The sequence below is a fragment of the Mytilus trossulus genome, chromosome 2 (assembly GCF_036588685.1).
Source record: "Mytilus trossulus isolate FHL-02 chromosome 2, PNRI_Mtr1.1.1.hap1, whole genome shotgun sequence".
Lineage (NCBI taxonomy): Eukaryota > Metazoa > Mollusca > Bivalvia > Mytilida > Mytilidae > Mytilus > Mytilus trossulus.
This window is the reverse complement of record NC_086374.1, coordinates 91,708,581-91,814,902: the sequence shown is the minus strand read 5'-3', so window position 1 is coordinate 91,814,902 and position 106,322 is coordinate 91,708,581. Positions and strand designations below refer to the sequence as shown.

The 106,322-nt window shown below is 32.1% G+C and overlaps 5 protein-coding genes across 7 annotated transcripts; 2 read left to right on the top strand and 3 right to left on the bottom strand.

The window, feature by feature from the left end:
* Nucleotides 1-26,777: 26,777 nt before the first annotated feature.
* Nucleotides 26,778-32,574, bottom strand: LOC134706094 (E3 ubiquitin-protein ligase TRIM22-like). Its single transcript, XM_063564802.1, has 2 exons — nucleotides 32,469-32,574; nucleotides 26,778-28,461 (listed from the first exon to the last, which is right to left on the bottom strand). The coding sequence occupies exon 2, from the start codon at nucleotides 28,455-28,457 to the stop codon at nucleotides 26,778-26,780; it is 1,680 nt and encodes a 559-aa protein (XP_063420872.1). The 5' UTR covers nucleotides 28,458-28,461; nucleotides 32,469-32,574.
* Nucleotides 32,575-36,270: 3,696 nt separating this feature from the next.
* On the top strand, nucleotides 36,271-53,455 carry LOC134708358 (uncharacterized). 2 transcript variants are annotated; one of them, XM_063568829.1, is made up of 15 exons: nucleotides 36,271-36,358; nucleotides 37,349-37,497; nucleotides 38,415-38,495; nucleotides 40,847-40,976; nucleotides 41,984-42,186; nucleotides 43,057-43,197; nucleotides 44,172-44,386; nucleotides 46,659-46,862; nucleotides 47,759-47,920; nucleotides 48,818-48,982; nucleotides 49,132-49,236; nucleotides 49,643-49,844; nucleotides 50,777-51,045; nucleotides 51,812-51,960; nucleotides 53,275-53,455. In XM_063568829.1, exons 1-15 carry the CDS (start codon nucleotides 36,294-36,296, stop codon nucleotides 53,378-53,380), a joined length of 2,346 nt encoding a protein of 781 aa, XP_063424899.1. In that variant the 5' UTR covers nucleotides 36,271-36,293; the 3' UTR covers nucleotides 53,381-53,455. The 2 variants fall into 2 exon arrangements, with proteins under 2 accessions (XP_063424899.1, XP_063424900.1); XM_063568830.1 differs by lacking the exon at nucleotides 46,659-46,862.
* An 11,023-nt stretch (nucleotides 53,456-64,478) lies between these two features.
* On the bottom strand, nucleotides 64,479-68,003 carry LOC134705527 (uncharacterized). The gene is made up of 3 exons (XM_063564245.1): nucleotides 67,840-68,003; nucleotides 65,406-65,620; nucleotides 64,479-64,635 (listed from the first exon to the last, which is right to left on the bottom strand). The coding sequence occupies exons 1-3, from the start codon at nucleotides 67,923-67,925 to the stop codon at nucleotides 64,532-64,534; spliced, it is 405 nt and encodes a 134-aa protein (XP_063420315.1). The 5' UTR covers nucleotides 67,926-68,003; the 3' UTR covers nucleotides 64,479-64,531.
* A 5,672-nt stretch (nucleotides 68,004-73,675) lies between these two features.
* LOC134706093 (galactose-3-O-sulfotransferase 2-like) lies at nucleotides 73,676-74,924 on the bottom strand. The gene has a single exon (XM_063564801.1). It carries the CDS (start codon nucleotides 74,765-74,767, stop codon nucleotides 73,676-73,678), a length of 1,092 nt encoding a protein of 363 aa, XP_063420871.1. The 5' UTR covers nucleotides 74,768-74,924.
* Nucleotides 74,925-83,662: 8,738 nt separating this feature from the next.
* On the top strand, nucleotides 83,663-100,412 carry LOC134708357 (uncharacterized). 2 transcript variants are annotated; one of them, XM_063568827.1, is made up of 5 exons: nucleotides 83,663-83,752; nucleotides 92,692-92,803; nucleotides 93,821-94,162; nucleotides 95,234-95,328; nucleotides 99,504-100,412. In XM_063568827.1, exons 2-5 carry the CDS (start codon nucleotides 92,722-92,724, stop codon nucleotides 99,651-99,653), a joined length of 669 nt encoding a protein of 222 aa, XP_063424897.1. In that variant the 5' UTR covers nucleotides 83,663-83,752; nucleotides 92,692-92,721; the 3' UTR covers nucleotides 99,654-100,412. The 2 variants fall into 2 exon arrangements, with proteins under 2 accessions (XP_063424897.1, XP_063424898.1); XM_063568828.1 differs by having other exon boundaries at nucleotides 83,663-83,805.
* The last annotated feature ends 5,910 nt before the right edge of the window (nucleotides 100,413-106,322 follow it).

The window sequence follows — 106,322 nt, the reverse complement described above, 5'->3', positions numbered from 1 at the left end:
GGAAATATTTTGTGATCTTTAATATGTCAGTCGCGCAGGTTTTATTTGACCGTGACCTCATTTTCACGGTTCATTGCACAGTGTTAAGTTTTTGTGTTTCGGTCTATTTGTCTTCAACTATAAGTACTAGGTCAACTATATATGTTGTATAGAAGCATTGTTAGCTGTACATGTCTGCCTGGCATAGTTCATCTGACCTTGACCTCATTTTCAAGGTTCATTAGTCTTTGTTTAGTTATCTTGATTAATGTTAAGTTTATGTGACAGTTGTAATAAAGCTTTATACTTAGGACTATCAACATAATATCAATGATTAGTACAGAAGGCGAGACATTTCAGCGTGTGCACTCTTGTATGTAAATTTTGTAAAAAAAAAATTGCGAAAAAAAGTCACAAAGGCAAAAAACATTTTTTTTAACGGATTTATATTTCTATAATGATTAAGTTTAACTACAACCAATATTGGTGAAATGAACGGAAAATTCTATCTTTAATTTGAAAAAAGTCTTGTATCGTTTCTTTGTTGACTAGACTTAGTATATATATATTGTCTGGACACTGACATTTTATTACTATTGACAGAACGTTTATAGCCTGTGATTCAAGCGACTGTGCATCATGATTGACATATCATATATACTCCTATCAATGGTCGGAAGTATGTTCCCACTTAAGAAATGTCCTATCATTTCAACTAAAATCTATACTTTTAAAAAAGATATCACCAACTATTACTTTTTGAGCTAATTTGGTAGAATATATACCATAAGATGCATATCCGAGAAATGAAGTTTTTGTCGAGCCTTCGACTTTAGTCGAAAAAGCGAGACTAAGCGATCCTACATTCCGTCGTCGTCGTCGTCGGCGGCGTCCACAAATATTCACTCTGTGGTTAAAGTTTTTGAAATTTTAATAACTTTCTTAAACTATACTGGATTTCTACCAAACTTGGACAGAAGCTTGTTTATGATCATAAGATAGTATCCAGAAGTTAATTTTGTAAAAATAAGATTCCATTTTTTCTGTATTTTACTTGTAAATGGACTTAGTTTTTTCTGAGGGGAAACATTACATTCACTCTGTGGTTAAAGTTTTTAGAATTTTAATAACTTTCTTAAACTATCCTGGGTTTGTACCAAACTTGGACAGACGCTTGTTTATGATCATAAGATAGTATCCAGAAGCAAATTTTTAAAAAATAAATCCATTTTTTCCGTATTTTACTTTTAAATGGACTTAGTTTTTTCTGCAGGGAAACATTACATTCACTCTGTGGTTAAAGTTTTTAGAATTTTAATAACTTTCTTAAACTATACTGGATTTCTACCAAACTTGGACAGTTGCTTGTTTATGATCATAAGATAGTATCCAGAGGCAAAATTTATAAAAATGATAAATCCATTTATTCCGTATTTTACCTTTAAATGGACTTAGTTTTTCTGCAGGGAAACATTACATTCACTCTGTGGTAAAAGTTTTTAAATTTTGAATAACTTTCTTAAACTATCCTGGGTTAATTTGTACCAAACTTGGACAGAAGCTTATTTATGATCATAACTTAGTAAATTTTGTATAAAGATTACTCCATTTTTTCTGTATTTTACTTTTAAATTGACTTAGATTTTCTTCCAGTTAACATTACATACAGTCTGCAGTTATAGTTTTCAACACATTTATTAGATTCATTAACTGTCCTAGATTTTTACCAAACTTGGACAAAACCTTCTTACAATCATAGGATAGCATCAAGAGGAATGTTTTTATTGATTTTTTGCCTCATTTTTCTTGAGCCTGCGATTTACAGCAAAAGTAGGCGAGACACTGGGTTCCGCGGAACCCTTACAAATTTTATTGTTTATTTTGCCATCATTTCGTAAAAATTTCCAGATTTTTTTCGTTTGTGTTCCCCTCGTCAGAAAATACAAATGAGTATGAATAATATTGCAGCCGAATAAACAATAAAACTGGGTTTTTTTAAATTTTTGACATCTTGTGGTATTTATTTGATATAAAAGTTATTATTCCATATTGGTATTATTTAAGTAGGTTTCTCTATATGAATTGGATTTTGAATAAAAAAAACATATTCACTTGAGAAAGTGTTATTCACCGCGCTAAACGTCACGCGCTTTTACATGCAACGTTATGGTTAGATTTTTCATGTAAACATTTGTTTTGGTATATGTTATTCCTTAAATACATGTTCTTCTCTCGGAATATGGAATAAAACAATTACTGTCTTTTGTTTAAATATGCCGTCGGCTTCAGAGAATATCATTTTTTCAAAAGTCAATAAAACCGCATATTTACCTCATCAAAAGACATCGATTTTAGTGTGTATTTGTACGAGGCTAGGAAACAAGGTGTATGCGAGCTTTTTACGATACAATAATCACACATTCAGCTGAATATTTGCAAGTGTCTCATCCTGACTTTTTTTTTGCAAATGTCTCATCCTGCCTTTTTTTTTTTAACTCAAAACTCCTGTCCTCCCTATTTTTTTCAAATTTCATCTTATCCCTCCCTAAAAACAAATAACAAAACATTGTCCAATTTGAAACAGGAGTGTGCGAGTTGTCTTACGCTTCATACTCGACATTCTCTAAACATGCATGCTGAAATTGACATACGGTGAACTATACGGAGTTTAGTATGACGTCCATTATCACTGTACTATTATGCATATTTTAGGGGCCAGCTGAAGGACACCTACGGGTGCGGGAATTCTCGCTACATTGAAGACCAATTGGTTGCCTTCGGCTGTTGTTTGCTCTATGGTCGGGTGGTTGTCGCTTTGACATATTCACCATTTCCTTTCTCAATTTTATTGTTAATGCCTGTGTCATTGTCTCATTGGCAATCATACCACATCTTCTTTTTTATATTGTTTTTTTGTTACACAATCATACACATTCAAATTTTGAAATCGGTAGTTGTCACCGTAGAAAAGACTGCTGTTCAGGTGTGTATGTTATCAGAAAATTGGTGTGATTATTATTGCTCTAAAGAAATGTTTCAAACAAACAGAACGTATAAAAGTAACTAATACGTCATTGGAATGCGAGTTGCGATACATATTCTGAGGTCACGCAGGTTCATACAATACTCAGTCCGACATTGGGCGGGAGCTTTAAAGCGATATCTGTATAGTATACAGATACATCATAGCGACAGCTGTAGGGCTGTATCTGTATAGTAGAGCACGCAATTGCGTGATAAAGAGGAAACTCAAATATTCGAATATCACAAACAGCCTATTTAGGCAAATACTTGGTAAAGGCACACAAATAATTTACATTAAAAATAGCAAAACGGCGAAAATGTGTCCATGGCGAATATGCGCCACCCGTTTAATAGTCATGTCTAGAAAAACTATAAAGCTGAATCTTGTAATACACAATCTGTGATTCAGTAACAATAGTACAAATTACATAATTTATGAAGTATAAAATATCACTCTGCTATATACATATACTAGAAAAGTAGACAGATTCTGCTATTGCTCCTTTTCAGTATTCTGACATGATTTGAAGGAGATGCAAAAACACACGATAAAATATATAATGATAGTCTGTACAAGTGTTAAGTTAGTCGTGTTACAATTTCAATACAAATATCGGACACGAATACGTTTATTATTCAAAAGGAAGAGTGATGAAATTGTGTTTTGAACTGATAAATTTCAAATGATGTACTAGTACTCAAATGTTCAAAAAGGACACTGTAATTCTGAGGGGATAGCTGTTGGCAGATTTTTAAAAATAGATATGCAGGACCCCATCAGGAAGTAAATTATATTGCTTATGACGCATACATATAGTTATACTGAACACGATTTTTACAAATTTGATTTTTACTGCTATTTGTATATGTGTGTCTTACCAAAAAGTTAATTTGCATCATTAAAACGAACTATAATTGAAAATTAAAATAAACAAAAACCTATCCAGATTCAGATTGATTTTTTATCCAGATTGGCATTGCATATATATTTTTCATTGTATATTTTCTTGTTGTCTGTTCTTTACAATTATTCGAGAACAAAATGTTCAAATAAATTCCGGATTCAAGACTGACTTTTTCTCCAGGAATTGATATAAAAGCATTTTGATATTAATAAAAATGAGATGTGAGGTATTATATATGGGGTCAGTAAATTCCATATGGGGAATCGAGCGAATGCTAGTGACCTAATACGGTATAAATGGGGTCAGTAAATTCCATATGGGGTGAGAGCGAAGACCTACTACGGTATATATGGGTCAATTTACTGACCCCATATATATCGTATATAGGTCACTAGCACACAATGTACCGAATTTATCTTACTGACTACCTTAGCGTGTGAAATTTATACCTATCTAAATGAGCAAGTCTTCAATACTGTTAGCATTAAGAAACTACTTCCGTTGATCTTACAAAAACAGATACCAACAAAAAATTACAACTTTTAGGTTTAAATGTTTTTTATAAATTTATTTTAATCTTAATCATCAATTTCTTCGTCTGTTGAAACCTTTACGTTTTTTTTCTCAGTACCGTTTTGTTTTTATAAAGGGACGTAACACCACTACTAAATATGTATGATTTAATCCCCGCCTCCCTACTACCTTATATGGAATATAAAGGGATGTAACACCACTACCAACCGTGTACATGTATGAGATAAGCCCCGCCTCCCTACTTATCTAGTATCAAATATACACGGTCTCCACGAGGGCGCCTTTAACCAATCACATTTCTAGAAATGTATATAGGAGGCAAGATAAACGTCAATACGACGCCAATCGAAGGAAATTAATAACCAGTTTAGGACATTAAAGCTAAGGCAAAACACAAACAAAAACATTAAATTAAAGACAAACACCAGTCTGAATCTGACACAGCATAGAAAATCGTAGACGGAGCGACACAAATTCATTCAAAATCCGGTGATAATCTCAGTTGATCGTGAACAGTTTAAACACTTAGCAGATCCTGCTCTACGCGTGGCAACCAGTCATGTTGCTCATTTAAGGACGCATTCGGTGATCTGTCATCATCTGTAAAATAAATAATGCATAACCATAGTGATAATGGTCAACCAACTCGTGATGGCGTCTGTAATGCGATGGTGAAATTGTTTGATGGGTTGTCGTCTGCTTCACTAATTGGAGCCCTTGGCATACTAGTTTCAAATATTTCAAACCTTTACCGTATAATTGTAATGAATTGCGCATAATAATCCAAAATTATACATTAATAGATACCTCGTTCGCCGAATTGAAACATATACTACATTGGAAATAATACGATAATAGCAAACGAAGGGTTTCCAAATAATACGGGTTGTTTTTATTTCTCGAAACGAATTTTTACTATTTTCTCTTGTTCATTTTCTAGGAAGGGAAATTAATGACAGAGAAGAAAAATAGCTCATGGTAGAAATTCGGCGCCTTTGAGCAAGGTAAGTAAAAAAATCATTTATTCGCACTTTAGTATATACAAAATGCATTTTGATATTGTTGAATGGATAATATCGTAATTATAAAAAGTTAAATATTAAATTTAATGCACTTAATGTTAAGTTACAGATGTAAGTAATAATCGCAGTAATATGTGTATTACTGTGCTATAAATTAGTTTTATCAACAGGTAAAAACTAAAAATCATTCCGTGAATAATCCTTACCCTTACTGGGGCCCTGTACATCGAGCATGCAGGAACCCTATAGTTGTCACTTTTTCGTCTGTCTGCTAGTCTTGGGGAAAACTGTGATTCATATTTAATTTTGTTGGAAAATGATTTTTTTGTTTGTTAAATTTTTTTTCTGTGTCTGGATTTCCATGGATTTTCATATGATATTCCAAATTTTGCTGTTTTTAGTTATTATCTTGAATATTATCATAGATAGAGAATTTTCATAAATTTTGTAAATTTTTACAAAATATTCTCCACTCACTTCTGGGCCAATTTCTTTATAGGTAGAGATAATTGTAAGCAGCAAGATTTTTCAATAATGTAAGATCAACAAACACTTCACCAACACCAAAACCCAATTTTGTCATGAATCCGTCTGTGTTCTTTGTTTAATATGCACATACTAGTAGACCAAGGTGAACGACACAGGCTCTTTAGAGTCTCTAGTTTTATATAGAGTAGACCTTTGGTTTTCCTGTTTTAATGGTTTTACATTATTCATTTAAGGGGTCCATTATGGCTTTCTGTTTGATCTGACCCCAGGCTCCGTGTTAAAGGCCGTTCCTTGACCTATAATGGTTTACTTTTACAAATTGTGGCTTGACATTTGAATGGAGAGTTGTCTCATTGGCACTCATACCCCTCATACCACTCATATCCATAAACAATTTTGTTCCAACGATTATGTGTAAATGTATTATAAAATAATTGTGAAATGTTTATGTATGTGAGCGTCATGTTGCCCATCAAATAATTCAAAGAGAATCCAAACATTCATTAAACTAAGAGGGCAGTGTATTTCTAGTACAGCGTCATGAATCAGTAAACAGTTTTGTTGTACCAGTAATTCACTTTTAAATGGTTATCAGGAGTTAATGTTGAAAGAGACAGTACATTATTGTAACTATTATAATTTAATAATAAAATCATAGACAATGTATAACTTCTTTGTGAACAACATACATGTAGCAATCAGTAATTTCGTCTTTTTTGTTTGTTTATTTTACATAACTTTGTATGTTGCAATGCTTCCCTCCTTGTATCCCAAACAGACAATGTTCTTTTCTTTGTTGTAATACACTGCTTTTGGATTATGAAGTCCATCACGATCAGTAAGTAAGACCTTACTGTCTTTCCCATCATGTTGTATGAGTACCAGATTGTGAGAGAGTGTACCAATAACAAATACATTCTGACTACTATCCACTGATATACCTCTCGGATGGCTAAAAGACTGATCCTTGTAAACCCAGATGTTTTCCCCCGTCATGTTACAGCAGTGTACTATATTGTTAAAATCTGTATAGGATATCCGGTCCCTGGTCGTTGTTATATTAAACACGCCCGGTGAAATGTCGATAACGATTGTTTTAAATTTCAGTCCACTTAAGTCCATTACTTCTATGCACGTATGGTTTACAACTAGATACAGTTTCCGGTCCTGGTAAGATATTCCCCACGAGTTCACACTACAAAGTACCTTCTTCCTTTTGCTATCATTCTTAGTGTTTATAATCTCCAGATATTTTCCTCGTGGATACGTAACAGCGATATGGTCGTTATCTATTGCTGTAATATCATACGGTTTATCGCAGACAAGAATGTCACGAATATATATTTTCCATTGTTATTGTATTTCATTAACTCACCACTTCCATAAAAGTCTGCCATTATCATTCTGTCGTGATCAGATGTAATGATTCAGGCAGATATTGTTTTTTCTGATTCGTTTATATAAACTTCTGTTTCAGCTGCATACTGGCCTTACAAACCGTTTGCATTGATCCATGTATCTGTGTCTGAGCCTGGTCAATCTTTGCATCTTTTAATTGCTACCGTTAATTTTATTACTACCACTGGGTCGATGCCTCTGCTAGTAGACTATTAGTCCCCGAGGGTATCACCAGCCTAGTAGCCAGTACTTCGGCACTGGCATGAATATACGTATTTTTTGTGTTCTTAAAATTTGCTGTTACAAAATATTGGAAATTATTATAAATCAAGGAATGTATCTCCCTCATGCAAAGCTCTGATTCCTTTCACGGATTTGGCTATACTTTTTGGACCTTTTGGATTATAGCTCTTCATCTTTTATATAAGCTTTAGATTTCAAATATGTTGGCCACGAGCATCATTGAAGAGCCACGTATTGTCGAAATGCGCATCTGGTGCAAGAAAATTGGTACCGTTAATTTTATTAATTCAAGGCCGGCTTTATTATCAATAATCTTTATTTCTCCAAACTGTTTCACCTCCTTCATCATGGACCCTAGCACGGGATGAATCTCTATTTCCCTCCTGTTATTCTTATGATCTTTTATATCTTCTTTGAAAGTGTTCTGTTGTCCTTTTTATTTAATTCACGCGTTCCTAGAAACACTTGCAGCTCAGACGAAAAGCGTTTCATTTTAAGTGTTTGTCCTCTCAGGTTTTCTAACTCTATTTGCTTTATTTGATCAAGATTTACAGTATTCATGTTTGGATTTCAAATCTAGAAGCAGTTTTTTCTCGAGTTCATCTAAGTATTTGTTCAGACTCTATCGTGTGTCTGCAATTGTTTTTCTAATTGTTTGTTCTTCCTTGTCCACATTTTTCAAGGCCGTTTCTCGGTCGTTTATATAATACTTGACGTCGTCTAAAGTTTTTGAGATTGTTTCTTCTACGTCTGAGAGTGCAGTTGATTGTGTAGCGTTTTAAGATGCTTCGTCAATGGAGATAACATCAGAAGAGGAACATGTTTTATGTGCAGACGGAAAGCAGACAACGCATATCGCAATACCGTGATTCTTGCAGTATAAATCAAGCTTTTTACCATTTAATCAAAGGTTCGAACTGCTCCATATTATATACATGTCTCATTGGCGATCAACCAATTTTTGCTTTCTTCTTAATTATTTTGGTCATGTGCAATCAAACCCATTATTTACCATAATAGTATGTGTGAAATGTAAAACCGGCTCCTTTTTTTCAAAGATAAATATAATAATCAACAAAGAATTTGGAATGACCGCTGAACAATTATTTTTGGCAAGCCTGTGCTTCACTGGTAGGCAACGAAAGCTGTAATCCTCTACGTTAAATGCTAAAAAGAGAGATCGTATGAAAAATGAACCCCGATACGTAGCAAATATTCCCCCCACGAACTCGTTGGTTTCCATTGCAGCTTATTTATTATAAAATTCAAAGAGAACACCTTAAGTTCCAAACTGGGACCAATTCAGGAACCGGTCTCTTTGGAACATTTAAAGAAGACCCAATCTAATCTCTCTGGGAACACAGAAGAATATAACCCCAAATAAAAGCTAGCGTACAATGTGGGGACATGTTCCATTTTCATCTTGCCATATCCCGCCAAATGAGTGGGGCATAGCCACTCACTGCCAAACAAATTACCCCTGAAACAACCCAAAATTAAACTGATTGGTGCCCTTTTAAATTCACGACCGAGTTTCACTTGTTATTTAAATAATCTAAATTTATGACAATTCTCATAATAATATCAATTTTACTGAGGAAAAACAGCTGGTCCTTCGGATGTCGTGAACTTTTCAAGTGCTCCTTGTAAATTATTTAGATAAATATCATTACCAATCTTTGATAAATGTGTTCCGTCATATCTAAATAAATTACTTTCTTTAGCACGTATGTTACTGTGCCTGATTGCACATCCACCGATGCTCAGAACTAAGTTTTTTGACCCGGAGGTTTACTCGTTTACGACCCTTTTCAATAGCTAGACCACAAGTGGCATTGTGCCAGTACCGTCTCATTAATATGTCTGACTATATTATTTATAAAGCTGGATACAATGCATGTAACCGAAGCAGGTCACATTCTATATCACTGAATAATTTCTCTGATGTCAATATACCCAGATCATTAGACCCAAGTTGAATAACAAGGAAACTCGGAAGGGGCGGTTAAGCAACCTATGTTCAAAGGCTCTTTTTAAATCACCCATTTCATACCCCTTTGACCAATCCAAACCATATGAGCACCTGTATTATGTAGGCCAAGTTGAAGTCCCCTAGGTATTGATGAAGCTGCTTTATTGGCCCAATATTCTATGAATGATCCTATTAACCAAATTGTTTTGACACCTGCAATTGATGTATGTATTATTTTAATAAGCTATTGCTGTTTAAAAAGTATAGCCTATAGGTTTAAATGTTCAAACGAATGTATTTTGTGTAAGCATCCGATGTCCAACGACCCAATTTCTTTAATGTTTCGTCATCTACTCCTAGCCTTTTTGCTTCAGTTGCTCCCCTGATTCTGAAAGAATGTGCTCTGAAATGTCCATTGATTTCAGAGAATGACAAACTCTTTTGTAAAATAGACGAAAATTGATAACGGATGAGACTTGATCCATCAAAATGTATGTATAAATTACTCCCGGACGAAGGATATAGGATTTGTAAAAAATTCTTTAGTAAGTGAATGGGACACACAGATTTGTCGATTTGCTCACTAATAATCAAAGTTTAAGAAGAGTGTAGTTGATCTGTTTTGGAACTACGTATACACAGACGAAGCTCTTTTTTGTGGTTAAATTTGACAATTGAAACGTCAGATATTTGTATCACATGTGCCCCTAAATCAGTTTTACTTTCCGCAGCTATCTCACCCACGCGAAGTAAAGCGAAAAAACTTAGACTAAAAGTTGAAGCAAACATGGCGGATTCATACGGATTCAAAACGGACATGTTGAAGTGACCTGATTGATTTCCGTAATAAATCAATTGAAATTGGTACCCGCGAATCGGGGTTTATTTTATTTGACCTTTCTAAACCTTCTAATGTTTTTCATACTAAAAAGGATTTTGTACTATCTGTTAAGTCTTGAATCTTATGTTGATAACTTATTCCTGACATATATGTTAAGACAGTAGAGGCTGACAGACCCTTGAATGAAAGGAAGGCAATGTAAAAATATTAAATCGCTAAGAGGGGCTGGCCAAATATCATGTAAGTTGTATGCTGATCGAAAGTTTTTAAAGGATTCGATTGCCGTATTGTATGTTTTCCAGGTTTTTTGTGCCATAGAACTGGTAAGAAGATGATTTAATTCAATTTCAAAAACGTCCAATGGTGGTCTGTAATTGCTGTTCTGTACTGATCTGCTTCTGGGCAAAGGTTTCTGAAACGCTGAAAATGACAACGGGATAATGAATCGGCTATGGTATTTATTTTACCAGGAATGTGTTCTGCTTTTAAAACGATATTATATTTTAATGTGGAAAAAACTAGATTCCTGATAAGGGACATAACTCTCTTGTTTATGATAGTAACAACGGCCTGATTATCCACATAGAAAATGATTCTTTTGTTTTTAAGATGTATTCCCCATATATGAAGTGATATAACAACTGAGAAAAGTTCCAAGTAAGTAATGTCCTTCAATTAATCATGTTCTGCCCATTCTTTTGGCTAACAACTTTGTGCCCATTTTCCCTGAAAGTAAATGCCAAAACCTTTGTTTTGACCCCCGGCACTGTCTGTAAACAGTTCAAACATATCGTTGGAAGTCCATAAACTATCAATCATGACCGTAACTCCATTATATTGCTCTAAAAAAGATGTCCAAATTTTAATGTCCTCGCGAATATTACATGATACCCGTACCCTGTGGTGTGCTTTTCTTATGTTACAAGTAGCATCAATCAATCTTCGGCAAAAAGCCCTTCCAGGGGCAATAACTTGGCATGCAAAGTTAAACAAACCGATCAGGAACTGTAACTGGCGCAAGGTTACCTTTTTTGAAACAGCTGCAAAGTTTGTTTTAAATTAGTCAGTTTTTCCCCAGGGAGCCTTATTTCCATTTTTAATGTATCAAATTCAATACCTAAAAAGGTCAAAATTTCTATGGGTTAAACGGTTTTGTCTTCGGCTAATGAAACCCCACAATCTGAACAAATTTCTTAAAAGTTTCAAGTGTTTCCTGGCAACTTGAACTATTTGCTTTACCTTCAAAAAAGAAATCGTCTAGGTAGTGAAGTATATTTGAATTTCCACTAGTAAGTTCCGTAACCCAATAAATGTTGAGAACTTTTCAAAGAGCGAACAGCTTATTGAGGCTGCCTGTGGTAAACAACGATCAAAATAATATTTAACATCAAAAATGAAACCCAACTGGTCAAAATCAGAAGGTGAAACCCTTAATAACCGAACTGACTTTTAACGTCGGACTTTGAAAGTTTTCCGGCCATTCCTATATTTTGGACCAAACGAACAGCGTCGTCAATTCCCGAATACTGCACCGAGCAATATTTCTCATCTATAAAGTCATTCACAGAGTTATGTAGGGGATATGAAAGATTATGAATTAAACGGTATTCTCCGTTCTTCTTTTCGGCCAAAAATATAGGAGAAATGCGTCGAGTTGGCAAAGGTTGGTGGTCAAAAGGACCGGCCATTCTACTAGTGGGAGATATTATGGACTTAATTGTGCAAATCGTGATACAAGCATGAAATTTGGTATATAGTTTGACTAAATGATAATTAAAAAAAATCCGCTGCTGGCCATCAAAGTTTTTATTTTTTTTCAAAATGGCCACCGCCCATATTGAAATGGCGTCATATCCAATTGGCTACATTTCGTAATTCCTTGTAAAGCTGTTTTATATGGATAATCTATTGTATGTTTTGATAAAACTTCAATTAAAATTCGTAAAGTGCGATAAAACAATACATACATGAAGAAACAAGTGACTTCCGGTTCCAAAATGGCGGCAACAACGTGGAAAATGTCAATTTTATCATTTCTATCAACTTAACAAGAGATATCACGGTCTTTGTCCGGTTCAAATGCATTAATATACAGGTTGAATACCTTATAAATATCTGACAGTGACCAATACACACACCTGTACAAGGAATACAAGAACGGTAGCATTTACAGTTACCCACACAGCTTGGTGTCTTGCATTTGCATTTTTTAAAAATCCTAACACACGGATGCAACAGCAGCCAAAGAAATCCATTTTGGTTTCCAACTGTCATTGTTTTGTTTTTTTTCCAAATCGAGTGTTCATGACTTGGTACAATAACCTGTCGAATGCACAAATACGGATGAGCCCAAACATGTTCACTTGATATGCTTCTCTTTTGATGTGATCCGGCTGAGAACCTCTGGTAGGCAGAATAGAATCATAAAGCCGCTGCTCTTTTGCAAACGATTCAAATCGTGCCTCCTTAACAGCAAATGTTGATGTTGCAATACATGATGCATCAAATGCTTCTTTGTTGCCAATGTCTGTGTTTTAATAATGTATTGTAGAGTCTTCGTAATATCGTTTATCTGCTATAGAATGACTCAAACCACTAGATCTTTAAAATTCATATACCGGTCTACTGATTTCTGGTCCAGCTACCATCCGTCGTCCTAAGGGATATTCGGTTAAACGTATGGCACCAACATCGCCCTTCACAATTGCATTATTCTGTGTTTGTGCATGATCAGTTGTGATATAAGAAAACAACTATCTGGTCTTACGCAAAGTAAATAACCACTTGCAAATTTAATTGCCACCTGTTGGTGATGTTCGTGAAGGGATGCCATACCTCGAAAATTGATCACCCTCGGTAACCATCGAGCATAATCAACATAGTCAAGACAAACAAAATACGTATCCTGCTTAGTATGGACTGTTTGTAATGTACGATATCTGACTTGTGAATTGGGCGTACTACCGAAATCACAAGAAGTTCTTAATTCATAATTGAACGCCAGAAATGAAACTGTGGTCGCAATGACTTTCATTACTTACACCAGTTGATCAAATACTTAAACGTTACAGTTATGAGTTATATGTTCTGCGTGTACACGTTTATAAGTTGACAAAATCGAATTAAGCAAAACGCATGCTATCATCGATGTGCGTGTTTATAGTTCTTATTACATTTGAATATATATATAAAGAATCTGGCATTCTAGGTGTTGCAATATCGGCTTCAATGAGGGCACATTCATAATTGAACGTCAGAAATGAAACTGTGGTCGCAATGACTCTCTTTACTTACACCAGTTGATCGAATACTTAAACGTCACAGTCATGAGTTATATGTTCTGCGTGTTTACGTTTATAAGTTGACATTATCGATTCAAGCAAAACGCATGCTTTCATCGATGTGCGTGTTTATAGTTCTTATTACATTTGAATATATATAAAAAGAATCTGCCATTCTAGGTGTTGCAATATCGGCTTCAATGAGGGCACATTCATAATTAAACGTCAGAAATGAAACTGTGGTCGCAATGACTCTCTTTACTTACACCAGTTGATCAAATACTTAAACGTCACAGTCATGAGTTATATGTTCTGCGTGTTCTCGTTTATAAGTTGACATTATCGATTCAAGCAAAACGCATGCTATCATCGATGTGCGTGTTTATTGTTCTTATTACATTTGAATATATATAAAAAGAATCTGTCATTCTAGGTGTTGCAATATCGGCTTCAATGAGTGCACATGTCCATCCACTATCACGCAATATTTCACTCAGACTTTTAAAACAAGTAATTGTAATGGATAATCCACCAAACATAACGATAAACTTATCTTCTCCGTACAAATCTGGTCGTTTCCACTAAAATTTCTTAGCCAATACCAAAGTGGTTAATCTGCAGCTATAATTAGGGACCCTATAATTATGGTTACCCGGGATTTAGAAAGTTAACCACCTTATTCAATGAATGCTTGATCATTGCACCTGAAAGGACGTGTTTTCAAACAGTGGCATCATAAAAGTTACACGAACTTGAACAGAAGAGCCTAGATGTTTAGAAAAATGAAATGTTGATAAAAATATGTTTACACAATCCAAATCCTCATCTGCAAGATGAACTACGATTTACATCATTGTGCCCTTATAGTGCGTGCAAATCTCTCTTTATGTCTATAAATAGTCTGCTCATGCACTGAATTGTTAAATGCATGTGTATCATAACCTGAAAAATGGTATCAAACAAATTCATAACGTCATCAAAAATCCAAAAGCGCTAAGTATATAATGAATAGTTTTTGTGTGAATTTTATAAAATTTTCGCGCATGCGCACACCCTGAACATGCCAAAAATTCTTTTCTAGTATATATGTCACATGAAAAGAAGGTAGCCACCAAATCAAATAATATTTTATTCTAAAAGAAGGTAAAAGAAAATGTTTTTCAGAAAAATAGGTATTTTAAACCTGGAAAAAACAGCCATTTTAGAAAAGGTGGTGGCCATCTTGATTTTTTTTTTTTTTTATGGCCAGCAGTTTTTTCTCAAAAAGTAAATAATAATGATGATTAGTACTAATTTTCATGCTTGTATCATCATTTGCACAATTCCCTCGATTTTGCTTGCTAATATCTTCCACTATACCGACAGTAATCTCTTGATTTATTTTTTCTCTAACAAGATCTTCATGAATAGTCAAACTTTTTGAATTGTTTGCATTTACAGGTAAACGTGAACCGGAATTTTGTAATTTTAAACCAAATCGAAGACCATGTATTAGTTCGTTTGCTATTACCTTAGACGGATGAAATTTTAAAGATACTTCTACTTCATTCACACAAATAGGGGAGTATCCCAAAGAGTACAACTCGTGATCCTTACCTCTTTTTGCAGGCCCCAATAGGGTGGTTTCCAGAGCACCTGAAATATTTGTGTTCAAATTTACATACTGCCCCATAAAAACATCTACCAGCTCTTGCATGCTGCCGTGGGTCTTTGTACTTGTTCTGGTTTAGTATTTTGGACAAACTTTGATTCCTTATGACCCCAAAAGAATTAATATCTGAATTAGCAAATCTTGGAGGAGGAGAGACGTACATAACCCACAGTTCCATGTCTAGCTCTGCCCAAGACGTTTGTGGAAAATCTTGTCTTACGAAGGCGGAATTGTTTGTCATATATAGCCCAACCTGAGCCATACCCTCTAGATGAAGCTAGTCGATTGTTAAACATGTATTTCAGGAACTCTTGACAATTATTGGTCCATTATCTAGATCTTTATCCATAAAGATGATGAATGCAGATGTCCATACGTGCAAATTTGTAATGGTGCTCTGTTTTTGTGGAGTAATAGTTAATAACCTCCCTTTTACTGAAAGATCGCCATTTAACTGGAAGTCTGTGGCTAAATCTTTTGCAGATTTAAGTGAAATATTTAAATCAATATATTCTCCGGCCCAAATCTTTTCCTAATTTTAACCGGTATATGATCACCTACAGAGTCAAACACACTTGATTTGTACAATGGTGTTACACTTTCGTGTACGATCTCTAAATTAAGACCATGTTTATAACTCCTATTACAATCACTAAAACCTGTTGTATTGTTAAACATACCGGTAGTAGCTATATGTTGTTTGGGTACTGGGTTATGGCTTGGTAATGGGGTTTGGTCTATTTAAGGCTGGTCACTGCAACTGGCCACAGAAATACTTCCTAGAACGGACTGGAATGGTACCGTCTCCTTGTCCGTGCTTCCCGATTGTTCTGGTAGGGTCCCTTGTGTTTTCTTCATTTTATTTAGTGATTTCCTTGTCATCCCCCTAGGTTTTCTTTGTCTTTTTGGTGGCTTCATGTTGCTGCTGATTAAATTTTCGTTAGCTATGTTGGCAGTTTTGAACTTGTTTGATAACGCATGAATGACGTCACGAAATGACGTATTATTGATGTGATTAAATTAAGAATCAATCAAGATTGATTCCGGAAAACGGAGTTAAACTTTTATTAAAACAGTTTATCCTTATATAACCTCATTGGTAGATATCTTTGGCGGAAGTATATGTGATACATCCTCATTCTTTCAATATCCAAGCTGTGGGAAGGTTGTGCTCCACGTGTTGTCGGCAAAGTAACTATATTCTTTAACTTTTACTTATATTTGCCTTGGTGGCAATATAGCCTTGGTGGCTTTAAGACCTTGGTGGTCATTTATATATGCCTTGGTGGCAATAGACCTATGTGGTCATCTATATATGCCTTGGTTGCAATAGACCTAGGTGGTCATCTGTATATGCCTTTGTGGCAATAGACCTAGGTGGTCATTTTTATAATTTTTCATATTTGCCTTGACGGCAATATTAAATTAAAAAGTACTAGTCTTGGGGGCATCAAGACCTATAATGGTTTAATTTTTAAATTGTTATTTGGATGGAGAGTTGTCTCATTGGCACTCACACCACATCTTCCTATATCTACTTGGTGGTCATTTATATTCGCCTTGGCGGCTTCTTGATAGAACTAGATGGTATTAAATGTTTGACCTTGGTGGCCAAATGTTTTGGGATTTGGACTTTGGCCGGTAGTTATTATCAACCCAGATGGTCAGATATTTGTTATGCCGTAAACGCAGGGCAAAGTGCTATCGATATATAGAATATATGTGAAGGTGGGGGCTCTGGCCATTTTGGGGACCTGTAATTAAAAGGAGAATAATAAATTGTTTATAGCGTAAATAGTTTCTTTTGAGTGTTGTGGACTTTTCATTGATTAATACATCGTACATACTGATAGAAAATGCTTTTAGTGTTAAATACTTTGTTAGAAAAGAATAAAAATATTGAGAAAGTGGAATAATTTAGTGTGATATGTCACTTGTTATTATTGTTGTTTACCGGAGTGATGTGTATTGAATTATGAGGTGTCTTCGTCGAGGTCCGCGTTCAGCGGAGTGTTTGATTGTACATACAGTAATATGGAATGTTTTTGTTTCAGATGGTGTTACCTCTGATGAATGAAGGAGAAGCAATATGGCATTGCACGATGATTGGTGTCAATGAGTTCGAATAACCTAAAATGGAAGGATTTTTCTGATCAGAATATGGTGAGAACAAATTGCAATTAATAATGAAGTAATGTTTTGATTTCTGAAGATAATTATATAAAAAAAAAAGAAAATGATGGGGAAAATACGGATATAACACTAAATTATGTATGTCTGTGTTGAGAAAGGCAAAATATGTCAATATGGCACGGTACTTTAAAAAAAAATTGATGGAAGCAGCTTTATGTTCAAATGAACATATTAAGTAATTATAATAATTTGTCCGTAATATCATGTTTACTATTGGATGTGTATATAATTTCATTGTAATTTGATGTGTTAAAATATGTCACATAAATCTTTTGTCTTGGCAGATTAAATAATGAGTGTAATATTTTGTTTTGTTTTATTTGATAAATATGATGTTGAATAATTTTGTATACTAGTACTAATGTACACTAAAATATTATTTATGGTTAAATTTTTTAATTTAAATTTCTTTGTCTACAGTTCGAGGGAGACTGATTCCCTAGTGGTTTTCCACGTGGATTGTAGGCAAAGGGATTTTTCCTTTTCAAAGTGTGACTAATGCTGTCTTAAGTACAAATAAAGATCTTCTTATTGGTTAATATATTTTCAGCAGAGTTGCGAAGAATCAAGTGGAAATACAATTGTCAATGTTCCTGCTTGAGAAGTAAAAAGTGTGTTTGATTCAACAACAGTAAAGAAAGAGACAAGCCAGCATAGTTTACACTTGGAGGTGAAATCCCTTTGATAACAAGCTTCCATATGCCGAAGATGTTATTAAATAATGACAATGTTCATTTTGATATGAGTTCATTGCCTTAACTCAACTTTTAAAAGTCTATGAGGTCAAATTCATGAGAATTTATTGAATAATGAACTATTTAAAAAACTGTGTACATGTATCTTGAAAGTTTTAGAAGTGTTTTAAAGTAATTAAGGAATAATATTAATAAAAGTGTTAAAGATATTTTTGTTTTGAGTATTGGGAATACTATTCCTTAAGGGGAAGCCTTGCTAGTGGTGTAATTTGAGATTGGCATGCAAATATGCTGTATGGACTATAGAGTTTTCTATGCCCATAAATTAACATGAACTGGATGCAAGATTATATCAATCACTGAGGATATGTGTATAACCTCATTGGTAGATATCTTTGGCGGAAGTATATGTGATACATCATCATTCCTTTAATATCCAAGTGGTGGTTGGTTTAAGGGCTATGTTTGGTCAGACATACATATTGCCTGTTTGGGTTGGTGAGGTTCTTGATTTTAGTAACTAGAAAATATCTATAATTTACTGTTGCTTTTGTAGGAACTATTTGTATTGACATTTGCATTTAATGTAATTTGACCCTTTCTATTTCTACTTTTAAATATATGTGTGGTCCTAAAATACTCTTGTTGTTAACTCTTTAGTTTTCTATGTTTTGTTTTGTAGACTGTTGTTTGTCCGTTGGTCGTTTTTGTTAACTATGGTCAAGGTGTTGTTGGATTTTTACAATCCTCTGATTATATTTCGGCTTTTAAAAAAGCTGTTCTTGATTAAGTCAAGAAAAAAATCACTTCAATTCGGAAATAGAGTGCTGAATTAATATCCCAAAAAGAAGTAGCGATAGAATGTATCTGTTCGTAGACGTATGATGTGTACCATACCACACAACAACACGGAAGTTTGGTATACATTTTAATTTACAGTTTCTTATCTAAAACATTTGCAGTTAATAGAATGATACAATATTACAATTAACCTCTCAACTAATTAGATTCATATAAAAACAAACGACAATTGGAAACGGTTGATAACAAATGACTTATAACATGTATAACATTCTCAATTTTCGTTTCTATCAGAAGTCTGTATCAGGACGCACCCACGTTGTCACATACCGTAAATTTGAAATATCTTAATCGGATACGATCCGGACATTATTGTTATGTATTATGATACTCTCTTGTATAGAGGGTTAAACAATCTAGCTTGTTATTGTCAACATGTCTTCCTCCTAGTTATTGGACATGGTGTCAGACTGAACCATCGCCCATCATAATGAAAATAAGCCATCCTATGATGGAAGCAATCTTAAAAGTTGCATGAACAATCCAGCTACCTAAATTATTATAATCATGGATGCACTATCAAGATCTCACCCTAAAATGGACTGGGAAGCGACAGACCTAGTGACTGCCTGAAAACCTTTCCAACAGCATACAGAATTCTGGTTCGCGGGACCTTTAGTCAAAACTGCTGAAGCACAAAAAAAGTAACTATCTATTGATATGGATCGGCAACAAAGGCATTTATTCAACCTGGGATCTTTCGAAGGATATTAAAAAGAAACTTGATGTGCACTATCAGAACTTTGAAAAAACGGCCGCCCTAAATCGAACAAGATTTATTCACAATACAAATTTTTAAGCCGTGTTCAAAAAGAATTTGACACTTTCGAAGAATATCTTACAGACCTCATAATATTGGTTAAAGATTGTGGATATGCGACGCCGGAGGATATGGTACGTGATGCCATTGTTTTTGGAACTAAAGACCACACAGTTCGTTAGAAATGTATTACTAAAGGGTCCGAATTCTCGTAAGAAAAGGCTATAAATTTCGCTAGAACTTATGAATTTTCAAAGGCTCAACTTAAAGTCTATATATTGTCTTTTCTGATAACTAACTAAAACTAGCTTAATGCTTTCTAAAATCTACTAAAACTATGGAAAGCGAAGATAAAACAATTATCATGTTAAACAAACAAGATGCAAGATCATTAGGTAAAAAGTATGGCAAGCAATACACACCACAAAGGAGACTACCTCAGAATAACAAGGGGTAATCACCCAATTTCGAAAACAAATGTAAAAACTGTGGAGGTAAACATGAGTGTAGAAAATGTCCTGCATTCGGGAAACAGTGCAACAAATGCCATAAATACAACCACTTTGCGTCTGTCTGTCTGTCATCAAACAAATCATCAAAGGAAATGCACACTTTAAACATATGCAGTGAATCTGATGACGATGAACTTTTTGTAGCAACAATGCTCAATGCTCAATGCTAAGCACATTTAATACACCATTTGATTGGCTCGCTTACCTTTTTGAATAAATTCAGCATCGGAAGTATTTCAGAAAATTGTGTCTAAAATGGTATCCGACATAGATGGAGCAGACGCGATTATCGACGACATCCTTATTTGGGGATCAGACCAAAAAGAACGTGGTATGCGTCTTAAACAGGTTCTAAACAGAGCGCGAGAATACAACTTTAAACTCAGTGCTGGAAAATGCGAAATCAACAAACCGGAAGTAACATACGTTGGACATCGTCTAAAAAGTGAAGGCGTTAGACCAGACCCAGAATAAAATCCGTGCAGTCAATAAAATGTCAAAACCAGAGTGCGTCAAGGATCTCCAAACCTTCATTGATTTTATTCAGTATCTTGGCAAGTTTATGCCAAAGATGTCAACAGTCAGAGAACCGTTGAGATACTCTTAGAGAAAACACAGTATGGCACTGGGATGAAAAACAAGAAACTAGCTTTCAGGAGTTAAAAGAACTGGCAACAAATACACCACTACTGCAAAACTACAATCCGAACAAATCGCTTACACTCAGTGTTGATGCTAGTTCAAAAGGACTGGAGCTGTACTGATACAAAATCAGAAACCAGTTGTGTATGCCTTACGTGCTCTTACTCGAACACAACAACGATATCTGCAGTTTGAGAAAGAAACTCTTGCAATTCTTTATGGATGGAAAAAATTCCATGAGTACGTATATGGTCGCCGGGTTCAAATAGAGACAGACTATAAACCACTCCAACCAATCTTCCTGAAACCGCTTCACCAAACACCGCCTAGATTACAGTGACTTTGAATAGCATAAGAAAAGTATGATCTTTAAGTTGACTATAAACCAGGCAAAGAGATGTACCTAGCAGATCATCTCAGTAGATCGTTCTTTAAAGAAACAAAGGAAGTATTAGTACCTGACTTACACGTGAATGGCATTCATTTGATATCATACTTTCCAATTCCAACAGAAATGTATGCTTAATTTCAGAAGGAAACTGCAAATGATGAACGCCTACATGATTTAAACAGAGCACGAGCAGCCCACACTATGCTCAGTCGAATGGACAAGCAGAAAGAAGTGTCCAAACCATCAAGAAGCTAATTATGAAATCCAAGGATCCGCACAAAGCTCTTTTAGACTATCGAAACATACCGTTGGATATTGATCTTTCGCCAGCACAATTGTTCCTAAATATGAGATTAAAAAACATCACTACCTACTTCATTACCGCTATTGATGCCACAAAACGTCAACAACAGTGAAATTATCAAAAAACTCGAAATTCGCCAAAGGAAAGCTAAAACCAACTATGATAAGGATTGTGGACCTGAATTGAAACAGCTAAAACAAGGAGACTCTATTGTAATGTTCACAATTGGAAAAAGGAAAGAAGGGATAATAATTCATAAACACCACACTCCTCGCTCCTATGTAGTACAAACATCAGATGACAGGCATCACAGAAGAAACCGTAGGCATATAAGACCAACAGCTTACAATGGAAACACAGTTGATAATGAACATTTCAAGAATAATCACAATTCAACCGTCCTTAAAACTTCAACTGTTTGTAGCACTGTATGTAACACTTCACAAACATTAAACCATTGCGTCAGAGGAAAATAAAAGTATTGAACCATCTAAGTCACCCGTGACAAGATTTGGAAGAACGATCAAAGTGCCAACCAAATAAAACGACTATGTAAAATAATGTTGTTGAACTGTCAAAAAGATTTAAGAAAGCATTTAACTAGTTTTAGTTAGTTATCAGAAAAGACAATACATAGACTTTAAGAGACATTAATCTAGTCAGTATTAATTTCTAGTCAAAACCAAGTCCGTATTGATTTCTAGTCAAAATCATTCAGTATTAATTTTAACTGGGTAATACTCATTCATTTATTCAATAAATCATTTCATTTTCATTTCATCTTTTAGAAAAAGGGGGATGTCACATACCGTAATATTGACATATCTTAACCGGATACGATCCGGACATTATTGTTATGTAATATGATACTCTTCTGTATAGGAGAAGGTTAATAAATATAGCTTGTTATTGTCAAAATGTCTTCCTCCTAGTTATTGAACACACGTGACACATGACGTGTTTTTTTTCAATTATATAGAATGTATTTATATATGTAAAAGAAGCGGGTAATCTCGAAAAATTTAAATTAAAAAAAAACAGTCTTATATCTATTTATAAAGAAAGATTTTATACTGCTTCAAGCTAACGATTAGCGAAAAGAGATTTATTGTTGAATTCAAATCGCAGCATTTGAACGGCTTAATTATAATCACATGATGATGGATTGCTGTAGAACGTCCAATAGCAAGTTATGGTGGAATTAATAATGATCAGTACATATTAATTAAAGATGAATATTTAACGCTGCTTTTTAGCAGTCATAGAGCATATATATTTTTGAAAGACAATTCAGGAATTGTATTAGCTTTAACAATTATATTTCTGTAAAAAACCTTTATTCAATCAATCCATTTTATTGAAATTCTAGGATTCATAACTTCATAATTATTTGTGATACAATTTAAGTCTTTTAAACAAATATTGATATCTAAATCAAGATGTACTTTTAAAGGGGAACTAGCTACGAGATATCTAAAAAAATCTTAAGTAATTTCTTTTGGTTCAATCAAAAATGAAAGTGAAATAGTGAAATAGTATTTCGCTTTTAGCAGCCAAAATTGTTCAATTTGTCAAATTAAGCATCGAAACATTGATAATTACTCATTCACTTGCAAGTGAATTAGTCGACCACATTAAATCCGTATTTATGTGAACTTCAATGTAACCCATAGCTAGAGATTGACAACGCATGCATTATACGTGTACAGGTTATTTAAAGAAAAAGAATGTCAACAATGAAAGTGAAACTACGGTAAATCATTTGATTACTGATTTGATCTATATAAAATCATTCTTATACGGTTAAAAACAATGATAAACATTAATTTTTAATCTACAATATAAAATCAAACAGATTTATCGTGTGTTTTTCTATGTTGTGATGTTATGCTATTGTTTCAGATAAAGGGAGAAGGTTTGGATCCATTAAAACGTTTAATCCCGCTGCAAATGTTTGCACCTATCCTAAGTCAGGAATCTGATGTACAGTAGTTGTCGTTTGTTTATGTAATATATACGTGTTTCTCGTTTCTCGTTTTGTTTATATAGATTACATCGTTGGTTTTCCCGTTTGAATGGTTTTACACTAGTAATTTTGAGGCCCTTTATAGCTTGTTGTTCGGTGTGAGCCAAGGCTCTGTGTTGAAGGCCGTACTTTAACCTATAATGGTTTACTTTTTAAATTGTTATTTGGATGGAGGGTTGTCTCATTGGAACTCACACCACATATTCCTATATCTATAAAAATCCAATTGCACGTGCTGGTTTAATATATTCATATCGTTATTTATGTTTACATCGCTTATATGGTCATCTGAGGTCAAATCAATAGTTAACTAGATGGCGTCTGGGCTAACATACACAAGAAACGAACCTACATATTATATACACCATGCTCTATATACTGTTTATTTTAGACTTTTGGTAGTTTGGATAAATGTTTTACATTGTTATAAATCGAATATGAGAATTGGAGTCAAATCGGTGACCATGAATTTGACAGCTAGTGTCCCTTTAAATTAGATATAAAGATTTGATTTGAAAGTTTGACAGTAATATTTACGTTGCTGTTGCTTATATGGGTCATTTTCAAAAAATGTCGAATTTTCAGTACACCCATGCTAACTTTTTTATTTCTAAAGGAAATTTCAGTTGTAATGGTTTAAATGAAAGCTTGTCGGATTTGTGATTCAGAACATTAATAATAAACACACCTTACATCTATTTTGATAAGATTAAACTGCATTTAAGACTGATTTTGGGGGTATTTGTCTGCGTACAGTGTCAGAAAAACACATTTCAAATGATTTTTTTGCGATTTTCTTATCGCCTTGATATCTGCAAAAGAGAATTTTTAAGAACGTTAAATATTACTCTAACGAAAAATCGTAGCTTCTTTATCATTGTATGTAACATATTATCTACAAACTAAATTGAATCAGCGTACAGGAGGTTCATGTCTTTCCTGTTACCGCTACTTAAATCAGCCGTTAAATTATTCTCCCTATGAATATTGAATCAGTCAGTGTTGATCTCAAAATTGCAAAGTAATCTTTACATTTAAAACGCCTCGTTTCTTGAACGACAGTGTAGAGAAAGGAAATTTCAAGACATTTAGTGAAAAAAAAAAGTGTACTTTTTTTTCATGTCTATGCTGTTACCACCAATTTTGATTAATTACACCAACAGTATACTTGTAAAAAGTGCAATAACGTGTTGGAAACCAAATTCACAATAGTAAAACATAATCACTTCACCAAAGGGAGTATAGTTATTTCACAACAGCAATCAAAAACGATGAAATTTGTCTATCCTGTTATGTCTATCCTGTTACTATGGTTGCTATGGTTACAGTAACAGTATAGACAATTGTAGACAAAAACGTCGTTAATTTTTGTATCTTATCATATAGGTGCAAAACGAATAAAATATTTCGTTGTTTGAACTCATCTTAAGGTTATAACGTCTTAATCTTCCTAATTAAGCATTCGCAGGTGCAATACTGATATCGATAACAGGATAGACAAAAAGGTAACAGGATAGACTTTTATATAGTGATATATCAGAAACGTACGTTCCTGTTACCAATGGAATACAGAGAAAAGTAAACTAACTTATGAGGGATTTACTTGATGTTGGGTTTATTTGAAAGGGTGAAAAAATGCCGAACAATATGAATTGATATCTTAGACTTGCATTACTGGTGGTATTTTTTACAATCTTGGAAAAGCAATTTTTAGAGGCATTTTTCAGTACTACCTGGAAAATGGGCAAATAATCTATTATATTACAGAATGAATTTATATAGAAGTTTATTCTCTTGAAAACCATCTAATTGACTACGTAAAACAAGCTTAAAATTTTATCTCAACCTTTTCTTAATAACCCAAAATTTCTTTTGAAAATGGTAACAGGATAGACAAAATAATGAACCACCGATCAAAAAATGTTTCAACATATTCTTGTTTGACATCATTAAGATTGCATCTTTTTTAATATGTTGTTAAAGTACTGTTTGTTTGATTTGCTTATGTAGAGGGTTGTTTGAATAAGTAACTTTTAATAATTTTTTCAATTTTAAAATTCGACATTTTTTTTAAATGACCCATATAGGATCTTATAGAGCCTGTAAATTACGAAACGATCCATTCCAACTGAATAACTACTGTGGTCCTAATTATACCAGAAATAAATTGTATCTTAGGGAACAACCCATTTAACTTCAAGCGCGATTATGTTGTTTTTTTTCAGTCAGAAAATATTTTCGCGAACTTCCTTTTTTTTTAAATGTTTTTCGATGCTATCAATTCAATTTTTCTTCTTCAGAATTTGACACTATAACGTGTGGGAAAAATCTGGATTCAGAATATTTTTTTTCTCATCTTCTTGATCACAATATTTTTTTTTTATCAAATTGGGGATCAGAATATGTTTTCTCTTACGAAAAACAGTTTCACGTACCCTCCCCTCTTTTTAAAAATAAATTACTTGTATGACGTTTTCGTTTTGACTCCCAGGAATGAATTACGTTAGCCGTATTTGGCACACCATTTTGGAATTTTTGGTCCTCAATCCTCGTTATGTTTGAACGAATACTAGTAAATACTGGTCAATGCTCTTCAACTTTGTACTTATTTGGCTGTACAACTATTTTGATTTGAGCGTCATGAGGGGATGAGTCTTATGTATACGAAACGAGCGTCTGGCGTATTAAATCATAATCCTGGTACCTTTGATAACTAATCATATCAATGTGTAAATGTGTTATCTTTTTATACAATTGTGTAATGTTTATGTATGTGAGTGTCATGTTGCGCATCAATTAATGCAAACAGAAACCTAATAATCATCATACTTAGAGGCCAATGGATTTCTAGTACACCGTACTTTAATCGGCTTTGTTGTAATACACTTGATCTAGAGCAATGAGGTAATATATACGCCTCATATAAGCTCCTTTGCTATAGTTAATATACAAAGAGACAGTTATTCTTATAATTTTTATAATAAAATCATAGATCTGTATCACTACTTTATGAACATCAAAGCAATCAATATTCGTCTTTGTTCTTTGTTAATTTTACGCCACTTGGTATATCGCAATGCTTTCCGCCTTATATCCTAAACAGACAATCTTCTTTTCTTTGTTGTAATACACTGCTCTAGGATTATGAAGTCCATCACGATCAGTAAGTAAGACCTTACTATCTTTCCCATCATGTTGTATGACTGACAGATTGTTAGATTGTTGACCCAAAACAAATACATTCTGATTATTGTCCACTGATATACCTTTCGGTTTGGAAATAGACCGATCCTTGAATACCCAGATTTCTTGTCCTGTCAGACTACAACAGTGTACTCGATTATTGATGTCTGTATAGTATATCTTGTCGCTAGTCGTTGTTATACCAAACAAGGAAGATTCAATATCTGTCACGATTGTATTTAATTTCTTTCCATTCAAGTCCATTACTTCTATGCCCTTTTTGTATACAACTACATACAGTTTCTGGTCCTGATAAGCTATTATCCACGAAACTAAACTACAAGGTACCTTCTGCCTTTCACTATAGTTCTTAGTGTTTATAATCTCCAGGTAGGTTGCTCGTGGATATGTAACAGCAATACGATCAGTATCTACTGTGGTAAGATCATACGGTTTATCGGGGACAGGAATGTCACGAATATATTTTCCTTCGTTATTGTATTCCATAAACTTACCCCTTCCATAATAATCTGCAATTATAACTCTATCGTCAGATGTAATGATGCAGGCAGATATTGGTTTTACTGTTCCTTCGATATCAAACTTCTGTTTCAGCTGAAGACTGACGTTGCAAACAGTTTGCATTGATCCTTGTATTTGTATCTGAGCCTGGTCAATATTTGCATCTTTTAATTCAAGACCGGCTTTTGTTTCAATAACTTTGACTTCTCCAAACTGCTTTACCTCCTTCATTAAGGAACTGAGCACGTGATGAACCTCTATTTCCATCCTGCTATTCTTATGATCGTTTATATCTTCTTTGAGTGATCCAATCTGTTCTGCTGTTCTATTTTTTAATTCACGCGTTCCTAGAAATACTTGTAGGTCAGATGCAAAGCATTTCATTTTAAGTGTTTGCTCTCTCAGGCTTTCTAACTCTTGCTCTATTTGCTTCATTTTATCAAGAATTTTAATGTATTTCGATTTACAGTTTTCATGATTGAATTTCAAATCTTGAAGCTGTTCTCTCTCGAGTTTATCCAAGTATTTGTTCAGACTCATACGTGTGTCTGCAATTTTTTTTCTGATTGTTTGTTCTTCTTTGTCCAAACTTTTCAAAGCCGTTTCTCGGTCGTTTATACAATACTTGACGTCGTCTAAAGTTTTTGAGATTGTTTTTTCTAAGTCTGAGAGAGCACTTGATTGTTTTGCGTTTTTTGATGCTTCATCGATTGAGATAACATCAGAAGAGGAACAGGTTTTATGAGCAGACGGAACACAGACAACGCATATCGCAATATCGTGCTTTTTGCAGTATAAATCCAGCTTTTTACCATGTATTTCACAGTTCATATTTACTGTAATGTCTTCTATTTGACGATAATCGTCAACTGAAATCATGTTGTGACCTCTCGAAATTTTCATAGATTTATGAGATTTCTCACATTCTCCACAAAAACCCTCTTCACAATTGGTACACCATTTTGTGGCGTTGTTCGTGATGTCCTCATATCCACAGGGACCACACTGTAAGTTCAATTTAGATGCCATATTCCTTAAAATATATAATACACGTTAAAATATATCAGCATAGCAGAACATTCTATTGTTCAAGAAAAAAATGTAATTGGAATAAATTAAAAAAAAATATTTAAAATACTAGTTGTAAAAAGAATAAATAAAGAGTTTTTAGCTTTTGAAAACATACTAATAACATCCTTTCTTTCAACTGATAAATTTGGAGCAGTACGTCTACCATGACGTCCCCCTCTTTGCCTTTCCTCTATATCTACTCCTGTATGTACATTGTTTTCACATATCGCGAATTCCAGAATGACTTAATTGCTTCCCTTAGAAGGTTACATTTTTGAAAGAGATTGAAAGGAACTTACCTAACAATCTTGTAAATTTTATGTTTTTTTCATACTGGAGTTAAAAAGGCCAAATAAAGAACGAAGTTGAAGAGCATTTTGTACCAAAAAATCCTAAAAGTTTTGCCAAATACAGCTAAGATAATAGTTTTCTTTAGGCATTTTGGTCGTCGGAGTCAATCAGGGCAGGGTTTTATTTTACATGTTTTTCTAGTGTACTTGGTTCAGGTCAATACAAATTTTGAAGTGATTTTGTGATTTGTAAATCTAGGCTCGATTTTCACCTGTTTTTATATGCTATTCCAGAGTTATTGGACTTTCAACAGTCATACATTTGGCCATTGTCCTATTAAAATGAAACAAAATGATATTGGAAATATGACATAAGGTGAGAAAGCTGGATTATCCAGCACTGCTAGGACAAGACATGTCATTCAACGCTCAACCAACACTTTACTGGCATTCTTTTGTCTCGTTAATTATGACATTTGTCGCAGACAAGAACACACTTTTCTACTGTCAACATGTTTATATTCAAATAAAATTTTCAAATGCTGACTTCAATAACAAAGTATAATAAGGGTCTTTTTTGGTCCCCTCTTGGTCCCTGTTCATATTTATAACATCAATAGCCTTTTTGCAGGTACTACAGATACAATTCAGATTAGAACATTATTCCATTATGTCTAAACCTTGGGTTGTTAGTTCCTCTAGATTTTGCCATGATTTTGTCGTGTTTTCTACTGCTGATAGTAAATTAACTAATTTTATTCAGTATAAAATCAAGTACAAAAGGATCATCTCGGAAATACACGAAAACATAGAGAGAAAAAAGACAGCAATAATTGATGTATTATATTAACAATGTCATCATTGAAACTTTTTCTTTCGTCTTGATAGAGGTTACATTCACATATAAAATGAAACATGTTATCAATACAATATTTACATATTCTTTGATCCAAAGGCATATTATTATTTGTGCCTTTGTCGAGGCGTAAATTGTGGTTTGAAGTTCTCAATTTACATAACTGTATAACATGTTGTTTTGAAATATTCAACTGTATAATTCCAGGTTTTAATATTTTATTTTTTTTTACATTTTTGAATGTATACGTTATTTGTTTTGGTTTTAACCTGACAAACATGAGAAAAATATTTTTCATATCTTTCTTGTATTTAATTGAGCATAAGTATCAGCTGCCACTTTTTTTTTTATTTTGTCTTCAAATAAATCAACCCGAAAAGGTTTACTTCATTTCGTAAGATAATATCATTGGATGAGTACCCCATTTATTTTATACCAGTAGTCAATATTATCCAAAGGCAGGTAACATGATCTCATACTGAGGACTGAGTAGGAACATACGAGTTAACAGGAACACACATTAATAAAATTATAAACATGATTAACATTCTCAAGGTTGTTGCCGATTTTAATATGTTCTTAATTTAAGAAAGTTACTGCGCACCTTTAGCACGAACAGATTAATTTCGGAAATATGTTAATTCAATTGTTGCTTTATTGTAAGAACTAATTGTATTCACATTTGCATGCATGTGTGAATTGACCCTTTCTTGACAGTTGTAATAAAATGTGTGGTCCATCACATCCGTAAAAAGTTATCAAAGGTACCAGGATTATAATTTAGTACGCAAGACGCGCGTTTCGTCTACATAATACTCATCAGTGACACTCATATCAAAATATTAAAAAGCCAATAAGTAAAAAGTTGAAGAGCATTGAGGATCTAAAATTCCAAAAAATTGTGCCAAATACGGCTAAGGTAATCTTTGCCTGTAAAATACGTGTTGTTCACTCTTTAGTTATATCGCCGCTTTAAAAAAAAAGTGGGGATATACTGTTTTTCCTCTGTCTGTCCAATCGTCAGTCCGTCCGTACCATGAATATTTCCGTCGCATTTTTCTCAAGCACTTCTTGAAAAGGATTTCTGAAATTTGGTTTCAGGGTTTATAATATAAGAAAGTTATACCGTGTGGTGCATTTCAGATTCATCAGTCAACAACTTTCTGTTTACCGAGCACATTTTTTTGACAACTTTACAATACTGAATTTGGTTTCTGGGTTTATATTAGTCAGCTATACCGTGTAATGGGGTTTAATATTCTTCACTCAACTTCCTGTTTACCGACATATATCGACTGGGTATCATCAATGAGTACTTATTTTCTATGATGTGTTTTGTAGATCGTTTTTGCATGTCCGTTGGTCATTTTTGTAATGGTGTTGTTGGTTTTCATATGCAACTATTACAGTCATAATCACGTTCGATAACTCTGCATGTGACTGGTTCAATTAGGATTTTTTTACTGGTTACCTGATGAATTATTTAAAGAAAATTGAAAAATATATTAAGTTCACCTCGGTTTATATCCATTCGATGTCTTCTTTTATAAATATAAAATAATATTGCAAAGAATTTCATTGATAATCGGACAACACTAACCGGCATAGTTATTGTCAAAACATGCATCTACATGAGTATTGTCAAAACTTACATCGTGATTAGGTGCCATGTTTGTTTTCTTTGATCACGTTGATGTTATGACTTAATTAATATCTCCTTAATCTTGCTATGTCTAAGGCTATTCTTATAGTTACAATAACGTGTCATATTTAATTGCAATATAAACAGAGAAAATAAATTGAATTATGTGCATTAACAAAATAAGTGTCGAACATCCTCTACGTTTGAAATTATTTGTTCGTCATTTTTCAAAATTTTATTAAAATAACAACAGCATGTTTAAGCTTGATAAAAAGGAACCAAATGTTCGATTACACGCTGCTCTAAGGTAAGACAATGAATGAAAACGCGAGCATCCAACAGTTATTAAATTTTCATAGTAAAAATCGTACAAATAATATTTTTACCATGTCCCTCACGCTGTCAATCTGGTCGCCATCTTGAAAAATAATAGCCGATTTTCTGAAAATAGCTTATTTTATAGGGACATAATAGAAAATTAAACTATTCTATATACGATATTTCAAATATTTATGAATATAATAATAAGCACAAAGACCAACAATTATTCCATCTGTTTTGTTTAAATCGCAATTTAAGGTTAAAGACGACAGAAAATCCAATATTTATCGTAGTTGTATGATTTAACAGTGTAAACTATCGAGGCAACAAGACAAATTTTCAAAAGCATTTGGAAGGGAGAAGATCAAAATTTAAACTCTTCCAAAAGGAATATTTATATTTCTAAATATATGAGGAATTACTACAAAGACCCACACTTTTAGTATCATGAACTTAAAGTAATGTATTTCATCGATTCCAGAAAGCCCCTATGCATTTCTATACAATTTACTTGGGCTTGATACGGGTGATGTGTGACGTCACAAAAGTCACGTGATGACTGCTATAGTTGGATATGTCACAAACCTCTGATTTTCTTTTTCCTTTGGTATATGTATTTCGGCATCTTTTGAAAGCTTAACTTAAATAAATTAACAGAAAATATCATTTCAATAACCGAAAAGAAGAAGCGGTAGAATTTATAAATCTGTCCGTCGAGGTATATATAATTTGTACTATCCAACAAATCAACCAGGAAGTTTGTTACTTATTTTGCATTTAAAGTTTATTATCTAAAATCACACACTTACACTTAATAGACTGATACAATTTAACTATTAACTTCTAATCAATTTAATTACCTATGAAGACAAAAGACGTCACAATTGAAAACAGTTGATAATATTCTTCTTAACTTTCGTTTCTATCAGTAGTCATTAGTTGTAATGGTTGTCAGAACGCACCCACGTGACGCATGACGTATTCGTTCATTGATAAGAATTTTTAAAATATATAAAAATAAGCGGGTATTTCAAAAACATTTTTTTTTATTAGTAATTTTGCTTAAAACTATTGATAGACACATTAAGATTAAGCAGTACACGCAATACAAATCGCAGCATTTGAACAACAACAATATAATTATATAACAATGAATGATATAAACGTTAAGTATCAAATCATATGCTTATTAGAGACGAGTACATGATAATGAAAAATGAACATTGATATGAAAATTTGGAGATGTACTATGATTGCCAATAAAACAACTGTCCACTTAAAATCTAAGCTGGGAATGATTATTTTGGCATAAGCATTTGTTTTCAATAATTGCGAAAAATCATTTATTGTTTTCTGATACGAGCTGTATTAATCATTTTTCAATTTCGTACTATTTGAATCATTTTGTGAGTCAGAATATTCAGTCATACATAAAGTAAAGAGATGTAGTATACTTACCAATGATACAACTTAGCTGAATTGGTGAGATTATTTATTTTTGTCAGGTCAATAGTTTTCAAATTTCTCCTTTCCACATGTAATTCTGTTCTTATTTAATTACTTTTCTGTCTTTATTCAAATGAATACCTGTGCTATAAATCAAACTTTCATAGATTTATTTAACACTATAATATCTAGGAGTAGTGTACTTATTCACAGTAACATGTAATTCTAAGTAGGTTATTGTTGATTATTAGTATAATTACAGATGTAACCTTAACTAAAATTGTTTTTTAACAGTTTTCATGTAAATAAACTGAATTACAGTATACAAATGTATTTATACTAAAAACATTTGAAGGTTGTAGAATAACCAAAGATAAATGTAAAGACATTCACCGCATGCGGATGCCCACATTCAATGAAAATGCTTGTGGTTATACAAACTTATGTAACATAAACCCGTTCAATCTAGTGAAAAGGTGCGTGAAAGCTATTATGCATCCTAAAATGAATGCACACACACACACACACACACACACACACACACACAACTTTTCAAGTTGATATTTCGAATTATCTTCATTCATTGGCGTTGAGAAATGTTAAGTGGTCCCATCATTTGTAAAGGACAGTATTTGAAAATGAATAACTCATAGTTTATAATAATAAAACCAAAACATTATGATTTTTTATTCACAACAAGTTATCTGTAACGTCTTGTACTAGTTGCGATTTTGAACAGGTTTTAACATGTACAAGCATTTTGTACATGTTATAATTTGTACAATACAAGACACAAGTTATAACATGTACAAAAGTATCTCATACGTATTCTTTTACCATCTTGTATTAGTACCGTTGTGCAAATCACTAGATATATAAATATATATTTTCTAGGAGATGCCCGCTAATCATGGTAAAACTGGGCAAGTGTTGAAACAAAGTGTTTTTAAATTTCGTATGCGCGAAATCGTATAAGACACGGATCGATTTTTGTCGAGCCTTCGACTTTAGTCGAAAAAGCGAGACTAAGCGATCCTACATTCCGTCGTCGTCGTCGGCGGCGGCAGCGACGGCGTCCACAAGTATTTACTCTGTGGTTAAAGTTTTTGAAATTTTAATAACTTTCTTAAACTATACTGGATTTCTACCAAACTTGGACAGAAGCTTGTTTATGATCATAAGATAGTATCCAGAAGTAAATTTTGTAAAAATAAAATTCCCTTTTTCCGTATTTTACTTATAAATGGACTTAGTTTTTTCTGCGTGTAACATAACATTCACTCTGTGGTTAAAGTTTTTGGAATTTTAATAACTATCCTGGGTTTGTACCAAACTTGGACAGAAGCTTGTTTATGATCATAAGATAGTATCCAGAAGTAAACTTTGTAAAAAAATAAATCCATTTTTTTCCGTATTTTACTTTTAAATGGACTTAGTTTTTCTGCCGGGAAACATTACATTCACTCTGTGGTTAAAGTTTTTAAAATTTTAATAACTTTCTTAAACTATCCTGGGTTTGTACCAAACTTGGACAGAAGCTTATTTATGATCATAAGATAGTATCCAGCAGTAAATTTTGTAAAAGATAACTTCATTTTTTCTGTATTTTACTTTTAAATGGACTTAGATTTTTTGTATTTTCTCCCCAAAAAAAGTGGAAAAATGATTGTTTCAAAGACAAATTTTAGAAGAACCAAACACTACATTTATACGTCATATGACAAATATTTCCGACTTTGTATGATTTCAGATGATTTGTGTTCAATAAAATCGGTCGTTTCCTCTGTAAGTATATTATTCATATCAAATAAGAACCTCTGTTTATCTGTTTTAAGGAACAGTATTAGAATATTCATTTTAATGATTTACGTAGCGGAAATATAACGCAAAACTCTTTGTATATCACTAAGAATAAGGAGAAAACTATATTGTATTTTAATCTCCGACGGCATCAATTGGGGATTTGATGGTCGCAAATTAAGATTACTGGCGACGCGTTAGCGGAGACAGTAAACAGATATTTGCGACGATTAAATCCCCAATTGAAGCCGTCGGAGCTTAAAATACAACATTTTTATCATTTTCTACATTAGAAAATTCCTGTACCAAGTCAGATATCCATTCGTTTGATGTGTTTGGACTTTTGATTTTGCCTTTTGATTTTGGATTTTCCTTTTTGAATTTTCCTCGGAGTTTTTTTCTATTGTAACTGACAAAAACAACGTTCATTAGTAATTAAGATCGGTCATATGATGTCTGCGCTTGCGCGTACGTCCCATAGCATCAATTGATGCCATGTAACAAAAAAGGGACGTTATCCAACCAAAATTTACATTACACTCGTTGTTGCATTAGAATTCAGTATGTAACATTGCCCATATATTTATGAAAAAAAAATTGATAATTGAAATGAGATTCTAGAATGATCAAGAGCTTTAAAAAATAAACTAATAGTAAAGTGATTAGAAAGGAACATAGTTGAACGGAAATGAATCCCGACTTAATTTTCTGCATTACTTATTCATTTATCTTATATTCAGAAACTTTCCTTTATAAGTATATCATTTGCATCAAATAAGAACCTCTGTTTTTTTATTTAAATGAACTGTATTAGAATATTCATTTTAAGTAGTTGCGTAGCGGAATCATTACGCAAGAACTAATTAAAAAAATTATCTAGGTTTTGAAAGTAAAATTTGGCTTTTTTAAACTGATTTTGTAATTTTGAGGTTTTTTTTTTAAATAGTTACTTGTTTTAGTGATTTTGATTATAACACAATTTTTACTGCTGTATCCCAATTTTTTGAAATTTTGATGTTTTATTGTCAATAAAATGAAATTATAAGCATCTGTTATAAAACTACCAGGCTTAGCTAGCTATAAAACCAGGTTCAATCCACCATTTCCAACATAATGCCTGGTCCACGTTTGGAATATGCCATCGTTTGATGTGTAGCGCTTTTAATTTTTGCATGTGATTAAGCACTTCTCGTTTTGAATTTCCATTGAAATTCTTTTTTTTTCTAATTTTTCTTTGACCCACTTTATACGCCACTGTGTTTTTGACCCGCCTGATGAAATCACTAGACAAAGCGCTTCTACAGCTTGGCAATATACCTACTATGTAATAGTAAGAACTTATAAACAAATTTCCTTTAATCCAAATGACCTTATAACATGTGCTGTCTTTATTTGGTATCTTATTATCAAATACGACCTTATCATAAATTTGTCTCAGTATGTGTATATTTAAATGTACAATGCGGTCATTTCTGTTCCTCGTAGTTCTATGTTGCAAATTAAGGTAAGATTATTGAGTTTACATATGATTATATTTATAAATTTACTGTTTACAAATTTTCATTTTTTTGAAATACTAAGGCTCTTCTACCTAAGGCATATATCCCCTTAGCTGTATCTGGCCAAACTTTTAGGAGTTTTGGTTCTCAATGCTCTTCAACTTCGTACTTTATTTGGCCTTTTAAACTTTTTTGGATTCGAGCGTCACTAATGAGTCTTTTGTAGACGAAACGCGCATCCGGCGTATATACTAAATTTAGTCCTGGTATCTATGATGAGTTTATTTACATATGATAATACAATATTATAGTGATCGGATGTCAGCTTTAGCTCTGAGAACTGTTGGCCATCATCCAAATATATGAAGAAGAGAATGCGATATGATTTCCAATAAGACTTTTTTTCCACCGAAGAACTAAGATCAATAATATCAACAACTGCAGCCACCGTACGGCATTCAACAATTCAACACATATTTTGAAATCACTTAAGGTATAATGTACCAATTTACCTTTTATCCAAGCTAAAATAACAAAATCAAAGAAAATCATAAAATAATGAATTCTTTGCATAGACATATGTTTTTTTAATCAAGAAAATATAGACAGTTAATTTAATTGCTAGGAAATAATTTGAACCAAAAAACACAAAAAATTGAAAAAAAACCACAATTAAAACTGGAACCAAAGTATTTCAAATGAGAACATTTGATATTGGAAATGAGATTCTAGTACGATCAGTAAAAGGTATACAGATGAAACTAATAGTAAAGTGATTAGAAAGGAACACAGTGGAACGGAAATGAATCTTGACTTAATTTTCTAAATTAATTATCTTAAAGGTTATGAAAATCCTGGTGATAAATATTTTGTAATTAAGAAAAATTGTATTTGTGATAATATATTATTCAAAACGGAAAATATTTTTTTATAAAAGGTTGCTTATCTTTCGTTGAATATGATTTTATGGTTTTATTGAATTAATATATTCTCAGAATCAGTGTTTCCGTCACTTGCCCAAATGATTGTCATTGGAATGGGAAGTGTGACACTAATAGTGGTAAATGCCAGTGTTTTGAGGGTTTTATTGGTAATGATTGTGCTGTTGATTGTGGATGTAAAGGTCACGGGACATGTAAATCTGGTTCGTATTAATTTTTTTTTTATGTGATATAATATGAATCAATTAACTTAGTAACATTGCTTCAGTATTAAGGATTTTATTGGACTGTAATCCAATTGTGAGGTTTAGCTAGCTTTTATTTAGACAACAGTAGTATACCGTTGTTCAAAAATCGTAAATTGATTTAGGAAAAATAAATCCGGGTTACAAACAAAAACCTAAAAGAACACACATCAACTATAAGGAAAAACAAAGGAACAACAGGAACACCGAAGTGTAACAAAAACAAACGGCAACATTCACGGAAACGAGCTATTTGATAACACCTGTCATAATCATATAAAACCATGTTAAAACCATTATTTTATACGTTAGGAAATGCATGTACCATTTCAGAAATATGACAGTTTTTCTTTCGTTTTATTTGTTTGAGCTTTTGATTTTGTCATTTGTTAAGTTGTTTCGAGTTTTTAACTTTCTTGAAGTGCGATTCTTTTTATGCCCAACCTACGATAGTAGAGGGGTATTATGTTTTCTGGTATGTGGGTCCGTTCGACCGTCGTACCGTTCGTCCGTCCGTCCATCGTCCCACTTTAGGTTGAGGTTTTTGGTCAAGGTAGTTTTTGATTTAGTTGAAGTCAAACTAACTTGAAACTTAGTACACATATTCCCTATGATATGATCTTTCTAATTTTAATGCCAAATTAGAGTTTTGATCCAAATTTCACGGTCCCCTGAACATAAAAAATGAAAATGCGAGTGAGGCATCCGTATACTTAGGACACATTCTTGTTTTACTTTACTTTATGCATACTTTTCTTTAAGATAACTTACAATGTATTATAGAGGAATTCATTCGCGTTCATTCTTTTCTAAAGTATGTATCACATCTATTTACTAAAGGATTTAATTTAGTATTTTCCTTTTTTTTTATTAAGACAACACCTGCCTCTGTCAAGATGGTTGGAAATGGTATGCAGCGCAGCACAAATGTATCTGGGATTGCCAGTGTCCAAATGGTCAGTTGTTTAAATTACTAAACACAATAGCATGTTAATGATTGTCAGCTACATCACACGTGAGAAATCGACTAATGTTTCAATCAGAAAGTCAGATACATCGAATTCTATACCCATAAAAGTAAGTCTCTTTTACCAAATACTTTCTGTTATAAAAAAAACCAAAAGTATTTAAGGTGTGAAAAACAATGGACTATTGAGTATTTATCAAACACTCCAATAGAACTATCTACTGTGCTTAAGGTGACAGCAGTTTACATATGTTCTCATCTGGAAATAAGTCTTAAATATGACCACGTGGATATGACCGCGTATTAAAATTGGTTAAGAATCACACATTTTGGTATTAATTTTCTGCACTTATGTATATAAGCGGTACACATTTTTATGTACTTGATTGTCATTTTAGCTCACCTGGCCCAAAGGTCAAAGTGACCTTTCTCATCACTTGGCGCCCGTCTTCGTCGTTAACTTTTACAAAAAAGATCTCCTCTAAAACTACTGGATAAAAATTAATTTGTCACAATCATCATTGAAGTATTTAGTTTAACAAAAATGTGCCCGATGACCCCGCCAACCAACCAAGATGGCTACCATTGCTAAAAATAGAATATAGGGTTAAATTACAGTTTTTTTCGTTACATCTATGTAACCAAAGCATTTAGAGCAAATATGCCTGCGTAAAAATGTTAATCAGGTACAGATTTATCTGCCCGGACATTTTCAGATGAATCAGACAACCTGTTTTGGGATTGCTACCCCTTAACTGGTAATTTTAAGGAAATTTTGCTGTTTTTGGTTATTATCTTGAATATTATTATATATAAAGATAAACTGTAAACTTCCAAAATGTTCAGCAAATTAAGATCTACAAATAATTAAAATGATGAACATTGTCAGTTGATCCCTTAATGAGTTTATGGCCTTTATAGTCAATTTTTAACAATTTTTCGTAAATTGTTGTGATCTTTACAAAAATCTTCTCCTCTGAAGCTACTGAGACAAATTTAACCAAACCTGACCACTATCATCATTGGGGTATCTTGTTTTAAAAATGTTTCCGATGTCCCTGACCGCTAACCAAGATGGCTGACATAGGGATAAAATACAGTTTTATGGCATATCTCTGAATCATTTACAGCAAATCTGACATTGGTTTAAATTGTTATTCAGGTCAAATATTTATCTGCCCTGACATTTTCAGAAAAATTGGACAACCCATTGTTGGGTTGCTGCCTCTGTCTTGGTAATTTTAAGAAAACTTTCATATTTTTTTTGTTATTATCTTCAATATATAATTTAAAGATAGGGAACTACTGTAAACAGCAATAATGTACAGCAAAGTAAGATATACAAATTAGTCAACATGATAAAAATGGTCAATTGACCCCTGAAGTAGTTATTGCCCTTTATAGTAAATGATTTAACAGTTTCGTAAATTTTGTAAATTTTGGTAAAGGAGTAGGTCCTGTAAGACTTCTTTTTGGCCCCAAAATATAGCAGTTTTACAAATTTGTTAAAATATTAAAATTAGTTATTTATTAGAAAGTAGAACGCTTCTGCTACATAAATATGGGCTGTTTTTGACAATACAATGCAAATATTTCGGGTACTGGCATGATTAAGTCATGCTAAATTACTGAAATCTTCACAATTTTCGCATTTTAGCTAAATTTTAGATGGTTTCCATATTAAATGAAAGTGGCCGCATTTGTGTTCATTCTTAATATTGAAATGTAAGTTGTATTTGATGATAATACATAACATATATTAAGGTTGAGGATGAACACGGATGCGGCCACTTTCATTTTTGACAAAAAAACATCTAAAAAGTGATTTTTTTTTGTTGCAGATTTGTTAGGTTTTTCATATTTAGGCTTGAATCAGAGTGTTTTTAATGAGTAAATCAGTTAAAATCTTTCACACAAACTAATTGAATCAACTGAAATAAACACTTAAGTGTTTAGAAAATGTCCAAAATCTTTCGGTAGATGAACCTGAAATTTGAGACCAAAATCGGCCCTTATTGGACCTACTCCTATTTACAAAATATTTTCATATGAAACTATAGGGCCAAGTTCATTATAGATTATAAGATAGAGATAATTATAAGCAGCCAGAATTTAAGTAAAGTAAGATTTACAAACACATCACCATGACCAAAAGACAATTTTGTCATGAACTCATATGTGTCATGTGTTTGCTACTCACTTAGACCAAGGTGATCGATACAGGCTCTTTATAGCCTCTAGTTACAAATACATGTATGATACCATACTAATCAATTCGAACGTTGATCATATCCTTAAATGACCTTTTGAAACTATGACTTATCCTTCATCAATTCACAGGGATACAGTGTATTGGTCCTGGTATATGCGGCTGTTCTACAAACTGTCATCAAGGTACTTGCTGGAATGGTCAGTGTGAATGTTTTGAGGGCTACAGTGGAAATGACTGTTCTCATTATAACCCGAACATGTATGTTACTCTGTTTTTAATCAAGCTCTTTAACACATCTTTGTTTTTACGTAGGAAGGAAAATGTTATTTTTATTTTTTGCCTGCTGTTGACTGTATAGGTGGCACGGTAGCATTTGCTTTCCAGAATTTAGGTTGCTCTTTTGTGTACCCTACTTAGGTAAATGTATCTAAACAGTGTGATTGGACAAAAAATACAGTATCAACTGAACATACTTTCCCAAACTGAGTGATGAATCAGGTGTAGAAAAATATGAAATAATTTTATATACAGATGAAAAGGATTTTTTGAGATTTTTTTTAAATTTTGCATTCACTGCACCATAAAAGACCTAAAAGTACTAGTGGCCTTAGGATTTTAAAAATAGCAAAAAAAGTAAACGGTCATGGTACATATCCAAATTCATTTCTGAATGGTAAAATGAAAGTACTTCAGTTAACTGTGAATGTAGAATTTTTTGCAGTGTTAGAAAGTGGTGAAAATTCTAAAAAGGCTATCATTATCCCTTATGGCCAGGAAATACTACCGTGCCACCTATATCCCCGAGGTAAATCAACAGATAAGTATTCAGTGCATACTTCATCATTTACACGATTCATATCATACCGTTATCTTATTTTCAGTTGATAAATTTAGGGATCAAGAAACAAAAGTTCTACTTCCCTTGAGCAAATTTGACTTTAATTCAGCAACGATCGCCTTCAATCTAAATGAAATACTGATCACGTGTCGGAACTTTGCCACCAAAACGCTACTTTCTATTCTTTCTGAAAGACAATTCTTGACCCTCCTGTATTTGCCGGATTAATGCAAAAAAAAACAAAAAAAAACAATAAACTCATTCAAAACTTGAATGATATAATGTAATAATTATCAGAACATGAAATAGATTTGATTCGCTTAACTTCGGACGCATCAATAATTATATACTCGTTATTACTTTCTTTAATTTTTGTGTAATTTCATTTCTATAACTGTTTTGTGATAATAGTTTAATGTTTATACAGCATGGCAAATAAGGATGTGTCTGTTGGTATAAACGTTGGAGGTCTATCGTATTATTCATCTGAGCTGAAATATGTGGATATTGCTAAACTTTCTCAGTCCTGGATTACACAGAGAACCAGTGGACCCAACGCAAATAAATGGGATACAAATGAACAAAATTTGGTCAATTGGAGAAATGACGGATACCCTGCTTCTCTACAAGGTATTTTCTTTCTTCCATTAATTTTCCATGAATTTATTAACAACAATGTCGACCTCTATTAACTAAAGGAACGAATAATTAAAGTTTTATGTTTGTCAATTGCAACGTCTTCTCCCATACCGTAATATTTCTTTCCACTGGTGTGACGCTTATCGTTATTTTTTTTCAGTTGAGAGTTTACAAGTGAGCAATACTACATGGATAAACGTTCATCATATAGAACCGAAATATTTATTGGTGCCCTTCTTTAGGAAAGGGAAAAGCATTAGCTATTTTAAAAGTTAAAAAAATAAATAAATCAAAGGACCGTTAATGTAAAAGCGATTAAGGATGTATAAAAAAAGATGAAAGAAAGGAATGGGTAAATACTTTGGATAGATAATAGTTAACACCTTTCAAATGAGAGCTATCAACGTCGCCATAATATGTTTAAATCAAATTAAACATTTTGGTTAAATTACATCTCGGTCTCTCTAATGCATAGCACTTCAACGTTTGTTTTGAGATTTGAGTTTTTAAAATAATTTGGGTTCCTGTATCACCGAAGAGACATACAAAATTTAAAGGCGCATCCGGTGCAGTTCAATTGGTTGCTTAAAAACGTCTATATACAAAACAGTATAGAAATTATGCTAGTAAGAGATGAGGAGAGTTAAAAAGTGTTATTAAAAAAGACTATATAGAAAGCAACGATGAACTTCAACATTTTAGCAGAATAGCTTTTAGTATCATGAATTCGGAAATTTTAGCCGGCTTTTTTATATTCTGTTGTGGTTTTTTTAAATAGAAATAATGCAGTCAATCCATCACGTCTTTCTATACATTTCAATAACAATATTCTTCTGTTTATAATATATTCATTGATTTCAGATAATATGAGATTAGGGAAATTGATGTTAAGAAGTACCATTGGCCTCTATGCTCCAAAAGGGAATTACACTCTGTTGTACGACGGAGAGGGCGACATATCTTTCAGATTTGCCCATGAACACATCATGTTTAATGGCAAAGGTACCATATTCACTAGAATTGTCTAATAGTTTGTTCTTGTGTTGTGCTGTTGCACCATTGTCCCAGGTTAGGTGGAAGATTGACGTATTCAAGCATGTTTGTTTTCGTTGTTCATATCTGTAATATTTGTTTTTGTTACAAGTAATAGTTTTGTGATGAATGTAGTCGCTAGTTTTCTCAATTGAACTGTTTCATATTTGTTTTGTCGGAGCCGTTTATAGATGACTATTTGTATGTTTTTCTCATTTCCGGAAGCCAAAGCCGCACAGTTGCAAATAAATGTATTTATCCACTAATGAGGAACTTTGATAAATAGTTGTCTTTTGGCAATCGTCCCATATCGTCTTATTTTTATGTAAACTGAGATAGTAACATAATAAATCGTTTTAGCTTTGTTTTAAAGATTGAAACTGATTTAGGTATTTTCTCAGTATTCATTTTCATTTTATCATACACTAGTTTATTCATGTTAGAAGTTAGAAAATCGGGGCAACTCTTTTTTAATATTTGTCAAGACTCATCAAAACAGAAACAGATGAAATGAATTATTGAAAAGTGAAAAAGATTTATTACACAATCAAATGGGAACTTCATGTCAAAGAAGGTGGTAATTGGCGAACGCAATGACCACGAGGACAGAAAACGATTTTTTTGTATTTCAATCAAAACAAGTAACAATCTCGTGTATTTAAACAGGATGCTATCAGTTGCAATCGATTGTTAACTACCTTTTTACAAAAATCAGCGATGAAAAAAAAATTAATCGGAATACTTTTTTGCAATACTCAAGAGAGACTTAATATTATCAGACAATAGAAAACTGAATAATATTTTGAAAGTATGATCCACAAGAATAAGACTGAACAAAGAAATTTAATACAGGAATCCATTTAGGTCAGAAAAATAAAATTGTAATCTGTATAACAAAGTCTAAATTTAAATTTGAAGTACTTTCATCTTTGATTCACTTTTAGGTAGAATGGTTATAAATATAAACGAAGGAAAAAATGGCATCGACCTTATTCTCAGCAGAACAAATCCAGCCAACCCTGTTCGAAATGTTCGTTTTATTATGCCAGGATTTGAAGATCGATACGAGAAATTTCCTTTTTATCCACCATTTTTGGAAACTATCAAACGATATTCTCAACTACGTTATATGGACTTTTTACACACTAATGGACATACGGTAAGAATTTTGGGTATCGGATTTTAATAAGCCAATGGAAACACTGTGCAAATTGTCCTGTAGATAAATTCGGATTAACGTCATCATAGATGCAGGTCAATATGTACAAACTAATTCAAACAAAATTAGATAATTTTACTGACCGATAGAATAGTTGTTGTATGAACAATTCCTATTTGTTGAAGCCTTGTATAATTTATCATGACAATCTCTGATAATCTCTGATTCGATTTCTTTTGTTTCTATTTGGGTTTTCAAATAAATCACCTGACGTTGTGTCAAGATCTATAACAAGGCATTCAGTATGAATACTAAAGAAATGTATCCTGTTGAACGAATAAGGTTTATACTAACAACGACCACTGCCCTTTCCTCGATCTTCATTTACAAGAGGGACGAAAGATACCAAAGGGACAGTCAAACTCATAAATCTAAAATAAACTGACAACAACATGGCTAAAAATAAAAAAGAGAAACAGACAAACAATAGTACACATGACACAACATAGAAAACTAAAGAATAAACAACACGAACCCCACAACAAACTAGGGGTGGTCTCAGGTGCTCCAGGAGGGTAAGCAGATCCTGCTCTACATGTGGCACCCGTTGTGTTGCTTATGTGATAAAAAAAATCCGGTAAAAAGTCTAATTCGGTATGTTACATTCATGAAAGGGAAGGGGATTGTAGTTACGACGTAAGGAACATTTCCGATATCATTTGTGAATCGGTTATTCCGTAACGGTCAACCAACTCGTGATGACGTCCGTGAAATTTACGAAGGGATGATTTCAACTTCACCATTTGGAACTCTTGTTTTAATAGCTTCCTTGTGATATATATATCATTAACGGGAAGCTTATTACAAAAAATTATGATAAAACTAAAGAGATGATTTTTCATTTCTTATCGTTAATTATCCATTTTTAAATGGTGACGTTCCCTTGTCGTCATCTTAGGGTGATTATATATCTCAACTTGAACGATTCGCTCGTGTATGTAACAACGTATTAGATTTTAGCGACAGAAATTTATGTATTAATGAAAAATTATTACACAAGGGTTTTCTATATCACAAACTAGTCAAAACATTTACTAAATTTTATCATCGGTATAAGGAAATAATTCGTAAATATAACTCAACATGCAGACATCTTATACGGTCAGGTATTTCACATCCAATGTTTTTTGGTAATATTGTTTACAAAGCACAAAAATGTCAGTATTTACCTCAAAAGCTTAAAAAACCTTTAAACATACCTATAAAGAAGGGATATCGTTACGATACTGTTGTCATGTCATTAAAGATTGCATATTTTGGCTTTAATATTGATTCATTTATAGGGTCTTTGCATCGGAACTAAACACATTTATTTAAAAAAAAACAGTTGTTGGCATGACACGGGTTATGTTCTTCTCATATTTTTTTATGATAATATGATACTAAACCTTTAACGGGTGAAATTGTGCCTGATATTCATATGATTAAGAAATAATCTTTTAATCAGTTAAATTGGGGTCTGGAGCTTGCATGTCAGTTAACTGCTAGTAGTCTGTTGTTATTTATGTATTATTGTCATTTTATTTATTTTCTTTTGTTACATCTTCTGACATCAGACTCGGACTTTAATGTTTTAATGTGCGTATTTTTATGCGTTTACTTTTCTACATTGGCTAAAGGTATAGCGGAGGGTTGAGATCTCCTAAACATGTTTAACCCCGCCGCAATTTTGCGCCTGTCCCAAGTCAGGAGCCTCTGGCCTTTGTTAGTCTTGTACGATTGTTAATTTTAGTTTCTTGTGTATAATTCGGAGTTTAGTATGACGTCCATTATCACTGTAGTAGTATACATATTTTAAGGGGTCAGCTGAAGGACGCCTCCGGGTGCGGGAGTTTCTCGCTACGTTGAAGACCCATTGGTGGCCTTCTGCTGTTGTCTGCTCTATGGTCGGGTTGTTGTCGTTTTGACACATTCCCCATTTCCTTTCTCAATTTTATTTAAGCTTCAATTGAATGCGAAATGGCGAAAAGTAATTATTTGAAATAGGAAGATATTATATAAGTGCCAATGAGACATCTATCCACTTGCCTTGATAAAACAAAAGAAAACTGATGGTAATTTAAAAAAACAAAAGTGTTATTTCTTAATTGGAAGGGTTTTTTTTGTGCTAAAAAAGCTGGGTTGAATATTTGCTTCTATTGTTATGAGTTCTAAAATAATGGGATTGTGTCATTACATCTAACCAATAAATATGCTACATGTACAAATTTAGCCTGAACCTACAACATGGGACGACAGACGCAAACAGGAACATCATACACACACGGGATCAGAAGGGGCAGCTATTGAACACATGATAGATTTGAGCAATCGTATTGGTGCAAATCCATGGTTTAATATGCCTCATGCTGCAGATGACAACTTCATCACCCAGTTTGCTAAGTTAGTTGAGAATACCCTTCGAAATGATCTAAAGGTAAATATGAAAAGACGATTAATACTTATTTCTAAGTTAAGTTAAGACGGAATGTGCATTTGTTTTAAACCGATATTTCAATCTACTTATAAAATAAAACGATAAAACAGTGTCCGATAATGACTGACCGTAAATAAATATAATGTGCAATTGTTTTTGCAAAAATACATGTAAGTCTCAAATGTATTGCCAGTCTAAAATATGTGTCCTCTCTTAGATCTATATCTTATTTTATATTGCGAAATAGGCGTCCCGTATCTATGTTTCTATTTTCTCAAATATTTGACCTTTTCAAGTAACAGTGGGAAGCGTGAGCATCAAACGACAACGTTTGAATTTACAGGCTCATGACTTCAGCATGAGATGTGGCGGGGTTTTACTAGATTGAAAGCGCAACAACCCTCCCCAAACTAGAACAGTGGTGTTACATTACAGAATAAGAAAAATCTATAAAAACAAGTAGAAATACAGAGTGGACGATGCGGGGTACTTCGGATTTTTCGTGTTGCTCAGACTTCAGCTTTCTATGTTGTGTTTTGTGTTCAATTGTTTGTCTTTTTGTCTACTGTTGATTCATTGGTATTCGTTGGATACCAATTTCCATGGGTTTCGTGTGTAAGGTGAACCATGAATTTAAATGTTCAAAGAATTGCAAAATTTGTTAAGACTTTGTATGCAGAGATGGGAAAATCCACGAAATAAATTAACACGAAAATGCAATTTTTCCTCACTACACGAAAATTGATACCAACGAGAATAAACGGATCCACAGAATTTGTCATTTTATGACTTGGCTTTGTCAGTCAATTCTTAACATATTAGTTTGAATGTCCCTTTTGTATCTTTCGCCCCTATTTTATATTATGTTAACATTCAGTCTTTGTATTTCATTTTAGATTTACATTGAATATTCAAACGAAGTATGGAATGGAATATTTCGACAGACTCATTATACCCAGGAACAAGGCACGAAGCTTAACCTAGATCCACAAAGCTGGAAAGCAGGAATGAAATACTATAATAAGAGATCTTCCGAAATCATGCAAATTTGGAAAACGGTCTGTAAATAATTGACAAAGACTTATAATGATGCGAGTTAGATGGTCATAGTAATTGTTCAAAATTAAGTCTTTTATGTGATATTATTTCTTATAGATTAATTAAACCATATTGAAGCTAGTTATATTCATAATTCGCACAGAACACATTGCAAAAAGTGATTGCTCATCATTATAACACAAGGAAAAATGGTCTGATTTACACCACGAAATAAAACAGAAGAATTGGAAATCTTTTCCCCCAGTATGGACCTGGATATATAAAAGCTATATGTATTTACATTGTTTAAAAGTAGCATAGCATACACCAATACTTTTGGGAGTACAAAATGAATGAAATATATGGATTATGTTTTAATTTTCAATATGTTTAGGATTGAAACAACAAAGGGGTACTTAAAAACCAATACGGTATAGTCGGCTATTGAAGGCCCGACATGAAAAATATCAAACAATTCGAACGAAACTAACAGACTAATTTATAACAAAATAAATTTAGATTAACGAATATGACAAACTTGAACTACATGCTCGTGGACATGCACTTAAAGGTATATAGATATTTACCCCGTTTTCAAAGTGCCGATCCTTGGTACCATATAGCATGATAAAGCTCTTTTTTTTATTTTCAGGCGATACTTATGAAGCATTATCTTTTGACAAATAAAAATTATACAGTTAACGTCTTATAATGAAGAAAAAAATCAAATGGAACTAAATAACTACACTTTCCATTATAATGCAGAGACCTAGATGCAGTATTAATGGTCTCCGTTAGAACTTTCGGTCACAATCCTAATCGATTTTAATTTGAGATCTTTTTATAAATTATCTGACCAAATGCAAACAAAAAAGCTGTGGATGTTCAGAACTTGAAATAGGATTTTATTGTTTCAGGTTTTCGGATCACAACCTGACAAAATTGTAACAGTTTGGGCATGGCAGACAGGTAACCAAGACTACACAAGACAAGCCATTGAGGATTTGGGAAATAGAACACGAAACTTTAAAGCAATAGCTATTACTGGTTATTTCGATTGCAATAATCTCGCAGGCAAGCATGTACGTGTAATGCATATATAATAATTTTATTCACGCATGCAAATGACACAAAACAATGAAAATATGTTTTTGCTAGTATTTTGTTGTTGTTGATGAACATATAATTGAATAATTAAAATTGATAATTTGAACTTTTTGTCTTTTTATAGGCAGCAGAGATGTTAAACATGTCGAATATTCAAATGGAGACATATTGCAATAATCAAATGTCGCAATCAGAGTCGTCATTTCAATATTTTATGGACCTCGCCAAGGTAAATATTCAATAAGAAGATTTAAGAGTGTTTAGTAATACTGTCTTTGAAGTGTGTTCCTGATAGAAGGCTTCATATTGCGTTTTTAATAGGTATAAAACAACTACTATGTACAGGTTGTTTCGGAAAATTGAATAGGACTGTCGAAAAATGATGTTATTTCCGATATAGACAGACTTTTATAAGTAAAAAAAGTGACAAAAACATTAACAAAATGACAAATGTTTTGGTTAAACATTTCTTAATTCATATAAATACACGAATATAACATTTTGAAATTAAGAACACCACAAAAGAACACAAATATTATTTAAAGAGATGGTTGCTTTTGTTTATGTGTACAATGTAAGAAGAGGTAGACTGTTAATATCAATTTGAAATAAAACTTTATGTTTCCCTTTATTAGAAACATGGACTTAAACTTCTGATGTACGAAGGCGGACCATCAATTATGGAAGGCAGTGCTATTGCCCAAGGATTAAGTCACGACGACGTCACGAATAAAGCAATCGCTTTTAATAGAGATCAACATATCAAGTCTGTAGTAGATAATCTTCTTGAAGCTTGGTATAAGATCGTGATTAATGATCCACAAAATTCATCACCAGGTAATAACCTATAATTTTTTTCCTTAATATAGATTATAGGTACTGACGTTGTTTATCATCTTAATTATGTGTTAAAATGTTCTTTTATTTGTCTTCGTAAATTATTAGTCTTTACTGATCAGGCCATTTTCGGTATAACTATTAATTTTGCGGGGCTCGGATATTATATATTCCGCCATTGTGTTATTGTGAAAAAGTCATTTTTGTATTCTTGTTCTTGATTTTTGCTTATGTGCATTGTCAATTTGCCATCTTGTTTTTCTTTGTTTACATATTTGTTTGAATTTAAATGACTAAAATTATATTACACAAGTTTGATTGCTGTACTCATATTTTCAACATATCAACTTATTATGTATGTTTGTTTTCTTCACACATAATTGTCAATATACTTAGTAATGGAATTGTATGCGACTTTCATACAAGTGAGAGATTTAGCTAGCTATGAAACCAGCAGGTTTATTTTACCATTTTCTTCATTAGGGAAAGGCCCATACAAAGTCAGGAATATGACAGATGTGTTTCATTCGTTTGATTTGATTGAGCTTATGATTTTGTTATTTTGTGGGGGACTTTCCGTTTTGGATTTTCCTTGGAGTTAGCAGTTTTTGATATTTTGCTTTTTATGCAGCATTGACATTTTGGTTTTAGGGCATTGGTGTTTGAACATCCTTTTATTAACACTTCTCTTATTAAGATGCTTGTGGTTGAATATTGTATTTATACTCCCTGTAAAGGGATTCGATGATTGGGTGCTTACATTTGCAGATCTTTGTTATTATTAGTTTTGCCGATATTCTCATATTCATTTTATATTTTTCACTGATAAAAAGTGCAAACAGTTACTTTAAAAACTACAATGTATAAGTTTATTTACAAATTCAACAATCAAATAAGAAGCAACATAATTTCTTTTCGTGTATTATTTAAAGGTGGATTGTTCAATTATTTTTCCTCCACTGGCACTCCATCAAAATATGGCAGTTGGGGAATGCTTGAGTACACCGGACAAGATCCTGGAACAGTACCTAAGTATGTAGCGACTCAGAGTTTCATTACGCGACATTATAGTCATAGTCCTGTAGATATACCATGCAGTTTTCTTCAGCAGTCGACCCTTGGCTATGGCTGTTTCTTACAGAAACGTGGAGCTCTTCGTTGGCGTTGTGCTGTAACGGACGATGATGGCACCACTTGGTCGGTAAATATATATTTTTACTCGTTAGTCAAAATCGAACATAGTAGCACGTGCATTGATTTAAATTTTGTAGTGGCCAAAAAAGAATGCGATGACAACATTGGGTCAGTATGAAAGATTAAAAGATTATTTTTTACGATACGATAGGGAAAAAAATCAGATCCTAAAGTAAGATATTCATCTTATTCGTGTTTATCCTTAAACTCTTTCATTTGTGTTATCGTGGGCAACACAGGGTACAAAGAAGCAGCTTCATCAAATGCCATTTGAAAGATTTAGATTTTAAGCTTAAGGTCATACAGTTGTGAATAGTGACTGGCGTAGAAAGAAATACGATGAAAAAGAAAAAAAATCTTATCGAGCACCTTTTCCGTTAATACATTATTTGAGTCGGCTTTCAGAAATAAAAAAAAAAAGAAATGTTACCCTAATTATCAAAATTTGTTGGGAAAAGTGTCAGTCAATAAATCATGTTTTTCCAATTTATAACTGATAGTTTGGATATTCAATTATCTTGGTTTACCCAGTAAAAAAAATTCTTCAATGTCTTCATTATAGGGGACTGCTCCTCTTAAAATTAAAATGGAGTTTGTGATGAAAAGAGAGATTTTGTAATAGCAGAAATAAATGAATATTATAAATTATGAAATATTTATCGAAAAAGTAAAATAACAAAATTATCGAACTTCGTCGAAAATTCAAAACAGAAATCCATAATCAAACGGCAAATTCAAAAGCTCATGCATTTTATGAACAGTATTTTTTATAGTACTACCCAGACGTTGGCAACACTGGAGATACTCTTGTACTAGATGGATTTAACCCTACTACATATACAGTGTATGTCAGATCGGTAAACAAGATAGGGGTCAACAAATATCACAGCATAGACACACGAACAACAAATACATGGAAAACGTAAGTGTTTTGATATTTGTTTCCTTTTTTGTTTTTCTCTATCTTGCTTCTTTTATTTGTGTTTCTATCGTTGTTTTTACGACTGCAAATTTTAATGAACTTGCTTTAACATATAAAGTTATAAAAAAATTATCATTCTTTTGAATAAATAATTTTAAAACATACGAGCATTTACCAATGGCAGGTGAAATATTAATTATAACAAAATAATGATGGTTACGTTTTTAAAAATATGGCGTTAAAATGATTTGTCACAATGAAAATTTTATTTCAAGTGAGAAGTCCTTGTCGTACATTCCATATGTTCCAAACAGGATACCTTTTTATATCGTGCATAATACTATAAAATCTCTGAGATATATTTTACTAAATATTGTTTAGTTTAAATTTATTCATTATTTTGATACGAAAGGTATAATTTACAAAACATCGGCAGCCAGAAAGTTATCCATCTCTTCATAAATATTTATGCAAATAATGGCACTCAAGGGCTTCCGTAGATAATGATATCTAATGAAATGAAAGAATCTTAATATTTGTAAAAAATCGTGATTATGCCTGTATTTGCTTAAGGAAAAGAATATTTGATCTACCACTTCAAATCGCTATATTAATTCCGTGCATCAAACGCGCTTTTCTGGTTTTTGGAAATACCTTTTTTTAAGGAACGTCCAAACCCAAGCATTTGTTAGCTAGTGATGTATTAATATGGTGGACCGTTTGGAACTACAAGATCAAAAGAAACATAACGATTATAGCCAAATTGTGGCTTTATTTTCTACACTTATTTGTTTTATATAGATATAAGAAGATATGCCAATGAGACAATTTTCCACCAGAGTAATAATTTTAAAAAGTAAATCATTTTAGGTCAAAGTACATGGAGCGCATAATTAACAGCAAGCTATAAACGGCCCCAAAAGGACTAGTGTAAAATCATTTAAACAGAAAAACGAACGGTCTAATATTTATATAAAAAAAGGGAAACACTTATGAACCAACGACAACCACTGAATATCAGGTTCTGACTTAGAACAGGTGCAAATAAATGCAGGTTTTAATAGGTACCAACCTTCACCCTTACCTGAAACAATAGTGGAACATGACAACATAGAAAGACACACTATAAAATATCAATTGAAATGGATCAATGTTTGGTCAAGTGTTGCCACTTGTGAACAATAACATATTGGTACTTTGGATTTAATTCATCACATGCATATCTTAATTTTTCTTATCATAAACATAAACCAAAGCAAAGATCTATTGTTAAAATGAGTAATGAAGCCTAAAAAAGATTACCTCTCTTTACAGCTATACAAGCTTTGATTACTACAGTTCAGTAGCATCCAGAAAAACACAACGTCGACTTCCTAACGGTGTATACAACTATTTAGATACACAAGCCAGATGTTCTTGACAAATCTAATTAATCCAGCTCTCTCAGCGCAGTTTGTCATTTCAAAATAAAATAAAATAAAAATTATTTGTTCAATTGCTCAAGGAACTCTTTGATTTTGAAATAGCTATTTTATTTCAAATATGTTGGTATTATTTTAAGCTCAGATGGACCATTGGTTATTTGCATCACTGTTTGTCTCTCTGTTTTTCTCATCCTTTGGTTAACGTTTTAATCAACTATCTGATTTTTAACTCTATTCCTTCATAATTTTTTGCCACGCTTGACATGTCGAGGCTTACCTCACCTCATATATTTTCCTTATTTTGGTCGACCTTTTGGGTTTACGTAATCTGCGTTTTAAATTCTGACTGGCGAAGAGCCATGCGATAAACCTACCACATGCAGGATCGAGTTTTGCTGTCCGAGTTTTCATCCAATAGAAGACAGATTTTCTTTCTGGTTTAACTCCCACAGTTTTAATCTTTGTAAATCAAAACACAAGGTAGTGATGCTATTAACGCCTAAAAAATGTAAATACTAACGATTAAGGTTCAATGAATCTAAATGTTCAAAATATTTAATATTTTATTTCATATGTAAATCCTCCCATGTATGTCTGCATAGCTGGTGCCTCAACTGTCAATACTGCATGATGCCCATTACTTTGGATACATTGAGCCTCTATAACAAAATAAGGATTTAAGATAAGATTAAAAATTCCTGAAACTATAATATGATACATGCACTATCGGATGTCAATTTTACAACTTTCATCAATGAAATTATATGACTTTACAGTGTAGTGTACAATCCATTCAGGGCAATGAAATATCAACATGGTTTTCTTGTACTGGCTTTTCAAACTTTTGAAACTAGGCATAGATTATTTTGCCGTATTTGGCACTATTTTTTTGGTATTTTGGATCCTCAATGCTCTTCAAGTTTGTACTTGATTGGCTTTATAAATAGTTTGATATGAGCGTCACTGATGACTCTTATGTAGACGAAACGCGCGTCTGTCGTACTAAATTATAACCCTGGTACCTTTGATAACTATTTTGACACTGAATTGTATTCCCAAACACATGTAGGGTGTTATGTAATCAGTAACACAATTATAATTTATGTTCAATTGTCCTTTGTATATCCAAAAGGTATACACTACGCTCATTACAAGCTTATACTTACTAATCACTCCTTTTGTTTTAATGAAATCAACCATTGCTTTAAAAACCCGACTTAATAAAAGTACATTGTTCTTGCATAGTTCATTTCCTTTTGATATTTATATTTGTTTCAACATACATGTTGAACAATTTAAATGGGTGAAAGGTTAGAAAGGATATATATTATGTATACATTACCTGATGAGAGCATTTTCAAGTGTATCATCTTGCCAAAAGAATTGTCATAGATGGTAAAGGAACCGCCTCCAATCCAGTCAGTAAGACACAAGCTGTATGGTTTAGGTTGGTTAAACAATACTTTCAGGGCACCCCTTGGATAATTCCAGTCTATGGTTCCTTCTAAACAAGATGGCGTTATGATAACGTTCTCTGTTTCATTCTTTGGTATAAATCTGCAATTATACTACTGAATATAAGAAATAGTACTAAAAACAGCTGATTCTATATAGCAGAATAACGTTTTTTCAATTCATTTTAATTTAAACGGCAATCAATGAATGGATTGTCCTGTAAATTAAAAAGGAATGTTAGCTTACACGGCGCTTCATATTTGAACTATTTGGAAAGCAATACCAAACACCATCAGAAACTGAAATTTTCTTTTTTGTCAAACACGTAATATAGCGCTTAATAGTTCCAGTATTTAGAAAGAAAAGTTTTCATTACATAAGAACTATAAGCAATATGAATATGTTTATATAAATTAATTGATCATATTTAAACCGATCTTCAACAATTAATTTTATATTTCAATAGTTTAAATTTTTATTGGTGCGTAAAAATCTGCGAGGGCCGAAGCATAAGTGTTTTCTCAAAATCTGCGCACATTTGACATATTTCTGTTGTCTTCTTCGTCTCTTTGATGCTTTAAAAATGGTTATATGTCTGTTCATATTTGCCCATCTGTATTGGTCTTGTTTACAAATTGTGATTATGATTAACAAAATAGCGATAGAATGTTGCAGAATTATCGTTGTTAAATTATGATAGAATGTTGAAGTTAAAACGAGATAACGTTGATTGATCGTAATTTTTCATTTTCGTTTTAAATATAACTTAAACTGAGATAGTTTAATCAGCAAACACGATTTTGGTGTCACAAAAAGTATTACAAACAATTACCAACAAATTTCATATCAATTGAATGTCATTTCAAAAAACACTTTTCCAAACTGTGTTACCACTCTATTGACGGAAGATGTTCAATACAAATACATTTAATTTTAATGTAAATAAAAAAAAAGTGATTTTTTTTTTCTTTTATGAGTTTACATAAAATTTATATTAGGTGTTTTTTCTGCCTTACCCTTTAGGATAAAAAGTGCAAGGATCCATAAAAGATATTGCCGGCTGTAAACAGGACAAAAACATTGCAAGATAGAATATTGTCGCCATGATTCCTTTTGGTTGTATAGAAATTATGTTACGAATTCTTATCAGACCGTTGTCAGTTCTTTCTTGTTTATCCTGACAATTGGCATGATCAGGTCAATGTCAGATGTAATTATGTTACTAGTTTTACATTCAGATAAATATTATAAAACAAAAACACGAAGAGAAAAGAGAAAAAATAAAGACAGCAAAAAGTTAGATAGATAAATAATGCATAAAATATTATATATTTTGTATAATACTAAAAATATATGCCTGATTTTTGTATTCGTTACATTTTTTTAGATAAACTAACATAATATCAAAAACGGCTCATTAATGTAAGTATGACTACAAATTGAATTATTAAAAGGCCTCGATCAGTCGATTATAAATAAGATTTTGGAAATGATATAAAATGTTGAAAAATATAATTAAAGTATATTGGATTATATATACGCATACAATTGTAGTAAATTGATTTTTCGTTTTAACGTGTTCTATGTTTATGCTGCATTTGTCTGATTAAGGTGGTACCTAACACTACAGGGAGATAACTCTGTAAAATCAGCAGAACGTTTGGGTGGCAGAAACCAGTTATTTTACAATAAATCTTTAGAATTTCATGGATTTATGATTTTATTTTCTTGAAAATTTATTCAAGCTTATATACAAATAAAGTGTATGGTTTCAAGGAACCAAGATGTGTGCGTGCTTATGTAAATATATAGAAAACCTTTAAATGTGGGTGTCTGTCCAGCATGGAGATTTAAAATTTTATAAATGCATTGTAAATAAGGCAAAAAATGTGATGCTCTGATACCAATCTATTGCTAACCTGCAGAATCCTGCTAAAAGCCGGCAAGAATTTTAGGCAAAATTCAAGAGATAAAGGATATTTAGTGAATTAGAGCCTTGTCCGAACCTATCCCTACCATCAAAATTTCAAGATATTTTTGTTTACAAAAAAATGAATATTTTCACTACTTTGATTGGATGCCGTCAAGTGAGGAGACCACAATTTTGATATCTGATTGGACCCATGTGTGAAGGAAATCCCCAACCTGTGTATGCAACTACTTACTTGTGTAGTACACTAGCCTAGAATTTACATTCAATTATTTTTTTAGTCCACATGATGCAATTATATACCTCAATGCTTTACTATAACAAAATTTCTGCGTGGGACACATGTTCTGGTACACCAAAACTGGTACCTGCTACCTTGATCAAAATAAGTGTTCGTCAAACTGCTATTTAACCAGTGTATTTTTTCTGATTAAACGGTTGGTTCAAATTTTTTGAAAATTTTATATTTTGGTCAAAGGGTCAAAGTGAATGCTTTGCTAAAGTTTTATGAAAATTAAACGAGCCAAGTTAATTTTAGTGAAAGTGTTAGGTATCACCTTAAGGACTCAATTTAATCTCATCTTATAGCAACAAATCAACAGCGTAACCTAAAATACTGATTCCACATTGAGGCGCGTGGCAAATATATTGGATAGTTTATGTATGTGCATTACAATAGTCCTAAACCGCTTTCCTACGGTTCTGGAAGACATTGAGTTTTATCAGAAAATAAATTCCCCACATTTGAAGGTAGAAATAATTGTATGAATGGTAGTCTAGTTTTGCTAAACTCTGATAAAGATAAAGATATGTGTCATCAACAAACAAATTTGCCTTCGCTGAATTCTTTTTCTAGTATAGTACATCATGGATACCATGGATACTTCATCCCATTATTCTTCTGACCATAATAATTATTCTGCAGAATATTTCATGACTATAAAAAAGAATCATTTATTTAACTATTGATAAATATGTATCGCTTCTTCTATTTCATAGGTCTTAAGTAGATGTTTATTAAAATTGAACTCTTTTGCCATTTTATTGTTCGTGAATGAAAACGTAAGTGGCCGTCCTTTTTTTCTAATTCTTAAGTCAACGAGACAATTCAAAACCGGAGTTGCTTTAAGAATGCTTTTCTATTACAAGTAGACAGTAAAATGATACGACAGAGGTAGCGGAAAAGTATTGTTACATAGAGTCGAAAAGTTAACAATCACATTAGCATTTTGACCTTTCGCTTTCTAGGAATAACAACCAGTAGATTTCTAAAATATCCGTAGCATTAGAAAATGTTTTGTGCCGATGCACTTTCAGATTTTTATCAAAGTCATACAAATGATTATTTTAGTAATGCCTTGAACAAATTCATAAATCGGTGCCGATCAATTATTTTTTCCCTTGGAAATATTTATTCTTTTGAGAATTGCATTGAAAACATTCACATCAACAACTAGGTCTTGGACGATACAAGAGTTATGTCCTCCGTAAATAAATGGTAGATGAAAAATTGCATGGTAAGCGATCTAACGTTTATATTACTTGAAGGTTATTAATCAAATATATTAAGAATAATAAAATATGCATTACCTTGTATCGTTTCTTTTGTTAACTAGTATATAGGTTTCACACACAGCTGATGTAACTTACATTAAATATCATGATATTCCTTCGGAATAAGATATCAGTTAAATTGTTTGAACAAAATATTGTTATATATAAGCACAATTTCAGAGTAGTTTTTAAAAGGTGACAAAAAGTTTAAATCTGATAAAATGAATAGGCTTACAGCAGGTATAGTGTCCGACTGGACCGAATCACACGAAAAAAAATTATCTTCGACGGACAATATACCTTCTTTGAGGCTAAAAGAACAGATACAAATAAAAGATAAATTGATTTATAACCAATAAACAGTTTAATTATTAGCAACATTTAACAGTTGATTCCCTTTGTCTAAACAAAAAGTATTTTGAAGTTCACCATAATTTTAATCTATCAAGTAAAGCAATTCATTAGTTTTGATATGATTTGTTTAAGATTCCTGAAAGCCATAAAACATATTTTAATGGTCTCCGGGTTTTATCCGAAGTTTCCGTTGCTAAGCTGTATATTTAGTTAGTTCACCGTAACTTCAGTTAAAGTTGGTTTCCAGATGCTAATTGTAGTTGTCTTTCTAGAAATAGAAATTTAAAGATGCAATATTGTTGTCAATGTAAGTTAAAAAAAATATTGTATCAATAAAAAATAGTCCTGTCCATTGTTTTGTCAACTTCTCAAATGTCAAGGACTCATCTGTGCAAAATCGATGGAACAAAGTGAGAAAGTAATTCCAGTTCGTAGTAGAATTAAAAAGATTTAAAAAGTGTTTGAACGTATGGTAAGACATCTATTAGAGAAAATGAAAACAACTAGTTATATGCGTACGAAGAGGTTTTTCTGGATTTATCTTCGTCAACAACGTGCAAAGCCGATTATTTGTTAGCCATCGAAGTATAAGAAAAGAAGCAGTTGAAGAGCTTTATGTATAAAAATGACATTAAAAAAGTCAACTTAATTTCCTTAGGGAGTTCCAGCATTGTTTATGTTTAACATACATACATAAAATACAAAAAATTAGCCAGCAATGAACGTGGTTGTAAAATTTGATATTTGCTTTTTGTGCATCTTTCTTTTTAATATTTGTTTGTTTAGGTGACACGGTGATGACTGCTGTACCCCTTTTTTGACAATTTTACCTATTATGTCTGTTTTGTTAACGCATCGTTGTCAATATAATAGAATTTGATGCGACTGTCATATGTTAAGTGATATGAAACCAGGTTCAATCTATTATTTTTTACATTAGAAAATGCCTAGAAATATGACAGTTGTCCATTCTTTTGATATTTTAAATCTTTTGATTTTGCCATTTGATAAGGGACTTTCCGTTTTGAATTTTCCCAGGAGTTCATTATTTTTGTTATTTTACTTTTTCTTTATAATTTCAAAAGTTATAAACAGACATTTTTAGAAACCAAACAAATCATCCTGCTGGAAGAACTTACTACTGAGCTGATGTTACCCTGGGATACATATAGTCAATAATTAGAGGTATAGACCACGTGCTGTAAACCACGATGTATTATTTTTAGCATCCGATGACTTTTTTTCTAAATTTACCATCATCAGAAACACTCAAAGCCGAATATTTGAAAGCCAACGATTTATAAGATTTTATAAGTCAAGGTCATAGTTTCTATGGATAGCTAATCATAGTTTACTCACAATCTAGTTTCCACACAATAAGCCAGTTTTTTTTCTCATTGTTGGATAGTTGTCTCGTCACGAATTTGCCAATTTCTACTAAAGACTAAGCAACACGAACGTCATCAAAAAACTAGGGGTGATCATTATACTATGTTTTGTCTATTACAGAATGTAGACATCATAGTTTGTATACGTGAATGTTATTGTGCCTAATAATGGTTCTCTATTGTATCCATAAAATCATTTTATTTAGTTTACTCTTTATCCTGTTCGTTTTAAATTTTTGTACACTGATGAAGGATAATCGAAGATTGTGCTCAGTAATTTTCTAGAGCTATTATAGAATTATGTTTTTTTTATCTCAATAGTCCCTGCCATCAATTTATCCAGGCAGATAGTATGGTCAAACTAGGGATGTTATATAGACACTTCCATTTGCAAACTGTGGACAATGAATTTACTAGCATAAATATATTCAATTCAATGGGAAAATATTTTGTATTTAAAACTTTGCAACATAATTTAGTGTACGTAATGTAAGGCAATTCTTACACATACTAAGTACTTCTATTTTGCTTTTTTACGACACTTGGTATACTGCAATGCTCCCTGTCTTGTTTCCAAAACAGATAAGCTTCCTTTTTTTGTTGTAATACACTGCCTTCGGATAATGAAGTTCATTATGATCAGTAAGTAGGATCTTGCTATTTTTGCCGTCATGTTGTATTACGGTCAGACAGTTCAACATGAGCCCAGCGACAAATACGTTCTGATTATTGTCCACTGTTATACCTCTCGGCGTGTATATGGATGGATCCTTGAATACCCAAATTTCTTGTCCTGTCATACTACAGCAGTGTACTGCATCATTGTCCTGGTTTACATAGTATATCCTATCTCTGGTCGTTGTGATACTATACACAGTTGAAAATTCTTTTTTTCGATTGTGTTTAATGTCTCGCCATTCAAGTCCATATATGCCTTGTGGGTCTACAACAACATACAATTTCTGGTCCTGATAAGAGATTCCATAACAGTCAATACTACATTGTACCTTTTCCCGTACGCTATTATATTATAATTGTATTCCATTAACTTACCACTCCCACAATAGTCTGCAATTATGACTGTGCCGTTAGATAAAATGACGCAGCCAGTTATTGGTTCCCGTGATCCTTTGATATCAAACGTCTGGTTCATCTGCAGATTTATATTACTAACATTTTGCATTGATCCATGTATCTGTATATGAGCCTGTTCGATCTTTGCATCTTTTAATTGTAGGGGAGTTTTAGATTCTATAACTTAAATTTCTCCAAACTGTTTTACCTCCTTCATCAAGGAACCAATCACGTGATGTATGTTTAGTTCCATTCTGTTTTTCGAGTGATTTCTTATCTTTTGTTTGAGCGAATCAATCCCTTTTTTATGGCTTTATTTTATTAATGTGTTCCTAAAAACACCTGGAGGTCAGACGCGAAGCATTTCATTTTAAGTGTCTGCTGTCTCAGGTTTTCTATCTCTTTCTCATTTTGTTGCAATTCATTAAGAAGTTTTAGATATTTTGATTTACAGTTTGCATGTTTGAATAGTAAGTCTTAAATCAGTTTTCTCTCGAGTTCATCCAAGTATTTATTCAGGTTCATTCGCGTATCTGCAATCGTTTTTCTAATAGTTTGTTCATTTTTGTCCAGATTTATCAAAGCGTTTTTTCGGTCGTTTATGCGATGCTTGACTTCGTCTAAAGTTTTTGAGATTGTTTCTTCTAAGTCGGAGAGAGCACTCGATTGTTTTGCGTCTTTTGATGCTTCGTCGATGGAGATAATATCACAGCAATACGGTCGGTACCGACGGCGGTAATATCGAACGGTTTATCAGAGACAGGAATGTCACGAATATGTTTTCCACTGTCACTGTATTCCATTAAATTACCACTACCACAATAGTCTGCAATTATAATTCTGCCATCAGATAAAATGACGCAGCCAGTTATTGGTTCCCCTGATCCTTTGATATCAAACATCTGGTTCAGCTGCAGATTTATATTACTACCATTTTGCATCGATCCGTATATCTGTATCTGAGCCTGGTCGAGCTTTGCATCTTTAAATTGTAGGCGCGTTTTAGATTCAGTAACTTTAATTTCTCCAAACTGTCTTACTTCCTTGATCAAAGAACTAATCACATGATGTAATTCTAATTCCATTCTGTTATTCTTATGATGTCTTATCTTTTGTTTGAGCGAAATATTCCCTTCAGTTATTGTTTTATTCAATTCACGTGTTCCTAAAAACACCTGGAGGTCAGACGCAAAGCATTTCATTTTAAGCTGTCTAATGCTTTCTATCTCTTTCTTTTTTTGATGCAATTCATTTAAAAGTTTTAGATATTGCGATTTACAGTTTCTATATTTGAATAGTGATTCTAGAATCAGTTTTCTCTCGAGTTCATCTAAGTATTTATTCAGGTTCATTGGCGTATCTGCAATCGCTTTTCTCATTGTTTGTTCATCTTTGTTCACATGTTAACATTTATCAGAGCGTTTTTTCGGTCGTTTATACAATGCTTGACGTCGTATAATGTTTTTGAGATTGTTTCTTCTCGGAGAGAGCACTCGATTTTGCGTCTTTTGATGCTTCGTCGATGGAGATAATATCAGACCTGGAACACATTTTATGTGCAAATGGAATACAGACAACGCATACTGCAATATCGTGTTTCTTGCAGTATAGGTATAGATTTTATCATGAATCTGGCAATTCATATTTACAGTAATGTCTTCGATTTGACGATAATCCTCAATTGAAATCATCTTGTGAACTCTAGTAACTGTCATTGACCTATGAGATTTCTCACATTCTCCACAAAACCCCTCTTCACAATTTGTACACCATTTCTTTACGTTCTTTGTTATGTCCTCATATCCACACGGACCACAGTGTACGTTCAACCTAGATGTCATACTCCTTCAAAAATATAATATAGTAGATTTTTTTTTAATAAAGAAAATATCCTGAATATACGTGACCTTTCTGTGAATCCTTAATTGATCCTTTGATATTCCAAGTAGAGACAGTATCCACAGAACTACATAATTTCTTAAATAAACACCACCATCTGCAGTTTTTATAATGGACTATCGAGATATAAATGAAATACGTTTTGTTTTAACTGAAAAGAGGTTTAAAAAAGGGACAAAAGATACCAAAGGGACAGCCAAACTCATAAATATAAAACAACCTGACAACGCCAAGGCTAAAAATGAAAAAGACAAACAGACAAACAATAGTACACATGACACAACATAGAAAACTAAAGAATAAACAACACGAACCCTACCTAAAACCAGGGGTGATCTCAGGTGCTCCGGAAGGGTAAGCAGATACTGCTCCACATTTGGCATCCGTCGTGTTGCTTATGTGATAACAAATCCAGTAAATAGTCTAATTCGGTAGGTCACATTTATGAAAGGGAAGGGGATTGTAGTTACGACGTAAGGAACATAGCCGATATCATTTGTGAAACGGTTATTTCATAACGGTCAACCAACTTGTGATGGCGTCCGTAAAATTTACGAAGGGATGATTTCAACTTCACCATTTGGAACTCTTCAAATAATACTACTGAGATCTCACACATACTTAAAACAAAATTAATGGTTTAACTAAGTAATGAACGCATAGAAGAAAAGCGTGAACATGTTGCATTAAATGGCCCCTTTTCAGTTATACAAGCTTTGATAACTACAGTTCAGTTGCCTCAAGAAATGGCAGACGTCGACTACCTATTGTGTTTACAACTTTTTAGATACACAGGCCAGATGTTTCTTGACCAATTTCAATAATTAAACTACATCAAAGAAGTTTGTCATCTCAAAATAAAAAAAATCTACATATTGTTTATTGAGTTCTTTGATTTTTCTTTTAAATATTTTTTGATTTTATTTAAAGCTCACCCGAAACATCAGAATAAAGTACACTATTTGCCTCACATTGAAGAAATTTTGTCTTTCCATCCACGGAATCATACCAATGTAACATACGCTTAATTCTATGTAGGCGTTGGTACAAGCATTATCATATAATATAAACAGAATTTGTCCTAAGTACACGGATGCCCCAGCTGCACTATTCTTTTCTATGTTTAGTGGACCGTAAAAATGGGGGGAATCTCTAATTTGACATTAAAATAAGAAAGGTCATATCATATTGAACATGTGTACCAAATTTCAAGTTGTTTGGACTTCAACTTCATCAAAAACTACCTTGACCAAATTTTTTTACCTGAAGCGGCACAGACAGACGAACGGACAAACAGACGAACACCGGACAGACGAACGAACGGACAAACGAATGGCACACAGACCATAAAACATAATGCCCATAAATGCGGCATAAATGGGGCATAAAAGTAATGTATCTAGTTTTGCTATTTATAATTATAATAGAACGAAAATTGAATACATCCAAAGATTTGTGATTTTAATAACTGAATTTTAAATTTGAAAAATGTTCTAATATTTTATTTCATAGGTAAATCCTCCCATGTATCTCTGCTCAGGTGGTGCTTCAACCTTCAACTGTGCATGGTTTCCATTACTTTGAATACATTGATTCTCTGTAAATAGTAAGGATTTATGATAAGACCTGATAAATGCATATCTTAAAGGGTTATACATTTTTTTGGTTTATGTTTCATTGATGTATATCTCATAATTAATTCTCGATGGTCAATAAATTTTTCAAACATTTTCCTAGAACTAGCCAGAGTTTATGATGACAAGATTTTACAATGAATACATTATCGGTGGTCTACTTCATTACTTTTGTTTCAATAAACTAATATTAAACTTAAGTGTAGTGTGCAATCTAAGAGACACTTACATATTTGCAGCCTTTTATTATTAATGGGTTTCCAAACTTTTGTCCTTGAACATATATATCTATTGGACATGTTGGAGGTTATTTCAGAATACGTGCCGAGTGTACAAGAATCAGTAACATAAATTATTGGAGAGATAAAATGGCGATTATAACCAAATAATAATGGTGGTTTGATGCCACCTTGATATTTTATCTCCCCTTTTCTTTATAAAATGTTAAAGAGTATAAGACGGACACAAATACCACAAGGTCCGAAAAACTAGAACAAAATGCAAAGGTCAAATTGCATGACGAAATTAAAAGTTTGGTCTTCATTATCCGGTTTTAGAATGCTATGTTTTATTTAAGTTTAAACTTGTCAATATGTGCAATAAACAAATCTACTGACTGGAATTACTGATTTCGTGAATAAATTAATATATGACGTTTATCACTCGTTAACATAAACATATTTCAGAATCTATATATATGTTGGTTAAAAAAAATACAATGCGCCTACATTACCTGATGAAAGCATTTTTAACTGTGTCATTTTGCCAAATGAATTGTCATAAATGGTAAACGCATCACCTCCAAGCCAGTCAATAAGACACAAGCTGTATGGTTTAGGTTCATTAAACAGAACTTTTAGTGAACCCCTTGGATAATTCCAATCTATAATTCCTTTCAAACAAGATGGCGTTATGACTATGGTCTCTGTTTCATTCTTCGGTATAAATCTGCAAGAATAATAACTCTAGTAATACGGAGAAAAAGAAGAAGAATAAACCTAATAACGAAATGGCAGCATAAATATTTTCTAGATATAATCATTAATAATAAAAGCGATACATGGCCTCACCTGCAGCTGTATATCATCTTACATGGTGTTTAATGATAGACCTATTTGGAAACCAACACTAAATAATTTCTATCTATAAACTAAAACTACCATGATGGAACAAGAATATAGCGATGCATTGCTTCAACTGCAGCCGTTTATTAGCATATATAGTGCCTCATAGTGGGCTTCTTTGGAAACTAAAAAATTACTGAGCCAGAAATTGCCTTTTTATCGTACATGCAATATAGCGCTACAACCTATATTGTTTTCAGTCAATTTAAATATGAAAACAATATTGCTGGAATTTGAATGAGTTGAAAATGCATCCAAAACTCAGGTCCCGGTTTTACCTTATTCAAGTCAACAGCATCAATCGGTTTCATAACTGAAATTGATTTTCCTGGTATTTATCTCAAATCTTATAACATCGATCATTGTTTACGATGTAATGACTTCGAGTACATCATGAACTGCAGGACTATATTTGTATTGTAGACGATGATTTAAGAATAATTATGACTCTCCTCAACAACACATAGAGGAAATTTCTGTAGCGCTAAAGGATGTTTATGCAATAAAATATTTGAAGTTGGTTTAAAAAACAAAAGCCCCCCCCCCCCCCAAAAAAAAAACACAACCAACAACACAGAAGTTTTGTATATCATTTAGAGATAATATTTTCTTTAATATTTCATTGTATTTGAAAGTCATTGGTTAATGTGTCAAATGGCATGAGAATAAAACATGACCCATTTTTCAAGTTTTATCCTTGAAGAAAAAAATAATTGTTTCTGTTCAGAATATTGATGAACAGGCGAGTTCACTATTTTTGTGATTTTACTTTTTACATTTCTAGGTATAAAACTGGGAATAAAAACTGCAAGTGGAATGAAAGTTGATTAGATTATAAAAGATTGGGATCTGACATAAGTATAAGAAAGTAATAACTACTAATTACCATAAACAATAGATATAGGTACATCCGACTACAAATTTAGACAAACAACGAGCAAATCTTAGTCGAAAAAGTCGGACTTTGTACAGAAAAAAATGTGTAACTAATGTCATATAAACAATTGATTTATCTAAGCCATATGTCGTACTTTTAAAACCCAAGATTACAAATTGGCAAAGCCGAATTATCAACTTACATGTACAACTGGGTAAATAAAGTAGTATATCGTTTTAAAAGTCATAAATCGAAGTGCTCGATATAGCGGCAATGTAGCTAAGGCATCCACAGTTATTTCAAAATTGCTGAAATATGGTCACTCAGTAAAAAGGTTTAGTTAGCTATAAAACCAGGTTAAATATACAATTTCTTCTCACTAAATGCCAATTCAGTAGTATGACAGTTGTTACACATTCGTTTGATGTATTTGAGCTTTTGATTTTGCAATTTGTTTAGGGACTTTCAGTTTTGAATTTTTCTCAGATAACGTTTTTTTTTGTAATTGCACTTTATTTTGTATTATATGAAATACATGCATCACCCGACATAAATTCAATTAAATGTTTAAGCCATGGAACGGATTTTGCTAGATGACTTTTTCTCCTTTTCAATTGAAGTATATTTGATTGGGAACTATTTTGATGATTAACAAATTTTGTGTGCATCTTGATTCTCTTGAACAGTATCTTAAAGTCTTCTATGTGTTGCATTTGTGTTTTCAGAGATACAATTAAAAAAAAAGGTGTCGAAAAAAGTAATATAAATCATGCAATACACGTTAAAAGCGACTCATACATTCATTTTGAACTGTAATATAAAAATTTCTTGAAAAGTTCTTGATACGAATTCTTCAATTGAATGGCATGAAATGGTATGAAGAGTAAAATACAGGTTTAAAAGACAGAACACGCTTTACATTTTTTATACATTACTTTAAAATATCAAGACAGCAATAATGATATGTTCGTCACAAAATATATTAGAACTGATAAAAACATAAATGTTTATAGCAATAGCATATTTAGTTCAAACAAAAATATTCACAATCTTTCTTATCACTATGAAATATAAAAAAAAATATACATAGATAGATATTTAGTAATTTGTTTTTGTTTTTGTAAATTTAGTAAAAGGTTTAATCTTTACTATTTATACTAGCTTACCCTTTAGGATAAACGGTACACGGATCCAGAAAAGCTATTACTGTTTGTACAGATAGAAACGTAGCAAAAAAGATTTTAGTCTGCATTATCCTTTTTAGTCGTATAATATTCCTAATTTCTTATCAGACCCGTTATCAGTTAATTCCTGTTCATCATGACCTTTGATATGATCAGTCCAAAGTCAGATATTATCGTGTGGCTATTTGTATTTCAACATGTACAATGAATTCCAATAGCAACCGAAAAACGGTCACGAGCAACGACAATGGAATGGCAAAAAGAACTACACAAATAGATATATTATGTACAAACAATTTATAAGATGAAAAACGCCGATTCGTATCTGATATATTTGATCAATTTTCAATCGGTTACCGGTAAAATTCAAAAGTAAAACAGGTAATTGTTAAGATCATAACTAAGAATACAATGTGTATTACCGGTCTAATAATAATAATAATAATAATAATAATAATAATAATAATAATAATAATAATAATAATAATAATAATAGTGGATTGGGAATCAATTTGGTTCATTTTTCCAAATTGTTTTATTATTTTATTTCGAAGGTGAATCCACCCATGTATCTCTGACCAGGTGGTGCGTTAAATTTTAACACTGCATGGTGTCCATTACTTTGAATACATTGAGTTTCTAAAAAAATAAGGTTTAAGTTAAGACTTCATAAATTTACCTAGCTGATTGAGTTTTTGTGTTAAAACTTTTATTTTTAATACATCCTTATACATAATCATATATAACATAACATTGTTTTGCATTAACAGTGGTTTGGTCAATTCTTTTCCTGCGATAATAGTATAAGGTGAAAATGATATATATGTATGTTTTATCGGCGCTTTCAATACTGTAGAGTTTAAGCAGGACACAGAAATGATTCAAATGTTTTGGCTTTTATAACTTTTGGCGTCGAGTATTGGATGTTTTGCAGATAACGTGTAGGGCGAAAATTCAGTACCATACATTTTTTTCCAAAACATTACTAATGATGATTTTTGAACTATTTTGTGGTATTTCATTGTCACTTGATATCTTCTTTATCTTCCTTTGATAAAATCAGGATACAAATCAAAACCAAAAAATCTTTAACAGCCAAAAGTCTTAGGAAATTACAACCTTAGTCATTACTTCAAACGTATTTTGTTCTAACTTTTTTTTTCATTATTCCAACGAAATATGACTTGCTGGAGTTACAATGTACTTTTATAATTTCGTGTCCATTCAACATTTATACTAGTAGAAGATCAACAAAATATTGAACAATTTGAATATGCTCGAATTGGGGGTATATACTCTGCCTGTATTACCTGTTGAGAGCATTTTCAACTGTGTCATTTTGCCAAACGAATTGTTATAGATAGTAAATGCATTCCCTACAACCCAGTCAGTAAGACACAAACTGTATGGTTCAGATTCATTAAACAGTACGTTTAGTGCACCCCTAGGATAATTCCAGTCTATTGTTCCCTTTAAACAAGATGGCGCAATGACAACGTTCTCTGTTTCATTTTTTGGTATGGGTATAAATCTGCTATCAGAAACGTACATACAATCTGGCGAAACAGAAGTATACAATAATCTGATCACACGAAAGCTGAATACGTGTTTTTTCAGTCTTTGTTAATAAAAAATACAATAAATGCAGTGAATTTACCTGCAACGTACGTATTATCATCATAAATGGCGTTAAATATTCAATATTAAAGATAATCACTTTACTGAAATTTGATGATTCATCAAACATAAAAAAAAATCAAAGTCTACATTCTCATCACACAATAATGAAAAGCATCATAAACATGGGTAATGAAAAATGAGAAATGTTAGAAATAAACCTCAACAGTGTACACATATTAGTGGATACATGTTTATTTCAAATTGTGACTTGGACAGAGAGTTGTCTCATTGGCGGTCTTTCAACATCTTCTTATGTCAATTTATTGATTTGGAAATGTAAACTGTCACGTGTGTGGAGAATAAAGAGTGTGTTGTATAATAAATTAAAAAAGGTCGGTGCAAATTGAACAACTTTCTTTCATTTTCTTTTTCTCTGTTGTGCTTTAAATGTAGTTTTTTTCTGATTATATTAAATGATGTTCATATTCATTACTATTTAATTGATATTGCTTAATTGAATTATCAGTATGTTTTATACATGTTAAACTGGACATAATTGTGTAACCCTCTTCTGATCTTGTTTCAATTTTAATCAACTTTATGATAAATAATGAAAGTATTTATAGCATATCAAGATATTATCAATTTAACAGTTGAACTTTTATTTCCTATCGTATCCTTAATTTCAAACTTACTGGGATAAATGAGATGAAACCACTTGCTTAAATGTGGGTGTTTGAGTGACAGAACATCTCCATCTTCTCTGAATTCTGCCTCTTTGTGAGTTTGGATTGTATTCTAAGATAACTATTTTGTATAAAAAACACTATTTAATAAGAAAACGTAGTCGACTCGATCTCTCAATTGTAAATTGATAATGTCGTTATAAATGGTAACAAAACGAACTGATCTAATATTTCTGTAAAATTGTAATGCTTACAGTTGATGATTTGGAGTTATAATTAAATATTTAAGGATCCACATTTAATTGATTAGATATACGTCATAGCTATATTGTTTAAGGCCACCATTTCGAGAAGGGGTAGAGTTAATAGCGAGTCTTTTGAAAAAAAGAATATTTAGACAGGACGACACGGATAATCACCGATATGTAACGCTAATTTTCAGGATTAGGTTGAATTTTGTATATCTAGTCTGAAATCAAGAGATTGTAGTTATCTAAAACAAAACAAAAACAAATCTCCTGATTCTTGGATGATTTGGTATTTTCAGATTTGGTGATAAATCCAAAAAGGATAAAACGAATAGACAAATTTGAACAATAATCAGAGGTTTTGGTTGGTTTTTTTTTTTTTTTTTTGGGGGGGGGGGGGGGGGAGTTGTAATAGTTCCAAATATTTTGTTACAGCAAATTTCAATAATGCAATATCCGTAGATTAAGGTCAGTCTGGCTTCTGGGTAGGTGATACCATCGGGAACTAACAGTTCACCAGTTAATTATGAATTCCAAATAGTTATTTTTACATATATGAGAACAATATTGTTGAAGATTTTGTCTGTTAAAAAACAACATATTTTTCTAAAGAGAGAATAAAGAGTCTAAAATCTCAGACTTTTTTTTAAAGTGTTAGAAATTCGTCTGTCCATGGTTTTCGTGCCTTTCCGAATCACATAATAGTAAGTTTTATTTCATCTGGTTCGCGCTCAACCCATTCTTGGCATACATAGATAAGGCCGTTAGTTTTATCTTTGAACTGTTTTACATTGTCATTTCGAGGCCTTTTATAGCTGACTATGCGGTATGGGTTTTGCTCAATGTTGAAGTCAGTACGGTGACCTATAGCTGTTTATTTCTGTGTAACTTTTGTCTCTTGTGGAGAGTTGTCTTATTGGCAATCATATCACATCTTCTTATTCTATATAGAGTCCTCACCAATATATGCATTAGATAGCTAACGTTCTTTTTCCAATTGATTGGGTGAAAATTTTGAAATTTCGGGCTTTAGATGACAGCTCTATAAATTGTTCATTGTTAAATAATCAAAATCTACGGTTTTATTACGGCCATCAGGACTATTTGTATGGGAATATGGAACAAGAACAAACGACGGTTTTGTCTGTTACAACATTAAGATTAGACTTTCTTATACTCTATTTTGGCTGAAAATCTTTGATGCAATGTGCTTGTGTAGGTAAATTGCGAGTGAAAGTCCCTTATCAAATGGAAAAATCAGTAGTTAAAACACATCAAACGAATAAAAAAAGCACTGATTTATATTTCTGACTTATTACAGACATTTCACTATGTAGAAAATGGTTGATTAGATCTGGATGTTTATCTAGCTAGACCTCTTGTTTATATGACAGTCGCATCGAATTCATAAATATTCACAACAATGTGTGAACAAAACAAACAGATATAATAGGTAAATATTCAAAAATAGGAGCATAGCAGTCAACACTGTATAATAATCTTAATTATCTTGAAAAAAAAAAACAAATATCCCAACAAATAAAAACAAAATGGCATACTTTAGTATAGAGAAGACAAAAATGAAAGACAAGAAAACAAGAAAAACATGGTATGGTAGTTCTTTGTGCGGAATTTATGATCATGAGCTGTTCTTTCTTATTTGTTTTGGAATATAGTCGAAAGGGTTGTTAGTAACGATTGGTAGGGTACGACATATTATATGATACTTGTAGTCCCTTATATTATAGCCATAAAAACGCATTATGTCCAAACAGAGGCTCTTTCTCTGTTTGGATTTCATGAGATTAAAATTTTTTCATTCCAATATGATTTTTTGAAAACAATATGTTTTATCCTACGCTTATGAGTTATATCGGTTTTAATCCCTGTCACGGTACTGATACACCGTAAATTAATTTTATGTGTGCGCTGTTATTCTGTGGTTTACATTGATGCTAAAACGGTCTATTATATAATTTGTATTTCTCTGTCCTGTATGTTCTTGTATTTATTCGTACTGTATTCTTTTTAACTTTTAACATTTCCATATAAGCGGGAGGTTTTGGTTAGCCACAAACCAGGTTTAATCCACGAATTTCTTTAAAAGTCCTGTACTAATTCGGGAATAGTGCAGTTGTTATAACATAGTCCGTTTCTAAGTTTATTAGGGTTTGTATTTGTAGCAGTGCAGTGTGTCTTTTCTTCTATTCCTAAAAGTTGAGGAAAAAACGAGTATCTTAAACGGATTTTTATTTATAGTTAAAAATATTCAGTCATTTATTGTATTGTTTTTTATGGGTTTTTTTCTTATGTGGTTAATATTTTACCAGAACTGTTGTAAGGTTTAATCTTTACATTATACTAGCTTATCCTTTAGGATAAAAGGTACAAGGATCCGTAAAAGCTATTAATGTGTGTACAGACAGAAACATAGCAAGAAAAACTAAAGCCGCCATGATTCCTCCCAGTCGTGTAATGTTACAAATAATTAAATCTCTCATCAGCTGGTTACCAGTTCTTTCCTGTTAATCCTGACAATTGATATGATCAGTCCAATGTCAGATATCATCATGCGGCTTTTCGTATATTTTGATAAATATTTACAGCAAAAGAAAAAATTTCACCTATAAAATGTAGATAAAAATAGAAAGACACAGAACATGTGAAACAATGCATTAAATGATATGTCGTCGATAAAAACCTGGTATCTCTGATAATTTTATTATCATCTAACGATACAATATAATGAATCTACTACTGCTGCTACTACTGCAACACTGACAGCTCAATTATGAAGGGAATGCAAAATGGTTTGAAAATAACACTTTTTAATGTTGATGCGTCAGAAGCCCTTTTTCTGTTTTACCTTCACAAAGAACGCTCACCAGCGATGCTAAAAGCTATTTCATACCAAAGTTGGAGAAAATACTACCAAAAAAAAGCCCAAGAACGACACACACAAAATTGTAAATCTGTACGATTGATACAAAATGGTATAGATTCTATCTAGCAAACACTGCATAAAGAACTTTTGACACATTCGTTTGATGTGTTTTATCATTAGATTTTGCCATTTGATTTGGGATTTTCTGTTTTGAATTTTCCTCGAAGTTCAGTACTTTTGTGATTTTACTTTTTCCATAAGAGTTTTTTAATCAAATTATCTAAGTAAAACTGTATATAAAAGTGATGATATATCAGATAAAAGATATAATTTGATTGTGATACATGTGTATACGCATTAAATTGCAGTAAAATTATATTTTATTTAGAATTTGAACTATTTTTTTGCTGCCTTTGTCTGATTAAGGAGACGAATTTCATCTCATTTAATAACAACAAATCACAGTCCTTTCGCGTAACATTAAAGGCTGTACTCCACTTTGAGTCTGGAACGTGATAAGGACGGACAGTCTGGTTATGTTTTATACAATAGTCCTCCACGGCTTTCCTCAGGTTCTGAAAGAAACTGAGTTCTAATTGAAAATCGATGCCTTCAAGTTTAATTTTTTCCCACAATTGAATATAGTAAAAATTATATAAATCGTAATCTAGTTTTGCAAATCTCTGATAAAGATAACGGTATGTGTTATCAACAAACGAATATGTCTTCGCTGAATTTTTTTTCACGTATAGAACATCCTTGATACTCCATCCCAATAGTCTTCGCATCATAACAACTGATTCTGCAAAATATTCCATGATGATGACAAAATGGAATTCTTGATTTAACTTCGATAAGTATGCATTGCTTTCTTCTTTTGAATAAGTCTCAAACAGATGTTTGGGGAAATCAAACTCTAGCGCCATTCTGTTGTTCGTTAATGAATACGTAAGTGGCAGTCCTTTTTCATACTTCCAAGGATCAACAAGATAATTCAAAACGGGAGTTATTGCTTTTATCTTGTTAAAGATGTATGCCGGTCGAAAGTAATTCAGTGTTGATAGAAACATTTCAAATGGCTCTCTAACAATTCCAATATAGGCAGTATTACCAGGGATATACTTTTGAAATGCCTCTCTATTATATAGTACATGGTTGCATAATACGTCAAAGGTTTTATTCATAGGTGGCGCTATAGTGTTGTTTTCATTCAGAGATGACGAAAGAGATATGACATTATCATATTGTTCTTTTCGTACTTTAGAAAGAACGAACAATAGATTTCTAGAATATCCGTACCGTAAAAAAATGTTTTGTGCTGTTGAACTTCCTGCTTTATGGATTTTTAGAAACGCCACTTGTTTATATACAATATTTCTTATACTTTGATTCACTGGAGCCTCTCCTATTTGATCAGTGACACTCACATTTTGATGCTCGGTAAAATTTGCCATCATCTGCTCATATTCCATGTATTCACAGTGTTTTAATTTAGATCCGGTAAAATCAATACACGATTTTTTATGAATACCACTCCTTTCATTTAACTGAATATGTCCATTTCTGAAGCCCTTTATGTTGTATGTGATAACAAGAGTTGAGAATGCGACACATAACCATGATAATATACGACGGCTGAAATAAAAGACTAACAGTTATTTATATATTAATTAAGGGATGTTCGCAGCTAGAATGCAGAAATCTTTGACAATATGTTATATGTTTGCAGGAACATTGCAAGAAACTACATAAACATGATAAAACAACTGAGCATTCCTATTGGTAACCGTAATTCCTGCAAGATAAAGATTTGAAATTTGAAAATGATGGTGATGTTTTGGCATGATATATATAAGTGTTCAGGGAGGCATTATAGTTTTGATATTAACAGAATAGTTTTCAAAGATTAGTACAAATTCATCATAGAATACACTTGTTAAATTCATTCCCGGCATTCCCAAGATATCAGCATGAAGGATAAAAATACATTTTCAAATATGTAACAAGGCAATATACAGTACTCCCGCATATGCTTAAAGATTATAACTTACTAAATATTGTGTTGTAAGTCGAGCTGAATTTTGTGATCATTTTAATTTAACTAGCTGTATAAACATTTTTTAGAATTTTAGATTCATGCATGTATAATTCATTTGAGAACGTACTTGAAATTAATTTAACTTATTACCAAGTATATGAACTTATGCTATGATAATTTTTCAAATGGTTAAGAAATTGAATTATTGTATGTATGGAATGTAACATAATTTTTTTCAGAATTTGCTGTGTAACACAGATAACATGATGTGTACACAACATGGCAATAATTTATTGTATAACGTATGTAGTTCTTGCATCAAACACGCATGAGAAAGATTAATTTGCATACATATGTTTGCCGCAGGTCTGCAGCAAACATTCATTTACATGGTAAATTGCAGCCGACCTGCAGCGTATTTTTATGTTTGCAGCCGACCTGCAGCGTGCAAACACGCCGCAAATACGGACTCTGTGTTCGCTGCAAGTCTGCAGCAAGTTCGCAGCAGACTTGCAGCAAATGTTTGCAGGAGGCTGATTTTTTCAGTAAGGGAAATGGACAATCATATTACATTACAAGCATGTAAGGTGGTGGGTATTACAACCACTTGGTTGATGCCATTGTCGATGGACTATAAGTCCCTGAGAATATCATCATGCCAGTAGGCCCGAGAACACAATAGTGTGCTTCTTTTAGACATTAAATTCAAATTAAAAATATCGCACTTGGTCTATCTCAAAATGATTTTTACAGTGTAAGTAGTCATGGTAGTGTATTACTTTTGGGACAAATAATATCAAAATTATAGAAAAGTTTAACTTAAATAATAGATTTATTTGTCAATTTTTCAATGATTATGTAAACTTCAAAATTAAAAATAGATATTATGTGCTAATGCTGCATCTCATTTAAAAACATTTCATGCTTACCCATTCCCAGCGAACAGAGGTAAACCCATTATCCAAGTACGACTATCGGTGTTTTAAAATAAAGATTCAAAGTTTATGAATGAAAAAGAAGAAAGTTGAAGAATAACAATGACGAGAAGTGTGTGTCGGTGAAAAGTTGACATTAGAGAAGATTAATTGGAATCAATAAACTTAATTTATGTAGAATCAATGTGTAGGATAAAATTGGCGTAAATGTCTTTATTTTTCGTAACTATATTTGTAAAGATTGAGGAAGGTCATTTTGGCCACATCTTGAAATTTAAAGAAAATATTGAATGACCTCAGTTTTCAATTTTATTTTTGTCATTATGCCCCGCCTACGATAGTATACGGACATTATGTTTTCACATCTGAGCTTCCGTCCATCCTGTACCAGATTAAAGTTTTGGTTTAGAATAGTTTTAGAAACAACTTGACACTTGAAACACAAGATCATTATGAAATGAACTGCTATAAATATATGCCAAATTAAGGTATTATCACAGATTGTAAATCATTGTTCCCTGAACATGGCAATGGGAAAGGTTTAAAGTTTAGTTTAACTTTATACAGGTGTTATATTATGCGGTTCGTTGATTATTTATATTCCAAAATAGTTCTCCATGCATGTATATATATATAACAAATGTAAGACGTGAATAAAAACTTGGTAGAGTTAAAAGGAGTAGGTTCAGGAAGACCCCTTTTTGGCCCCAAAATATAGCAGTTTTACAAAATTGTTAAAATGTTACCTTTTAGTTATCTATAAGACAGTAGAATGCTTCTGCTACATAAATATGGGCTGGTTTTGACAATACAATGCGCATATATCGGGTACTAGCACCATTAAGTCATGCTAAATTACTGAAATCTTCACAGTTCTAGCATTTTAGTTGAATTTCTGAGACGGTTTTCGTGTAAAACGAAAGTCATCGCATTCGTGTTCATCCTTAATATTGAAATGTAAGTTGTATTTTATGATAATACATAACATATATAAAGGTTGAGGATGAACACTTTCATTTTAGACAAAATCGGTGCTTACCGACCTACCCTTTACCATTTCGATGAATTCATTAATCGATTTATTTTATTGAAACAAAAATGTTCATAGAATTTTTTTAGTGTACCAAAATCCAATTCTAATATGACGTCCTTATTACGCTTTGTTAACAAAGCCGTGTTCTAATGAGCACAAAAAAATATGCTTGACACATGCGCAAGGACTTACTGTTTATATTAACGTTATTTCCATCGTTATCCTTTAAAATATATACATTTAGGCATTTAGACATAAACTTTAACTCTATATTTTTATAAAACAACATATATTTATCCTGCTAGTAGTTTTGAAACTTATCAAATATGAAATGCAATGCACAGATTCCTCGAGGAGGTAACGGGAACAGCCAAACATTTTTACGGTAATTTCGTACGCTTCGACCTATAAAAATACTATATTTTATGGAACGCCACGACTGCCTTATGTTAATGATCAGCATTATACGCAGTGTTCACAGCATTATATGAAGTGATCACAGCATTATATGCAGTGCTAACAGCATTATATGCAGTGTTCACAACATTATATGAAGTGCTCACAACCTTATATTAAGTGCTCACAACATTATATTAAGTGCTCACAACATTATATTAAGTGTTCACAACATTATACGTTTTTTGTTGTATGATGAGATTGATGTATGATGAGATTTATGAATGATGAGATCATTCGGTAAACTTCGTTTTTTAGCGGAAATTACCGAATCAATAATTGGTAAATTACGGTAATGCCCAGCAAACAAATTTAAAAAGTTATTAAAATCATGTTATCATAAGGTAGCATACAAAATTTAAAACTGATTGAAATAAGTAAGGAAAAGATGAAACTGAGAGGTGAATGATTGAAGTAGTTCTGTTCGTCGTAAGAAATTTATACGAATGGCAAAATGTAAGTTAAATAATAAAAAGTTTATTTAATGAAATATCGTAGGAAAATTTGTATGATATATTCTCGAGTTCATTTCCTACTGAAGAAATTCAGCAAGGTGCCACTTTATAGTCCGTACTCAGTTTTAAAAAGCTTAATTACCTTTTAAATAAAACAGACAGCTTTCTATAACACATAGGTGCCATATTACGCTAGCTTATATATGTCATGATAGAGTCATTTTTGGCATCGATTTTCAGAATTTGGCATTTTTACATGAATAAGTATCTAACAGATATGGAAAATGCAGTTTAAAGCATTTTACTGTAGGTGTTAAACATAACTTTACATCAATTATTCCATTTTTTTTACAAGCTTTTTAGCACGGCAAGTTCTAAGATTGTCTTCTAAATATGATCAGCAGTCTAATATAGAAATTTAAACTTTCATAGAAAAATTTACCCTTTCAAGACCCTGTTTAACATTTTCATTTAAAGTTATCATCTCTTATGAAAATTGAGTTTGTGGGGATGAATAAAACGTTTACTACGTTTGTTCGTCAGTTTGCACGGTACATACATGTATATATATAAAAGTGATATGCTTGCCGATGAAACAACTTTCCACAAGAGACAAAATGACATTACAGAAATTTTAAACAGCTAAACGGCCACAGTACGACCTTCAACAATGAGGAAAGCCCATACCGGATAGTCAGCTATAGAAGGCCCCGAAATGATAAACGAAAAATATTCCTAATTTATGTACAAACAAACGATCGAAAAACTAACATGTATATAACACATTAATTAACAAACGACAACCACTGAAATAAAGGCTCCTCCTGACTTGGGACGGCCACATATATGCAAAATGTGGCGGGTTTTAACATGTTAGCGGGATGTTGGTATCCTCCCTCTAACCTGGGACAGTTGCGTAACAGAACAACATAAGAACGAACTATGAAAATCAGTTGTAAAAGGCTTGTTAGTTTTCAGGCTCGTTTGAATTGTTTTACATGGTCGTATCGGGGCCTTTTATAGCTGACTATGCGGTATGGGCTTTGCCGTCATTGTTGAAGGCCGTACAGTGACCTATATTTGTTAATGTTTGTGTCATTTTGGTATTTTGTGGATAGTTGTCTCATTGGCAATCATACCACATCTTCTTTTTTATATTAACTCACTAGATGGGTACAAATATAAATACATATGATCTAACAAGAAAATAGAGTGAACGTGCATGTGGGCGGGTACTTGTATATCCCAACAATAAAAAGACACTATAAGTACTGATCTGAGAGTATATATAACTAATATAGTACCATGCTGTTGATTAAAAGTAACATCACTCCAGACCCTTTTGTTTTCCACATAATTAATATTGCCAATAATTAAGAAGTTCCGGGTCGAATCGATACCAATAATATATTCACCTGTTAACTATTAGATTATCTGTACGTTCCGCATCTGACAGGAGTACCACGAAACGCTGTATTTAAGATTTTGCTATATACACGGGTCGTAATCACAGGGTTGAAACTACCTAATTCAATCATTGTCACATTGTTCCCGAGTGTAGTACTTTAATCAGTATGACTTTCTAAGATGACAATACGAATAATAAAAATCTGGACTTAAAATAAGGCGTATAGGTACAGCATGTACAGTTTTCAATTTGTTAGACGTAAAACAGCGAATCAAAGATTCAATTTTATTCATAACTCATAAAGGACAAAACTGTTGATTAAAAAATACTCCTTTCCAGAGACTTTTGTTTTCCAAACAAAATCAATAATACCAATATTAAATTGACAAGTTCCAGGTCGACGGGTTCAAACAGAAAGATGTTAAAAGAAGAGAAAACTTCATCTTATAATCGGCATGACTTTATCAGATGACAATACCAATACTAAAATAAGGCTTACGCATAGTTATATTCTTTAATTCAGTCACAGACCCGCGATATCACGGATGTGTTCTAGTAAATATATATACATATTAAGTTGTGAATATGGTGAAACTAATCCTCAAAATAAGTTTAAAATGCCCTGGTGTGGAATAAACTTGGGTTAAATTAATCATACTTCTTAATTTACTTATTTCAATCCGTTTTAAATATTGTATACTGCCTTAATGATCACATATATAATAATAACTGTTTAAATTTGTTTGCTGGGCATTAATTTACCAATTATGGATTCGGTAATTTCCGCTAAAAAAACGAAGTTTACCGAATGATCTCATCATTCATAAATCTCATCATACATCAATCTCATCATACAACAAAAAACGTATAATGTTGTGAACACTTAATATAATGTTGTGAGCACTTAATATAATGTTGTGAGCACTTAATATAATGTTGTGAGCACTTCATATAATGTTGTGAACACTGCATATAATGCTGTGAGCACTGCATATAATGCTGTGATCACTTCATATAATGTTGTGAGCACTACATATAATGCTGTGATCACTTCATATAATGCTGTGAACACTGCTTATAATGCTGATTATTAACATAAGGCAGTCGTGGCGTTCCATAATATTTGTCCTATTAGAATCGAAATAATTCCTTCATGTCATGCTCTATGCTCATTTTAACATGGGTAGGCATTATATTTGACCACATTTTACACCTCGCTAACGCTCAGTGTAAAATATCGCCAAATATAATGCCTACCCATGTTAAAATGAGCATAGAGCATGACATGAAGGAATTATTTCTTAATTAGTAACTGCATTTTGTACGCGAATAGGGTTTCTCTCCTATTCCCAAACTTAATTTGCGTGAAATACTTGCCACTGACCGCGACAATCGACAATCGAAATTTGTTTGTTATGCATTAAAATTTATTATTAGAATTAAATGCTTCTTTTTGTTGCTTTTTTCTGATTATTGTTAAAGTATTTACAGTGGGAACATTTTAAGTACGAAACGCTGCCGATATATTTAACAGAATGATAAGTTCAATGGATAAAATCTTATACTATAAAAAACGCATACAATATACATATTATACTTTTCAATTATGCAGTAAAGCATTTCTCTGATTTTCCATTTAAGTATGATGGTTTATAGCCATATCTGATGTACAGTAGTTGTCGTTTGTTTATGTAATATATACGTGTTTCTCGTTTCTCGTTTTGTTTAATATATAGATTAGACCGTTGGTTTTCCCGTTTGAATGGTTTTACACTAGTTATTTTGGGGCGCTTTATAGCTTGTTTTTCAGTGTGAGCCAAGGTTCCGTGTTGAAGGCCGTACTTTAACCTATAATGGTTTTCTTTTTAAATTGTTATTTGAATGGAGAGTTGTCTCATTGGCACTCACACCACATCTTCCTATATCTATATAGAGAATAGTAGTCAAAAAGGGCAGAATAAAGTGCAAAAAATATAAAGAATAAGATAAGTTACTGAAATATTAAGAATAGATAAAAAATATAATCACACCCTCCCCCCCCCCCCCACCCCCCATTTCCCAACTTATGCAGATCCTGATGTATAATTTGATGATGACCACACAACTGATTTAGAGAGTATTATTCAGTAATTTTAAAACAGTGGGTCACCGATCAGTAATTTTAAAGCAGTGGGTCACCGATCAGTAATTTCATTTTCAAGGTAGAACCTTATTATTCTTTCGTTTACTTTAAACTAGCAATCAAATATTAATAGTGAAAAAAATAAGTCTTGTATTTGACTTATTAACTAGAAAAAGCTGTTGATTTTCAAAGCGTTTTAAATGAAAGTTTCGCTAATTTAATTTTACTCACGAAATAATTCTGTGTTTACGACGTGCCATTTGATATGAAAAGGAAAGGTTAAAGAATGGTAAAAGAAGTTTATTAACATATCCACATGTTTGAAGAAAAAGAATTAAATCTAGATGAAGACATATATTTCTAAAGGACATAAGTGGTTCTATAGTTTCATAAGTAATTATTTAAATATTTTACGAACATTTAGGCTTATGCAACTATAATGAGGCTCCAAGAATAACAAAGTTTGCAAATATACATTTAAGATCAAAGCAAATATTTTCAACGTTCATTTGTCTATTTTTGATTTTAAAAACAGTTATTTTTAAATTGCTTTAGTATTGACACTACGGGTTTTAAAATACTGTAAAAAATACACCTTTAAATAGATAAACTTAAAACCGAGGGAAAGAATTACTCCAATAAAAAAATGGCCAAGGCAGATAAAGAAAACTTTTGTCCAAGGGAGAGATACCTTATATTTTGTCAACAAAACTCAATCTGATTTAAAAAGTTTTCTGAAATGGGCATGCATCATCAAGTTACTTGATCGTTCGATTGACAACACGTTAGTTCCCTTTTGGAGGATTTTTTTCTTTTTCAACAGATTGATGTGACGGGACACAATTCTGCTACTCTTCATTTCGAATTATTTCTGTATTTACATGAGCCAACCTCCATTCACACAGGAAATATGATATTTATATCCAGATGCATCTGGAATATTGTAAAATAGAAATGGGCAGTTCGGAGAACTTTTGTACATTTGTTTAAGTTGAGGAGGGGGAAAGGGGGGCTTTCCATAAATATTTAATGATATTTATATTTCTCTTGATGTTTCTAGAGTGATCGGTTTTTGTTTTTGTATATATTATATAAATTAAATAATATCTATGATGTCGTTATATTGGATAAAAAAAAAAACACACTTTCATTTTTAAATTGAAGACGGTGGCATAAAAAATAAAATGCATTTTACATAAGGGTTTATGGACGACGAGACTTTACAACAACAGCTTGAAGGGATCATTAAACGATTACCTATACATATCTTTTTTCCTCTTAACTATGAAAGTTATGCTTTGAATGTTCTTTTTTTTCAACTAAATTTCAATATCGAACCGACGGCTAGCTATGTTTATTTTGCTTGTTTTATTTGATCTGGTTTTATGTTCCCTTTTTTTCGCCAAGAACAGAGACACATCACACAATGAAATGTCTCTGCCAAGACGTTCTTATTTTTTTTCCTTGTGAGTTTTAATGTCTCTTCGGTTTCTTTTGTCTCTCTTTTTCATTTGAATACTGTTATGCCTATTTATTCAAAATGTACGGCCAAATAGATATACAAATAGCTGGATCTTAAGAATACTAGACAAGATCTGACCATTTTACACAATCCCCGGTGACCTGGTAATATTTTTTACCTTTTTCCACAGGCACTTGTCTCAATTTTTGTTTTATCATACCTTAATGTGTTATATTAAGGTATATTAGTGGGGGGATCTGAGACACGTGCCTCTGTGCTTTTTACAACATGATATAAACTAAATTTGGACAAATTCTTGAAAAATTCTATCGATGTAAATTTAGTTAGGTACATATACTGTTCACATATTGAGTCTACCATTGGCCTTAAAAGGGAAAATAGACAGAGAGAAAAATCGTGACACTCGGAAACATGTCTCAGTTATTCCCGCTCTGTTTTGAAGTTTATTTTTTCAGACCGGAAGTAAAAAGTTCTGAAGCATCGAAAATGAAAATAGACAAAGATAATGCTTCTTTCAACAAGACATAGTGAGTTATTTCATCACACAACTTTAAAAAAATTTATTTGTAAATATCTGAGGGTAAGTTAAACTTAAATCTGACGTTATGAAAAGTTCACACATCATCGATGAACATGACATGCGCCGCCACACGTACGCTAAATCACAAATTTACTAAACCAGACACTTCGGCACGAGGACATCTACATCTTCATTCTACGTTGATCTGTCAAACTTGACCAGGGCTTTTTGCACCAGGGGACATTTCGGATTTTTTTTATTTTGACAGTTTTTATTCCGTATAAGTTAAATCATACTATAAGTTGTGTTTTAACGTTTCAGTGATATTGTTTGCCTTAAATTAGTGGAGAATAAAGGCTTTTTCCCCTGGAGAAGAATCCCAATTTGGAAAAAAATGGCTTAAAATTATTCCCAATTAGACAATTTTTTTCCCAAACAGTGCAGTCTCAGTAGTAATTGTGCATGAATATACACTGAAAAACACTCATTTGAACAATTTTCTTGCCTAAAATGACTATATGTGCACATTTGAGGGTCTATTTATCAGGTTGGGAACAAACCCCCTGGATGGTGATTATACCTGTATAGAGGGATAAACCTTCTTTAGAGGGATAAAATTATCCCTCTATAGAGGGATATTTGTGTTTGCACTGGATTTAAAGCAAATTAGGGCAGAATGGCATTTTCTAATTTATATTGGCTATAACCTCTAGCAGTAGGTGCATCAACATATGCACTTTACTAAAAAAAGGGATAACCCGTTTTCTGCTAAAGCGACAAAACTTGAAATCTATTGTATACCTATCTGAACACCTGATCAACATCAAAAGGAATAGTTGACCTTTAAATTTCGAGATTCACTTGTTGTTGAGTATCGAGTTGCGAGTTAAGAAAATCGAGTTGCAAGTTACGAAAGTCGAGTTGCGAGTTAGAAAAGTCGAGTTGCGAGTTAGGAAAGTCGAGTTGCGAGTTACAAAAGTCGAGTTGCGAGTTAGGAAAGTCGAGTTGCGAGTAACAAAAGTCGAGTTGCGAGTTAAGAAAGTCGAGTTGCGAGTAACGAAAGTCGATTTGCGAGTTACAAAAGTCGTGTTGCGAGTTACAAAAGTCGAGTTACGAGTTAAGAAAGTCGAGTTGCGAGTTACAAAAGTCGAGTTGCGAGTTACAAAAGTCGAGTTGCGAGTTAAGAAAGTCGAGTTGCGAGTTACAAAAGTCGAGTTGCGAGTTACAAAAGTCGAGTTGCGAGTTAAGAAAGTCGAGTTGCGAGTTACAAAAGTCGAATTGCGTAAAAATGTGGAAACTAAAATATTTTAATATTTTGGTGTAACTGTATAACATTTTGGAATGATGATTGCTTATAGAATTGTACATAGTGTTGTTGATTATTTTTGTTGTTTGGACTTTATCTGAGTCTCTTTTAAATATAAAATGGACTAGATAATATCTACGTATAGTAATGATTTTCTGAAGAAGCAGATAGCCTTTTGAAATACAGCAGATGGCTTGCAGTTTAATTATTTTTAAATTTCATACAAAGCACAGTCGTATTAAACGTAAAGGGAGATAGCAACTTACTATGGCTTATTCTCATTTCGCCTTAGCTGTCAAAATTTATATATAAAATTAATCCCAGTTTGCCTTAGTACAAATTTTCAGGTACACAAGAATTAAGTAAGGCGAAATGGGAGCTTCTGTAAACAATAAAATTAAGTTATGTTTTGTTTGTATTGCAATTAGTTGATATTTGTTATTTTGATGTCAAATTCTACCATTAAATACTTTTTAAAGGAATGATATATTTTTTCATTTTTGGTGTCCCACTTTTTATAGTTGCTCTTTTTTTTTCCTGAAAGTGTTTTGTTTTTTTACTAATGTGTTATTTTTATATTTTGTAAATAAAGTCTTATTAGAGATGACAAATTGGATATGAACATTTCATATTTTAATGAATAAATAAAGACAAATATCATACAAGTACAAGGCAAATTATTCGATTTTTTCAAAAATGTGAAGGCTGCACCAGAAATTGAAGAAAATACAACTATTCCAACTCTAAACCCTAATGATGTCGATAGGCTTAATGAAGATCTAAACAGAAGAATTTCTAAAGACGAAATTCTAAAGGGCATCAAAACCTGAAAAATGATAAAGCATTTGGGGATGATCGTATAATAGATGAATATATCAAGTCTACAGCTAGTTTATTCATTTAATTTTACGAAAAATTATTTAACGTTATATTTCGCACTGGTATTATACCTGACAGTTGGCTAGTTGGTTACATTAAGCCTGTCTATAAAAATAAGGGTAGCAAGTTGGACCCCAAAATTTTTAGACCAATTACCATTTTTAGTTGTATGGGGAAACTTTTTACCGCAATTTTATGCGAGAGACTACATCTTTTCTCTACAGAATTCATGATTTTAAACGAAAACCAATGTGGTTTTAGAAAGGGTTATTCAACAACAGATAATTTATCTGTGATATATAATTTTAATAGCACAGTTTTGGAGATTTTTTAATTATTTTTTTTATTAAAGTTTCTGTTATGTAATTAAACAAGTCTTTGTTTTCCTTTCTATTAAACTTTTTGTGTTGCATAATGTAAAGGATAATTAAATTATTTTGATTTTTTTAACTGCAAGAATTTAAAAAAATTGCAACTTTTATGAAATATCAACAAACAATATTTCAATAGAAGCAACTTTCCAACTACATTTATTTTATTGTAGATTTTTCCTGATTTCACAGCTTTTGAAATCACCGGCTTAATTTATTAAAAAAAATAATTAAAGAGAAACAAATCCCTTATTACATGTTGTTCAAATTGCTATAAAAACACAAAGGTTTAATTTGTTTATTTAATATTTTTTATTTAAATTCACATTTCGCCTTAGTTCAATTCCCATCTGGCCTTAGTATATTTTATTCCTTTTTTACCTGGAATTCACAGCTAAGGCGAAATGAGTACATTATATGTAAAACATCCCTTATGCAGATTTTGTTTAAAGTGGGCTTGTTTGGGGCAGCTGCAGAGCCGGGCAATATTCGTTAAGGACCGCAAAATATATTGTTTGTCAGTGACACTCAAAAGTGAGGATGTTAAAATTAAATATATTTATACATTGGCTAGCTAGAGATAAAGGGGATATGATGGCGTGAATAAAACCAGTTTAAACCTGCCACATTTTTGTGTCTGACCTATGTTACTCGGAACCTTTAGCCTTTGTTGCTCTTGTATATGTTTTAATATTGGTTCATCTTTATATTTAGCAGCATATAATGGCGTCTTTATTCTTGATCTATCTAATATTGTGTTTTGGGGCCTGCTCAGGGCTCCCTCTAGGTGTGTGATTTTTCGCTGTGTTGTAGACCCAATTACCTTTGGTTGAATTGTATATTTTGATTTGGTTGCTGTCTCTTTGATCCGTTTTTATTCTTTATTTTATAAATGTAGCTGTCAAAGATACTATTGTAATAACTACATTTGCACCATTTAAAGGTAAGATTTAATTGGAAAGTATAAAATGATTATTGCTACATCGTGATTTTATAAGTCTTTTTTTTTATTAAAGGTTGGGTAACTTATTAAACTGAGTCACTTAGGTTGAAACTTGAGTTATATAGTGTTCACATGTTTGATATTGTCAATTATAAGTTATTTTTCACTTAATAATTAAAACCGGCAAAATAACAAAACTCTTTATAAGTCGCTTTTCTGCTGGAGCTGGTAAAATACCCCGAAGTGGGGAGTCGACAAAACAGCCACTGCCATATTTTATACGTTGAAACGAAATATTATTCTAAATAAGTCACATACATTTAATTCAAGACAGGACCTGAACTATAAAATCATTACAAATATCATTGTTAAGTAACATAATTTTTTATATTCATTTACATTTCGTTTAACATCTAGACTTGTAATAATATACAAATGTACATGTAGTTCCCTAAATATTTATGTACAGACACATTCTAAAATATACATAACAAAACAAATTTTGTCTCATTTGAGAGATATGAAAAATTAGCAAAAATACTGAAAATATCTCCTTGAAAAACATCTCCCTACAGATCATCTTTGTACATGCTAGACAACTTGTAATGCAATGTTGTTCATCTTCAACTACATTTCTTACAAATTGAATCCTTTAAAATGGTCTCTTGCTATATATATAACCCCGTGAACTAGCGGTATGAGTCCGTGAAGTTCGGCACGGGTTACATTAAAGTCTGTAGGTCTATAATTGACACTATGGCTGCTTTAAACGCAAGACCGTATAAAATATATATACAAATTTATTCACAAGTTTACAGCTTGAAAGCTAGGGGAAGACTGCCCAAGCAACAGTTTACAAAACATAAATTAATTCTTTAATCCCAGGTTAAGGATCTTAAAACATTCTAAAAGGTTCTTGTAAAATATAGATATAGTTGTCCAATGTTATGCAATAATAATAGGATTATTGTCCTCCGGCTGAACTTAGTAAAATAGCGATAATTGCTTTTGTAGTTCAAGTGCTAGATACATGTATTATCTCGCACGTTTGACATCCATCGGATTAAGTTGTAAAATAGTAAATCTATAATCTCTTTGGATACTTGAAATAAGAAACATTAATTTATATTTAAGAATAAAACAAGAAATATTCTGCTAAAACTAAAATGAGAAATATTCAATTTAAAACTAAAACGAGAGTTCATAGAAATATTCAATCTTAAATGAGAGTTCATACAAATATTCAATCTAAAACGAGAGTTCATCTAAAGCACTTTTCGAATTATTGTAAAAGTTCCTGAAGTCACTTTTCTTCCGGTTATATATACAAAGTTTTATATCTTGTCTCTTTCTATTTTGAGATCGTGGGCACTGATTCTGATTTTACATATGACGACACTTCATTAAAAAATTGTTTTAAGATTCATGTAGATTCATTTCTTTAGAAAAACAAGTTTTTAATTTGAAATAAAAATCTAATTTATTACTCTTTAAATCTATTCTTTTTGTGTTCCAAAATTTTACCAAACTATAAGGAATCTGATGTACAGTAGTTGTCGTTTGTTTATGTAATATATACGTGTTTCTCGTTTCTCGTTTTGTTTATATAGATCTGGATAGATTAGACCGTTGGTTTTCCCGTTTGAATGGTTTTACACTAGTAATTTTGGGGCCCTTTATAGCTTGTTGTTCGGTGTGAGCCAAGGCTCCGCATTGAAGGCCGTACTTTAACCTATAATGGTTAACTTTTTAAATTGTTATTTGGATGGAGAGTTGTCTCATTGGCACTCACACCACATCTTCCTATATCTATATAGCAAAGCTTTTGCTTAACTGACTTGATAACAAAAGTCAAACTTTAAAAGCAAAAACTTCCAAATTATGAATATTGCAGCTTTTTGAAAAAATAATGTATGTGTATGGATGAATTAAAGCATTCAATATTATTATTATGCGGTCATTAATATCAACAGCATCTGGGGTTTCATTAAATGCATCCGGTAAAATTCATTTATAAAAGTCTTGAAAAGGTTGGGATTCAAAATATCCCCTTAGTTAACTCCAATTTGGGAATAAAAATTAGAAGTAAGCAAATTGTCTATTTTAGCACATAATTCACTTTTATTGTACATATCTCTCACGATTGCATGGGAATTACTACCTATGTTTGGCGGCAAAAACACACGTTTTTCAAAACGATGGATGGAATAATGAAAACGGAAAAGATCATCTTCAATCGGTCTTAAAAAGTCTACTTCCAGATATCGATGTATTTTTAAAAAGATCAATCTTATTTGACAAGTGTAAATGCTTAGATCAATCGCCTTTTTTCCAGGTGAATATTATATTCAGATATGAAAATAAATCTGCGCATGTTTGGCGTGTTTAAAAATGATAAATGGAATACTCAAAGTAAACATATATTCGGCTATTTTTTATTATCTTCTAAATCAATAAGTTCTATTTGTTTGCTGCAAATCCTCATCTTCAACTGCATTGGCCGTTCGTTATTTAGCGATAGTCTACACACATACATGTATCTTTGTTAAATGACTTGTGATGTATGATCCAAAATAATGATTAATAAGTCCATACGAAATTCAATGAGCAAACTATTTTCTCTATGATTTTGCAATGTGTTATAGTTCGCGCTATTTGCAGAACTTTCTTTACTATTTTTAAGATTATTTGTTTATGAAAGGTAATTTGTGGTCAGATCGGTTCTTTTTATGTTGTAGTGTAAAAGCATTCATTTGGATTAAATAAGATCGAACTCGTCCATTAAGGATAAATTATTTTTTTAAAGGCTTCCAGAACTTAACTTATATTAGACTCTTATAAATAAGTATCACATATAACTGTTTCAAATCCCACAATCACGGGAATAACTAAGTTCGGGTACATGCATGTTTTGTTTATCAAATGTGAATCAAACCTGACAACTCGGTGTAAACAATATTTTTGTAACTCGCAACTCGACTTTCTTAACTCGCAACTCGACTTTTGTAACTCGCAACTCGACTTTTGTAACTCGCAACTCGACTTTTGTAACTCGCAACTCGACTTTCCTAACTCGTAACTCAACTTTTGTAACTCGCAACTCGACTTTTGTAACTCGCAACTCGACTTTCGTAACTCGCAACTCGACTTTCGTAACTCGCAACTCGACTTTCGTAACTCGCAACTCGACTTTTGTAACTCGCAACTCGACTTTTACAACTCACAACTCGACTTTCTTAACTCGCAACTTGCAACTCGACGATAAGAAACCCTCTTAAATTTCAGGTTAAATCTAACAATAGAAATTCTGTTCAGTGAGGCATAATAAGTGAGTAGAATTTACCTGATCATCACAGCTTTCAATCATGGTGAACAATAGATTTTATATTTTGTCAGATAAGCAGCAAACTGGGCATGTGCATATTAAACTAAGTACATCAATTGGTACATCAACTGTTGCAGGTTACTGCCATAATAAGTAGAGAATGCCATTCTGCCCTGTTTTTATTTAAATCCAGTCTAAACAAAAATATCCCTCTATAGAGGGATAATTTTATCCCTCTATAGAAGGTTTATCCCTCTATACAGGTATAATCACCATAGAGAGAGTTTGTTCCCAACCTGTTTATGTATCATCACTGACAAAATGGGGTCTTATTTTAAAGCAGGGTTTGGCTCTTGAAAGTGGGTCAGTAAAATTGAAGTTTCAGTCAAATTCATGGTTTATTTTAAATTTCCCAATTTGATGAAAATGACGCATATTTTCCCAATAAAAAAGGGTAGAGGTAGTTTTAAAAAAAGCCAACAATATCACTGCGTTTATAAAAGACACTCGGATTTTATGTGTAAATAGAAAGAGTTTTCTTTTACTGTGTATTATACTGGTGGATATTAACTTTTAAAATATATATAACATACATATATTTTAATGTGTAAATAGTACTTTTACTTGGAGATAATCCTTGGTGTTCCTTATAAAGGAAGCTTATATGGAGAGAAGAAGACAGTAAAACAAGGGAGAAAATAAAAGATACATTCATCTGTTCATATTGATTTATTGTTGGTGTTTTGATGCCAGTTTTTATTCGTGCCGTTTATGGTGGAGCAAGGACGTATAACTAACATAATATACAACAATACTATATTTCCATCATGTACATACAATGTACATGTAGACCAGTTTGCCATCAAGGCCCCCTTAGATACATTCTGTGTATTAGTCCCAACTTATCACAAATGATTGCCAGGTATCCATTGTTTTTCTATTGCGATTAAGTGCATTGAAAAAATGAAGGTAATGAAATATGTTGGTCCTGTTATGTTTAAAAAGTTGTCAAAAAGTGTCTACATTTGCAGGTACCAGTATTACTGTGCAATGTATATCCATTGAATGTATCTCCTTAAAATGTGTAGTAACCAGTATGCTAATACAACTGTATCTAACTTCATTGGATGAACAGTCAAGGGTCTAACTTAAATAAGTTATTAGAGAAAAATAACATACATGTTTTTAATGTGAGCTAAAATATCAAAAAAACTGTGATAACATATGTATGTTACACGTTTCAAAGGGAAAATATATATACAACCTTTATTTTGTTAATTTTTTCTTAAGTTCTATTGATATTATAATTTTCTTTATGTATACTAATCTTTGCAAATATACAAATGTATAACAGCTCATAGTTTACCAAACATGCATAGTACACCTACAGTATGTTATTACAGAAAATGTATTCCTGCAATAACCAATGGGTGTTATTACAGCTTCTCTATATCTCTTTAAATGCTTTGCTTTGACTTGAATAAGAATGTATTTCAATTCATTGCAAGAAATATGATCAGAGCTTGTAATGAGGCACTGCGTAAGATTCCAAGTGTCTCATTTACCCTTATATACATGAAGTAAGTTACTCACTTGTAATAACTTAAGCCTTGTTATTACAGCTTAGTTTAAATTTGCCCTTAAAAGCCTTGCCTCAATGATTTACCATGGTTAATCATAATCGTATTAATGGAATTAGAAAATTAGTTATCAAGGTAATTTATTAAGCTACTGAGCAAAAGTTTTAAGAATTCCCAAGTGCCCATTAAAGATAAAATATTTATGATATATTTAACTGATAACCAACATATGTTATTACAGATTCAGGAAAAAAGAGTAGACAACGCATGAAAGTGTCTGTAATAACACATGCATGTTATTTTTCCCTGATAACTTATTTAAGTTAGACCCTTGACTGTTGAACATTGTTGAATATTGTTTCCTTTACACTTGCACAAGTCTATATACCAAACTATTTAGACCCTTGTGGTAACGTCACATTTTCCCAAAGTGCACCCACTTTTTCAAAAATACCAGTGGCCCCCTTTCATTTTGCCTTTTAGGCAGTCAGTTTTAAAATCTACTAAATGTATTTCTTAAAAAAACGCTTTTGTTTTTGCAGGGTAACTTTTGAACATCTGATGGAAATAAAATGTCCTCCCCAACACCAAGGAAAGATAGAAGACAGAAATGGTGGTCAGAAAAACAAAAGACGAGAGCAACTAAAAGAGAAGGTAATTAAAGCATACCATTACCTATGACATCACCTACATTTTTTTTGTACATTGTCATTGTAGTTTATATTTAGGAGCAAAATAAAATACATTTCCATGTAACAAATACTAACATCAGTTGGAGGAATTATTGTTTAATGGTGATTTTACACTGAAATCATAACTAAATTTGAATGATTTGTTTATTTTTCATTAGAATTTTTACTGTAAATATCCATTTACATGCCAGCTGCCTATGCTACTTATATGTACATTGTAGCTTGTCGCCAGGTTAAGTCAATTTATGACTGTAAAAGTCTGCAAATCTACATTTGGATGTCTGCAAAGTTTCAAATACAAGTACAGTTATGTCTTAGTTATATGTACATGTATACATGGTATATGAGTAAACGAATCAAAAGCCATACAAGTAAATTCAGGATTTAGATTCTAGGTCAAAACAGGACAAAGATAACTCACAATAACTCTTTTCAAGAAAAGACAATTAACAGGAAAATAACTATACAACAGATGACCAACATGAACACAAATGGCCTACAAATGTATATATAATAACTCCTGGTTACACTTCATGAATAAATGGGCCCAGACGTCTCTTGGTTACATGTACAAAATGTACATTTCATTAACTCATGGGCAAGGAAAGTCTCCTGATTTCAGTAGCTTATTCCTGTCCGTGTCACCATCAAAATCAACCTTCAGCTTTTGAAAAAAAAAAAGTATCAGAAAATATGCATCTTGTTCAAAAAAAACTTAAAACATTGTTAATTATAAAAAGAAGATGTGGTGTGAAAGCCAATAAGACAACTTTCCTCAAATGACCAGATGACACAGAAATTAACAACTATAGGTCACCGTACATTGTATTTACAGCCTCCAACAATGAACAAAGCCCTTATTTTGTGTTCTTGTTTACATACTTTAAATGATTTCTACTGGTAAATAGAATGACAAATGAGGGAAAACAAAATAATGTATACAAAAATATTGAATTGCTGTATTATTTTCTGTTTGTAGGATTGAGACCAAATCCTAGTGCTGTTGACCATTTTGTAATAACAACTGAAAATAAAGGAGGATTTAAACCGTCAGACCAAATCAAGAAAGTGTTATCGTCAGATCACCAAACCCCATTGAAAGCATCACCAAACTCACAGAAAACAGCCAAATCAAAAGTGCAAGACAAAGTTAAAAATAGTACAGACAAGAAGGCAAGCAAAAAGAATGATAACATAAAACAGGAAAGTGACAATACATCAGATACCAAACCAAAGTTAGAAACAAACTACGTTTTATTTATTGGAAATTTACCTTACAATGTAACTAAAGAAGACCTAGAGGAACACTTTAGAAAAACAGGTAAAATCAAAATTCATTAAATTAGTTTTAGTGCTTGTATTTATGTCTGTTAATTATATAATTCCACATTGTCTATATATACATGTAGGTAAAACTTGTTTAACCTAGCTATAGAATAAAAATAAGAACAAGAATATATTTATTATTCCAATCAAGGGCTCTTGGTGGGCAGCATACCATGTACACATAAAACAATACATTATGATTTGTAACAGAAAAAAACATTTTTTATAAACTAAAATGAAACATTAAAAAAGTTCAGACAGATCTATGTTATTATCTTTATTCTATAAAAATCATTTAATTCCAGAAAGGATCAGAACCATAAAATCATTACTATTATCATAGTTATTACATACATTAATTAACATTTCGTTTAACATTTTCATTTAGACATGTAATAATATAGACTTAATGACTTACCTCCTTAAATATTTAAGTAAAAACAAATTTTCATTAGTAAATAACCAAGCAAAATCAGTCAGACATGCATGGTTGGTCACACATGCTACTTAGTTATGTAATTAGTTGTAGTTGTGATAATATTACAGATAAAATCCAAATTTACATAATAGACATTTAAAAGGTATGAACAGTTTTCAGATTTTGATCAGTTCAAAGCACTAGCTATGAGATATACATGTACAAAAAATCTAAAATATGTTGGGTTTTTTTTAATCACTAATATTTATAAGTAAAATAATGAAAAATAATCCACTTTAAGCAGCCAGTATGGTTGGATTTTGTCAAATTAAGTTAAGAAACATTGATGATGAATTTTTCTCTTGCAAGTGAAAAAAAGGAAAATCTTTTTATTGTCTGATTCGATCCTCAAAACATTAATCTTTAAAGGTAAAACAGATTTTTATCATATATTTTTGAACTTAAATATGAAATTAAACAGTCCTAGAAAAATTCAAGTGCACAATTACCCTGTCTATTTATATCTATATTAATGTTTATATCACTTATATGACCATCAGAGGTATTTGGAGATCAACTCAATAGTTAGTTAGAAATATTAGTTGTATTATAAAGTTATTTCTAAAATTGGTTTTGTTTCCATAATAGGAGGAGTGAAGAAGGTTAGAATACCTCAGGAAAAAGCTAAACAACGGTCTAGAGGATTTGCTTATATTGAATTCAAAGACAGAATAAGCCATGGTGTAAGTAACTAAAACATTAAACCAAATGCTAGTCAAGTGTGTATTCTGCTGAATAATTGTATTTTGTTTATGACCATTTAATTAATAAATGCTATTACTGTAAATTCAAAAATTATTGTGATGTTTGCATTATTGTGAAAAATACTGGGTTATATTTGCAACAATTTAAACTTTTAAGAATTTTTTCTCTCAATCTTGAAAAAATAATTGCATTAAGTCCAAAAGGACAAATTTCCAATAAGAAATGCATGCAATGATTTATAAATTTACAGTATGAGGAAGACTTTTAAAATAGTTTGATGGAACCAGGGAAATGAACTGACCTCTTGTGTGGTCAATAATCTGACGAATCTCACACTTATAAAAAAACTACATTACTTTAGTTAGATATTTAAATGCCTTTTTTAAAGGCTGAATTGCAAAATGTGAATGGTCAATTTATTGATTGATAACTGACTACTGTCCATAAGCACATATAACAGGCTATTATTTCAACTCGGAATTATTTTTAATCATGGAATTTGCATAATTTCTTGTGCTTGAAATTTTTGATAAATTCTATGCTTTTCTGTATTTTGATCTTATGTGTGGCACACAACAGTGACAACTCCTCTATTAAAAAGAAGATATAACATTTTCAATAAAATGTACTGTGCTGCACACAACACTCTCTATACAAAATATATTGTATGGAAAGTGTAATGGGCCACTCAATACTTATAGATTATTACATGGCATTTTCCATATGGCCCTGGTATCGGCCCTAGACTCCCATATCAAGCCAGAGGGCTTGATATGGGTCGTGGGCTGATACCATGGACCATATGGAAAATGATATGTTATAATCTATTCATCACATATTTTCAAGCAGGAGAAAACAAATAGCTTACACCAAATTCAGTTTGATTTTTCATCAAAAATCAAAAATAAAACAATAAATAAATGTATCACAGTGCCGTTGAGTTACTGAAAAAAACAAAAAAAAAACAGTTCGTATCACAGTAGGATAACAATGTTTTGTGAAAATTTTCAGAAATAAATTAACAATAAATATATTAATTCTACGAATTGCAAATATTAAACGACTTTAAAGTGTTACATTACAAGTTCTTCTACAGCTCATTTGTAACTTTCTAAATTTCTTTTCATTGTGTTCAACTTGTTTACAAATAGCCTTTGATTGACAGGTTACCGGAAGTTAAACTCGGGGGCTTGATATGGATTTCGAGGGCTGATATCGATATCGGCCCAGAGGGGTGATAACCAACCTTGACTTCCGGCTATTATTAGCCATGCAAAAACGTACATATCAGTACAAAATATGTGATAAATTATATTATTAAATGATATGAGCAAATAAGCCCTAATACGGATAAATCAGCATGTGCAATACTAATAACGTTCCACTGACGATATAAATCAAGATTTAATATTGCTCTTCAAACAGGGCCAATACAGAAAAAAGTGGGAAAAAAGCCGTATTAGCCCTAGGGCTAATACAGGACGTTCACTTCTGGTTTTCAATTTTCTTAGGCCATTAACTTTGGAAGTACAAATGTGTATCGTTATGCATTAAAACATTTGTATAATATTTTTTAAATTAAATTCATAAAATAAACAGGTTTAATGATGTGCAATGTTTTGTAACATCTTAAATTTTTTAAACGGAAAAAATAGGGCCAATACAGAAAAAAGCGGGAAAAAGGCTGTATTGGCCCATGGGCTAATACGGGACGTTCACTTCCGGTTTATAATTCTCTTATAATCATTTAATAAAAGTGTTATGAACTGGCTACCGGTCTCGAGGCCAATTCAGCAAACCTTGAATCTATACCAGTGCCAATACAGAAACAGCCATTTAATAACACTATATTATGATACAGAATAAACATGGAATATATAAAAAATTTCAAGCACAAGAAATTACCAGTATGCCAATTCCAGAATTTAAAATAATTCCAAGTTGAAATAATAGCCTGTTACATGTATATATATAAATATATGTTACAGGCATTTTCTAAATTTAGGCATTTTGTAAAATGACTGAATTTTCAGGCAATTTATAAAATGCCTAAACTTGACAGGCATTTTACAAAATGACTAAAAATACCTAGTCATTTTGTAAAATGACTGAAATTTAGAAGCAAAATTTAACAAATTGCCTGTTCAGTTTCAGGCAATTTGTATAAGAAGGACATTGACAATGGTGGACAAAAACACAATGTATTGCATAGAAAATAACTAATGGTTTCGTAGAATTATTTTATTTTCAAAAACCATCTGGGAAGGTTTGTTTGTCATATGATATATTATTTTTAGTAAAACTAGTACGTAAAGTTCGTACTCAATTTGTAATTTATATACCAGAAGTGATTTTTATGATTATATTGTCAAAATAGCAGAAAGACAAATTGTTTTTTCAATAGAACAAAATTAATAGTTTTTTTTAGAAATTCTAGATTCAAAACAGAAGGGGGAAAAATTTGTAGACAAAAAAGATTTTTTTTAATTGACTGATTGCTGTAGAGTTCTTAATGTGAAAAAAGTTTTGTATTTGAATAAAATATGGCAATATATTTAATGTTCCTTTTCGGAAATAATGAGAATTTTAAATCGGGAAATCCACATCGAAACAAACTCCCCTCTACAATATGGGTTTCGCCATACAAGACTCCGTTTTGTTGTGCTGCAAATATATGGTTGGCAGTGTCATCTGATACGTTTTTCAATCAGTACAGCCTATTGCAAATTTTTGCTACATTTAAATTTATATGGTCCAGTATATGAATTGAAAAAAAATTTTGGTTAAAGATTACATTTTTTTTAAATTGAATATAAAGGGCAATAACTTCATATTGTAGAGGAAAAATAAGATATTCATGTGTGACGTGTGTGCTTATTGCAAACCACAATCATGTCGAAAGTTAAGTGTTTCTCATTAAAGGTAATGCAACGGCAAAATACATGTATATCATGATTCTGGTTTCTCAAACTTTGGTTGAAGTGCTAAGCCCAGATTTAATGCCAAACAATGTATTTACAAAAAATCAGCACAAATATTGTGTAACAGTTCTGTCATCCAAACTTTTTGAGAAATGAAAAATAATTTTAGAGTTTTTTGGAATAATCCAGTAAAGTTTGTTAAATCTCTTCTTTTTTAATTCAGTAATTTTCATAAATAAAACTGCTCCGGTGTTGAAAGCTTTTAATTGTTTAAAATTTCATTCTATAAAACCATTTCAGGCATTTTGTAGAATGCCTATCAATTTTTCCAGGCATTTTGTAAAATGCCTAGAAAAATTAGTGATTTTGTATAATAACTGAATTTTGCAGGCATTCTAGAAAATGCCTAAAATTTTCAGGCATTTTACAAAATGCCTAAATTTAGAAAATGACTGTAACATATATATATTTATAGATTATTGCCTGCATGATCAGGACTATAACTTGGTAATGTAACATGAAGAGGATGTTATTATGTAAAGGATGTTCCCTACTCTATTTCAAAATAGCAAGCTTTTTGAAAGACTGTTATAAATTGATGTATATAAAAAAAGAAACTAAAAAAGCAGAAAAAATTGAAGGTTCAATTGCTTGTTTTACAGATATAATCTATTAAAAATTTGGCGGGAAATGATTATCTCTGGAATTTACATCAATCCATCATTGGTGTTTTTTTTCTTTCAAAAATGATAAAAAAAAAAAAAGTAATATGGATTTTGTAAGATTTTCAAAGATGACATTTTAAACTTTATTTAATCAAATTATGGGTAGAAAAGTAGGGGTTTGTCTGCAATATTTTTATTGCATTACATTGATAATATCTGACAAAAATTTAAAAAAACATGATAAGTGCACATCCTTAATGTGATATCACTATGTCCTGCCTTCTACAATACCATAGACTTATAAATATTAGACAATATGACTGTTTTGGGAACATAAATAATACCAGCTGTCCATGAAGGGTTAGCCTATCATTTGCCTGTTAATATGCTCAGAAGACCATAATTGGATAATGACACAAAGTATTTTTTTAAATTAGCGTATAGCTACATGCAGAGAGTCATTTGTGGTATATGATGTAGATTGTGTTACTTTTAGCCAAGTTGGTTCAAAAAATTGAAATAAAAACATTAATAAATTAGATATAAACTATCAATATTGTTTTTCAGATTGCCTTACGACTTCACCACACAACATTAGGGGGTAGAAAAATTAATGTAGAATTTACATCTGTTGGTGGAAATAACCAGAAAAGAAAAGACAAGTTAAAACAGAAGAATGAATCTTTATCAAAGTTTAAGATGCCATTAGATTCATAACACACCATAAATGGATTGGTGATAACAAGATTTGGTGTTGGCTTTAAAGAACTATACATTGTACTAGATATAATGTGTCATGTCAAACAACATACATGTTTAATTCAAAACTATAAACTTTATGTGCAACATCATTTTAACATGAAGTGTTTGATAATCTGTGATCTGTCACATTTCACTTATCTTTAATTTTATTGGTAAAAAAAAAGTCAAGGTTATATAAACATTGATGAACAGCAGTGGTTTATCCAAACCTGTATGAAACTTTCTGTAGGTTATAAACCAGACAAATGGTTTATTCAAAGGAGAACTAGATATAAAAAATACACAAATAGAGTGTTAAATTTTTTAAACCTTGTTTATAAGGATTTTTGTTTTGATGTGTGAGTCATTGTTGAACATTAAGAACCTTTTTATTTATGACCCTACTAAAAGGGTGTTTAAAGACCTTAATTTATCATGAAGGTCTCACTCTAATGTATATATTTTGGTGCTAAGTTTGTTTTTTTCATTGTTATTTGTTATCATTTTTGGTTTTTAATTGCATTTTGATATATCTTTTGGATCAGATTTATACAGATCTTTTATAATTTTTCAGTTTAATAATTGTTTTTGTTAAGTAGACATTATGTAAAAAGAGGAAGAAGATACTAAGTGTCCAACAACAATATTCTCAAAGTAAAACAGGCAACAACAAAAACATTGAAAAAACTGAACTCTATACAGAAAACTAAAGATTGAGCATTTAATACAACCCCCCCCCCCCCAAAAAAAAATGAAGGCTCATTTTAAATTATTTTTAGAGGAATGTAAATCATATATTAAAAACAATTATTATAATATTATGTAAATCATATATGTAAAAACAATTATTTTTCAAATTTTGGATTGGTTTTTCTTTTTATGTTTTTTTTTATAGTTAATTTGTAGGTTTTGAATTTGTAGTACTTTTCTCTCAACAAATCAATGGAACAGAAACTATGTTATCAAATCTGACCTAAAGATTTCACCACAGTTGTCTATTTGAAATTTGACACTAGCGCCATTTACAATAATGTGAAAATCCTCTATATGGACCATAATTTGGTATTCCGCCTTTGGTTTCTTTTTGTATCCTTTTTTATAAGTTCTAAAATTTTAACTTTTATTTTGTGGGTTGTGGTGGTGTTAGAATAGTATGAATGGAACAATTGAGTTTTTCGAGAAAAAATTAATACATTTTGATTCACCGTTTACGTGACATGAAACCAAACAGGAAACCAATCTTTATTTTCTTTATTTTGCACAATATAATTCAAAAGGCATAAATAAACACCATTACTAGTGTTACTTGCTTCATGTTAATATTTAAAATCTATTTTCAATGTTATTTTAAAGTTTTTTTTAAACCTGACAGGAAACCATAAGAAACCGAAAGCATTTTTTTAGTTTTATTTTATTGCAAAATCTGCTTAAAATAATCTGAACAGTATACTTTTTCTTAAAATCCATCTTAAATGTAACAGTATTATAAAAATCCTAAATATGTGCTTGTTTTGAAAACAATTAGTAAAATTTATTCAGAATTTTCCATATTTTCTCCATTGATACAGGATACCATAATCATTGTATCTTAATGTTTAAGCAAAAAAAATGTATTTATATTTGGTTTTGATATTCCAGTTATATACAATTTATTCCAAATCATTGGCAATGTAAGATTCTTTAAATCCAGTAAGGAAAAACACTTTTAACTTGGAATTAAAATCTTTAAAATAGGCACAATGTGATACTTATGACCTGTACACCATCTACATGGTTTCCACATTTTAACCTACTTTAGTGGGCTAAAATCAATAAAGTACTTCCTTTCAAGTCATGCATGGTAAAAGTTTACTTCTCCTTTGACAAGTTTATTGCGTTTCTGATAAGTGTTTGCAGAACATGAATAAAAAATATTAATTAAAAACTGTGACAGGATTCCAACTTTGTACATTCTAAGTGTAACGGTATATTAACATGTATTTGTTATTAAATTATATTTATTCACCTAAAATATCCAGTAATATTTACTGCTGAAGTTAAATCAATCCAACGAGCATTGGTACAATGATAAGAGACGTAATTTCGATTGATTTTTCCAAGGACTCTTCACGTCATTATCGGGAAACGAAGTGTGTTCTAACGTCTGTCAAATATGAAATCGATTTTGTCAAGTCATTGGGCATTTATTTTCACACAGGATCGTATGTAACATTATGCACATAGGAAAAATAACAGACCACCGGCGCAATCTCTTTGACAATTGTATTTTCCTCTTTTAAACAAGACGAAACAAGTCTACAGATTATGTTTGCTAACATCCCGTTGGAAACAAAAACAATGTTTAGACCTAGTATTTCGTACATCCGGCCGTAATGGCGTTATCACATGTTAGTCACGTGTTTCACGTATGACCGGAAATGGTTAGAACTTAAGGACAAAAACAATTTTAATAAATAACTGGACTTCTGTTTCGTGTGAAATGTAACGCATAACAACAACGTAATTTTCTTACTTAATTATTACGAAGATCAAAACAAGAATGTAAATCATCTCGGATTTACCTGTTTGAACATCTCGCGAGAGTTCATATTTGCATATTGTTTTTAAGAATTCTATTACAACAAAGCAGATTACATCATCTAAAAATTGCGTTACGAAATCGGACACATAAATCACGCCACTGTTCTTACATCTGCTACATAAATACTTATAGTTCTCGGCATTTTCTTCTCACTATTCTTATTGGTCGATGTTCTTTGTTATTTGAAAGCAAAAGTTACGAATTTGCCTGTACCGATTATCTATAAATCAGTCAGCGTTATGCTCTTCGGAAGCAATAAGTAACGCGAGAAACGACACAAAAATACGGTTGTAGAATCTTTGAAATTCGTATATTTTAATTTTTTTTCTAGGGAAGAGTAGCATACACTTGTATGTTGATAAAAATAATGGCATCTTTAAATGTAGTTGCAACTTTTCTTACAGTAATTCACATTTTATCTCTTTTCTATAGTTATAGGAAGCGGAGCCCAATAGCAAATTATGGTCCATATAAATAAACATGTATGTGAGGTTATCATATAAATTGATACCCATTTTTCAAGCTGAAAGCATTTCCCAAAATAACCAAAATAAGTATTAAAATATTCAAATTTGCAAATGTTAAAAATATGACCATTTTCACATTACTTGCTATTTTTCAATTCATTGTTAGTCCAAAGAAATGAAATCTATGAAAAACTTGCCCATTTTCACAGTATAGTAAACACTTACTCTTTAAAAATTCTTTCATCAGGGTCTTGGATTTCAGTTTTTGTAATTTGTTAAAAAATTACAAATTCATGTTTTTTTATGTCTCCTCTAAAAATTAGACCAAAAACGTAAAACAATTAATAATAAAAATTCTCAATTTTCATGAGTCACATAATCCCTGAATATTTGAACCCTACATATAAACATGACAAATAAACCAACCCTCAGAGTAGTTGAGATTTCTTGCATCAAGAATAATTTGAAAATTGGTCCCTTTCAGAAAGCTTACAATGTATGTATCTGGTTCTATATTACTTCAGTTTTCCTATCATATCATTTAATAATTATTGTATAAAACATTATTTATGAGCTTGCTTTTAACTTCCCACTTTACCTATTTTTCTAAATAATTTGATGCAGTTTTTAGGTGGAATATTGCATATGTTACATTCAAGCTGTTCAAAGAATAATGTTATTTATTCATTATAAGTAAGTAAGCTTATTCCTTTGAAATATGCTCAACTTTTTTTGTCAAAATATAAATATTCATGATAGAATTATTGAGAAAGTTTGGAAATAGTTTTTCATAACTTCTTTGTACAGTAAACCTCATTGTTGAGGCTTGGACTGCATATCAGAACTTTTTTTACTGAATAATTTTAACAATTAATGATAAACAAAATATTCTTTTTCCTTTATTCTGACATGATTTTGTAAAAGTCAGAATGAAAAATTCAAGTACAAGTATCTTGTAAACTTTTTTTTCTGTTTAAGTATAATTTATTGAATGGTTGTACATACAAGCCTTAAATTATTTCATTTATAATGATGCAAATGAAAGTGATGAAAGTGTGTGGATGAAATTGTTATTTAACATTTTGTATGTTAATTTTGTTGCTAATAATCACACGATCATGCATGAAATCTACCTGAATTTGCAGATTTGCAAAAATAAAAATGTAAGCATTTTGTTGTCCATTTAACAGATGATTAAATAATGCTTTGTGTAATTGCATTAATTTCTAGTCCAATTAGCTCAATAGGGTTTAAGCTGATAATGGGGATTGAGTGGCCAAGTGGTATAAATAGTCAAACTACTGTATCACTAGTGAGGTGTGAGTTCAAATCCTGCACATTGTAGATACGCCAGGATTGTCAGTTTTAGAACAAAAGTCAGTGGTATCCTGGCACTCCTACTTCCTCTATACCAAAAAAAATGGACTGCCTTGAAAAGCTTCAAGTGCTGAATACAGCATTAAACATCAGTATGATGAAACAACTAGGTCAAATGCATCAAGACAAGATCGAAAAAGGACAGGAAAGCCAGTTTTGATTCCAATCAAAATAAAAATTTACCTGGTGGAAGCAATCCTTGTTTTTAATAGACAAATGTAAAAAAAATCTCATCTGAATCTGAAATGTTTTTGAAGATTGATAAATTGTAGATTTTCTACAAATAATTCATCAAAGATACTAGGCTTGTAGATTTAAATGATTTTGTACAGCAAAACGCATGACTAATCAGTAACGTTCGAATCACAGGATCCAAATATACTAAAATATAGTCAGAGATGTTGGTGACATGAAAGAATCTTGAGTGACAGGATTAACTTCCATCTACATATCAATTTGATAAGATACTATAAAAACCCATGTTCTGTAATAGTGCTGACAATGAAATATTCTCAGAAGGTACACAAAAAGGCTGTAACAGGAGAGAACAACAAAATAATTTTCTCTCCAAATTCTGATCTTTGGGGAGTTCAGTTTTTTTAAACTGCATGGCTGCTATTCACCTAAACAAATGGAGTCATAAATTCAGGAAATGATGCTCTTCACATTTCATTACAAGAAATAAGTTTTTGGTCTTTCAAACGTGCCCAACAGGTAGAAAAAAACCAGCGGTAACAGGAGGGAAATTACCCCTGGGGACAACATTCAAAAGACCCTTAAAAATGCAGAATTTTCTTGCATGCTTTAGTTTTAACAAAATCAGACCAGTTATGGAAACGTTTTTAGGCAGTTAAGCTACCTTATGCGAGCACCCTGGATTTGTGTGCTACCCAATAAATGCTGAAATACGTGCCATTGTTATCATCTAGCTGTCTACTGTATTTTTGTAACTTATTGGACAGGTTTTTTTATACTTTTCAATCTGGATTACAAAAAATATGACCAGAAAAACCTTAAATGATCGTAGATTTTCCCAAAAGTTTTGAAGTTGCACATAGGAAGTAGAGCACATTATGAATCCTTATGTAGTTTATTAGCCCCTGAGCTTTTGGCTAAGATGTCAATAAAACAAATGCATAAAATATCTAATCGCCGAAAATCTCTGAAGACAAGTTGTTAAGATTTCCCAAATTGCAAAAGTCGTAGGAATATTGTTTGTCGTCAATACGTAGTCAACTACGTATATAAGTTCAACTGATCACGCTGTTGGCGGCAATTTTGAATTTAAAAGAAGACGGAATTTTCGTATCTTTTCAATTTGGACGCAGGGGTTCAAACTAGCGGTGGTTCGAGGTCTGAACCTTCCACTTTTGCAGACAGACTTTCTACTTGGTTACTAGCTACGCACGACATGCCCGACGGACCTTGAAAGAATTATATAAAAAAATAACTTTGCAAACATTCAGTTTACCAAAGTTTCCTAATAAACGATCTCAAACTTATTTTCATCATTACTATTCATGACAGCGATGTTCAATTTGTTAAACCGCTAGCTTTATACATAAAATCGCCGATAAATAATGTGTAAATCCCGAGTTAAATCGTATCTCACTATCTGTCAAAAACAAGAGATCAAAACAACATTGAAACCAAAATCGCTGCCGGGAGATTACAATATCGGATCCGATTCCGGAAGCGGATAAGGGTAATCCCGGATTTGGCTATCGACTAAAAAATACCAGACAGGTGACAAAATACATCTTTGCATGGTAAATAAATATAAACACTAGAATTACAACCAAAAGACATATGTAAAAGAAAGAAAAAGCAGAACAAATTTTGTACACCAATTTTAATGTGAAAATCCAATACATTGTGACAGCTGGGAACATTTTATCTAACAATAGATATGTTCCTGGTAACAGAATTTTTTTTTTAATCAGTGATAAATGTTGGTAATGCATGTTAAATGCTTTTCAAGTTAAACATATTACTGTAATTTCAAGGGGTATTTTATCTTCTCAATTTCGATAGGTCAGTTAAAATTGCTGGAAGTTTCTTATATAAAAAAAAAGATGTGGTATAATTGCCAATGAGACAACTATCCACAAGAGACAAAAATGACCAAAACTTGGTAACGGTCAAGATCCCCACCCCTAAACCATATATATTCATGTATGGGACAATATAACAAATCATATGAAATACAGGTGGAGTTCG

Excerpts from the sequence above, each read along its gene's own strand:
- LOC134706094 (XM_063564802.1), bottom strand. The coding sequence starts at position 28,457 with ATGGCATCTAAATTGAACTTACAGTGTGGTCCCTGTGGATATGAGGAC.
- LOC134708358 (XM_063568829.1), top strand. The coding sequence starts at position 36,294 with ATGTGTATATTTAAATGTACAATGCGGTCATTTCTGTTCCTCGTAGTT. Across the intron at positions 42,187-43,056 it reads ATACCCTGCTTCTCTACAAG|ATAATATGAGATTAGGGAAA; the intron begins GTATTTTCTTTC and ends CATTGATTTCAG. Across the intron at positions 49,845-50,776 it reads TCCACAAAATTCATCACCAG|GTGGATTGTTCAATTATTTT; the intron begins GTAATAACCTAT and ends TATTATTTAAAG.
- LOC134705527 (XM_063564245.1), bottom strand. The coding sequence starts at position 67,925 with ATGCAGACTAAAATCTTTTTTGCTACGTTTCTATCTGTACAAACAGTA. Across the intron at positions 65,621-67,839 it reads TGTACCGTTTATCCTAAAGG|ATTTATACCGAAGAATGAAA; the intron begins GTAAGCTAGTAT and ends TTATTCTTGCAG. Across the intron at positions 64,636-65,405 it reads GTTAAAAATGCTTTCATCAG|AGAATCAATGTATTCAAAGT; the intron begins GTAATGTAGGCG and ends TACTATTTACAG.
- LOC134706093 (XM_063564801.1), bottom strand. The coding sequence starts at position 74,767 with ATGGAATATGAGCAGATGATGGCAAATTTTACCGAGCATCAAAATGTG.
- LOC134708357 (XM_063568827.1), top strand. The coding sequence starts at position 92,722 with ATGTCCTCCCCAACACCAAGGAAAGATAGAAGACAGAAATGGTGGTCA. Across the intron at positions 94,163-95,233 it reads GGAACACTTTAGAAAAACAG|GAGGAGTGAAGAAGGTTAGA; the intron begins GTAAAATCAAAA and ends TTTCCATAATAG. Across the intron at positions 95,329-99,503 it reads AAGACAGAATAAGCCATGGT|ATTGCCTTACGACTTCACCA; the intron begins GTAAGTAACTAA and ends ATTGTTTTTCAG.